The sequence below is a fragment of the Thermobia domestica genome, chromosome 2 (genome assembly GCF_964235325.1).
Source record: "Thermobia domestica chromosome 2, izTheDome1.hap1.1, whole genome shotgun sequence".
Classification (NCBI taxonomy): domain Eukaryota; kingdom Metazoa; phylum Arthropoda; class Insecta; order Zygentoma; family Lepismatidae; genus Thermobia; species Thermobia domestica.
Genome location: NC_137455.1, coordinates 84,886,236 through 85,030,414, shown reverse-complemented (window position 1 = coordinate 85,030,414; position 144,179 = coordinate 84,886,236). Strand labels below are relative to the sequence as shown.

Here is a 144,179-nt window from a genome sequence, read left to right as displayed (position 1 = left end):
CTAGCTGCAAAAAGTAAAAGGAAAAACATGGAAGTCGACCATACTCATGGTTACTAAAAATACAATTTCTACATGCCTTACACCTCCCGACCACGTTTCTACGTTAGCAAGTAAGAGGCTTGTGTTTAGGTTAGGCTCGTCAATACGTTTTGCAAAGGGGCCCGGTTTAGCTCTGACGCACCACAGGTGCGAGAAGGGAGAAAAACACTTTTTCTCTCTCCCTCTGTGTGTCTATTTATCTATCTATTTGTATATATATAACGCTATTTGTGAATGCCATAACCACCCTAATTTTCAGCGGATTGAGACAAAACTTGGCACAAACATTAATTGTTGAAATATCTTGATGAGTTCGTTAACCAGAATAATCAGATGAAAATGTTCAAAATGGTGGCCCTTCAAACTCTTAAAAAGTTCCAAGGGAACCAAATTTCGCCCATAAATAGGTATTCAGAAAGTTTGAATAAATTTTCCTCTTTTACTGAAATATTTGTGTGCAGAAACTTATTGAAATATTGGACCCGATTAATCGCCTAAAGAAGGTTCACGCCCTTTCGCTACGGTCAGGTTTTTTTTTTTTTTTTTTTTTGCAGGAGGGGGTTATCTTCCTATTGGAACAAGATGATTGTTACTGATGATATGAAATTACACATTGAAAGTGAAGTAACTTGTGTAACGTGTTATTTGAAAGAATAATATAATAAATGTGCATTCCTCTAACACAGAGAACTCATGTATTTCGAGTTCGGGAGCCTGAATGGCGAGGAGTGTTATTTGATTTGCTTTTTAGTAACACATTGCATTGCAAATAAAGGTAGGCAACATTAGTGGTAAGTAAAACAACAATAATAATAATAATAATAATAATAATAATAATAATAATAATAATAATAATAATAATAATAATAATAGGTGTTGTTTGTGGCAAGGTAATATCTTCCTCAGTTCTTCTTCAAACGTAATGATTGTAACGCCATATCTCCCTTACAAACAAAATATTAGCAATTTATATCGAGAGAACGGGAAACTGTAGAGCGATGGGAGCAACGTTGGACAGTATGCACTCATAGTACTCAGAAAAGTAAGCGATTTCAATGCAAAAGGAACGAAGAGTCATTGTCATGGGTACTCATGGGGCCACGGCAGAGCCCTCTTTAGGCAAAATGTCGATAGCTTATATCGAGAAAATAGGAGGTGATACTGGGATGGGACCAACGTTGGACACCGTGGACCCATAAGGCGCATCGAAAAAATTAGGGAGGCGGGCGCCAGCCAGCCTTACTTATTTCCACATAATAATATAAAATTATATTGTCGAAATACACACACGAGTTAGCTACTAATATTTCATATTATTATTATTATTATTATTATTATTATTATTATTATTATTATTATTATTATTATTATTATCTACAGCGTCTTTTCATTACGTGAGCATGTTTGACATGAAACCAAAGAGAAAATCCATCCTGTAGCAAAAAGAAACAATACTTTCTCTCAAATGGATAAAATATCAAGCCGAGATTGATTCGAACTCGCATGGACGGCGCGAAAAGCCAGTGCTTTGTCCACTATTTTTTTAACTGACTCACCGAACGCGTTTCAGTAACTTACTTATTGCTAATTTTACTTGCTTCACTCGTTTAACTTGCTTTTTCTAATAACTTATAAAGACAGGGACACGAACACAGAAACATCGAGAACAGTTAAAAATGATAGATGCTCTGCCGCCGAGAATCGAACCCGAGACTCCATACACCCAAGGCTCACGTGCTAGCCTCTAGACCAGCGGCGATGGCAACGCTCACTTCCTGTGTCGTTAGGGATTACGACCACTGTATTGCCAGCTATCACTTCTGTGGGTCGTATACTATGATCACATGTTTCTTCTTTGCTGGAAGAGTAAAACCTACATTATATGTAATACATGAGGTATTTAGACCTACATGCTCTTCATATAATGTAATAAAAGGGTCATGGTGTCGGATTTTAATACATGACGTATTGCAGTATACAACATGCTTTGCATTACTTGTTTGTTTGTAGACAGCTACTAGCTTAGTGTTCTGAAAGGTTGTGTATAAACTAGGGATAGCCCGTTCCGGAATTATTAGTTTTCGGACTCCCGAAAGTAAAGCCGGACAAATTCCGGAATTCGGAAAATTCCAATTTTGTAATAATTTCGGAATTCGGAAAAATCCGGAATTTAGAAATTTCTGATTTCGTTAACATTCCGGAATTCGGAAAATCCGGATTTTTTCGAAAGTCGGAGTTTTTCTCAATTCCGGAATTTTCTAAATTCCGGATTCTTTCCGAGTTCCGAAATTCTTCTGAATTCCGGAGTATAACTGAATTCCATAATTTTGCGAAATCCGGAAAGTGAAAGTTCCGCTTCCGAAAAATGAATTTATTTTGGTTAATATGAATCGTGGCGGAAATAAGTCTTTGACCAGGTAATGGCGACTGCTTTGAAAGAAATGGGGAGTATGAGAATTCAATCTGTCATATTTGTAGTTTCGTGTGGAGAAAGAACGAACTTGTGAACCAGTGGTTTAAGAAAAACTCAAGTTATTAATATAAACTTTGCCGACTTCATAAAAGAAATACGAAAGACATTTTGAATCGAAAAATATAACATACAAGTTTGCAAGCGGAGACAAAGAAACCTAACGTAACCAGACTAAAGACGGATCGTTTACCGCGTAGCGATCGCGGTTCAGTGGTCAAGGTGCTTCTGCGAATGCACGTTGCAATTTTTTTTCTTACTTTAGAATTTTTGATGGCGATTGATCAGCGATAACATACGTTTTATTATATTCAGATATTTGAATACTCGGATGTTTCAATACTTGAACTATCAAATCTTCAGGAATAATAATAGTAATAAGAAGATTAAAAGCTAGAAGCTAAATTATCGCTCAGGTCATACCATTACAAGGAGAAACGTGACATTTGGAAAGAATATTTCGGTTTGGTTTAATGTTGCTCACGAGAAGAGGAGTTTCTCATCTCGTTTCTAAAACAAATAAAATAACATGAGAATTAACATTTTACATTCGAGACGGGTCAGGGCTAAATCAAAATTTTCGTCTCTCTTTGGAGATGAGAATCGAGACGAGACGAAAAGTATCGTAAACATTTCCCGTTGAAAGAAAAACGTTAAAAAAAATAAACGAAGATAAAAGAGCTAATGTAGAGGTTGGAGAGGAGTCGCTAAAATTAATTTACTTTAACGAGGACGATTACGAAAGATCACTTACTGATTGAAATCCAGATTATTTTCCAATAGAGTAACTTCCAATAAACCTTTTGTTATTGTTAATTATTCCATATCGGACTCCCGAAGAAAACTCATCGAAACAACTTATTGACCGTGCCAATAGCGACTACTCTCAATCATGACTCCGTTTTCTTTCATTTAGAAATAGGAAAGAAAGGGAAGAAAGTAGAAGGGTAAAAGAAGGAGGTAGGTAAAGAAGAAAGAAAAGAGATAGGGTATTTTAATGAGAAACAGATTACTGGATAATTCCGGAAATATAGTAAAAGGTCGGGAAAGTCGTTGAAAGATGAATCATTCTAAATGTTATTAACAACTAATCAATTTTGGAATGCTTCGGAATAGACACATGTTCCCTCATACCACCCAGACCTAGCTCCAGGCACCACGATCATGGGGTTGCCCAGACCTAGACCTGGAAATGAGAAAAGTGAAATTTAATTCTTTGTAAAGTTATTCCAACCGGTGATTGATAACTATCCAGCATCTGAACTCTGTCCTCTAGGATCGACCACACATATGAATTAGCCGAGAAAAAAAAAATCACACTTATCAACTCAATATAAATTTATGTATCGCATCAATAAAAGTCTCAACTTCCTGGAAGAAAGATGTCGTATTTAGGCTTATCCTGCTATTTTTGCTTCACTCCTCGAGCCGATTTAAACCATTAGTGACGGTCCTTCATGACCTAGGTTATTTACCTTAACACATATATTAAAACATGACACATATATTACAGATGTTAATATGACAAATGATATCACTAAAATTACTTATATTAAATCTATCATGCATTCACACGCTCACTCACTCAGGACAGTGTATATATGTTTAAAGGAAACCAACTAACTACAAAGGTACAAATAGTTTATTACATTCATAGTGAAAAAAAAAGGACAAAACAAATAATTATGAAGAAAATATTAAAAGCACAAGTTCTTGGTTATATATTAATAGAGTACATAGTGTTATATTTTAGTAAATTTTTATATATTCAATCATATTGACAAACGAAAAAGAAAAAAAAACAAAATAATTACACGTATCATATCTTAGGCATGCTAAAGCAAAATGATGATTTGCGACATACGCAAAAGAAAAAAACTTATTTCACTTAAAAAAAAATTGGACAAAGAGGAAAGGAAAAAAAACTTTTTGGTGTATTAGAACTTATATGAGTCTCTACCTCACGTCGAGATATTAAAATATTAATAATTTCGAGCGTCCAAATCACAACTCACGCACTAGTCGTAGTGTCCAAAACGTTTCGCTCCATTTAACTTAGTTTGTGGTCATTTATATATATCTCTATATGTATATATATATATATATCTATTGGTTTACAAAACCATTCGTCGTCTATATTTGGTTTGTAACTGGTAACAGTTTATATCTGCAATCGCACACTGCTACGTCTATACCCATCTAGGGATTTCGAGAAAATAACTTTCACTAGAGGAAGTTTCTCCTCTTAGACGGTCTATTTCCAAATTTATTAATCGAATAATTTCAAGTTATTTATCCAACACTGGAACACTTCACGAGACCTTTCATTAGGATCACTTTCGTATATGTTTATACATGGTTCGGATTAAAAAAAAAAATGATCTTCCACAGGTGTACGGAGTATGAAGGTTTAAATTGAGGATAAAAAAAAACTGGTCAAGTCACAGGATACACATGTAGGTGAGAAGGATTCAAGGTGCACTTTCCACAATGGTTTTAGGTTAATTGTTCAGGGATAATATTTGTTATGATGTGGGTTACGTTTAGACCTGCCGATATTTTTTCAATGCATGCCATTATATAAGTACAGAGGTTATCACTTACATTGATTCAGAGGAAAAGGAAAATTACTTAAGTGCACGGCGGTATTCTTAACAAAATCTACGTTCTTAAATTCGTCGGAAGACTTCTGGTAAACTATAGCAACCAATACACGTCTAGGGGGACAGACACGAGCGCTCTTACATATATTCATAATACATTTAATATCATACTTTTACTTTAACATCATATTCACATACTAATTACACATATATTTCGAAGTATTTATTTCTCTCTCTATATATATATATATATTTATAATAAATGCGCACACATTTAAATTAATCATCCCCAACAATAAAATTTTACAAGGTTGCAACATTGTCCAAGAATACAAATGACTTCCAACATTACATTTGGAAACAAATTAAATTTTATCTGATACCGCGCGTCTATAAATTTTTAACTTTTATATAATCAATTCGTGTTTAAATCATGAAGGAAAAAAAAAACTTTGTGAGGCAGGCACGTAACACAGAGCATTTCTAGATATAACTAGGTAAATCAAAATACAATTTCTGGGCCCAGGTTAACTACAAGGTAATTGAAAACCAAAACAGAAAGGAAAGTGACCAATGGATTAAAAAGAAACTTAAGAGGAACGACGGTGAAAGAACGTAATCGAAGTGTCGTCAAATACTAAGTCTTTGTTCATTTCAGCGATAGGTCAAAATGTGATGGAGGACCCAATCATTATCTACTCCATTCATGAATCGTGTCTTGCAACGTCTCAGCTGGTAATTTCAGATCAGAGTTGTACGTTAAATAAATCGTAAGTAACAAGTTCAAAATCTTGGGGGGGAAGGTTGAAAAATTAAAAAAAACTTGAAGAAATGAAGACAGAGAGAGAGATAGAGAAGGAGGAAGACGAAGAATAGGGGCGCCAAAGACTTAAGTGAGAAATAACTAACGCTACAAAGTTAGAAGTCGAATTTCGCTCTCAACAAAATCCATAGCCAAAATATTCTTAACATGCCAGAAAGGGTGGTCTACTCAAATACGTAGACTCAAGGGGCGTCCTGCTGCCAAGGATGCAAGTTCTGTGTCCATCAGATCCCAATCCCACAAGAGTTGGCTTGTAAGATTGAAATCCGATCCCCGTATCCGGCCCAGACCAGCAGGATAAAAGGAGAGGGGGAAAGGGACCAGGTAACTGCGTCCCCAATTTTGAAATCTCTAAGAAAAAAAAATATTCGACCCCTTAGAAAAACTAAGAAGGTTCGAGGACAGTAATGAAACTAGAATAGAAGTATTAGCTAAGATATCCCTAACTAATGATTTGCCGAAATAAAAAAAAATTAAATAAACTGAATTTTGGATCGGTGATTTCTATTGCCAAACTTCACCGATAGCTACCCCGCGCAGACACGCCACAGTCTGGGATGTCGTTAATTTCCCTCGTCTAATTAAACTAAGAAAAGAAACGAAAATACTTAAAAGGACTAGGGGTCGACATCCGGGTACGCGAAAATAAATTTCAATAACTAATTGTTTTGATTCTGTACCCAGTCAGAGCTGTCGCCTCCATGAACATTGTAAGCTAGCCCGAGTAGGTAACGTGAAGAAAAAAAAATCTCACGGAGTGGTACATTCTATTTTTAAAACCGACCAGAAGATATGATTCACTACAGCCCTGTTGTCTAACTACTATTGTCTTTTCATAATTTATTATTCAATATGTCTAGTCAGCGATTATATGATGCTACCCATTCTATCAGATGGTATTACTATGGTTGATTACTATTATGACACATAAACTACAAAGTATTACCGTAGTCCGACTATATATCGCCCTCCGGTCCGCGTGATATTATGGTGCAGGGGTCAGAACCTGAGATGTTTGTAGTTACACGTATCTATTCAATATCTATATATCAACACGCGGCGAAGTATTCACTGGGCTACTATATATTTAACTATATGGGTGTCCTATATTCTATATTCATTTACTACAATATTCATATACTTATTAATATTCATATTCACATTAATATTCATTTGCCACGACGCTATATTCTACAAACACCCTGTTTCCTCTATCTACGCCCAGCCTATTTACACATTTCATAAAATCTATAATCACTACAAACATTTTCCCATTCCGATCACCGCACGACAACCTCACTCGAACCCAAGACTCTTTTACCACACACACAATACTATGTAATACTTGGTAGCTTTATTAAGAACGAAAGAAAAAAAAATCCTATGTATGTTCACTGAAAATAGAATTATCTGCGATAATGTCTAATGTTTATAAAATTCTGCATCAACAATGAAATTCTACAGCCACGAAGAAAAATGGACATTTAATATATTTTCAAAGCGAAGAACTAGCATCATATCGCCCGACTTCTGTTAAAAATTTACGTATTGTTTATTTATTTAAATATTTAGATTTCTAGACTATGCAGAATGTTGAAACTTTCAGAATATATTAATTTTAGGTCACTTGACCTAACTGTACATTCATATGGGCTGTGAATTATACCTTCTAGGTTTTATTTCGGAAAGAAAGGTCAATTTCATGAAAACTAAATCACTAAGCACCTCGACGGAAGAATGGCGGTTAGTACTGACTTTTGACACTAGGGCTAGCGACGATATAATGAACCCTTGAACAACTGAATGTGACCTTGTACACGGAATTATTATACTATATTACGTTCACTTAATGACGGAGTAATAAAAATTTATCGCATAGTAAATACTACACTGTCCAACACACTCTTTCATCACTTAATTATCACTATCACTGATACTACATTACAAATATACACATACTACTCGAACTACAAGACACATCATGCCACATTCATACTACACACTACATTAATACATGTTATACTAATAAATATACACAGAAATCATTCAGATTTCACCATGTTAAATCGGCTCTATGAAAGGTAACGAAAGGAAAGAAATGAACAGGGCCAACTGGCCCTTATATTTACCAAATCATATTCTTTACTCGACCTATTTAATCGATGCCCTGAGGGGACATATCGGAGTATTAGCTAGCAATAGGACCCCTGCCCTGAAGGGGCAGGAACCCGGAACAAACTACATGTTCAACTCATCCCGCTGGAAGCCGGACTCCCAATTTGGGAGTCAGATAGGAGCCCCTACTGTAAATTTACACGTGCATTGTGATTACTGGACTGACTACCACAAAATTAAATACCGCCATGTTACTAATAAATAAATACAAAAAGAAATCACATCCACTACATACACGAACACAAACGGTAGTGAGGCAGGCCTTACGTAACTAGAAAAGGAATAATTTTAAGGATAAGAATATTTTAAGGGAGAAAACACCACTCCTCCGAAACTGTTTATAGATTCCTAAGAAAACTCGCAAACTGATGCACTTTACAAAGCCTGTCCATAACTAACAATATCTGCACAACATGGCGTCATCTATTTTTTATTTCTTCAGTCCGGTTTTTACTATGAAAAACTAACAAATTATGGCTCCGTAGCTTCCTGCTTGGTAGTTATTCGACTATTATATTAGTTTTACCTTTTACTGCAGTTTTTCTCACTCCGTTGCGACCTTTTAAGCTCGACGATCGAAATCTGGCTGTTGTCAGCAAGATTTTCCGGCTTGGAATGGAATAATTGCGCCCTAATATCATAGCGTGGGTTTATCAGCCAATCAAAACTAAGCATTTTGGCGGTGGGGCTTTGAAACGAATAAAATTTGGTAGAATCTGGATTAAACTAGTTTTTTAGAAGGACCTAGGTATCTAAAAGAGAGGTGAAGGGTGGTCCTGAAAATTCTGTCGAATTTTAGATTGGTTATTTGATCTGGAAAGTTTCGTCCAATAGTGGATCTATATTTTCGGATAGCACTGACACCGTAAGAATTGTAATAATCCATTTACATATACATATGCAAGACTTATAACTAATTTAAAATATAAATAAAGATATTGATTCCCAAAACTATCATTCCCAATGAATTTTTCACAGGTTTTCCATGTTAATTTGAAATAGAATAACAAATAAAATTACGAATTATCTGAACAGCCAGAAATTTTTTGTTAAACGTCAGGTACAGTCGGTGCAAAAAATTTCGGGCACCCTCCTATTAAAAACATAATTTCATTAGACTGTAATGGCACATTACAGTTCCCCGGCGTCGTTAAAAAAAATTTTTGTTTGAATAACAAAATTTTGTCGAATAGAATTAACATGTATTAATACTAATAAACTAACTACTCACTCATACACTCATACACTCAAATGAGACAGTGTAACATTCACTTTGGGTATTGAGATAGAAGTTCACGTTTTTTGTCCTCGGTACAGTTGAAAAGTTTAAGATTTTGGAAATTGTGAGTTCCGATACTTTCACCTTTTAGGTAGCAGGAAAACACGAGGTAACCAGTTCGCAATGTTCCCTTCGAAGGTGGGAAAATGTTCAATATCCCGGAGGGACACTTTAGAGCTCATACTAACATAAGTAGGGGAATAGTTACTGGGAATTAACATATTATCCTGCACAATCGGAGTCGTCACCGGATTTACCACCGACGACGTAGTAGCGGTGTTATAACTACCCATGTAAGGGAAAGGGATTTTGTTGGTCGTATTGAACATGTTGGGCTCCATCACCGGACCAATCGCACCCATGAACAACGACTCAGAATGGCACCCATCTCCTTTTCCCGGCAACACGCTATGTGATTGTATACCTCCATGTAAGGAGGGAGCACTCACGCTAGTGACCGTAGTCGTCACAACACTCGACTGATTCGGCACACTATTAGAATTGAACCACGACTTGGGTTCTGACCGATGCATGGGGTAGTGCGTCGCAATATCCCGTGCATCAACCGACATTAAATTTTCTTTTCCTGCGCCACGGGTAGTTGTAGCGGGTAATATTCCTGAGGAATCGCTACCGGGGAAAGGATAGGTTACCTCTGATTTTTCGCGACTAGATTTTGTCATTTCTTTTCGAATATTTACTATGTCATTTTGAACTTTCAAAACTTTCTGGTCAGTTACTTCCAGTTCGGTTTTCAATGATAAGTCTGACAAGGTTGACTTTAAACTATCAATTTCGGCCTGCTGTGTTTCCAGTTTATTGTCGATTTTATGTAATTTTGTGTCCATTTCTTCAATTTCAGAATTTACATGCTCTAATTTACCCTCAGTCTCCTGCTGAAATTGCTTTAGGGACTGTTGAGCCTCGCATCTGACCAAATCGATGTCAGTAGACGTTTGCTCTCTCAATTTGTTTATTGAGGAAGCGAAGTCTACACATATATTGTCTATTTTGTGAGTTAATACTTCGAATCGAGATTCGGTTTCTCGGTTCGAGGCATCTATTTTTTCATTCATTTCCCGGCTATTCTTATTCATTTCGCGTCTCATTTCCAGGCTATTTTCATTCATTTCGCGTCTCATCTCTCGGCTATTATTATCTATTTTTTCATTTATTTCGCGGCTATTTTCATTCATTTCGCGTCTCATCTCTCGGCTATTATTATCTATATTTTCATTTATTTCGCGTCTCATTTCCTGTAGCATTTGTTGCAATGAAAGGAGGAGAGCGTCATTATTAGATGACCCAGTCTTCCTTTTCTTTTCTTTGGGTTTATCACCAACTGGATCCCCATCTCTTTCATCATCATCGAGGTCAGATATCTCAACTGGAGATATTTGGCCTCGGTTCTTCGGAGTACTATACCCTCGCTCACCATCCGAATCGGGATGTTCATTTTCCTTTTCAGAGGATAAACTCATGGGTTCACGCGACTGGTGGAGCTTCCCCTCACATTCTTTACAATATTTGACTATCTCACCAGCCCGGACCTTTTCTGCATTTTCAGCAGTATCCTCTAAATTAATACAACTGAAATGAATCCATTTCAGCCCACATTCGTGACACCTCACTAGCCTACGGGAGACGCGAGCTCTTTTCTCACTACCTTCTAATGTACATTGTGTACATGAGACTTCCGCGTTCTCGTGTGATACGACTTCTCTATTGGTTGCCATAGCTTCGACCCAAAAAGACACAATATAAATACATGCAATTATATACTTATCGACTAACAAGACTTATTATTCAGGCACTGTTCATAAATTAAGGGACTCCTATCTAATTCCCTCCTTGGGTCAACTTCCAGCATTTTCAAATTTTAGAATTTGACAAATTCCTTCATTTCCCCCTTTCTACAGAGAGAGACAAAGATAGCAGAACAGCCAATGACTATAATTATTTAATCTCACTGTAACTTTTAATTATGCACCTTTTGTGGCCAAGTCAATATGTGCTCGATCCTAAACAGTGTTTAATAAATAATTTCAGATTCGTTACCAGGGAAAACAATTGTTTCCATGGTAACTGTCCGATGTCAACGGTCGCCAATTTTGAAAGAAAAACGTTAAAAAAAATAAACGAAGATAAAAGAGCTAATGTAGAGGTTGGAGAGGAGTCGCTAAAATTAATTTACTTTAACGAGGACGATTACGAAAGATCACTTACTGATTGAAATCCAGATTATTTTCCAATAGAGTAACTTCCAATAAACCTTTTGTTATTGTTAATTATTCCATATCGGACTCCCGAAGAAAACTCATCGAAACAACTTATTGACCGTGCCAATAGCGACTACTCTCAATCATGACTCCGTTTTCTTTCATTTAGAAATAGGAAAGAAAGGGAAGAAAGTAGAAGGGTAAAAGAAGGAGGTAGGTAAAGAAGAAAGAAAAGAGATAGGGTATTTTAATGAGAAACAGATTACTGGATAATTCCGGAAATATAGTAAAAGGTCGGGAAAGTCGTTGAAAGATGAATCATTCTAAATGTTATTAACAACTAATCAATTTTGGAATGCTTCGGAATAGACACATGTTCCCTCATACCACCCAGACCTAGCTCCAGGCACCACGATCATGGGGTTGCCCAGACCTAGACCTGGAAATGAGAAAAGTGAAATTTAATTCTTTGTAAAGTTATTCCAACCGGTGATTGATAACTATCCAGCATCTGAACTCTGTCCTCTAGGATCGACCACACATATGAATTAGCCGAGAAAAAAAAAATCACACTTATCAACTCAATATAAATTTATGTATCGCATCAATAAAAGTCTCAACTTCCTGGAAGAAAGATGTCGTATTTAGGCTTATCCTGCTATTTTTGCTTCACTCCTCGAGCCGATTTAAACCATTAGTGACGGTCCTTCATGACCTAGGTTATTTACCTTAACACATATATTAAAACATGACACATATATTACAGATGTTAATATGACAAATGATATCACTAAAATTACTTATATTAAATCTATCATGCATTCACACGCTCACTCACTCAGGACAGTGTATATATGTTTAAAGGAAACCAACTAACTACAAAGGTACAAATAGTTTATTACATTCATAGTGAAAAAAAAAGGACAAAACAAATAATTATGAAGAAAATATTAAAAGCACAAGTTCTTGGTTATATATTAATAGAGTACATAGTGTTATATTTTAGTAAATTTTTATATATTCAATCATATTGACAAACGAAAAAGAAAAAAAAACAAAATAATTACACGTATCATATCTTAGGCATGCTAAAGCAAAATGATGATTTGCGACATACGCAAAAGAAAAAAACTTATTTCACTTAAAAAAAAATTGGACAAAGAGGAAAGGAAAAAAAACTTTTTGGTGTATTAGAACTTATATGAGTCTCTACCTCACGTCGAGATATTAAAATATTAATAATTTCGAGCGTCCAAATCACAACTCACGCACTAGTCGTAGTGTCCAAAACGTTTCGCTCCATTTAACTTAGTTTGTGGTCATTTATATATATCTCTATATGTATATATATATATATATCTATTGGTTTACAAAACCATTCGTCGTCTATATTTGGTTTGTAACTGGTAACAGTTTATATCTGCAATCGCACACTGCTACGTCTATACCCATCTAGGGATTTCGAGAAAATAACTTTCACTAGAGGAAGTTTCTCCTCTTAGACGGTCTATTTCCAAATTTATTAATCGAATAATTTCAAGTTATTTATCCAACACTGGGACACTTCACGAGACCTTTCATTAGGATCACTTTCGTATATGTTTATACATGGTTCGGATTAAAAAAAAAATGATCTTCCACAGGTGTACGGAGTATGAAGGTTTAAATTGAGGATAAAAAAAACTGGTCAAGTCACAGGATACACATGTAGGTGAGAAGGATTCAAGGTGCACTTTCCACAATGGTTTTAGGTTAATTGTTCAGGGATAATATTTGTTATGATGTGGGTTACGTTTAGACCTGCCGATATTTTTTCAATGCATGCCATTATATAAGTACAGAGGTTATCACTTACATTGATTCAGAGGAAAAGGAAAATTACTTAAGTGCACGGCGGTATTCTTAACAAAATCTACGTTCTTAAATTCGTCGGAAGACTTCTGGTAAACTATAGCAACCAATACACGTCTAGGGGGACAGACACGAGCGCTCTTACATATATTCATAATACATTTAATATCATACTTTTACTTTAACATCATATTCACATACTAATTACACATATATTTCGAAGTATTTATTTCTCTCTCTATATATATATATTTATAATAAATGCGCACACATTTAAATTAATCATCCCCAACAATAAAATTTTACAAGGTTGCAACATTGTCCAAGAAAACAAATGACTTCCAACATTACATTTGGAAACAAATTAAATTTTATCTGATACCGCGCGTCTATAAATTTTTAACTTTTATATAATCAATTCGTGTTTAAATCATGAAGGAAAAAAAAAACTTTGTGAGGCAGGCACGTAACACAGAGCATTTCTAGATATAACTAGGTAAATCAAAATACAATTTCTGGGCCCAGGTTAACTACAAGGTAATTGAAAACCAAAACAGAAAGGAAAGTGACCAATGGATTAAAAAGAAACTTAAGAGGAACGACGGTGAAAGAACGTAATCGAAGTGTCGTCAAATACTAAGTCTTTGTTCATTTCAGCGATAGGTCAAAATGTGATGGAGGACCCAATCATTATCTACTCCATTCATGAATCGTGTCTTGCAACGTCTCAGCTGGTAATTTCAGATCAGAGTTGTACGTTAAATAAATCGTAAGTAACAAGTTCAAAATCTTGGGGGGGGGAAGGTTGAAAAATTAAAAAAACTTGAAGAAATGAAGACAGAGAGAGAGATAGAGAAGGAGGAAGACGAAGAATAGGGGCGCCAAAGACTTAAGTGAGAAATAACTAACGCTACAAAGTTAGAAGTCGAATTTCGCTCTCAACAAAATCCATAGCCAAAATATTCTTAACATGCCAGAAAGGGTGGTCTACTCAAATACGTAGACTCAAGGGGCGTCCTGCTGCCAAGGATGCAAGTTCTGTGTCCATCAGATCCCAATCCCACAAGAGTTGGCTTGTAAGATTGAAATCCGATCCCCGTATCCGGCCCAGACCAGCAGGATAAAAGGAGAGGGGGAAAGGGACCAGGTAACTGCGTCCCCAATTTTGAAATCTCTAAGAAAAAAAAAATATTCGACCCCTTAGAAAAACTAAGAAGGTTCGAGGACAGTAATGAAACTAGAATAGAAGTATTAGCTAAGATATCCCTAACTAATGATTTGCCGAAATAAAAAAAAATTAAACTGAATTTTGGATCGGTGATTTCTATTGCCAAACTTCACCGATAGCTACCCCGCGCAGACACGCCACAGTCTGGGATGTCGTTAATTTCCCTCGTCTAATTAAACTAAGAAAAGAAACGAAAATACTTAAAAGGACTAGGGGTCGACATCCGGGTACGCGAAAATAAATTTCAATAACTAATTGTTTTGATTCTGTACCCAGTCAGAGCTGTCGCCTCCATGAACATTGTAAGCTAGCCCGAGTAGGTAACGTGAAGAAAAAAAAAATCTCACGGAGTGGTACATTCTATTTTTAAAACCGACCAGAAGATATGATTCACTACAGCCCTGTTGTCTAACTACTATTGTCTTTTCATAATTTATTATTCAATATGTCTAGTCAGCGATTATATGATGCTACCCATTCTATCAGATGGTATTACTATGGTTGATTACTATTATGACACATAAACTACAAAGTATTACCGTAGTCCGACTATATATCGCCCTCCGGTCCGCGTGATATTATGGTGCAGGGGTCAGAACCTGAGATGTTTGTAGTTACACGTATCTATTCAATATCTATATATCAACACGCGGCGAAGTATTCACTGGGCTACTATATATTTAACTATATGGGTGTCCTATATTCTATATTCATTTACTACAATATTCATATACTTATTAATATTCATATTCACATTAATATTCATTTGCCACGACGCTATATTCTACAAACACCCTGTTTCCTCTATCTACGCCCAGCCTATTTACACATTTCATAAAATCTATAATCACTACAAACATTTTCCCATTCCGATCACCGCACGACAACCTCACTCGAACCCAAGACTCTTTTACCACACACACAATACTATGTAATACTTGGTAGCTTTATTAAGAACGAAAGAAAAAAAAATCCTATGTATGTTCACTGAAAATAGAATTATCTGCGATAATGTCTAATGTTTATAAAATTCTGCATCAACAATGAAATTCTACAGCCACGAAGAAAAATGGACATTTAATATATTTTCAAAGCGAAGAACTAGCATCATATCGCCCGACTTCTGTTAAAAATTTACGTATTGTTTATTTATTTAAATATTTAGATTTCTAGACTATGCAGAATGTTGAAACTTTCAGAATATATTAATTTTAGGTCACTTGACCTAACTGTACATTCATATGGGCTGTGAATTATACCTTCTAGGTTTTATTTCGGAAAGAAAGGTCAATTTCATGAAAACTAAATCACTAAGCACCTCGACGGAAGAATGGCGGTTAGTACTGACTTTTGACACTAGGGCTAGCGACGATATAATGAACCCTTGAACAACTGAATGTGACCTTGTACACGGAATTATTATACTATATTACGTTCACTTAATGACGGAGTAATAAAAATTTATCGCATAGTAAATACTACACTGTCCAGCACACTCTTTCATCACTTAATTATCACTATCACTGATACTACATTACAAATATACACATACTACTCGAACTACAAGACACATCATGCCACATTCATACTACACACTACATTAATACATGTTATACTAATAAATATACACAGAAATCATTCAGATTTCACCATGTTAAATCGGCTCTATGAAAGGTAACGAAAGGAAAGAAATGAACAGGGCCAACTGGCCCTTATATTTACCAAATCATATTCTTTACTCGACCTATTTAATCGATGCCCTGAGGGGACATATCGGAGTATTAGCTAGCAATAGGACCCCTGCCCTGAAGGGGCAGGAACCCGGAACAAACTACATGTTCAACTCATCCCGCTGGAAGCCGGACTCCCAATTTGGGAGTCAGATAGGAGCCCCTACTGTAAATTTACACGTGCATTGTGATTACTGGACTGACTACCACAAAATTAAATACCGCCATGTTACTAATAAATAAATACAAAAAGAAATCACATCCACTACATACACGAACACAAACGGTAGTGAGGCAGGCCTTACGTAACTAGAAAAGGAATAATTTTAAGGATAAGAATATTTTAAGGGAGAAAACACCACTCCTCCGAAACTGTTTATAGATTCCTAAGAAAACTCGCAAACTGATGCACTTTACAAAGCCTGTCCATAACTAACAATATCTGCACAACATGGCGTCATCTATTTTTTATTTCTTCAGTCCGGTTTTTACTATGAAAAACTAACAAATTATGGCTCCGTAGCTTCCTGCTTGGTAGTTATTCGACTATTATATTAGTTTTACCTTTTACTGCAGTTTTTCTCACTCCGTTGCGACCTTTTAAGCTCGACGATCGAAATCTGGCTGTTGTCAGCAAGATTTTCCGGCTTGGAATGGAATAATTGCGCCCTAATATCATAGCGTGGGTTTATCAGCCAATCAAAACTAAGCATTTTGGCGGTGGGGCTTTGAAACGAATAAAATTTGGTAGAATCTGGATTAAACTAGTTTTTTAGAAGGACCTAGGTATCTAAAAGAGAGGTGAAGGGTGGTCCTGAAAATTCTGTCGAATTTTAGATTGGTTATTTGATCTGGAAAGTTTCGTCCAATAGTGGATCTATATTTTCGGATAGCACTGACACCGTAAGAATTGTAATAATCCATTTACATATACATATGCAAGACTTATAACTAATTTAAAATATAAATAAAGATATTGATTCCCAAAACTATCATTCCCAATGAATTTTTCACAGGTTTTCCATGTTAATTTGAAATAGAATAACAAATAAAATTACGAATTATCTGAACAGCCAGAAATTTTTTGTTAAACGTCAGGTACAGTCGGTGCAAAAAATTTCGGGCACCCTCCTATTAAAAACATAATTTCATTAGACTGTAATGGCACATTACAGTTCCCCGGCGTCGTTAAAAAAATTTTTGTTTGAATAACAAAATTTTGTCGAATAGAATTAACATGTATTAATACTAATAAACTAACTACTCACTCATACACTCATACACTCAAATGAGACAGTGTAACATTCACTTTGGGTATTGAGATAGAAGTTCACGTTTTTTGTCCTCGGTACAGTTGAAAAGTTTAAGATTTTGGAAATTGTGAGTTCCGATACTTTCACCTTTTAGGTAGCAGGAAAACACGAGGTAACCAGTTCGCAATGTTCCCTTCGAAGGTGGGAAAATGTTCAATATCCCGGAGGGACACTTTAGAGCTCATACTAACATAAGTAGGGGAATAGTTACTGGGAATTAACATATTATCCTGCACAATCGGAGTCGTCACCGGATTTACCACCGACGACGTAGTAGCGGTGTTATAACTACCCATGTAAGGGAAAGGGATTTTGTTGGTCGTATTGAACATGTTGGGCTCCATCACCGGACCAATCGCACCCATGAACAACGACTCAGAATGGCACCCATCTCCTTTTCCCGGCAACACGCTATGTGATTGTATACCTCCATGTAAGGAGGGAGCACTCACGCTAGTGACCGTAGTCGTCACAACACTCGACTGATTCGGCACACTATTAGAATTGAACCACGACTTGGGTTCTGACCGATGCATGGGGTAGTGCGTCGCAATATCCCGTGCATCAACCGACATTAAATTTTCTTTTCCTGCGCCACGGGTAGTTGTAGCGGGTAATATTCCTGAGGAATCGCTACCGGGGAAAGGATAGGTTACCTCTGATTTTTCGCGACTAGATTTTGTCATTTCTTTTCGAATATTTACTATGTCATTTTGAACTTTCAAAACTTTCTGGTCAGTTACTTCCAGTTCGGTTTTCAATGATAAGTCTGACAAGGTTGACTTTAAACTATCAATTTCGGCCTGCTGTGTTTCCAGTTTATTGTCGATTTTATGTAATTTTGTGTCCATTTCTTCAATTTCAGAATTTACATGCTCTAATTTACCCTCAGTCTCCTGCTGAAATTGCTTTAGGGACTGTTGAGCCTCGCATCTGACCAAATCGATGTCAGTAGACGTTTGCTCTCTCAATTTGTTTATTGAGGAAGCGAAGTCTACACATATATTGTCTATTTTGTGAGTTAATACTTCGAATCGAGATTCGGTTTCTCGGTTCGAGGCATCTATTTTTTCATTCATTTCCCGGCTATTCTTATTCATTTCGCGTCTCATTTCCAGGCTATTTTCATTCATTTCGCGTCTCATCTCTCGGCTATTATTATCTATTTTTTCATTTATTTCGCGGCTATTTTCATTCATTTCGCGTCTCATCTCTCGGCTATTATTATCTATATTTTCATTTATTTCGCGTCTCATTTCCTGTAGCATTTGTTGCAATGAAAGGAGGAGAGCGTCATTATTAGATGACCCAGTCTTCCTTTTCTTTTCTTTGGGTTTATCACCAACTGGATCCCCATCTCTTTCATCATCATCGAGGTCAGATATCTCAACTGGAGATATTTGGCCTCGGTTCTTCGGAGTACTATACCCTCGCTCACCATCCGAATCGGGATGTTCATTTTCCTTTTCAGAGGATAAACTCATGGGTTCACGCGACTGGTGGAGCTTCCCCTCACATTCTTTACAATATTTGACTATCTCACCAGCCCGGACCTTTTCTGCATTTTCAGCAGTATCCTCTAAATTAATACAACTGAAATGAATCCATTTCAGCCCACATTCGTGACACCTCACTAGCCTACGGGAGACGCGAGCTCTTTTCTCACTACCTTCTAATGTACATTGTGTACATGAGACTTCCGCGTTCTCGTGTGATACGACTTCTCTATTGGTTGCCATAGCTTCGACCCAAAAAGACACAATATAAATACATGCAATTATATACTTATCGACTAACAAGACTTATTATTCAGGCACTGTTCATAAATTAAGGGACTCCTATCTAATTCCCTCCTTGGGTCAACTTCCAGCATTTTCAAATTTTAGAATTTGACAAATTCCTTCATTTCCCCCTTTCTACAGAGAGAGACAAAGATAGCAGAACAGCCAATGACTATAATTATTTAATCTCACTGTAACTTTTAATTATGCACCTTTTGTGGCCAAGTCAATATGTGCTCGATCCTAAACAGTGTTTAATAAATAATTTCAGATTCGTTACCAGGGAAAACAATTGTTTCCATGGTAACTGTCCGATGTCAACGGTCGCCAATTTTGAAAGAAAAACGTTAAAAAAAATAAACGAAGATAAAAGAGCTAATGTAGAGGTTGGAGAGGAGTCGCTAAAATTAATTTACTTTAACGAGGACGATTACGAAAGATCACTTACTGATTGAAATCCAGATTATTTTCCAATAGAGTAACTTCCAATAAACCTTTTGTTATTGTTAATTATTCCATATCGGACTCCCGAAGAAAACTCATCGAAACAACTTATTGACCGTGCCAATAGCGACTACTCTCAATCATGACTCCGTTTTCTTTCATTTAGAAATAGGAAAGAAAGGGAAGAAAGTAGAAGGGTAAAAGAAGGAGGTAGGTAAAGAAGAAAGAAAAGAGATAGGGTATTTTAATGAGAAACAGATTACTGGATAATTCCGGAAATATAGTAAAAGGTCGGGAAAGTCGTTGAAAGATGAATCATTCTAAATGTTATTAACAACTAATCAATTTTGGAATGCTTCGGAATAGACACATGTTCCCTCATACCACCCAGACCTAGCTCCAGGCACCACGATCATGGGGTTGCCCAGACCTAGACCTGGAAATGAGAAAAGTGAAATTTAATTCTTTGTAAAGTTATTCCAACCGGTGATTGATAACTATCCAGCATCTGAACTCTGTCCTCTAGGATCGACCACACATATGAATTAGCCGAGAAAAAAAAAATCACACTTATCAACTCAATATAAATTTATGTATCGCATCAATAAAAGTCTCAACTTCCTGGAAGAAAGATGTCGTATTTAGGCTTATCCTGCTATTTTTGCTTCACTCCTCGAGCCGATTTAAACCATTAGTGACGGTCCTTCATGACCTAGGTTATTTACCTTAACACATATATTAAAACATGACACATATATTACAGATGTTAATATGACAAATGATATCACTAAAATTACTTATATTAAATCTATCATGCATTCACACGCTCACTCACTCAGGACAGTGTATATATGTTTAAAGGAAACCAACTAACTACAAAGGTACAAATAGTTTATTACATTCATAGTGAAAAAAAAAGGACAAAACAAATAATTATGAAGAAAATATTAAAAGCACAAGTTCTTGGTTATATATTAATAGAGTACATAGTGTTATATTTTAGTAAATTTTTATATATTCAATCATATTGACAAACGAAAAAGAAAAAAAAACAAAATAATTACACGTATCATATCTTAGGCATGCTAAAGCAAAATGATGATTTGCGACATACGCAAAAGAAAAAAACTTATTTCACTTAAAAAAAAAATTGGACAAAGAGGAAAGGAAAAAAAACTTTTTGGTGTATTAGAACTTATATGAGTCTCTACCTCACGTCGAGATATTAAAATATTAATAATTTCGAGCGTCCAAATCACAACTCACGCACTAGTCGTAGTGTCCAAAACGTTTCGCTCCATTTAACTTAGTTTGTGGTCATTTATATATATCTCTATATGTATATATATATATATATCTATTGGTTTACAAAACCATTCGTCGTCTATATTTGGTTTGTAACTGGTAACAGTTTATATCTGCAATCGCACACTGCTACGTCTATACCCATCTAGGGATTTCGAGAAAATAACTTTCACTAGAGGAAGTTTCTCCTCTTAGACGGTCTATTTCCAAATTTATTAATCGAATAATTTCAAGTTATTTATCCAACACTGGGACACTTCACGAGACCTTTCATTAGGATCACTTTCGTATATGTTTATACATGGTTCGGATTAAAAAAAAAATGATCTTCCACAGGTGTACGGAGTATGAAGGTTTAAATTGAGGATAAAAAAAACTGGTCAAGTCACAGGATACACATGTAGGTGAGAAGGATTCAAGGTGCACTTTCCACAATGGTTTTAGGTTAATTGTTCAGGGATAATATTTGTTATGATGTGGGTTACGTTTAGACCTGCCGATATTTTTTCAATGCATGCCATTATATAAGTACAGAGGTTATCACTTACATTGATTCAGAGGAAAAGGAAAATTACTTAAGTGCACGGCGGTATTCTTAACAAAATCTACGTTCTTAAATTCGTCGGAAGACTTCTGGTAAACTATAGCAACCAATACACGTCTAGGGGGACAGACACGAGCGCTCTTACATATATTCATAATACATTTAATATCATACTTTTACTTTAACATCATATTCACATACTAATTACACATATATTTCGAAGTATTTATTTCTCTCTATATATATATATATTTATAATAAATGCGCACACATTTAAATTAATCATCCCCAACAATAAAATTTTACAAGGTTGCAACATTGTCCAAGAAAACAAATGACTTCCAACATTACATTTGGAAACAAATTAAATTTTATCTGATACCGCGCGTCTATAAATTTTTAACTTTTATATAATCAATTCGTGTTTAAATCATGAAGGAAAAAAAAACTTTGTGAGGCAGGCACGTAACACAGAGCATTTCTAGATATAACTAGGTAAATCAAAATACAATTTCTGGGCCCAGGTTAACTACAAGGTAATTGAAAACCAAAACAGAAAGGAAAGTGACCAATGGATTAAAAAGAAACTTAAGAGGAACGACGGTGAAAGAACGTAATCGAAGTGTCGTCAAATACTAAGTCTTTGTTCATTTCAGCGATAGGTCAAAATGTGATGGAGGACCCAATCATTATCTACTCCATTCATGAATCGTGTCTTGCAACGTCTCAGCTGGTAATTTCAGATCAGAGTTGTACGTTAAATAAATCGTAAGTAACAAGTTCAAAATCTTGGGGGGGGGAAGGTTGAAAAATTAAAAAAACTTGAAGAAATGAAGACAGAGAGAGAGATAGAGAAGGAGGAAGACGAAGAATAGGGGCGCCAAAGACTTAAGTGAGAAATAACTAACGCTACAAAGTTAGAAGTCGAATTTCGCTCTCAACAAAATCCATAGCCAAAATATTCTTAACATGCCAGAAAGGGTGGTCTACTCAAATACGTAGACTCAAGGGGCGTCCTGCTGCCAAGGATGCAAGTTCTGTGTCCATCAGATCCCAATCCCACAAGAGTTGGCTTGTAAGATTGAAATCCGATCCCCGTATCCGGCCCAGACCAGCAGGATAAAAGGAGAGGGGGAAAGGGACCAGGTAACTGCGTCCCCAATTTTGAAATCTCTAAGAAAAAAAAAATATTCGACCCCTTAGAAAAACTAAGAAGGTTCGAGGACAGTAATGAAACTAGAATAGAAGTATTAGCTAAGATATCCCTAACTAATGATTTGCCGAAATAAAAAAAAATTAAACTGAATTTTGGATCGGTGATTTCTATTGCCAAACTTCACCGATAGCTACCCCGCGCAGACACGCCACAGTCTGGGATGTCGTTAATTTCCCTCGTCTAATTAAACTAAGAAAAGAAACGAAAATACTTAAAAGGACTAGGGGTCGACATCCGGGTACGCGAAAATAAATTTCAATAACTAATTGTTTTGATTCTGTACCCAGTCAGAGCTGTCGCCTCCATGAACATTGTAAGCTAGCCCGAGTAGGTAACGTGAAGAAAAAAAAATCTCACGGAGTGGTACATTCTATTTTTAAAACCGACCAGAAGATATGATTCACTACAGCCCTGTTGTCTAACTACTATTGTCTTTTCATAATTTATTATTCAATATGTCTAGTCAGCGATTATATGATGCTACCCATTCTATCAGATGGTATTACTATGGTTGATTACTATTATGACACATAAACTACAAAGTATTACCGTAGTCCGACTATATATCGCCCTCCGGTCCGCGTGATATTATGGTGCAGGGGTCAGAACCTGAGATGTTTGTAGTTACACGTATCTATTCAATATCTATATATCAACACGCGGCGAAGTATTCACTGGGCTACTATATATTTAACTATATGGGTGTCCTATATTCTATATTCATTTACTACAATATTCATATACTTATTAATATTCATATTCACATTAATATTCATTTGCCACGACGCTATATTCTACAAACACCCTGTTTCCTCTATCTACGCCCAGCCTATTTACACATTTCATAAAATCTATAATCACTACAAACATTTTCCCATTCCGATCACCGCACGACAACCTCACTCGAACCCAAGACTCTTTTACCACACACACAATACTATGTAATACTTGGTAGCTTTATTAAGAACGAAAGAAAAAAAAATCCTATGTATGTTCACTGAAAATAGAATTATCTGCGATAATGTCTAATGTTTATAAAATTCTGCATCAACAATGAAATTCTACAGCCACGAAGAAAAATGGACATTTAATATATTTTCAAAGCGAAGAACTAGCATCATATCGCCCGACTTCTGTTAAAAATTTACGTATTGTTTATTTATTTAAATATTTAGATTTCTAGACTATGCAGAATGTTGAAACTTTCAGAATATATTAATTTTAGGTCACTTGACCTAACTGTACATTCATATGGGCTGTGAATTATACCTTCTAGGTTTTATTTCGGAAAGAAAGGTCAATTTCATGAAAACTAAATCACTAAGCACCTCGACGGAAGAATGGCGGTTAGTACTGACTTTTGACACTAGGGCTAGCGACGATATAATGAACCCTTGAACAACTGAATGTGACCTTGTACACGGAATTATTATACTATATTACGTTCACTTAATGACGGAGTAATAAAAATTTATCGCATAGTAAATACTACACTGTCCAGCACACTCTTTCATCACTTAATTATCACTATCACTGATACTACATTACAAATATACACATACTACTCGAACTACAAGACACATCATGCCACATTCATACTACACACTACATTAATACATGTTATACTAATAAATATACACAGAAATCATTCAGATTTCACCATGTTAAATCGGCTCTATGAAAGGTAACGAAAGGAAAGAAATGAACAGGGCCAACTGGCCCTTATATTTACCAAATCATATTCTTTACTCGACCTATTTAATCGATGCCCTGAGGGGACATATCGGAGTATTAGCTAGCAATAGGACCCCTGCCCTGAAGGGGCAGGAACCCGGAACAAACTACATGTTCAACTCATCCCGCTGGAAGCCGGACTCCCAATTTGGGAGTCAGATAGGAGCCCCTACTGTAAATTTACACGTGCATTGTGATTACTGGACTGACTACCACAAAATTAAATACCGCCATGTTACTAATAAATAAATACAAAAAGAAATCACATCCACTACATACACGAACACAAACGGTAGTGAGGCAGGCCTTACGTAACTAGAAAAGGAATAATTTTAAGGATAAGAATATTTTAAGGGAGAAAACACCACTCCTCCGAAACTGTTTATAGATTCCTAAGAAAACTCGCAAACTGATGCACTTTACAAAGCCTGTCCATAACTAACAATATCTGCACAACATGGCGTCATCTATTTTTTATTTCTTCAGTCCGGTTTTTACTATGAAAAACTAACAAATTATGGCTCCGTAGCTTCCTGCTTGGTAGTTATTCGACTATTATATTAGTTTTACCTTTTACTGCAGTTTTTCTCACTCCGTTGCGACCTTTTAAGCTCGACGATCGAAATCTGGCTGTTGTCAGCAAGATTTTCCGGCTTGGAATGGAATAATTGCGCCCTAATATCATAGCGTGGGTTTATCAGCCAATCAAAACTAAGCATTTTGGCGGTGGGGCTTTGAAACGAATAAAATTTGGTAGAATCTGGATTAAACTAGTTTTTTAGAAGGACCTAGGTATCTAAAAGAGAGGTGAAGGGTGGTCCTGAAAATTCTGTCGAATTTTAGATTGGTTATTTGATCTGGAAAGTTTCGTCCAATAGTGGATCTATATTTTCGGATAGCACTGACACCGTAAGAATTGTAATAATCCATTTACATATACATATGCAAGACTTATAACTAATTTAAAATATAAATAAAGATATTGATTCCCAAAACTATCATTCCCAATGAATTTTTCACAGGTTTTCCATGTTAATTTGAAATAGAATAACAAATAAAATTACGAATTATCTGAACAGCCAGAAATTTTTTGTTAAACGTCAGGTACAGTCGGTGCAAAAAATTTCGGGCACCCTCCTATTAAAAACATAATTTCATTAGACTGTAATGGCACATTACACCGTCTTGTCTCGATTCTCGAAATAGTGTATGTCCATTCTTTAAGTAATAATTGCTCTGTAGCCTGAATCTCATAGGCTATTTCGTTACATTGTATTTCAGAGCTCATTGAATTATGCTCTGTGTAGGTATTTTTGTAGCAAAGCTTTTATATTTACTTCTGCATATTCTAAAAATTAGTTTATTACATGCCTTACTGTCGCGTGATATTCAGTTATATTTATTACAGTTATTTTCCTCAAAACATACTTTCTACATGAAACTTCAATAAAAGGTTCTAGTTTAAAATGTTGGTAGTTGCAGAGGTGTGTCTTGAAGGTACGGAACCCTTTCCCCGAAATCTCTACTTTTAAGTAAGTTTTGCCAAATTTCAGGGCAAGTTTAAAACTATTATTATTATTATTATTATTATTATTATTATTATTATTATTATTATTATTATTATTATTATTATTATTATTATTATTATTATATCAACTCCATGTATAATCTTTAAAAGATATACGGTTTGTATCTGAATAGTAAAAGCTAATTGACTGTCGATCTCGGTCGTCTGGAAGTCTTCAGGAGGCAAGGACATCGGTCACGTTCTGGGTTTGAGTTCCGAAGGGGCAAGTATTCGGGCTCGAGCAAAAAATTGTTAAAAGTTATAGGCTTCATCCAAACATATTCAAAACAGCTGGGACCGGGTTTGGGCTTCTCAACGGCTCGAGCGGCTCGGCTTACAGCTCATTCAATATCGAACCGAATCGAGAAGTGAGCCGAGCCAACAGCTCACCACACCGAGCCGATTTGAGCCATCGGCTTAGTTGAGCTGAGTCGAAACGTGCTGATGAACTAGTTTCAACTTAGCTGGCTCGAACCGGTTCACATGAGCCGAGTAGGTGACCCATCCCAACCGAGAAAGCTCGAGCCATCGGCTCAATTGAGCTGAGTCGATGGCTTGTTCCAACTAAGCCGGCTCGGGTCATCGGCTCATCCCAACCGAGCCGACTCGAGCTGTTCGCTCAGTTGATACGAGCCGAGCCGGTTGATATCACTACCCGAGTTGGTCTTCTGCTTGGGCTCAAGAATTCGACCGTGCAGATCTCAGCCTTGATTTTAAGAACTACAAGATATACTTATATTGGTGATTACGACATTTGAGGCTGTCTCGCAATAATAATAATAATAATAATAATAATAATAATAATAATAATAATAATAATAATAATAATAATAATAAACTCTTGTCTTCTCGTTATCTAAACGAGACGAGATACACTAAAATTGCCCCACGAGATGCACTAAAATTACGAGATGAGACGCACCTCTGTCGTGAGCAACACTAAAAGTATTCCACATTACTGCTTACATTTCTCATGGCTTTTGCTTTCCAGTCTGATCAGGCCAATATTTCAAAACGAGTTAAAACGAGCTGAACGAGCGAGAGAGCCATTATCAAACTCAACTCAACTCGAAACTAGACCTCGAAAACAGCGACTTGGCTCGGAACTCAATTCAAGAAAATTACCTTTGACTCGACTCAAATTGTACTCGAGTTGAATTGAATTTTGGCTCGACTTGTGCTCATCCCTATTCGTGTTTGTATTTTATGTTTCCACTTCAACAATGTCTACTCTTTTTTTCTCCTTTTACCTGCTGTTTCTGGATTTCTCTTTCGGTGTCGTCCTTTATTTACACCGTGCACTATTCTTATTCCCAGCTTGTGACCCGCTTCAATGTCTTTTTCAGTTTAGGCTTTTCTTCTTACATTGACTTCACATGTGATTGATTTAATTCTCACTTTCCGCGCACGACCGATGAAAATGTTTTATTATTATTATTATTATTATTATTATTATTATTATTATTATTATTATTATTATTATTATTATTATTATTATTATTATTATTATTATTATTATTATACTATTGAACTTGCACGGCGAAATTACTGTATAATACGATATCATTTCTGTAATTTTACTCCATTGTATGTTATTTAGTTTATTATTGGGCACTAAATTGTCTCCAGATCAACGAATAAATTAACTACGGCATGCACTTTGGTGGAAATATCATTGCAATAAGATTATTGGTTCGTTCTAAACATGTTCATGTAATGATATTTCTACCAAAGTGCATGCCGTAGTTAATTTATTCGTTAATTTATAATAATAATAAAACATTTTCATCGGTCGTGCGCGGAAAGTGAGAATTAAATCAATCACATGTCAAGTCAATGTAAGGAGAAAAGCCTAAACTGAATAAGACATTGAAGCGGGTCACAAGCTGGGAATAAGAATAGTGCATGGTGTTAATAAAGGACGACATCGACAGAGAAATCCAGAAGCAATAGGTAAACGAAGAAAAAAAAAGAGTAGAAATTGTTGAAGTGGAAACAAAATACAAATACGAATAGGGATGAGCAGGAGTCGAGCCAAAATTCGACTCGACTCGAGTTCAATCCGAGTCGAGTCAAAGGTATTTTTCTTGTAGTACTTAAAATTATACTGTAGTTCTTAAAATTAAGGCTGAGACCTGCACGGTCGAATTCTTGAGCCCAAGTAGAAGACCAACTCGGGTAGTGATATCAACCGGCTCGGCTCGTATCAACTGAGCGAAGTTGTTGTATTACTATACATCTGCTTCCGCCCCTGTCAAATCTGGTCGATCTCGTTGACGCGACATATTTGCTTTTTTATACCCCTTTCTTCGTTTACTGAACAAAACAGTAACTATTCTGAAATATACTACTGCGCATGCCTCGTAGATAAATATTTCTGATGCCAATAGTTTCCGTTTTGTCCAAGGAATGTTCTTTTTCTTGTTCCCAGCATGACCCTTTTATTACATTATATGAAGAGCATGTAGGTCTAAATACCTCATGTATTACATATAATGTAGGTTTTACTCTTGCAGCAGAGAAGAAACATGTGATCATAGTATACAACCCATAGAAGTGATAGCTGGCAAGACAGTGGTCGTAATCCCTAACGACACAGGGAGAGAGTGGTGCCCTTCCCGCTGGTCTAGTCGCTAGCACGTGCGCCTTTGGTGTATGGAGTTCCGGGTTCGATTCCCGGCGGGAGAGCATCTATGATTTTTAACTGTTCTCGATGTTTTTGTGTTCGTGTCTCTGTCGTTATAAGTTATTAGAAAAAGCAAGTTAAACGAGTGAAACAAGTAAAATTAGCAATAAGTAAGTTACTGAAACACGTTCAGTGAGTCAGTTAAAAAAAAAAAAGTGGACAAAGCACTGGGTTTTCGCGCCGTCCATGCGAGTTCAAATTAATCTCGGCTTGATTTTTTATCCATTTGAAAGAAAACATTGCTTCTTTACGCTACAGGTAGTCCACTCTTTTCGTATTTTTCGCTGTCGTTCACAGTTAAAGTAACTGACTATTATTCTTTCTATGAATGATGGATCTTCTCTTTGGCTTCATGTCAAACACGCACACGTAATGAAAAGACGCTGTCGATAATAATAATAATAATAATATGAAATATTAGTAGCTAACTCATGTGTGTATTTCGACAATATAATTTTATATTATTATGTGGAAATAAGTAAGGCTGGCTGGCGCCCCCCCCCCTATTTTTTTCGATGCGCTTTATGGGTCCACGGTGTCCAAAGTTGGTCCCATCCCAGTATCACCTCTCGATATAAGTTATTGACACTTTGCCTAAAGAGGGCTCTGCCGTGGCCCCATGACTACCCATGACAATGACTCTTCGTTCCTTTTGCATTGAAATCGCTTACTTTTCTGAGTACTATGAGTGCATACTGTCCAACGTTGCTCCCATCGCTCTACAGTTTCTCGTTCTCTCGATATAAATTGCTAATATTTTGTTTGTAAGGGAGATATGGCGTTACAATCATTACGTTTGAAGACGAATTGATTAAGATATTACCTTGCCACAAACAACACCTATTATTATTATTATTATTATTATTATTATTATTATTATTATTATTATTATTATTATTATTATTATTATTATTATTATTATTATTATTATTATTGTTTTACTTACCACTAATGTTGCCTACCTTTATTTGCAATGCAATGTGTTACTAAAAAGCAAATCAAATAACACTCCTCGCCATTCAGGCTCCCGAACTCGAAATACATGAGTTCTCTGTGTTAGAGGAATGCACATTTATTATATTATTCTTTCAAATAACACGTTACACAAGTTACTTCACTTTCAATGTGTAATTTCATATCATCAGTAACAATCATCTTGTTCCAATAGGAAGATAACCCCCTCCTGCAAAAAAAAAAAAAAAAAAAAAAACCTGACCGTAGCGAAAGGGCGTGAACCTTCTTTAGGCGATTAATCGGGTCCAATATTTCAATAAGTTTCTGCACACAAATATTTCAGTAAAAGAGGAAAATTTATTCAAACTTTCTGAATACCTATTTATGGGCGAAATTTGGTTCCCTTGAAACTTTTTAAGAGTTTGAAGGGCCACCATTTTGAACATTTTCATCTGATTATTCTGGTTAACGAACTCATCAAGATATTTCAACAATTAATGTTTGTGCCAAGTTTCGTCTCAATCCGCTGAAAATTAGGGTGGTTATGGCATTCACAAATAGCGTTATATATATACAAATAGATAGATAAATAGACACACAGAGGGAGAGAGAAAAAGTGTTTTTCTCCCTTCTCGCACCTGTGGTGCGTCAGAGCTAAACCGGGCCCCTTTGCAAAACGTATTGACGAGCCTAACCTAAACACAAGCCTCTTACTTGCTAACGTAGAAACGTGGTCGGGAGGTGTAAGGCATGTAGAAATTGTATTTTTAGTAACCATGAGTATGGTCGACTTCCATGTTTTTCCTTTTACTTTTTGCAGCTACTTCGGAACGTTCAACTTTTATTCTTTACTAATTGCAAATGGCGTTTACATTCAAAATATGAAGAATTTTGGTGGCATTTGTTCGGATATTCTTCTCTTTCGATATGAAGACAAGAACAAAAGCAATACGCAAAGACAAAAAGTATTATCAGTACTAAACATTACCAATAATAATTGCTACGAAAAACTAAATACGACCTCTTTTACCATCTCTCATGAGTTGTATGTATTATTAACAAAAATTTTTAAAAATGTCCTCGCTTAAGAGTCGAACTTGCGTCCTTTGCATTTGTAAGCCAGCACCTTAACCACTACACCAAGATCATGGCATGGTGACCGTTTAGTTGTCGTCGTATTTGTTGTATTTGTGTTTTATGTTCCCACTTCGACAATTTTTACTCTTTTTTTGTAAGTTTAACAGCTGTTTCTGGCTTTCTCTTTCGGTGTCGTCCTTTATTTACACAATGCACTATTCGTATTCACAGCTTGTGCCCCTCTGCAATGTCTTATTCAGATTAAGCTTTTCTTTTTGCCCCTCAGTAAACATTTGATTGATTTAATTCTCATACTCTCCACAGATGGAGAGCAGGAATGCCAGACTCGAAAAATAGGTGTACATTTACTTTCCTGACAGATCATACAGTAAAATTTATTACGGATAAAGTTACAACGATGACATGTATTTACATATTTTATCTTATTTAGTATGCTAGGCAAAATGCTATTTTATCTGGCACTAGCTACAAATTAAAAGAAAAAATGTTATAAAAATATCATGAATAATCTTCATTTGTAAACGCCTTTTTATTATTACTTTGCTGTCGCTAGATGTAAATGTTTTGTTTACTTGTAGTTAGGACAATTATTGGGTTCCAATGGTAACAGTTTTCGTTACCAGGGATTTGTTTATAAATAATTATCAATATATAATTCAACAAATGCCATATAATCTAGACATGTATTGAATTGCTGTAAAGCAATTAATAATTATTTTAAAATATAGTGCATTTTAGAAATTGAAAATAGTGTGAAATCATTGAATATTTATCGTAGTAAGTGGCATCAATTTTTTTGTTATACTATGAAATATCAAATCGACCTGTGGCGCAGTGGCGGCCGGTGGATTGTGGTTTCGAGTGTTGCAGTACGAACAATAAGAGAGAGAAGATATAAAGTTGACTCATTGACTAATCAGCATAACTTTAGATGCAAATGCTTTGTGAGATATTAAATTAAATAAAATTCTGTTTTTAAAAAATAAAAAATGCAGAACATTTTATCCGATTAATCACATTAATTAATTATTACGTTCACTCTTCTCTCTTTGATTGGAGCAAATCTGTCTAATACATGCTGGTTGAACTCTGGTATTCTTATTGTCAGGTCTTTTTCGATGGAAAGCATACCCAATGGTGATAACCTTTCTTGGGATATTCAATTCCTTAAAAGTGTCAACTCTTTCTCATGTGGAAGAAACTTTTCGTCTTTTGCTGACGCCATAGATACAGTTAATATTAATTTCAAAAGATTTGTAAATTCACTAAACATTTTTTCTAGATTATTGCGAACGATTCATTCTAGCAAACTCAGTCCCTGACAGTGATCCGAATTCCTCTTCAGCGTTGACTGAAGAGAGTTCGTAGCAGAGATTAGTGTTATAAAAATATGTACATTGAACACAATTTATTCACAGTTTATCCAGAAAAATTTAAAATAAATTGAGGAAATGTAAATGGTGCAAGCAACACTACTGCCATAAGATATCCTGTAAAATTAAACTGGATTTTTTTTTTCGAACACTCCTGAATTGTCCTTTGCTTGTTTTGTCTAAGCCTTAATTGCAATTTTTTCCTCAGTTGAAAGCTGGTCAATGTTTTTTGTAAGTTATTTACAAAAGTCATGGTATACAATTCATTCAGAATTTGTAGGTTATTTACAGAATTAAAGCACACACAATAAAATTAAACCTAATAATAATTAAAAACCAAACCAGCTGATACAAATGAGGTTCTGGTATATGAATTCCGAATGTCACATATTCATACATCAACACACACACACACACGTGCGTAAAAGAAAAAACTACATTCCAAATCATTCGTCTTGGTTGTTACCCAATGCACGATGAACACAATATACTTCCACATGAGGCGAAACAACGCTTACCAATGTGATATGTTCTGGAAAGGAAACCTCGAACCCCGCCAGATGAAAGATCAGCATGTAACAGAAGCCAAAAATCAAAGAACATCAAAACAAACAGCACTGCCAGTTCTACACCCAGAAATGTTAACTGGGAGTGGTCCAAAGTATTTGAGGGAGGTCCAATACGTCTACATAATATGGAACCTGTCTTATACTGCACCCGAAAAGACGATAAGTAATTCTTAATTACTGTCACATATATTTTTAGAAAAAATGATAGAACGATTATTTTTATAAGAAAAGAAGAGTACATGATAAAGCGTAAAATAAAATATTTAACCTACATCAATCGTTTCTCTGTTAAACAAGTATAGTTCGTTAAGAAAGTCTACAAATGTTAGTGAAGTTTCGAAATTTTTGGGAGGTCCGGACCCGGTGGACCCCCTCGTGGCTACGCCCCTGAGCATTGCTAACTAGTCCCAAATTCAATGTGGCGTTCCCCATCATACAGTTTTATGTGGAAATTATCAAGAGTATAAAATATACTTATTTTATAAAATAAATATGTTTATACTAAAATACTATCCACACAGGGAGGGAGCGATTCTACATACTGACTTATTAATATTTGATTCATAAATTACTGTAGAAGAAGCCTTCATTATCAATATAAGCTAAGAATTAACTTGTAAATGCGGGTCTACTATCATTTGTTTTCTGCTCTACTAAATATTTTCTTTCTTATTTTGTGATTCTGCAATAACTTTCTTTTAATTGCCATTATATTGATTTGCTTCAGTATGGTCCCGTAATTTAAAAATATGAATGCATAAAAACAAATTCCATTTGTTAATTGCTAGTGAAAGAAAATTCAGAAATCTTATTTAGCGCGAAAAACCTTCTCGTTCACTGGAAACCATACTGTGTTGCAGAAGCACTGCAACGATCAGTTCCTTTAATTTCTGAGATAGGGAAAGGGATACTTAACATTTGCTCCAATTGTCGCGCTGAAGGAATCTGGTCGTTGTATGCTCGCTGCAACACAATATAAATTAGAGACTCTATGACGGATTATTTTTCGCATTTTAAAACGGATTAAAGGAACGGACAGTTACAGAAGTAAAAAAAATGTTATTTAAACTGTATATATGCGAGTATTAAAAAGTATTTTTTTGTTCTTTATTACTATTGATAATAATATTTTTTTGTTGAAATACTTTGGTCGTTGCGCAACGCTGCAACACTACCATTAGGCGCCACTGCTGTGGCGTTACAATCTTGCCTTTTAGCGTCGTGAATTAAAATCTAATGAGTTCCAACGAACTAGTAATGAAAGTGGCGAACCCGGCCACAAAAATTATATTGCTAGTACTCAAAACTAAATACGGGGCGGCGGTGGCTCAGTGGTAGAGCGTTCATCTCTGGTGCTTGGAATCCTGGGTTCGATTCCAGCCCCCGCCAAGTGAACTTTGTGTTGGACAAATACCATGTTCGTGGATTTTCTCGGGGTTCTCCCGTTTCTTCCCACTTTTACATTCCACCATTTCATTCATTACTCAACCCCACCGTCTCCTTTACCCTAACCGGCATAACCGTGGAACGTAAAACTCAAAGATTTCATTTCATTTTTTCAAAACTAAATATTTACTCTGCAGTTATCGTGTTTGAATAGATGGTTGCACGTTAATGAAACTACTCACGATTAATTTCGAGCGTGACGAGCTAAGACTTTTAAGCAGGAACATCGAAAATTTTAGGTGAAGGGAAATAATATTTTTAAACAACATTATAACTTACTATACGTCAGTAGTAGGAAATAAAACCAAGCAACATATGTAAATAATAAAATTATATACAGCACAGTAATGAAATGGTACTTCAAGGAGCAGTTCGACTTAGAAATGCATTTTTTACAATTTATTTCCATTTGTAGAGTTGAAAATTCTAAAAGGAATGGTGTTTGTTTGATCGCGATACGTTCAGTCGTTAGGGAGTAACAGAGGAAGAAAGATTTTGTGATGACGTCGTAGGTGGTCAAGAAGCGAGAGGAGGCTTACATACTACACAGTGCCAAGCATTTCGTTTGTGAGAGATGCGGTGGCACGTTCTAAGTGCGGTTTCCTTTTTCAGATCTGATTGCAAAGACTTACAAATATCATCTGCATGTAAAAAATGATACCTGATGGTTGGCTGTACAAACGTTTTTATAATATTATAAAACGTATCCTACAAAGCATAAGTTCAGTGTTTCAAAAAAAAAAATCGAAACCAATATCATGTAAATAGATGGCGGACGAGATTGCCGCAACACCTAAGTACCTTTTCTTTAATCATTCTTTTGATTCCCAACCATAAGTATGTTCATTTTCACGTTTTGTTGCAATTTTTAACGCTGACCCTATAATTTTGTGCTTCAAGGTATGTACAGGAGCGCAACATATGAGGCAAAAATGAAATAACATCTGTAAAGTTTGCCAGAATACGAAAAACACTTCACCGGTTAAACTTCTTTTATTCTTTTATTCTTTATAGCTGTCCGCGGAACAACTCTCATCACCCGTTTCATCGTCATTGTCACATAATACAGAGAAATTAAACGATGAATCAATGTCTTGAGGAACAGTCAGCGTCACTGATTCCTTCTACATGCCGGTATATTTCACTCGATAATTCACATTGTATAGCATATTTCTAAAGCAGTATCTTCATAATCATTAGTGACACCGTCGCTATTACCCTCTAATGCCTCGTCTTGACTACAACCATCAATTGCGTCTTGTACGATATTTGTACGTTGGTAACTGGACATACATCGGTGCTTGTTCAATGACTCGGATTTTAAACCTTTGAATAATATACTTGGAACAGCATTCTTTTTCAGTTTGCGTGTAAATAATTCTCCTGGCCTTAGCCAGAAGTGGATCTAGACGGTAAAAAGTCGGGGGGAGTCAGAACCCAACTATGATAGGTATATCATGTTTACTAAAAACTTTCAAAAATATCTAAATAATAGCTTAAATCAATTTTGTAACTCAAAAACTGGGGGTCTAGGCCCCCGTCCCCATCCTAGATTCGCCACTGGCATTAACTTTTCTTTCAGTAAACTTGACTCCTCGAAGTAAGACTCTTCAAGATGATTGGAACACGAGTGATTTTATTTGGTACATTTTTTCCCATTGATTTTCCTGAGCCATAATTTATATCGATCTGGTGATTTCTCACGACTTGGAAACGTAAAAAAGGATACTTTATGTCCTAAACTTTAATTGCACAAGAATTACAACCGAAAACACAGCAGCTGTTAGGCATTTCTACTTCACTTCACAGACACAGCACGCGCTGTACTAACACGTGTTTTCTACTTCACACTAGTGTTTCTTTCAGAAAAAAAATTGGGGGGGATACTTAGTATTCGGAGAGGCACATTATCTTTACACAGTACTATTATATTTGTTATATTAGACGTATTATTTTGGTCTCCTCCGGGGGAATCTGTCAGAGCTCCGGGAAACAGTGCCACCCTAGAAACATGTCTGGAAGAAACACTGTTTCGCACAACAAACGTAATTACTGCTCTTTTTCTACTCTTTTTTTATACTAATGCTGTAGGAAAAGCAACTAACAAAAACGTCCCTCAAGAATTCAACACAGAGCAAGACTGCTAACAAATCCAAAACATAATCTATTAAATCGAATACACTATTAAAAGTTTATCAGCTGCGTACAAGGGAGTGGTTGCTGACTCACATTGAGTTTCTCCCGTATCCCACCCATGACGTCAGCATTTACGATTCATCAAAAACAAATGCCTGTAGAAGCAGAACGAGACGACCTATCAATATATAAAAATATATGGGTCTCTTATTTTTTATTACTCTTTCTATTGCACCAAACTTGTTTTTAACTCGAACTGCTCATTTAATAACCTAATATAATTTTTAACTAAAGAAATATAATAAAAATTATTCTCTGAATAGTTTTTTGAACTATTTGATCAAAAAAATTGAAAAATATGTATTGGTAATCGTACATTCTTCAAGAATTTGTAAAACTATTCCCTATAAATGATTTCATTTATATCATGAAAATAATACAATTAATACCTACCGCTACTCGAAGATTGAGTTGCGCTAACAACAGCTTTAATTTCGAAACGTTCGCTGTAATAGCAGGTCAAAATTGGAAATATGTTTAAAATATATTTAATGGAATTTTTTTCGTGACTGATGTATCTCAGTGAGATAAATTCTTCTAGATTTCAGAGAACAGTAGTATCATTACAGGTTTTGCTGAAGCGGAAGGGGGGAGAAGCTAGAATGTCTATCGACTAAGACGCACATTTTTATTAATATATTAATATACAGTTTATTAAAAAGCCTATGATTATCAAGCAATTGTCTCCCCTGCCAGAAAATAATATATTTCCCACATCTTGTAGGCATGATGATCTTAATTGATACACCCCGCTGTTTGATGCCTAATATTTCTCATTCACATGTCTAAATTCGAAACATAATTGAAATAGGACAATTTCAAAAAAAATCGTTCCTAATACCTAGAACATGCTTGTATCCAGGGGCGGATCCAGGACGGACTTCTGGGGGGGCGGTCGGCGGTAATACTGCTACTTTTAAGAGCTCCAAACTTGTTATGGATGGGTTTATTTATATATAAAATAAGAAAGTTTCCTCTTGTGGGGGGGCGATCGCCCCGATCGCCCCCCTCTGGATCCGCCCCTGCTTGTATCTTTCTAGATTCTATGAAATTATATTTTATAATTTATTTCACTCATCTGATAGAAATATAACAACTGACCCTGACCCTCCCAAGTTAGACCGGAGAACGACGCCAATAATAGATCCAAATTCAGAATCTGTCTTAAGAGCGAATGAAAAATTTTTCGTTGCTGATACCATGGGACATTCCTAAAAATTTACGAGACAGGACGACAATAATTTTAACCCACGATTAAAATTATTTCGTTCTGGATTGAGAATATAAAATTTTTCGTTTCGTCTCATTTCGTGGACAACACTATTGGTAAGTATAAAAACTAAAACGTGTCTCAACCGAGACTGAAGTAAGGCTGCGATTCCGATCTAAAATTCACAACCTTACTTATCGATTGTGTGAGAAGTAACTTGCTCCTAGTTAAGGTTGAAATTTTCTGCTGTCTGCTGGACTTGCATACAACTACCAATCAGTAAAGAGTAGCGCCTGACGACATTCAACTTTATCTCTCGCTGTAATTTCAAAACAATGCTGCCTGGACAAGAGAAGCATTAGTAGTATTATTAATACGAGTCATACCAAAAATATGATTTTTTGTATAACATGAAGCACGATTTATAATATTTAAAAAAATGCAAGAATAAAGACCTTAGAGAAGGTGATTTGAGTATATTGTGCAATTTGTATACCAACAAATGTAACATGTTTAAAAAAAGCGTGCAGGTTTACTTTTGGCGCACCACAAAATAATTGTTAAAAACTTAAAATTATTTCACTAATTACCTTATTGTTTTCTAAATGATTTATGCTGGACGACATGAAAATATCCACATGGCATAGTAAAAATTCAAGGGGGTATCATAAGCGAAATTTTAAAAATTATATATGTTTTTTTTACGATTTGCGTATAAATACAGCGTCCGGATGCATGCATAAAAACTACAGAAAGAAAAAACAAAAACCAACCGGCGCTAGGTCCCCACTAAAAAGCACGAATGCTATCTAACCGATTCACAGCAGAGCGAAGCTGTAAGACCCAAGCGTCAGCAAGAGGTTTCGTCTGAAGGGAACAGGTTCATCCGCGAGGGTGGGTATCCGCATATGCGAGGGTAGTGAAAACGAGTGGGTTTAGTCAATGATACAAGTTTCAATAGCATTTGTCATGGTTTCATGCTAGTAGCGTTCCACTTGTAAACAAAATACAACTTCTGTAAACTGTGCAGAAATTCACTGCCGGTGGAAAATAGTTTCAATACAGGCATCTTTCATATCAACTCACTTATTTTATCCGTCGTAAAGCACTTGTAATAATTTTAGACTAGTAATCCTACACTTGTAAACATAAAATTCAGATGTGAAGCGCCAAAAACAGAAACAATGTAAGTTAACTGTCATCAGTGTTATGTGGCTTTCGTGAAATTTTAGGGAACAGTTCTACAATGCTGGCACAATACGAAAATTCCATGTGTAGTGCATGAGATGGGTTCCCGGCGCGGTATAAGTTTACTTTATGGGTTATGTGGGCATTTTTGTGAGTACTAAGCTCAGCGAATGCACTCAGTACCTATACTAGAAAATTGCTCTTTCTTCTTTATTTTAGCTTTCCGCGCCTGATAACTGCCCTCATTTACATGTTTGGACAAGTCATTTGACTTTCAGTTCTACAATCTGGTGGATCCAAGGATCTACAGACCAACCACAGACTCCCCCATGTTCGTATCTCGCTGCTGAATTTTCGGAATTACTAATTTCAATAGCGTATGGAATTCTGGCTAATCCATTCTGTAGATTTTTTGTAGGAACGAATATCTTCTGTAAGTAGTTCATTATACATCATTGAAAATACCGTGCTTTCCTGTGCATTACTGCGGCGAAGAATTAACTCCCTGGTCCAACAACTTCTCTTTACTTTCTCTCTCTCTCGTTTCTTTGGGGGAAGGGAGGACGGATTTCCTGTTAGCAACAGAGCAGATATCGTTGCTGTGGCTATTTCATCCTCTTCGGATGTACTCATATTGTGAAATAGAAAAATAATAATATTTACGATTGTTTGTACTAGGATGAAACCACTACTTTTCATACTACTAGTATGAAACCATGACAAATGCTATTGAAACTCGTATCATTGCTAAAACCCATTCGTTTTCACTACCCTCTCTTATGCGGATACCCACCCTCGCTGACGCAACCCCTCTCTAACACTCGGGCCCTCCAGCTTCGGTTAGATAGCATTCGTGCTTTTAGTGGCGACCTAGCGCAGGTTGTTCTGTGTTTTTTGGGCTGTAGTTTTTATGCATACATCCGCTGTATTTATACGCTGGTGAAGTAAACGTCATTTCCGCCTCTGTTCAGCTAGCTGGTTACAAACAAACCAGCTTTGAGCGGGTTATATGAAGGAGTTTACATGGTACTCGCTTATGAAAATGAATTGTTTCGTTTTCGGATATAACCATAACAGTGTAAGAGGTATACGTAATTTTTTTTGTTTTCCCAAGAATAAAATTAGAAATATTGTACTATATAACATATTAAAGAGAAACAATCGTTTCTCAGTAAACTGATAATTGAATCACACGTTTAAAGGCATACTATAATCATCGAACAGTGCCTGCCCAGCATGGAGTGTGATATTCGCCTGCCTCCGCTCTTTCCGATCTTCACCAGCGAAAAGTTCGATAACAATTTTACCTTTGTGATTACATATATGTGTAAAAATTTGAAACTCTTGATACAATTGAGTTTTGCAGGCAATGGATGATTTTAAAATTGGTAAATCGGCATTACACATATATGTAAGACAATCGCATTTAAGTAATCACAAGCTAACCTAACCGTACCTTACCGCATGTGAATTTTGATAAGAGTATAGTACAGGCAATATAGTAAAGTTTGAACCGGACTTGTTAATTTGTTTCATCCCATTTGACACAAAATATAATTGCTCCAACATATCGATCTCTGCTAAGTACGCATGGAAAATACGAGATCATTATGTGAAAATTTATGTGTAAAATTTGTCTAATCTACGAAAATACTTCTGTGCAAGAAAATTAATTATCAGAGGGAGAACACAGAAACAGCGTTAAAAATGTGCCTGGTTACTAAGAAATTGACATGCAAATCCACTTGTGATTACTAGTCTTGGCTAGTGTACGCTTTTCGTACCTGTCTTTCTTTCACGCATATCAAACTTCACTGATCCACCTGCTCCTTCCAGATGCATGCTTTCATGCACTCGAGCTTCAAGCTGCCCTTCATCATCATAGATGTAGTGTTACGTGAAGTGACCACCCAGGGTAGGTTGGTACGTGTTCTTCTTATGAATTTTAATACATGTATATGCTGGCATGTTACAAATCTGTACGTCGTTTGTAGTAGACGCAAAGAAAATAATTCAGATAACATTAGGACATTCATTCATTCATTCATTGTTTATTCATCCATGTCGTACATTATTGGTCAGAGACCAGTACATAGGACTTGTCAAATAATAAGACATTTCAATATAATTGATTTACATTATTTTACAAACTATCATCCAAGTATTCATTAATATGATAATACATTTTGTTACACAAAAAAATTAATAGTTCATGTTTGAAATTTCGTATGTTTTTGATAACCTTCAAATAACTTGGGGGCTTATTAAACAACTTAGCGGACATAGGAAGAACACTTCTTTTGGTGCACGCATAGTTTTGGTATCCTGTGAATATGTTATTCTTTTGTCGTGTGTTGTATGAATGTACATCGTCAACATGAAGAAAACTACCTTCATTTCTCTTTACATATATGATACTTTTGTATATGTACAGACAAGGCACAGTTAAAATATTATTTGACTGAAAGACCCTTTTGCATGAGGACCTTGGTGATAGATTAAAAATAGATCTTATTGCCTTTTTCTGTAGACGAAAAGTAGTAACACTGGAATAGGAGGCTCCTCAGAAAATTATTCCGTAATTTAACAAGGATTGAAACTTACCATAGTACAATAACAACAAAGTTTCTTTCGACACTGAACCACGTAGTCTATAAATGACAAAACAGACACGGCTTAATTTGCCGTTTAGCTCAGTAATATGTGCATCCCATGTAAGCCTATTGCTTATTGTTACACCTAAAAATTTAGTGAATTTTGAATAGTCTACATCAGTTGAATTTATCACAATGGGAGGTACTGTTCGAGGTGTATATGAGTAATGAAAATTTAGTGCTTTTGTTTTCTTTGCATTTATCAGCAGTTTATTCTGAGATGTCCATTTTATCAAACGCTCCACAGTTTGTTTTAATTTACTTTCTAGTTCAACTGTATTGTCCGCTGTTACAAGGACATTTACGTCAGCATATAGTACAATATGTTTGGGATACATATATTGAACAAGATCACTTATGTAAAATGAAAAAAGAATTGGCTCAAGAATTGAGCCTTGAGGAACACCAGCAGAGATAGTAGCAGTTTTAGATGAAAATATGACTTGCTTATTGTTAATTATTCTTTTGTATTTTTACTACTTGTTTTCTGTTTGTCAGGTACGAGCGAAACCATTCGTGTACTACACCCCTAATACCATATTTCTGGAGTTTTGCCAGTAGAAGAGAATGTTGAACACTGTCGAATGCCTTGGAGAAATCAACAAATAAAACTACTGCATATTTTCCCTTATCAAGTACTGTAGAAACCTCTTTAATAAAGTTAAACAACGCTGTATCAATTGATTTGTTTTTTTGGAAATCATGTTGAGAAGACGAGATTAGGTTATGGCAGGATATAAAATTTCTCAAGCGCGATAACATTAGTGATTCAAAAATCTTCGAGAAAACAGACAAAATAGAAACAGGCCTATAGTTTTGAACATCATAACTATTTCCTTTTTTGTGCAAAGGTATAACTTTTGCAGTCTTCAATCTGTCGGGAAAAACGCCTGATTCAAATGATACATTTACAAGAAAGCATAGTTGTTTCACTATTAAATGCGCACTCTTTTTTATAATTAGGGATGGGACTTCATCTATACCTGCAGAACGGGTACTAGAAAGCCTTTTGATACAGTCCAACAATTCTTCTTCAGTTACCAGAGCTACATACATACTATGTTTGTTGCATGGAATATTTGGATCTACAGCGAGATCCAACTTTCCAGGTGGTAAATTCGTATTAAGAAAATACTGATTAAAGACTTCAGTAATGGCAGCAGGATCAGCGAAAGAATTATTTCTATAATTAACTTCTGATATTTCGCGCATTGGAACAGTCCTTGATGAATTGTTTATTACGTTCCACGCACCTTTTATTTTGTTTTCATATCCGTGTATTATAGTGTCATTGTGGATTCTTTTGGCTGTTCGAATAACATTCTGATATATTCTTTTGTATGTTTTTATATGGGAAATAACTTTAGCTGGTAAATTAACACAGGTTCTCTTAAGTTTATGATAATATATAAGCTTTTGCTTTGAAATTTTTATTCCTTGCGTGACCCACTTTTTCATTTTATTAAGATCTTTCCGTAACTGTAATGGAATGCTATGTTAAAATTGTGTAAGAAAACATCAACAAAATAATTGAATTTGTCATTAGCACTAGGTAAGTCGTACAAGGGAGTCCAAGATTCACGAGATCAGAGAAAACAAAAATAATATATATTTTCCGTTGAAAATAATCTGGTTATTCTCGTTATCCGTTTCGGACTTCCCTTCACCAGTTTCTCGGTAGGTATTCTACAATAAATGGCTTCATGATCAGAAAATCCAAGTTCAGTAACTTCAAACAAACATTTAAGATTACTTTTTGGAATAATAATTTGGTCGATAGCTGTCTTTCCTTGACGAGTAGGTACGTTAATAATAGTTTGTAGTTCATATAAATTTAACATATCTTGAAACTTAGATTTATCAGTTGAATATTTTAATCAATCTATGTTTATATCCCCACAGATAACTACACTACTAAATTTTCTACGTAAGTTCGCTAGAATTTTCTCAAAAATTTTAAAGAAAATTCCTAAATCACCAGAAGGGGCCCTATAGATACACACAATACAAATATTTAACTCTTGAAGTTTTGATGTGACTACCTCACAATGCATTTCGACGCAAAAATTCCGAACGTCAATCTCAGTTGCATGTATATAAGACAGAGCAAAAATTGCGACACCACCTCGACTTTTGACTGTACGAGAGTAGTGAGTAATAATATTAAAACCGTTTAAACTAACCATATTAACGATATTTGCATCTAACCAGTGCTCACATATACAAAGAAGCTGTACATTTGAGAAGTCGCTTTCCAACAATACTCCAGAAGATCAATTTTGTTCCCTAAACCTTGCACATTATGAAAAAGAAGGTGTAAAGAGTCAGTACTTCCTACCATAAAAAATCATCAGATAACATCTTACGCATTCTCTTCCGTCGTTCTATCTTTTGAGCATTTTCAGTTATGTTATTACAATCTTCTGCTTTATAGATTGAACTACTTGCCCTTTGTATTAAGCTAATCCTATCAATATGATCTACTCCTACACTACCACACTCTACGTTAATATTGGAGTATGTATCAAGGGTCTTGCATACGTTATTGCTACTGTCTCTTACTACAGGTGCTAGACTTTCATTATTGTCTAACGATGCTTGCCATGGTAAAGGGATGACGCTTGTCGAGACTACAGATGATGATTCTACAAGTTCAGCAAATTTATTACACATTGAACGTTTTCCAGTGTTGTTTAAATGTAGTCCGTGTGTAGTAAAATTATCCCTTTCCATAAAGCCCAAATCAACGTACCTTACATTACAATAACCTTTGCATATTTTGGAAATTTTGCTGTTTGTTTGTTTTAAATGTACATTAACACAGGAGTTACCGTCTAAGTCATGTCTGTGTGGAATACCTGCTACAATTACGTTAGTGTTATTTAACATATTTAGACACATGTACAGATTTACCACAGCTATGTTACCTTCACCACGTGCAACATCGTTCCCCCCACCAATGATTATTAGTGTGTTTTTCATACTCATATCCTTGCATAGTGAACCACAGTCTCTCATTGTTTCACTCATGGTGGCACCCGGCTTCGTGATACATGACACTTCATAACTGTTGCTTAATACGTCTTTTAACAGAACCGCTGTGTTTCTGGTGTGACTGTCCCTTAGAATTAATATTTTCTTATTTCCACTTTGCTATTCTTCTGGCTAGGGTGACGTTTTTTCCTCATGCATTGTTTTCATAGGTATGTGTGCCGTTTCTTGTTTGCCTTGCACACTTTAGATAGGATAGTTAGAGAGCTACGCCTTTTAAGTTATTTAATTATTTCTGGTAACGCATTTCAACTGTACCAGTGCGAAGCAAAGAATGGACACCCGCTAACAAAAGAATGAAGAATAAATTAGAAAATTATTTCCACGAAGATGCTAAGTTTCTGAAATTATGTATTCGTAATTGTACGTTTTAAAATACATTGGTTATTCTAGCGCTGTGCTTCTTTGTTCCGAATATCTGATCACTAATTTTATAAAAATCAAGTGTCTTCCATATTAAACATTTTCACTGAAGCTAAACAAACAATATAACAGAAGTATATATCATAACAATTTTCAATAATTTTAATTAAACTCAATCTAAAATTATTATAAACGGGCACTCATGTACATGCTTGAGATTCTCACTCACTTGTCCAGCAAGTTATTGGCGATTGAAGGAATTAAAATGTAATTTTGTTTCATATTATGATAAATATAGCCTTCCTGTATGTATAAAGTAAATATATTCACTGCTATTCGTGAAAATGTAGCCTTTTATTCATAATTTTAAGTTCGTCTTTCACAAGACTCACAGCTGCCACATACAACACCATTGAAACTGCCTTAGAATCCACCTTAGCAACAGACTGTTTGTAACCAATATGGCTGCGCCCAGTAAAATTCACAGCAGACGACTTCAGCAGCGTATACGCAAATGGTAAAAGAATTATAATATTTCAACTATTGCTTATAATACCCCCCTTGAATTTTAACTATGCCATGTGGATATTTTCGTGTCGCTCAGCACAAATCATTTAGAAAACAATAAGAAGGAAATTAGTGAAGGAATTCTAATTTTTGAACAATTATTTCGAGTGGTGCGCCAAAAGTGAACCTGCACGCTTTCTTTAAACATGTTACATTTTTTTGGTATACAAATTGCACAATATACTTAAATCACCTATTTTTATTCTTTTAAAAGATGTAATTACATTTGTTCACACCTGTAGTGTTCGAGGTGATATTTTCACTGCATACCTTCTCTAAGGTCTTTATTCTTGCAAATAATAATAAATAATACTCTTGCAAATAATATTCTTGTCTTAAAAATAATATAAATCGTGCTTCACGTTATACAAAAAATCATATTTTCCATATGACTCTATTAATATCATTAATGCTTCTCTTGTCCAGGCAGCATTGTTTTGAAATTACAGCGAGAAATAAAGTTGAATGTCGTCAGGCGCTACTCCTTTGTGATTGGTAGTTGTATGGAAGTCCAGAAGATAATAGAAACTGTTTCTATTTCTCCAAGTCAGGATCCAAATAAAGACAGCAGAAAATTTCAACCTGAACTAAGGGCAAGTTACTACTCACACGATCGTTAAGTTCGCTTCAGAGTAGAACAACCTCTTTGACATAAATAGAAGAATACTTGCGCAAGAGTTATGGTTGGCCGTGTTCGAGATTAATCATTGATAATTTCACTAGCGGGTAGTGTGTGATATGATATTTGAACGCGATAACCGCTGATTCATCATGAACCCAGCCATGAAATGACCATAGAATAAGCAAGTGATTATAATGTTGCCAATGCTCAAAACTCAAGTTACCGTTATCTCGTTCGGATAGATGGCTATATGTTAGTGAAATTACTCACAATTTGCGCAGAGTTTCTGTTAGGTAATACTAAAGATCGTAGATTTAGCCATAATTTGAAAGGATTTAGCTATTTTTAGCTGTATTTTGTAAATCATTTAGCTTATTTTCGATGGATCTTATTGGTAACAGCGATCCTAACATAACAAATGAACAGTGAATTTCGTATTCGAATGTTACAGAATTGTTGAACTTATAAAACTTCCTTTCTCGTTTTTACCCGTAAACGCACTCCTGCCCTACCCTCCCTTACCTTTTCTGGTACTACTTTTCCTCGCCGTCGGAATCGTCTTAGACTCTTCTTTACGTTGGACCCCCCATTATTAACTTCTACATCACAAAACATCCTCCTTCTTACGTTTAATCCGCTCAATTTCCACTTCTACTTGATCTACAGATTTCCGTGTCCTACTTCTGTTATATAAACAGGTTTTCTTATCTATTTTAACGTATGGTGGATTTTTTCTTTCTCCTCCTTCTAGGGTCTTTCAAAAATTCCAATTCCTTCAATACACTAGTCTCTGTCCTACTTTTAGCCTTGCTTCCACCACTGCTGCTACTGCGCTTTATTCTGAGACCCGAGTTCCACACTTACAGGCACGTAGCCAAGGGGGGTCCGGACCCCCCCCCCCCTTCGAGACCAGAAATGAAAAATTTAAGGAAGGATGAAACAAAATGAAATGAGAAAAAGAAGGATCAGCGTTAAAAATAAACTACAGGAAGCTTTTGGTTACTCCTTCTTATAATGAAATTTGTATTACTTGCAATACATGGTTGCAAGATGAGCGATATATCCTGGAAGAGTCAGAGAATTTGAAATTTCTAGAAAAGCTGCAGAATTCTCAGAATTTCTGCTGCTATAGTATTCGCGCCGAGTCGTGAAGCTTGACCTAGATCTATCGATTTCACCATCCAATAGAACGCGAGGGCGTGTTCCAGTCTTCAACCCCCACCCATCAAATATTGTCAGTTTCGTCTCTAGCGCTACACGGAAAACATCTCCCAAGAGTACAGTGTTGTCGGTTTGGCGCCAAGTTCCGTTTTGTTAATTGTCTTTTGTTGCGTAATATTTTCGTTGTTACTATTCGTGTTATTGTTACCGTTTTAGAATAATTGTTATACAGTGATTGTTGTTGCGCAGTGTTATTATTGGTAATTTTTAAATGCTTTTTTTTAATTATCATTTATTTTCTCTTCAAAGTTTGGTAACATTGTTGGTTAATTTCAGCTGTTTGACGTTTCTCCAAGTGTGCGCTCGGGAAGCGACTTCACGAATTTTACCGAAGTTTTCCGATACATCGGAGCTCAAACAAAATATTGGTGTGACTGGTTTAGAGCCCAAGCTTCACGACTGGGCGCGAGTACTGTAGTCAGGGAGGGAGGTTTCAAGCTTCCGAAAGCATAGTACCGTTGTGTAACAGCGTGGACATTTTTTATCATATTTTTTCGTCATCGCATCCTTGCAATATCAAACATGTTATTTCAAAAACATTTTTCTACTGCTCCTTTAACATGTCATTTGAAACAGACAGTAGTTGATGGATAATAAAAACAAAATTATATGTGGAAAGAAAGTTCTGTTAACATTTAATTCACCAGAAAGAGGAACGCAGATATTGCAAAATATTTTACAGTACATTATTGAGTATGTACTTTTTATAGTAGTGAATATGTACTTTTTATAATAGTTGAGGTCATAATGAAAGGAAAATTGTTATATTTGAATAAACAGAGAAAGGATGTAAGTATTGTATAATCTTTTGAATACTTTTTCTTTTTAATTTTACTCGAGATTTCTTCATAGTTTATTAAAATACTTACCAACATATCCTCACAAACCAAAATATGTTGATGGTAAAGTAGTTTAGATTGATCGAGCTCCTGGGCCTTCAGAATTTCATGTCACTCCTCCCCCTCCCGTTACGAAATTCTGGCTAAACGAACCAATATATATTCCAGTAAAATTGTTTAGAATGATCGAGCCCCTGGTGTGATGACCAAGGGCGCCGATCCTCGGACCCCTCCCCCCTTCACGCAATCCTGGCTACGTGCCTGACACTTAGCAATTGAGCTGAAACGCCTCTCTGTAAATTCTGTCTTCAACGTTTCCAATTTACCCGATTCTCTCTCCTCCTTAAACTCACTCTGCTCCGACACATTAATACAGGCCGCAAACGTTCTTCATATCTCGCGTCTGTCCCTTTCATATACACCAGTTACCTAGACCTTGCACCACATCTGTTACATATCCAGCGCATGTATACTCTCCCTTGCTACTTCCATGACTAACCTGTTTTTTTTTTCAATCCTATTTTATCATTTTCCCCCAATACCCTCCCGCCCACCTTTTCAATCCCATCTCTTACCAACATCGTTTCTCCTCTTCCATTCCTCCTCTCCCTCAGCACACTGTGGATTTGTATTGCGACGGTTCTGGCCAGGGCTTGCATTTGGGGTGAGCCTTTTACGATTCCTCACTTCAGCAATGTTTCGGCTTTAAACTGCCCCATTATATCACTACTTTTCTCACTGAAACTTATGACTGATTTGCGACTCTTCTTCATTTTCTTCAGTATCAGTATCCATTTATCTGTATCGCCACTGATTCTAAATCTCTCCTACAATCCCTACGATCTTCCCCATAGACTTCAAAATCCTCCTGGATTCTTTATGAAATTTGTCTTCTTCTATACCGTCGCACTTCCCTCAACTATACTACTTGCTTAGTCTGGTCCAAAGGTCATGTAGGCATCCTCGGGAATTCCCTAGATGATGCCGCAGCCCGTTTCGGAGCCCTGCACGTCACTGGTATTGATCTTTCAGTCTCGCCTATTAACCTTTTCCCACGACTTACTCAGGGGCGTCATTTCAGACTTCGCTTGAGGGGGCAAGAGCACTACCGACATAAGAAGACTTTCACGTTTTGTACTAGTATGTTAGTAGTCAATCAATTAAAGTATATGTATTACTCAAACTCTTGGGGGGCAATTGCCTTCTTCTGCCCTCCCTAAATGACACCCCTGGACTTACTACACTTCATTATCAGCTGGACCGCTTATAATGCCTCATATAGAAAGGCACGTTGGTACTGGTATCATCCCTGTTCTTTGCGTTCTCCTTCTTGATTCATTAATAATACTTTCTCTCACTCCTACCTCCATTTTCTTCTCCGTAACAGACTTCACATTCCGTATACTCCCCAACGTTTATATCTTCTCCGAAAACGCACTACTCCACTTCGTAACTGTGGTCTCGATACGGGCTCCATCAATCATCTAATTTTCTCTTGCCCTCTCTACCAACAATATCGCTAGCCATTTCTCGCCATCCTTCATAAATTTCACGGTTCTGGTCCATTTAATGCAGATTCGTTAATTTTCACCTTTTCTCCACCTATTCTTAATGCCTATTATCTTTATTTACAACGATCTAAGTTATTCGCATCTTATTAGGATCTTTAAAGATTCATCTCATTTCATCATCTGTTTCTTTTGTTAACACCGTCAATAATTGCTGGGAGAGTGATTTTCGCTAAGGCAAGTTATTCCGCAGAAGAAGAAGAAGAAGAAGAAAAGTTGATGTTGCTAATTATTGACGATGTTCCGTGTTCTGCAATCTAAACGTAAACTGTCAGAATTGCAAAGGTTACATAAATTTAATTCTGTATGTTTTTACAGTGCCAAAGTTGAATATGTGCAAGGTCAATCACCAGAACGTGGAATTCGAGAGTATTTCTATTACATTGATCATCAGGGAATGGTTAGATTATTTTTTTTATTGGTGTAATTGAACAATATTAGAGCTAATAGTTGGAAAGTAAACGGGGATAAATTCTAAATACAAAGAACCAGAAATTTTTCTTAAAAGTTCACATTTTTATTTATAACTAGCCTAATTTCGGTTATATTACGTCGGGCATTTATTCCGAACTTGGGCGTCCGATACTTTTCGAGCAAAATCATAAAAACTACTAAAATTAATAATTTTTCCATTCCTACGTTCTTAACTGACTTTAGGTTCCTTTCGTTATATCGTAAGGTAGGGTATAAGTTAGGTTAGGTTTGGTTTGGTTTGCATATACAAGAGGTGCCCTTGGACGTCGAAATATAGTTTACTATTTAATTCACGCAGTATTGCCAAGCGAGCGTTAGCGAGTGAAGGGGGGGTTAGAGCCCCACAGGGCACGTTGTTTTCAGTCTTGATTAATCTCTAATTAATATAGTTTTTGTTTTTTACACTTATCTTAGTACTTCGGTTCGTACTGAAAACAATAACTTTCTCCACGTTCCTTCGCTGTCACCTACTTTGCACACTTCCCACAATTAGTTCTTAGGTTCATTTCTTCATGCTCTTCACATAGTCTTAGAAGATTTTGCTCGTTATGAACGTATTGCTTCACGAAATTTAACACAGTCAGTTCACATCCTGTGCATCGTTTCTATATATTTGCCGCCATGTTTATAATATACATGCTTGTTAGTTTCCCACAATGCAATTATTCTGTTACCTTGCGCTAAGTAGTTCCCTCCACTCGCCGAATAGTTCCAGGTTTGTAACCGTTTATATATTACAAATAAAAAGATTTTTCGAGATCCTTTTGTATTATCAAGCACACAAACTATCAAATTATCCATATCTTCCCTGTAAATTTTAGAAATCTTCCTGCAAACAGATGCCCAAGTTTGGAACTTAATCCTTACGTTGTACTGGTTTTACTTACCTTCATGGTTTGTATAGATAGGCAATTAAAAAAAAAAAAAAAAAGTGTGCACTATATTTTCTTGTTTCACTGTTGATCTGAAAACGAATTAAGCCAAATTCCCTTTCAATGGTGTATCCTTCCGAACACAAGTATAGATTACCAACAATTCATCTCCCGTGCACGAAGATACTTCTTACTGTTACACTACCTACAGAAATGATTCTGTATCATGTACAAGTGGTAATAGAACACACAACAAACCCAGATCATCTTGTGTTCACATTCCAACATGGAGTGTGACTACAGCGTGATCTGCGTTATGTGTTCTATTACCACTTCTACATCAAATACAATCATTTTTCTTGGTAGTGCAGCAGTGAGAAGTATACACGTGCACGGGACATGCGATATGTATTTTTCAAATCCCCTCACACATAGTCATACACAAAGTACAAGGGCACATTATTATTCTTCCCATACGATATTAAAATATGTATTTCAAGAAGTACCTTTAAGTACAAGGGCAAATTTGAAGAATGCAATAAAAAATATAGAGGAACTGCCAGGCGAAAACACTAACACATTAAGTACAAGGGCAATATTATTTTAACCAATATAAAACCACTCTAAAAGTTAATGCCTAGAATGACCTACTTACGAGCATACAAAGTGCTTACCGTTACGGGCCAATCTTATATACCTTGCCTTTCTAACAAATTAGTCAATAACTTCGAAGAGCAATTTAATAGGCCAGCCACATTGCATTCCTCGCTGCGTGTTAGCTTTAGAGCGTACTATTATGGCTATGAATACAGCGTACTTTTTCAAAATTCGCCAACAACCGAGTTAAAAAAATTTAAATTATTGTTTATAGGACATTTCTGCGGACGCCAGAAATAAATACAAAGTAATATAGCTGTATTTTAGGTATACAAGTGTAAAATCGTTGCAAGTGTTTTATGATGGATAAATTAAGTGAATGCATATGAAAGATAACTGTATTAAATACTATTTTCTACTAGCAGTGACAAGTGCTATTGAAACTCGAGCAACATTTTACTTTTGACACGGACAGTGAGTTCAATCCGTTCTTACAGGTTCAGTCACTTCCTGGAACTGTTTGTGCCTTTGTTGCTGTCATATGGTGTATAGTTCACTTTTCACACACAACTTTATTGATAAAAAAAAAAGTGATTAACTTACGTTACGAAACATAGCTGAGCACGTTGTTCGATGTGTTTCATCTTTACCCTCGTGATAATACAATGTGACATTGTGTCCCGATCGGGTGGAACAACTTCAGTGTAATTCCTAAACTGTTCCGGGAACCGGGTCAGATGAATCTGTTCCAGTCACTGTCCGAGTCAAAGTAAAAACTTGCCGAAACTCGTATCATGGCGAAAACCCACGTGTTTTCACTACCCTCATGTATACATATAGTCACCGTTGCTGACACTCCTGGTCATTTCGGACCCATCACCACGTTATTGCGGGTATCGACCACCGGGGAAAGTTCTAGAACACAGGTCCCCCTATATAGATTATAGCTAGGTTGGGTCCTTTTTGTACCAAAGATTAATATTTAATTCATATAGTATTGCCGAGTGCGCGTCAGAGAGTGACGGCGGGTTAGAATCCCGCAGGGCACGTTGTTTTCTATCTTTATCACAGCTAAATGGAGCCCCACCTTCGTCTTGCCCTGACACTCTGAGATAGCATTCGTGTCGCCGAGTAAATATTCAGGTGGCATGTAGAAAACAATCATAAACTATGGAGAGAAAAAAAGATGATAAAAGTAAAGACTGGCATACTATATGATACGAGATCAGAGCCTGTGGAAAGTACACCGATAACATAACAGTAACAGAGTGGATAACGTATTGGATTCTCGTGCTAATGTTTACTTTTAACATGGGTTCGAATCCTGGCTAGACAACCCGGCGCCTCCACCATTGCACCTTCCGTTACTAGTACCGGCTTATATGGCGTAGAAAATAATAAAATCCTGAAATTGGTACCAATAAGAAAAAGTGATTCCACTCACAGTTCGTTGTGAGCGGCAAATATGGAGATTCTTAAAATTAAATCTTATTTGGTGTTTTGATTCTCATGAAAATGAAATACCCGAGTTAAAGGTATTTGTTAGATATTTAATTATGTGTTGACGATGCATGCATAAGTGGTTCAATTATGTCCGTAAGAATCCACAGAATGCCTTTACTGAATAACACATTATGAGCTAAGATTAACTTATGGTATTGCTGTGCTGTTGGATGGTTTTTGCGATGACGACGACCTGCAACGGATGATTGCTGTATAGAATCACTTGGAAATAATGAACTAGAGGCCGAGCAGTCTCTGGTCTAACATCCAAACTATCTATTCGCAGACTTATTTCCGGTCGTCGTAGCCCTGGATGAATCGTGGAGTGCTTCAAAGGGTTGCTCAATTAGACTCGATCTGACTTCCCAATATCTTATGGTCAGTATTTATATGAAGTCATTGTCTTGTGTACATTGCACTTATTGTCCTAACTCACTTGTAGTTTGATCTCTTCCGTCTTCCTCGTTTCTCAAGCTGAGATTTTTCACCTGCGTCTTTGCTCAATATGCATTAGTTACTTAAATTTTGACAACTCGTGGATTCTACTCGGCATTCAATGAAAACACCTAGAGTTACAAACGTATGCAATTTTAGGACACTTCCGCGTGTTGCGTCTTCTTATTAGTTTGCGGTTTCTTTCTTTCGGTGATTTAATTACCTTTCTTTTGTTTCTTTGTTCATTTACATTTCTTAGTCCTAAGTTGAATATCCTCTCTCTGAACTCTGCAGTCAATATACAATTTTTGTGATTTCGGAAATAAATCTAAGTTATATTTTAGCACTTTTTTGTAAATAATCAGCATTTTAGGGACAAAGAGCATTCATGTTTGAATAGAAGAAATTTATAAATGTATATCACAGCTATGTAATATAGTACATAGAACATATATATATGTATATATTAAAATCATAACTCCTCCTCCCCTTGTCTCTAACGTTTACTCCGGCGTGGAAGATCCATATTCGATTCTCTGCGGGAGCTCATGTGGTTCGGATTCCACGTTAAACAATATGTCCAAGTCTTATACAACTTCGATGTTGAAAGGGACACTAAACCTCAATATAGTACAGTGTAATGTTTACTTTTGAACAGAAAGCAGTATGGAAAGATGATCATCCTAGAAACTAATTCTTTAGTAATTCGTGCAAGCAGAGGCGTATTTCTGAAAGGCAGGAGGGCAATTGCCCTCCCCTCCTGAGTTTGAGATGTATATACGTTGTAATCAATAGTATAATAATACACTAAAGAAATTAAAACGTACTCCATCGAAAGAGGTCGTATATCGGGGAGTCTTTCCCCCTCAAGCAAAACCTGAAATGACTACTGCGGGCAAGGGAAATCATTGTGTAACAAAATAAACAGTCGCTAGATTTTATCGATACTAACAAAAGTGTCCATTCAGCAAAAAGTGTTCTTTCTAATCTTTAGCTGGAAGATTAGTGTGTGGAGAGGAAAAATAATTTTGGGACCTGAATCCATTTACAGGAAACCGCTTCTCGCTATTTATTACCGTTCTCATTCTATAATCAAATTTAGTGATTGATTTCTGCCATTTCTGGTTTTAATAAAATATTAGAAATATAGAATATATTCTTGGGACGCTTAATTGACTGCAGAAAACCAATTCTCGTTATCTATTATTATTTTCACTATAGTGATCTACATGATAATCAGAATGAGTTTATTTCTGCCTTTCCGGTTTGAATAGAAGGTTAAGAGATGATGATAACTATTCTTAGTACGCTAAATCGATTCCAAAAAAATCACTTCCCGCCATCTGTTATCGGTTTTGCTCTATGTAGATCAATATAGAAACCAGAAGTTGTATTTTTTTTTTATTTATTTTTGCGTAGCAATATGCTAAACAGATTAAAATATAAGGATTATAATTTATGTATAGCATTTTTAACAGAAATGGAAATTCGATCGTGTCTGAAGAAGGATATGCTAGATATCCGAAACAGTTACAAATTATAATTTAAAATAAAGTTTTAAGCTTTGGTCAGTGTCTCTTTTGTTAAAAGGAAATTATTTATTTATTTTACTGTTTTACGTGAACATGAATTTATTAATCCTTTCTTGTGTATAATGAACACATATGAAAATAAAAATCGAGAATGATCATTCTGTAGATACCCTAGATGCCATCTGGTTTCGAATGTGTCCATAGAGCTTTTTATTAGATGCTGAATTAATAATACCATCAAAAAATGAAGAATCGGCATTACGTGGTCCACGAAGTGAAACTATATTTTTTATGACAAAAATACAATAACTTAATTTCACACAAATGTTATTTTTTAAGTTATATTGTTGCCAATGATGCCCGAATCAAGTTTGTTTTTTTCCATTTTTTGAAAGTTGTAAACAGGGTTTGCCCAAGTGGGCCCAGCCCGAAAAAACCCATCGGGTTTTTTCGGGTTGGACCCACCTTAAAACCCACCTGGGTTTTTGAGCTTTTTGTTAATATATTATTGCTACAACTAAGTTGATCACATTGAAAGTGATTTTTATCAAATTTTGGACTTTCCTCAGGCGAATTAAATGCTTTCACGTTAAGGTATACAACAACATTCTACAGAAGACCTTTATAAAGTTCTGAATGCATTGAATAAATGAAGAAACCTTACCTTAGCTTGAGATAATTATATAACAAATTAATGTATTGATTATGCTTATAGCCTATTTGAAAACAATGCAATTTTATATTTTAGAAAATACTTTCCGTAAATAGTGTGCTCACCGACTCGGCTATGCCGAGGAACGTTATCCCTCATAGGGGAGACCGGGGCACATTGTCACAATTTTCACGTTTCATTTTCTTGTGATGCTCGTGTAAGGACGAAAATTATAATTTTTAGTATACACATACTTTGTTACCTTGTGCACAGCATATATTTCTCTGTCCAATGTAACTCGCTCTGAACTGGACTTATGTACTATGTTTTATGACCAATACAGTTGTGACAATGTACCCCATATGCGGGGTAAGTTGTCACAATATATGGGGAAAATTGTCACATGTTATTCTTGTGGCACTTTCCAGAAATTGGTAGATATTATTAATGCAACTATTACTAATGCAAAAAGACTGTAAATGTTACCAGCATTAAATACATAGCGTCTGAAAGAGAATCAAAACATAATTAAATGAAAGAGGAAACTATATTAGTTAAATAGGAAAGAAAGTAGGAGGACCTGTAGCTTATATTTTCTCAACCTAAAAGATTTATTGTTACATCAAGCTTTGTAGGAAAACCAAAACTGCCATGAAAACAGAACTAACTCATAGCTAAGGAATCAAAACTACAAACTAAAAGGTCATAACAAAATGACGAAATTATCAAGTCATAGCCTACATCTCCAATAGGCCAACACAAAATTAGCCAATTGCATTTAAGTTGTTTCTGATTGTAGTTTATGAACTGCAAAGAATTTCTCTGATAGGACTACTGTATAGCTAGAAGAGGAGTAAATATTATTACGAAGTTTAGTTGCGTTCTATCAGTACGCACCGCAAACTAGTTTGAAAATGTTTATCCTTTTGCTTCTATAAAGCACCATACCTGGAGGTCATCGTCAGAGTCACAGTTAATATACACGTAAAACAAGTTCTGCTTCCCTCAGTTTTCGTAGACCGATTCCGTACATTGAATGCACTGAATCCACTTCTCGCTACATGTATTCGCACTGTATGGATCGCCATAAACTAAACAAATGTATCGTCGTCCTCTGAGGAAGAATCGTCATCTTCTTTGGACCTTCGTTGACATTGTTTGTAGGTGCAAAACTATTTGCTTGGGGAATTCTTATAGCAAGATCACCATGTCTTTTCAGAAATACCGGATACCAGTCTGGGCCAGCAATGGCCTTTTCATTCCACGACTCTAGGCGCTTTTGCATAGTTGTAAGCCAAATCACGAACCTCTTTTGTAGTGAGTCCAAATTATATGTGCGAAGCTTGTTTTGGTATGATACTAGTAATTCTTCCTAGTATTACGAAGAGTAACCTAATATAAATGAGAATTGGCCGAACTGTAGTTCGCCATCTGTAACACGTGCACAAAATCTTGCCAATGTTCTGTAGTGGACATGAAATTCTTTAGCAGCTTTAGGCCTACGTATTGATATGGGGTTATTATTTCTTTTCATAGCTCTTGCTGCAACCGGTAGATCTTCCATTGGTGGTGCTTTCCTCTCTGTCTTTCTTTTGTATATTCTCACTGTCTGCGAAACAGAGATAACTCTATCGTCTGTATTATACAGAACACACAGTGAGGCACATTGTCACAGTGACAACATGCCCCACGCGTCGCCATTACTCTTTTTACAAAATATCTATACCAAACGACAAGATTAGGTGCATTCAAAGTAGCACATTATGAAGCTCTATTTGTAACCTACATAACACACACAAAAATATTTGTTTCTACCGCTTTCACGAACACACAAAATAGCAATTTCAGGACTCGGAAAATTTACATTCCGGCACTGAAAACAAAGTTCAACTGACGCAGCACCGTTGTTGCCGCGTATCTCCAATCGAGTACAGTTAGTAGTGACATCTAGTAAGTAAACAAGAAAGCAGCACCGGCGCGCTAATGTTTTCGCTTTTTTCAGAATTGCTGCTGTGACAACATGCCCCTAGTGACAATGTGCCCCGGTCTCCCCTACGTTTGATGAGTTTAAAGCCATATGTGCCGGTACTACCAGTAAATATGTAGTGCATTAGTAAAACTATTAGTATTATTTCTTACCTTTGATGGTAGCACAAGTATTCTTCAGTAAAATTTAGCTGTCCAACAATAACAGTTTAGTTCAGTTATTTGTTGGTACTCTTCAAATAAGCGTTCTTTAGAATCAACACCAACAATAGCGTAAACATTGTCAAATTTAAGAAGCTTAATGCTCAGAGTTCCGAAAACTACGTAACACCTACTACTTCAAGTGCTGAATTCAAACTTCCGTACTAGTGGAAGTTTCGATATACAGTAAAGAAAGCTGCATTTTCGAGGGGAAAAAAGTCGCGAAAGAAATGCTCGGGAAATTCCCGCAATTGAACTCAGAAAGCATCGGAACTGAATACTTCAACAATAAAACTACTTTATTTTACGCTGGAAGATAAAATATGAATTATTGTTAATTGTTTTAAATTAATTTTCTGGAAAGAAACGTCTTGCAACAAATGCTCGAGAATTTCACCTAATTGAACGCACAAAATATCGAAAGTGACCTTCAAATAAAACCATTTATTTTACGCTGTTAAATTAATATATTTGGTGTTCATATTTGGCAAACGTCAGTGAGGCTTTTAGAATGATTCGATCGTCTGCCTGTACCACACATACTACAAGGTAGCACCTTCGATGTTTTAAGTTTAAATTTTCAGGGTACAAGCACGAGACACACTAAATTTCCTGTACAGATTTTGGCGGCATACCAACGTACAATTTCAAAATGGTGGCTTTAAAAAAATATAGCGGGTATCCACGCTACAAAGTGCAATTTTCGGTCTTTTAAGTTGAAATTTTTAGAATATAAGCACGAGACACTCTAAATTAGCTGTATATATTTTGGCGGCGATCCAACGTAAAATTTCAAAAGGGCGGCCATTTTTTCAAAACAGCAGTGAATAGAAAATTGTTGCAAGTTGTGACAATGATAATCTTGAAATATAAATCACATTTTAATACTTTTACCCCAAAGACATTGAAATATTTCGAAAAAAAAACAATTAAACCCGAAAAAACCCGATTAAACCCGAAAAAACTCACATGGGCCCAGGTGGGTTGGGCTTTTTCAAACCCTGGTTGTAAACCAAACATTATTTTCTTTCGCCATTTCAGTGAAAAACAATAAAGCATAGTTAAAGAATATATCTGTATCAATGCTGTGAAATAAATATGGAGTCGCTTTTTTTTACGTATGCATTCACATCTATTTTAATGTCTTTCATATCCTGAAAATACTGAACATAAAGGTTGTTTTTGAGAGGGGCAAACAAATGGAGACCAGATAGAGCTAAACTGTAAGGGAGTTGGAGCACTGCATTTTGCTGATCACTGCATTTTGACAATAACTTGTGACGTTTCCGTGACTTTTGGGATAGGGGTTCTCATGGTGCAGAACAACTTTGTTCAGTGATGCGCTTTCTTTTTTGTCGAATAGCTCCCCCTCGTATTTTTTTCTAAACCTTCACTTCAAACAAGTCCTGTATAGTCGCATGAAGGTTCTCTCTAATGAGCCCACCTATCCTTTCTAGACTTTAAATCCTTTGGGATTTCGTACCTCGAAATGAAGTAAGAAGTTCCAATATATATACTGCTAGTTCGATGGTGGTTTATGTGTAGTCATTACTATTTTACTCAATGGCTTCTTCGTTTTATGTATATTGAACTATAAATTTCACAGTATAATCAATTAGATTTCTCGATAATAAAACTTATTTAAGTTCCATTTTTAATCTTTTTACAGCTTTTCTTGGATGACTCGAAAATGAAGAATTTCACATCATGTTTTAAAGGTAAGATTGCGGCATATCTCTTCGTATAAAAAATTAGCAGTTAAGCAATTGAACAGTTCATTGGAAACCATTAAGTAGTTCAACTAATAGTTTCTTAATTTCTTCCGATTTGTCAGAAGCAAAATTTTTATATAATCAATGAGATGTGTACTAATAATTTATTTCGTAGGGGTGAGTTTTATACATGAAAACCACTCGTGTGTTGCGTAGTCTTACTTAGAAAACTATTTTAGGCAACAAGCTTTGGGTAGACAGTGAAGAAAGTAAAGTATAAGAATAATCAGGATTCACACTGATCTTAGAAGTCAGGGAAAGGCAGGAACATAGTTCAAAATGTACCAAAGTCAGGGAAATCTATATTTCACAGAAAAATCAGAGACATTTTGTTGCCCACACAACATATGGAGATGATCTCAAAGAATCAAAACACTAGGAAAGAATATGATAAGAAAAAGAAAATTAAGTTATGTGAGGAAATGAGAAACTTTAAAGAGCTCTGAAAAGTGTCAAAAGCTTTGAAATAACAAATTAAATCATAAATTCTAATATTACAGACGAAAATACAAAAAAATAAGTTAGGTTCATTGGTTGTAAATAATCAGAGAGATAAGCCAAATTATGATACGTGTTTACTTCTTTATGTTTAGAAGTGCATTTAGAATGCCGAGATATTAAGGATATCGTCAGTGCGTAATTATTGTTCGATACTAGTACTATATTGTATTCCAAATACAGGAAGTTTGACTTATAGTGATGTATTTACAGTGAAAAAATACTTATACTGTATTTAGAAAATAAAATGGAGAGCGTTGGATAGCGAAGGCTAATTGTAAAATAATTTCTTCTTAAATTTAATCATTGATAATAATGTTCAAGGTTGTGTGAGTCAGAGAAGATTTACTTAGTTGTGCAAAGGCAGGAAAATCAATATCAGAATTCAGTGTGAACCCTGGTAAATCCTAAATCTGATTTGATTAAATTGATTCTTAGAGGGTCTCAGAGCTTATTTTGTTTTCACGGCGATGATTCTTTCTATTTCTTAAGCCATAATGTCGACAAATTTCCGTGAAAAGAATCTCCAGACTGCAGAGTAAAAAAAAGACAGTATGTTAAGAAGGAACGAATATGTCCACACTTCTGACAAAGGGGAAGTTTTGAGTACACAGTGTTTTAAAAATAATATTTCCCGTACCAGCTTTGATTTGTAACAGTTGTGAAACAATAAATTTAGAAGTCCGTTCTCTTCAGTTCAATTAATTGTAAAGTATGATTTTCAATTGTACATTATGTAAATAATAGAAAGAGTAGAATATCTCCTTATGCAGAGAGCAATAGGTACTCCTGACTAAACCATAGAATTTGACGACAATTTAATCGAGGTCTGAGAGGTATTGCAGATGATATGTCAAATTATAATTCTTAAAAAAAAAAAAAAAAAAAAAAAAAAAAATGCATAGTATAAAGAAAAGTTAGGCAAGATACTAGTTTTGTTTTAAAAAGTGTAGTCATAGAGGATCAATACAACGACAAGAATTTGAAAGAAAAAGTAGTTTTCCAAAGTTTGCAGTTCTTTATAGCTTGTTGAAATGAAAACGTTTAAAACGCCAAAATTACCATATTTTGAAATGTGTTTACGATGGTTTCGTATGCTCAACTGTTGCTCGTTGAAATAGTAACAATAAGCATTACATAAAATAATACTGCATACGCTTCCACTGAGCGACAATTGAGCAGAATGTATATTGACCGTCGTCAACATTTTTCAAAGAATGGCGTTTTTTAGCTTTTTAAAACAAGCATATCTATAATGCGTGGAGAACTGCAAATTTTTATTTTTATTTATTACTATTATTATTATTATTATTATTATTATTATTATTATTATTATTAATAATATTATTATTATTACAAGATCTGTAAGAATCAACAACTTTTCTTTCGGTTTCCTCCTGTTTTTTAGTTTCTTTGCAAAAGTAGATTCAATAGAAGCAATCTTTGTAGTCTGGGATGTATTATTTCCATAGAATTGCTAATTTATGATATATATCACACTTTGCTAAGTCACTTATTTGCAAGCAAACGTGCAAGGGGAGGAAGCCAAGGATGCTCGCGGTCAACCATTGTATTTTATCTTTACGTTGAAGAAGCAATAAAAGAAATCAATTACAGTGACAGCCTACAAATAACTGTTCATAGATAAAAATAATTTACATGCGTAGATTTGTGGACGATATCACGTTGTTGGCAGACGGTGAGAAAATAATTAGAAGTAGGTCTAAACAGAATGCAAGTGGTATAGGAATTATTGCTTAGGAAGCAAAATAACGAGCGATAGTACGTGCAAGGAAGATCGGGACTAGCTCAGGTGGAAAAGCTTTCAGTCAGAAATATCGATATAGAACTAAAGAAAAGGCTGATGAAAGTATATGTATGGATTGTGACAGTGTATGGTTGTGAGGATGGGCTCTAGAAGAAGAAAAACGGTGAATAGTAGCTTTGGAAATGTGATGTTATAGAAAGAAGAATGTTAAAAATTATATGAATCAATAAGGCACCAAATGAAAATGATAGAAGAAAGGAATTACTGAAAATTATTTGGAAAAAAGAGATAATTGAATACATTATGCATCAGAGCGAGTCTATTTCATCTATTGTGCTGCCAAAATGTCTTGAGCCGTGTCAAAAATGCGAACTAAAGCTCACACCCACGCGTTGAGCCAATAAGGGTTCAGCTGCTGCTAAGCGAGAGAGCCGTAGCGAAAGAGAGTGAAATTCCTTCAGCCGATAGCAACGCCTGAAACGGAAGACTAGGTGTCAAGTCAGTGTGGTATATTTATAAAAGTATTAATCAAGTCTCCAGCAATACCTCTGTAGGAATTTCACAGTTGTCAACATATTTCTTCACATTCATGGAGAACAGGTTTATTTGAATAAAAAAATAATATGAGGTAGACATTCTGTGTCCCGGGCATAACTTCAGAATCCGCCATTTTGGAAAATGACCGATTGACGCCCGTCAAAGTTTGCAGACATGCACTTTAGCGCCTCTTATGCCTCTTCTAATTATCCGATTGTCATAAGTAATACATCGTTTGAAAGCACATAGAACACAGATTCAAATGATATATAATTTGTACTCATACTTTTTGAAGTTTAGAAGAAGAAGAAGAAATCTTAAAATTTAGGAAAAATGTTTTTTTTTAATTGTTGGGCAGTTGGCAACACTTACGCTTACCGTACGACGACAAAAATAATCCAGAGTTTAACTTAGATATTTGTGTAAAACATACGCAACAATCATGCAGATCGGTGTAATACAAAGTAAAAGAAAAACCAGAAAACAAATATTGGCAATGAAACACATTTAATATTAAGCTTATGGTGCCCCCTCCTCTTTCCATACCAGGGTTGAAAAAAATCATGTTTTTTTAAAAAAACAAAAAGAACGTTTTTTATGTTTAAAATATGTTTTTTTTGTTTAAAACGTTTTAAACGTTTAAAACAAAGTACTTTGTTTTAAACAAAAAAACATGTTTAAAATGTTTATTTTGTTTAAAACAATAATCTAATATGCATATATATTACCTTTTTACACTCTTAGGTATTGCTTCCTATCTATATTCAATCGCTAGATCAAATTTCGGGAACTTCTTTAATCTCGATCCGCCCAAATATTCAATTCCGGAGAAAGAAATCGGGATTTTCCCGATCTCCGTTCACAGAATATGTAGTTTAGTTTCTTTGTGTTACGTTCTACTGGTCGTCTGCATTCTTAATCTTTAAACGTCCATTGATGCAACTGCTGTGTCAGGGCTTTAAACCTCAATGGCTCAGTCTTAAACCTCAAATTAAGGCTGGAAGATGGTTTTGGTACCAATTTATTCCTGAAAGATGCAGCTTTGCTGGTGTGCATTTTATGTATGTGGGAGGAGGGTAAATATCGTTTTTTTTTTCAATAGTTTTTTGGGGGCTATTCCCCCTCTTGGGGGATATATTCATAAAAATTGTTACGTGAAGCAATGAAGTAGGGCACTACATGGTAATATCGTGTATTTGTACTTCTTGCTTATATGGGGCAGCAGGGAGGGGGCAAAGTTAGCCAATTTTTGGAGTTTAAGTTTTTTGACGTAAATTACATTTATTTTTACAACAAACATCAATAGCTCAGTCCTTAATTAAGCTAGAAAGATGATTTGGTACTAAAGTATTTTTGAGGGATGAAGCTTTCCGTAGTGATGGGTAAATTCCCGGGAAGATATTTTTCGAATTCATTACGCAATGGAAACAATGACTACCATTTCTTATATTATTGTAACAACAGTATGTGGCCTACACATTAGCATCATTTTGTCAGCGTAGGATGACTGCAAAGGTTGCCAGGGCCCCACAAAGTCAATATTTTCATATTTTTAATGATTTTTTACGTCTGTTCTTTTTCTACGAATACGGCGGGAATGTTCACGAATGTTATCTCGTTGGAATTTGTGGTATATAAGCTTTCCAATGGTGTATAACTCATGACTCTGTGATAATTAGGGGAGTCACCAGAGCCCCGAACGTGAGAGTCTACCATTTTGTTAAAATTCCTGGCGGATGCGGGTGTCTAGAGTTAATTGTGTTGTTATGCCATAGACACTAATCATTATTAGTTACCCATGTTGCAGATAGAGATGTATCTTGAAAACTGTTTAGTTAAAATGTCATTTGCTCCTTGTATTGCTAGTCACTGCTCTTTTCTATGAGTTGTATAGTATTTGTCAGAGCATTTCTTCTAGCTTATGATGTGAGAACTGTTCATTATTATGGAAATGATAGTGATCAAAAAATACCCAAGTTTTGAATTTGTGAATTTGGATCTTAGAATAGTGTATAGTGTGTTTAACCTCCGTTATTCTTGGAAATTAAGAAATGTTCAAATACTTTACTTGAATTTCTGTTGGTTTAGTTATACGCACAGTGATGTACAGAATTTCGTTCAGTAATTGCTGTTATAATAAGAACATAACTCTGCTTGTAGTTTACTGCATGCACAAATCCTGCGGAGGATGGGTTGTCTGTTAGAAAAGTAAATTAGCTTTTTCAATCTGATATTTTAGTTGTTTTAAACATGTCCAATCAGCATAATAATAATAATAATAAAAAAACTGTTTAAAACAATTTGTTTAAAACAAACTGAATAAAACAACAGCCCTCGTTTTAAACATGTTTTAAACACTTGTTTTAAACATTTTGTTTTAAACATATCAACCCTGTTCCATACTGTTCTCCACTACCACTATGCAACTAAAACTAACTTGTCCATATGTAATTCAACTTTGACTATAGATGTTGTATCGTCATATATGGGGGGAAATTTAACATATAACGTATAATATAGTTCACAGATACATTCACAGTAATCAAAATTTTCCAGAGTTGCGGATTTTGAGGTTACGCCCGGTATGCCGTACGTCTGCTTCAGATATCTTAATTTGAACAATCGTGTTCTCTATGAAGATGAAGAGAAATGTCGTATGAAGTATGAAATACGAAATATGAAATTTTGATTGAGGATGTTATTTTATCGGGATTACATGTAACACACAACATTGTCATTTTGTTCTTTCGAAATGCATCAACGATTCTTAAAACAAAGCCAAGTGTTTCATCCATGAATTTAGACAATAAAAGGAAGAGAATGCCAATGCACCTACCATGTCAAATCCTTAGAAATTATCACCATCGTTAAAGGGTATTACATCTCCCAGAAGCAATTACATTTTCAGAACATCATATGAAGAGAGCAACTTAATAGCAAACAAAAAGAAAGTTGTCAGTTTGTACCAAGCCTTGTCTTATGTCAAGGACAAGTATGAATCTACTGTACGTACATGGAATAGCTTCAACACTGCCAACGTTCCAGAGAAAAGAGTAGGATTTCTTCCAATTATTCCATATCCTGCAACAAATGAGGCAGCTGTATATACAGCTATGAATAATTTCCAAGATATAAGAAACATCGTCAAGAAGCACTACCAACTGTTTGTGATGAAGGAATCTATAATATTGCTGCAACTATAAAACTCCTGAATCCTGAAGAATTTAAAGATATTATCTTGATATTAGGATAGTTCCACATGTCCAAAATTGTTACGTAATGCATTGGAAAGTATTTGTCAGGATCTGGAACTGAGCATGCTTTTACAGAAAAGGGTATTCAGTGTCAACTTAATGTCATCAATTCTAAAATGTAACAACTACAGTTGTTCGTTAAAAGCATTCTTAATGGTAGTAGATGCTATTGAACGTATGCAATGGAAATATTTTTCTGAAATTTAGGGCACAGTTTCAAAAATTAGATTATGTGCACAATAGGAACAAGCCTTATGCTCAAGAACATCGAAAGCTGAGTGATTTAATTTCTGACAGAAGCTTTAGCTTTTGTCTCAGATTGCATGGAAAGAAATGAAATGGTTCGTTATTGGAATGGATTTTGGCACATGGTAACGCTTCTAAAAAATTTCATTCGAGCTGATAGGAAAGGACTGTGGCTACTACATTTAGAAAAAGTACAACAGTTATTACCAATATTTAGAACTTTTAATTGTATTAAATATGTCAGATGGTGTTCATTGTACTTGGGAACTATGAATTTGCTGAGCAGTGGTCATCCAAACATAACACCAAATTTATTGAATTTCATTTTGTTGTTCGGCGAGCAAATACTCAGTTCAATGCTGTGGAGCTGATATGGCTTTGGAACACACTATAAACCGGAGTCAAAAATTCAGTGGTGGGATAATTGGAGAAACTCGGCGAAAAGAATATGTTGCAGAATGCGAATTCGTCTACCACAAAGTTGTCTACTCGTATATGCAATACTTTTAGGAAATTGACTAATAGCAAATTAGTCACTTACGAGCTTGACTTACATCATGAACTGACAGGAAGTCTTGCAGTTCAGCTTGAATCTCATGTTCAGTCCATTCTACGATTTATGCAGACTCATTGTGGCAATCCGTACGAACCACACTCTGGAACTGTAAAGTTGCGTAACTTTCTGACTAAAGAAGTTCGGAAGATTCAGAATTAATTTTGAGTTTTCTAGAAAGAGAAGTCAAGGCTTATGAAGATTTTCGTCTTGATAGATTTGTAAATAAATCTAAACTGCTGTCTGATCCTATTATAAGACTGAAGGAACCGAGAAATAAACGAGATCAACGAGTTAAAGATAAACAATCTTATGGTAAACAGAACAAAACAAACAAACAAAAATGAAGGAGGCCACAAAATGCTATAGGATTCTTGAAATTGCTAAGGAAAGAGGCTATGATACTGATGTAATTTTGAAGTACGATATCACACTTTCCAATAGTTTGTTTGATTCAGATGGCTTTACTTTAGCAACTACGAAACATACACTCTTATCTGAACTACTCAAGAATTTAATACCTGATGATTGTATGTTTTCTACTGTACCAGCAAACCTTTTTGTATTGTTGTTGATGTGATGAACCAACTAAGAAAAATTCCAGCCAAAACATTAAAACTCCAGGAAATGTGCGCAACGGTCTTGGATATGTCTGTAAAGAGCAGGAAATAATATCGGGTAGACTTTGTATTGTGTAGCTACCAAGAAGTGTCAAAAAAGCAAGGAACAAGAGAGAGAAAAAAGATGGCTGATACAATTGAACTCCTACAATTGATAGCTCCACATGCTGTCCCGTGCAGATGGAAACATTTCAGGCGTTTTCTAGAAACAAAGAGTTACTGCAGAAGTGTTTCAAAAATACAATAATTGCAGAGGCACAAGTATTAGAATTTCGAACATACCTAGGTGCATTAATGGCACAACAAATTCTTCAAGAACTTCAGCGATATAAATTTGTAATTCTGTAATAAAATCACATTCTGAATTGGAATTTGACATTGAGGAAGCAGATCTTAGAATTATACCACACTGCATCGATAATAGTTGTAATGTCATATGATGCGGATGTTGCCATACTGCTTCTGCACTTTTATCAGATGATGATTTCTTATGGAATACAGGAACTTTGGTTGATGAAGTCAGTAAACAGCACAATTCCCATTCATACAATAGCCGAACGCTTGAGTCAATCTTTGTGTAAATCTTTACTTGCTCTTCATATATGAACTGGTTGAGATGTCACTAGTAAGATCGGTACTAGAACTTCAGCCTTAAAAGCACATCTAGAACTCTATTTACAAGATTTCGGGCTATCATTTCTACGGGATCAGAAGAGTTTTTCTCAAGCTGAAGAACTACTTGCTTTGCGAAGGAAAAACGTTAGATGAGTTGAAGTGATACATGTACAACAAAAGTTTGTTGGAATCAGTGAATGAACTGCCTCCTACATCACATTCTCTATCTACTCATCTAAAACGTTGTTACTATGTTGTTCATACTTGCGCATCAGTCATGGCGCCTCATCACAGAGTAAATCCAGTGGAATATGGATGGTGCTTCGACGATGAGGTTTTAATGCCTGTACAGAACATAAATTTCATTCCTGACAGAATCTTCCATTGTTGTGGGTATAAAAGTGGTTGTTCGAATATGATACGTGCTTGTAAACGTGAAAATATTATATGCTGATCAGTTTGATCAGTATGCTGATCATGATTTGTGATAATTAGCAAAATAAATGAAGATCAAGTGTCACAAGCCTTTGATTACTGTGAATTTATCTGTGAACTACAGGATGACAGGAAATAACTCGTACAAATTTTGGCACATCCTGCCAGGAATGTAGTGCCCTCTAGCCAGATAAGTGTTGTTTTGTTGGATTCTTGTGTACTACTATGAGCAAAATAAATGACGCGTCTCTTTATTTTGAAGTTTTTTGAAAATATCTCCGTTTTCTTTATATGTTCGAAATTTCGGAAGGTTTCCCCAGCAGGACAGGTTAATAACAAACCCGTTTTTAAAATTTGTGTTAGATATTAGCTTAAAATAAAGAAATTAGAAACAAAAAACATTAAATCGACAGAAATCTCGAGAATTACCAACTCTGCTAAAGTGGGAAATTTTCAAGAACGCGAGGGAATTCTGCAGTTCAACACGAAGCAGCGACATCTATGTCATTGAGAGAAGCGTGGATTAGATCTACAAACGAAAATTTTAACGAAATATTTCTAGTATGTCTTATTATATGCATTATCAGCGAACTCCAAATATATGAATCTATGCTAAGTATTAACGTATAGATAGTGCAAATAGTGGAAATTACCTATGGAAAAAGACGAATTGTTAGCCCAATCGTAATGAAAAATCGTCTTTACTGTAGAACAGGTTCAGCTTACGTAAGAAAGCAAATAGCTCAGTTAGATAAAGCAACGAGTTTGTATACCGAAGGTAGACGGTTCGAATCCCGTGGAAGTACTGTAGTCATTTTTATCACGAAGGTTATTTATTTATTTTTTATTTGGGAAAGAATCAAATTGTAACATATGTGTAAAACTCATGACGATACCAAAAAAAAAAAAAAGAAAAAAAAGAAAAGAAAAGAAAAGAAAAAGAAAAAAGAAAATATCGTCGCATTTGCATTAGTGTCTCTAATTTTTGTTTGCAAACAGATTCGTAATTATTTCCCCTGTGCTCACTGATGCATAACGAATGTTTTCCAGTAAATGTTAATTCTAATTTGGAGAATTTTATAGTTTCACAATGTTTCTCACTAGATAGTCTTCTGTCTACGTGTATGGATATTTTGATAACAGATTTCCCTATTAAATGTTTAATTTTCTCTATAAATATTTGTCTTAAATTGAAATTGTTTTGAATTTACTACATAAGCAAAGTTGCCTGAAGGAGGAGAGCTCAAGTAATAGATATTCTACGTAAAAGCAACCTATTGTAGAATGATGATGCTTCTTACTTTCAGCACATAATCTTAACGTTAGAGAGTCAGAGAGAGAAAAAATCCTGTTTTTCCTCCCCTATGACCACTCATCTTAAAGCTCTACCTATAATGATTCGTGTCACATAATTTCGGCTCTCCAAAGACATTCATATTTATTATTATTATTATTATTATTATTATTATTATTATTATTATTTTTATTATTATTATTAATATTATTATTATTATTATTATTATTATTCCTGAATATGCCACCCTTACATAATGTTGTAACTTTAGTAATAATTTGAGCAACCACGTCACAAAATTTAAAATGTATGAGGGGCACGACGTTTTATTTCCCCTCCTCTCTTTTCAGCACCATCCAACAGAAGGTATATAATTTCTGAGAAGCAGGGCAGACAAAATGAATAAGAAATATGTTTAGAGCATCCTTTCCTCCTTCGTGAATGTAATATTACGTAGCATTTTTTATTCTACTGAAGACGACCCTAGGCCGTTATGGTTAGGTAACAAAAGAAATACCTAATATATTTATAGCGCCCCTTAACTGTAATATTACCTCTTCTTTATTTGTTCGAGGCTTCCCTACACAACCAAGGGTGACAAAAAGAATAGGAAAAGTGTCTAAAGATTACAAAAGACTTTATATTTTGTCAGAAACAAGGCAGTATATACACAACATTGCTTTCATTAACAAGTGTTTCACCCTTGAGTCGCTTATAAAATTAGGCAGAATAACTTTTGCCGATCATTGTTCTAGAGGGATTTGTCCAGGATAGTTTGCTGTCGAGCTAATAACGATGAGTATGTTTATTTACATCACTGTTAAAGAAATAGCAAACTTTCTGAAAGGAACTTACTTAGAAAACAGATCTTCCTTCTACCAAGCCAGAACCCACTCTGAAAAATTGCATCTGGCGTTCTGAGTGAAAGTTCTATGGGACTATTAGAAAAATATATTCCCGTTTCCACGCTGATGGTAGAATTTCTTAAACAGTTATTGAATTACGTTCGAAGGGTAGGCGTAAATAGCGCCCCCGCAACAATGTGGCGTGGGGACCGCAAAAGCTGCAAGGCCAAAAAATATACAGAAAGTACGCAGGGGCGGAGCAGGCCAAATTTTCACACGGGCAAAGTGACTTTTTGGCGCCCTTCCCCTAATAGTAGCCTATATTTTACATTTTATCATAGTGTTTTTAATAGTTTAAACCAGGAGCGTCATTTCAGATTTTGCTTTGGGGGGGGGGGGGGGCAAGACCTCTTGATGTAAGTAAAATTTCGCGTTTTTCACTGATTTACTACTATTCTAATGATAAAATCTATATACATCTCAAACTCAGGGGGGGCAAATGCCCCTCCCTGCCCTCCCTAAATGACGCCCCTGTTTTAAACCCATTTTCAAAAAGAAATCCATTACCTAGGAAAACTTCACAAAGAATATGGCCCGCTATAAACAATACCAACTCCACCCCCCTCTGGTCTAGTGGCTAGCACGCCTGCCTTCTGTGGTACCGGGTCCAATTCCCGGTGGATTACTGTTGAACGATAAAAGTGGTTCGGATTCCACTATAGTTAGTATCCACATCTCCCTTGCCCATTAAGGCATAACCGTGGAACGCTAAACTCAAGCAAACAAACAAATAATACTTAATTCCCGGCAATCTTTATTCTACATGCCATCTCTCAATTTTTCGATACAGCCCCCTTAGTACTATGAAACTCTCTTCTTCCATAGTGAAATGGAAAAAGATCATATAATTGCCACTACTTTACAAGAATATAAACCAAAAACGTCAGTAGAAAGCACATTATAAAATTTACTTTTTGAGGCTCGTTTTGGTGCCCCTCTTTCTCTGGCGCCCCGGGCAGTCGCCCGGCCCTTAGTCCGCCCTTGAAAGTACGGACGCATAACTAAGGACTGCGGAGGAGAGGTTAACCTTCATGTTATGCCACTGGTTTGACGTGTTTGAAATGTTCAGTAGGTGATCGGTTAGTGAAATAATTTCGACGGTTACTGATGTTTAAAGTTTAGCTAAGACAAAGCTACCTAATCAAATACATTTGATATCGCGATGTCACAATTTGATTTTTCCTCACATAAAAAAGATAACAATAGTAATAAAAACCCTTACTCGTACTGGGCTCCTAACTAACTAACAACCTAGTTCTTACAGACTAGTTGCTCTGACCAACTGAGTTTCGATTTCTTACGCGAAAGAAGTCTGTTATATTCAGAGGCATGCTTTTCATTATCAAGACTGTTCGAAGTAATACGAACATGGCTTAAGAACAGAGACGGAACTGAATTACCACTCGATTGACCTTGAGGGCAAATCACCAAAGCGTAGCTATAAACGTAAGTTCAGCATGCATTTCTCTGGAGTTGTGTTCAGTATTCCTATCTGCCAGTCATGCTTGTTCGTAGGAGTAATATGTTACAAACCTAACCTTTCGATAGAGGACAATGACAGAGAATCAGAGGAAAGGAATTCTTGCCATTGTGAACGTGGTGGGATACCACCATATGCAATAAAACTGACGCGTCTCCTTGAAGTGATATTTCATCGAAAATAACTCGTTTTCCTTTATATAGTCTATCCGAAGTTTTTGAGGGTTTCAAAATGAGGAAATGTTACTGACAAACAAGGACGCATTTAGGGGTGGGTCCAGGGGGTCCGGACTCCCTCTGAAACCCCAACTTTTCCAAAGTGACTCATTTGATTTTTTTCATATTTCATAAACAATGATTGCATTAATTGGTCTATTATATGTCTAATGAAAATGTGCTCAAAGTGTGAGTTAGTTTTGTAGTGTGGATTTTCTTCAATCGAAGTTTTTTATTCGATAATCTGACATTCGATGTATTTGAATAATACAATAATTTTATTCGTATTATCCAAATACACACTTCAGTAACAACTGCGGCCTAACACAGTTAAGAAATTGAATTGAAAAAGTTTAGTGCGGTGGCCCTGTAATTGAATATTTTTTGAGAAACTCCCTAGCTTTTTGTGGTAAACTCAGGCTTTTCTTTTTCGAGCGACAAAAGAGAGAAGAAAATATAGTGATTGTGAAAGTAATATCAAATTCAGATTTCAACGGATTTACATGTTTCATGGCGTCTACATACCGAAAATGTGACTTTTCGACACCCGTCCTTCCGGTCCGTCCGTTCGGCACACTTTTATATGCACTCGCCTAGAGGCCATACCGTTCAACTTATCTACACCAAATTTTAAACTTAGGGTTTACTTAGTATTCTTACAGGAGCTTTTCCATTTTTTCCTACCACCTAAAATAAGTGGGGTTTACAAACAGCCGAAAATCGAAAAACGCTATTTTCTCAAAAATGGTTTTAACAATTTTGTTTATTTTTCATTAATCAATATTTAATTAACAACCCTATATTGCAGTATCAGATATTTCTCTTAGAAAAATTTACGAGGGGTAGTTTATTCTTGGAGGTGACTTTTTCTCGACGATTTTCTCAGAAAAGACCCTGGCGAATTTTGTACACACTTCATAAATAAATATTTGGCCTTACAACATGGTATAAGTCAATTGACCTGGAAAATATATGAGTAGTAGTTTATTCTTGGACTTGAATTTATTCCCAGTGAGTTTTTCAAACACGACCAGTTGGCAACCCTGTATCTCGACAACGAAGCTGAATTCGAAAACTGCAAGAGGACCATTTGTCTCCTTTTGATGTCACGAATCACCTCCCGAAGTTTGTGGATATCTTTCAGGTTCACCCTTAATGAAGCTTCTTTTCGAAAAGTTAACTATTAACTTTAGGCATTGTTTATCTTTTTTTAAATCACAAATGTCGTTATTAATTTTAAGGCAGAGAACTACTTCTGAGAGAATAGATCTTGAAAAATAATTTTAAAACTTAGACTTTTGTTTTCGAGACATTCCAGACAAGACGAGACATTTTACAAGCTATCTCGTGTCCAAAACATTTGCCTCGTATTATCTTGGATGTCACAAAGCGCGTCTTGTCTCTTTCTCGAGACATGTCTTATCTCGTGCGCATTCGTTAACACTTGGAAAGGATTATCTTTCTACTCAAAGCATTGTTTTTATAATGGTTGCATATTTATGATAATTGCTGTCCACATAAATTACAGTCCTTTCAGTTGAATTATTTATTATTATTATTATTATTGAAATTGCAATATCTAGTTTAACGTTGGACGATTATGCACCTACGCTAAGGGAGAATGATGATGAATGAAATGGTGAAATGAAGAAAGTGGGAGGAAAATGGAAAATTTCAAGAAAACACATACCCATGCACACGGTATTTGTCCACCTCAAATTTCACTTGGCACGAAGTGGAATCGAGCCACGGACCCCCTGCACCAAAGGTCCCTGCAATGCTTTATTATTATTATTATTATTATTATTATTATTATTATTATTATTATTAATAATAATAATAATAATAATAATAATAATAATAATAATAATAATAATAATAATAATAATTGAAGCGAGCTTAACGAGTTTCAACCGTACGACTCAACCAACGTTTGGGTGCCTGTTCGTTCGTCTGCTCCTCTCATAAAAGACATTTCATTTTAATGAAACTAGTAAGTGCCTTCTTTTAGCTCTGCGAAGTAACTATTGCTTGGAATATGAATCTGCAAAACATAAGAGTGCAAATGGTGCAAGTTTCCACTTATATATACAAAACAATTTTGCAATATCAACTACGTGAATCTTGTCCCATAAAGAAGCCGAAACCCCTACACCGAAGAGCCCTCCGAGATTTAATCATTGTCCACACGGACTGAAATTGTCATTTGAAGCCAAGACTTTAATATGAAGCCAATAATTTCTTTAAAATAGACGGAAAATTCGGAAGTTATAAGCATTTTCATATTTTTGACTTTTCCCATAAGGGAGCCGTAGCCCCCTATACTGAAGAGCCCCCCCCCCCCCGGAGATTTGATAATTGTCCACTCGGATTGAATTTGTCATTTGGAACCAACACTTTAATACGAAGCAAAATATTTCTTTAAAATAGACGAAAAATTCGAAAGTTATAAACATGTTAATAATTTTGCCTTTTCTCATAAGGGGGCCGTATTAGCCTACACTGAAGAGCCTCACGAGATTTGATCATTGACCACTTGGACTGAAATTCTCATTTGAAACCAAAACTTTAATATGAAGCCAAAAATTAAACTTTTACATCAATTTAAACTGACTGGGTTCCGGTTCCTCCCACTATTGTTTAGTTTAGTTAAGTGGTAATTTGTGACAGCTTCACATCATCAAAAGAATGTTTCACTTCCCCTCCCCTCCCCCAGGAGTTCGTGCTGGATCCACCACTGGAATCAATAGACACTCTTTCTATTCTTTTTGTCACCCTTGATTGTGTAGGGGCTCCCTCGTACAAATAAAGAAGCGGTAATATTACAATCAAGGGGCGCTATATATTAGGTATTTTTTTTAGTTACCTACCCCTAACCGCACAGGGCCATCTTTCGTAGAATAAAAAATATTACGTGATATTCCAATCATGAAAGGGGAGAGGATGCTGTAAATATATTTCTTATTCATTTTGTCTGTCCTGCTTATCAAAAATTACTTTCTGTTGGAAGGGCACTGAAATGAGAGGGGCAAAATAAAAAGTCGTACCCCCTCCTACATGGTTGCTCAAATAAGTACTAAAGAAAGCATTTTAAACTAAGATATTTAAGATTTAAACTAGGAAACTAAGATATCCTTACATTATATAAGGATGGCATATTCAGGATTATTATTATTATTATTATTATTATTATTATTTGAATGTTTTTGGAGCACCGAAATTTTGTGAGACGAACAATGATATGTAGAGGTTTAAGATGGGTGGTAATAGAGGAGGAAAAATCAGGATTTTTCTCTGTCTGACTCTCTAACATAAAGATTATGTGCTGAAGGTAAGAAGCACCATCATTCTACAATAGGTTGCTTTTACGTAGAATATCAATTACTTGAGTTCTCCTCCTTCGGTCTACTTACCTTATGTAGTAAATTCAAAACAATTTCAATTCAATACAAATACATTGTAAAACATTTCCGTAATTAAACATCTAGAGAAAATTAAACATTTAATAGGGACATCTGTTATCAAAATATCCAAACACGTAGATAGAAGACTATCTAGTGAGAAATATTGTGAAACTTTATAAAATTCTCCAAATTAGAATTAACATTTACTGGGAAACATTCGCTATGCGCCAGCGAGCATATGGTGAGCAGTGAGCACAGGGGAAATAATTACGAAACTGTTTGCAAACAAAATTAGGGACGCTAATGCAAGTGCGACAACGGCATTTTTTCTTTTTTTGGTATCGTCATGAGTTACAATTTGATTCTTTCCCAAATAAAAAAATAAAAAAAATAACCGTAGTGTAGTGATAAAAATGATAACGGCACTTCCACGGGATCGAACCCGCTACCTTCAGCATACAGACTCGTTGCTTTAACTAACTGAGCTATTTGTTCTTTTACGTGAACTGAGCCTGTTCCGGTAAAGACGATATTTCATTACGATCGTCCTACCAATTCGTCCTTTTCCATAGATAATTTCCACTATTTGCTCTGTCTTTAAGTTAATACTTAGCATATATTCATATATTTGAAGTTTGCAGATAATGCATATAATAAGACATACTAGAAATATTCCTTAAAAGTTTAGTTTGTAGATTTAATCCACATTTCTCTCAATGACATAGATGTCGCTGCTTCGTGTTGAAATGCAGAATTCCCTCGTGTTCTTGAAAATTTCCCACTTTAGCAGAGTTGGTAATTCTCGAGATTTCTGCCGATTTAATGTTTTTTGCTTCTAATTTCTTTATTTTAAGCTAATATCTAACACAAATATTAAAAACGGGTTTGTTATTAACCTGTCCTGCTGGGGAAACCTTCCGAAATTTCGAACATATAAAGAAAACGGAGATATTTTCAAAAAACTTCAAAATAAAGAGACGCGTCATTTATTTTGCTCATGGTAGTACCTATACATGATTTTTTATAACATCCAGCCATATGTTCGAATCTTGTAAATAGCATGCTTGAAGCATGTATCGTTATTGAATCCTAAGGTGAATACACTAAATACTAGATTACTTTAATTTCTTATATTTACCTTTTACTGGCCCTTTTTTCTTCCTTTCTTATATACGAGAATGCTTTGTTAAGGTATAAACGTAAAAACTTAATTCTTGTTTCTAGTTAATGCTCAAGAGACATTTAGAGCTGAATTAAGCATTCATTTATTCTTCATAAATTTCAATTTTGATATTATTTTCTTCCCTAGTAGTGACCGAGAGATACTTGGAACTAGAGTTACGTATTTTATTTCTGTCAAAATTCAATTTTAATTTTATCTGTCTAATTAATCCCCAAGAGACATTTGGAGCTAGAATTACGTATATTTATTTATTTTCACAAAATTTAGTTTTATTTACTATAATCATATTTAGTTTTAGTTTAAATCTTACTTCTATAAAATCTAGAAGAGCAACCTTGTGTTCGATCTAAAATCATACTTGTTTCCTTATATTATTTTAGCAATATATATATATATATATAAGAATGAAATCAGCTCTAAAACTAGTACAACTTTTTATGGCCAATTCTTCGACGACAAAAAAGCTTAAACTCACTGGAGAAACTAACACAGCACGTGCTACATATCCGAAGATAAATTTTAAACATTCAAGTTATTTTTATATTCCTATTGTGTGAAGCTTAGCATACAACAATTTCTTGCTTGCTACTGTGTTTCTATTGTGTTGCATGAACTGCATTGACAGAAGTAATATATTTTGTTATTTTATCAAGATTCACAGCTTACATTGTATGAACTAATTCTTCTCATATCATCCAATGCTACAATTTTTTATTTTTATTTATTTGTTAATGTTGTGAAAGATAATACGTATTTTTGGCAGGTTAAGGTGAATCACTACCCGGAAGTCAGTATAAGCATTAGTTCATTGCCTTAACCAACTCGTAAAGAAATGGCACATATTATAAATATTGCACTATAAAATAGAGTTACGCGTCAGCTACAACAGGAGATACTATTTTCTGTGTTTATGTATTCTGTTAGCTAAAAAAGTAACATATAAGAAGAAAACTGATGGTGATTATGTTTTCTGTTATCTAAAAAAATAACATATAAGAGGAAAACTGATGAGTTTTAAGATGAGTACGCAAGATGACGCTTGCTGTTAGATTTTGCTACTCCTGTGCTCAATTTTATGAAATTTTTACTTAAAGCATAAATTATTTTATAAGTAGTTGTCTCATTACGGAATATGGATATTATATGACCATTTTTCGTGTTATGTTTTACATTCTATCCAAATATAATTCTATGTTTACGGAAATAGTTTTAGCGGCTGAATCTCATGCTTGCGCGGGACGCCATAATGCTTCGTTGCCAAACATGCATGTCTATTGTTGCAGTCACAGTAGTAGGGTAAGTCCTTGTTAGCGTTTCAAGTCCAGAGTCGGAACCTGTGAATTGTGACAAAACTATTATAAATAATAAAAGTGGAAAATGGGGAAACGGAAGAAATCATATACAAAAAAGAAGAATCCAACTCAAAGTAAAAAATCGAAGAGCCATGGGAAGCGAAGAGAAAAAACAGCTAAGCGCTTTTCAATTTTTAACTGTTTGTTTCCACGTAAATATTATGCACACATGTAATACAAAGGTAGTTTATTTTGACGATCATTCTGAACGTTAAGTATGCAATGTGTGTTCTTTCTGTTTTCTTCTTTCCTTTTCTTTCTTTCTTTATTTTTGCTGAAACTCATTTTGCTAAGGTAAAATATTATATATTTTAATATATGTTTTTGAGCTTTCATATATACACGAATAGTTGCCTGAACTCATTAGTGGAAAATACTAATTAATTTCACTTACTAGGGAAGATCGTGGGGTGTTACTCTGGCTTCATACTGACACTATGTTCAGTTGACTCCTTTTTACATATGAAACAATTAGGCAACCGGAGAAATCCTCGAACGCAAGCTTGTTCGAATTATGAGCGTTGAAAGTTCAAAATTGAACAGATTTTGAAAAAGGTTTGAAGTAACCACGCTTTTTGATATACACGCTTCAGGTTTGGTACTGGGGTGTTTTCTTGGGTGCTCAACAAAATGGTGAGGTCAAAACGTACGTATTTTGCAAGATAAGGGAACTTATTGAGGAAGGATTGAAGGGTAATGGGTCTTACAACTTGCAAATTGCATCCTGTTTGGCACACCGGGTCAATAGGCTAATAAAATGTATTTTTTACCAACTGTATTGTCATTCAAATGTCACTTTTCTGTGTGGCCACCTAAACATTAAACAATGATATTTGTCTCCGAAACGCTTTGTCGCGAAATTAACTTGAACGGGACTCCCAACCCAGCCGGCCTCTGTGCATTGTGGAGAAAATGAAATATTTCAGTTTAACGTCCGATGATTATACCCTTTAGGCTAAGAAAAACGATGATTAAGGCAAGTGAATGGTGGTGGAAGAATTGATGGAATGAGAAGAAAACAGGAGTACCCCAAGAAAACAAATGGACATGACAGTATTCATTATGGAAGACGGTGTTTCAAAATCTCATCCATAGCCATTTTTTTTTAAATTTTCAATGGATTTTAATGGCGATTATTGGAAAATAGTGGCCAAACTTCAGGCAATATTTTACGGTATTCCGCGAGAAATGTGACCAAAAAAACAAAAAATCGGCTAGCGATGATGTATGTAAACAGCGGTTTTCTCGAGAATAAAAGTTACCTGGTTCACAACTTTGAGCGCACATTCCCGCTAACCATTTTTTTCTTTCTTTAAATTTTTCGGTCAATTGAATATCTTAGAATATTTCCTGGAGTTTGACCAATATTTCCCCACAATCGACATTGTAATTCGCTGAAAATTAAGTACATGGCTGGCGATGATGTATTAGAATACCGTATTCTGCCATGCATAAGCATAGGCCGACAGGGTTCGAAGTACCACTCAGGAGTTCCACGGCAGGCCTGTCTGGCGCTGCGCGAGCTGTTTGGATCGCATTTCCGCACGATTAGGGTCTAACTAATAAATAAAATACCGGTGGTATAAACTAAAATTCGTATTTACCCTCAATGCCAGCCTTAGTAGATAATTTATTTGATTTAACTTCATTTTAACAATAACATGATTTTCGTTTTCTACATATGATACTATATTTTAATGTGGCCCAATGCAAAATTTTTGCTTAACAACTGATCCGGACAAAACAACACATTGGTGACAGAGCTTCTTGAGAAAATATTGGTCTCACTCCTAGCTACAGAAGGGGAAGAATCAGGCCTGTAGCCAGCCCAAAAATGTTTGGGAGGGGGGTGATCCAACCATATTATAGTTCATCACCATATTATTGTTCATTTGCAAGCCTACCGTGAAAATGTAAGGGCGGTAGTAGAAATTTAAGGGAAATCCGGCCCCCCAGACCTCCCATAGATACGGGTCTGGGAAGAACACTACAATATAGATCATCACAAGTTTAATTGTGAATACCACGACGTTCTTCATTGAATTTTGCACACCTTACAAAACGTTTTCAAGACAAATGCTTTGGTTCAATTTGAAGGCTACACAGAAAGTGACATTTGAATAATAATACAGTCGAATAGGGGTATCAAATACATCTTATTAGCTTATTGACCCAGTATGCCAAATGGGGGGCAGTTTGCAAGATGTAAGACGCTATTACCCTTCACACCCTTCCAAATAATTGCCCTTATCTTGCAAAATGCGTAAATTTTGATCTTACTACTGTGTTGGGCATCCAGGAGAACTCCCTGATGCCAAAACTGAATCGTCTATCCCAAGAAATGGTTCATCAAACTTTCTGCAAAATCTGTTCAATTTTGAACTTTTAACTAGAGATGCAAGGGATCGGAAAAAAACCGGCTTTTTTTGGAAAAAAACTCGGTTTTTTCTGCTTTGCTTTTTTGCTTCGGAAATTTTGGGCTTTTTTCAAAATACTGCTTTAAATTGATAAAACAGACTTTGTATCGCTTCTCTATAACACAAAAAATCATTTAATTAGTGGTTGATGCTGATAATAATATAAAACATCGAAAATAAACTATGAATTTCGAAAAAATATTTCAAACAATTTTTCTTCAACATATTTACATTATGAATTCCACAGGATTAACCAATGTATATAATAAGAATTTTTTAACCTCCTATATACAAAAGTAAGCAGAGTTGGCAAGAACCGTGGTTGTTTTTGAAAATACCAAAAACCCGTTTTTTGGGGGATGTTTAAACCAGGCTTTTTTGACTTAGATTTTTTGCTTTATGTATTTATATTACATATTCACAGAAATAAGTTTGTTTCGTCTTGATGTTATTATGCAACAGCGGGGTTATGCCGGAAGAACTCCCATAAGCTTAAAGAAGTGCGGTCAGTAAATTTCTTAAGTTGAGAATCTCCCGCCCTAGCCATTGGGAAAATCCCGTCATTACTTGAAATGTAAGACAATAACGGGAAAATCCTGTTATTGCTTTGCATGTAAAATTTAAAGGTCAACGTACCATAATCAGTACGCTAAAACTGAGGTATTAAATTACAAATTTAGTACGTAGATATCATTGAAAGTCCAATCCAAGCTAATGTTGGAAGCTACGTAGACAATCAATAAATTTTGCCAATTTCTATCAATACATTTAAGCAATATTGGCTTCTTTATAAAACAACACGCATTTAGGCATGTAGAAATATACAATTTGGTTTGTTTCGTATATTTAGGCTTAACATCCTTACGAAATACCGAGGTTATCAAGGAGAAGACTTTCGCTTAAACTGACATCCGAACCGCTACTTGGGTTACGCATGAAAGAAGGTTTGTGGTTCGACCGAGAATTGAACATGGGACACCTTGATTAAAAGGTGAAAGGGAAATAAAACTATTGCAGGTGGTTTGATATCTGGAAACGTTACCATGAAGTTCACACGATTCACATTTTTCATTCTTTTTATTTTTGTGGTTTAAACCAGTTATTAAAAAAAAAAAAAAAAAAAAAAAAAAAGTTGGTGTAAACCAGCCAATCCTAAAAGTAAACACTTCTTTTTAAAGAATACACAAATAACTAGCAAAATAGTATGTAGTATTTTTACTTCAAAATATTCCATACCCTCTTTTTGAAACAAAATAAAATTAAAATAAAACATAAGAGAAATACTTAGATTTATATGATACACTTAAAGGCTGCACATCTAGAGCTTTTGGTTCTGTATATTCTTGAAATTCTACAGTTAAGTTTTATAGAACCATCATCACAGTTTACCCAATCCTCAAGTTTTCTGAATTTTTAACAAGAGGGATTCAACATATTATTACGGAACTCCCCCCCCCCTCAAAAAAAAAAAAAAACTACGGAATATATTTAAGTTAAGCTAAATACAACTGCACAACAAACATGACTGAGTGATTAGCTTTTGCGCTTCTATCGGGAAGTCCGGGATTCAACCAGCATTCGACCATTCTGACAAAGCTTTTCTTCATTCCATCTGTGAATGTAGAAATAGTGCGTGTACTGTGAGTTGGGCGACTTCCTTTTTTATTGTTTTTAAATCGTTATTATTACTAATTACCAGCAGTGACGGTTTTGCGAAGGTTAGGGGGGCGGTCTTTCGGACTGAAGCCCGTTCCCCAAAGTTACGAAATGTCTGCAACAAACGAAATATCTATTATTTATGCCTTTACTCATAAACTTTAAGCTCCCGTCAAATAAAAATTACGAATGTTTAAAAAAACTAAACATTAGTAAGAAACCCTTCCCAAAATACTTTTCTAAATCCACCACTGATTCTCAGTATAAAATGATTTTTAAAGTTGTATCCGGAAGATTATTGCTAAACATATAAACGAAACGAAATATTAGTTATGCCTGTACTCATAAACTTCAAGCACCTCCCAAATAAATTAGAACTTTTTAGGAAACGAAACAATCAGAAAAACCCTCCTAACGCACTTTCCTAAATCCGCTACTGATTATTTGTATAAATTGGTATTCAAGGTTGTGTCCGGAAAGTTATTGCTAAATCACTTCACAGCTACAGTATAACAGAAATGTGGAAGTACGGTTTGACGGATATATTGAAAAACGTGCGCTTTGACGGATAAATAGAAAAACGGGCAAGTTTAACTTTTGCGCTAGAAGCTAGAGTACTAAAAGCTCTTAGAAATGAAACACGGATGACAAACTAGAGAAGAAAAAAGATGTCGATAACTCAAAAGTTAAAATAAAGTTAAATAGCCTCTAAAATTACCCTCAAATACTACATTCTTCATGTTAGCTTTAATTCGTAAAACATGTGCTCCATCCATCTTGATGGTGAATTTCAGAGCGAAATATCACATTCAGGTCATGGAATTCTTATCTAACTATAGAATATACTATAAGAAAGCTATTTAGATAGAAAAATCATGAAGTTGAAAAAAGCCAAAATTTCCAAAATTCTCGTTTTTTTCCCAAAAAAGCCGGCTTTTTATGTGAAAAAAACCATCGATTCAAAAAAGCCGGCTTTTTTGCATCTCTACTTTTAACACTCATAATTCGAACACGCTTGCGATCGAGGATATCTCCGGTTGCCTAATTGTTTCATATGCAAAAAGACGTCGACTGAGCACAATATCGATACGATGTCAGAGTAACATCCTGTGACCTTCCCTAGTTAGTATTTAAAAAATTTATAAAACCGTAAAATTTGATTATTTTTTTCCTATAATGAAAAGAAAGTATGTATATCTTCAGTTGAGAAACGCAACCACTCATGTAGAAATGCAAATCCTTTTTCTACTCCGGAGCTCCAGTGGCTCCGTGGTAGAGGTTTGACATCTTGTATGTGGTTAGATCTCAGCATAACCGAGAGACATGAATTTTTTTTTTTTTTTTTTTTTTTTTTTGTAACGTCCTATCATTGTGTTCCGAAGGAAATGTGATGATGATGACAATGAATGAAATAGTTGAGTGAAAGAAAGGGAGGGACCCGGAAGAAACCCACACATATGGTTTGTCTGTTGTCCACCACAAAGCAAACTTGGCACGAACTGGGATCCAGCCAAAAATCTCACCCACCAGAAGTGAGTGCTCTATGTCTAGCTCTTATTGATCCAATATTCTGGCCGTAAGTGATACGTGTACCACTTGCGGTTTCAACATAAGAATAAGGAGCGCAGATAGAACGCTTGGGACGCTGAATCTATACCAACAAATAATTGCTTGTTATCACCTACCGTCTTTGCTCTATGTAAATTGAAATTGTGATAAGAGGCAATGCAGAGTGACTGCATGAAGCGGCTACAATCACTGGCATAAGTCACGGTTCAATCTATAACATTTTCCACGCTGTGCTCAGATTTTGGAATGTGTGCGCCAGGATGGTATCATGCCAGCTGATAGACGAACTGAAGCAGGATGTGTTGATGTGTGACGAGATTTCGCCACTCCGCAAACTTTCAGAAGAGATTCGTTATTTGGAATGAAATATGGGTGCGCTATTACATCCCGGAAGTAAAATATGAAATTTTTAAGTTTTACGTCCCACGATTATGCCGGTTAGGCTGAAGGAAACGGTGATTATGAGAAATAAAATGAAATGGTGGAATGAAGAAAGTGGGAGGAAATGAGAGAACCCCGAGAAAACCCACGCAAACTTATGTTTGTCCACCACAAAGTTCACTTGTCGCGAGCTGGGATCGAACCAGGGGCCCCAAGCACCAGAGGTGAACGCTCTACCACTGAGCCGCCACGGCCCCATTCCGAAAGTAAGAAAGCGAGCATGCAGGGAAGTTAGTACTTTCTTCTGGGACCAAAAGGGTGTCATTTGGGAGCATTAGAGCCTACGGAACTCATAGTCAATAATAGCTTATATTCCGATCTCCAAAAAGATCGTAAACCTACTATACGAAGTAACACGGACTTCTGAAAACAAATTTCCTCGAAAACATAACAATACTCGGACTCATACTACTGCCTGTGTAATGACTGCGATCATTGAAAATCTTTTTTTTTTTTTTTCATCCTCCTTGCGTACCGAATCTCTCCTCAGTGGTTTTCACATATTTGTATCTCTTAAAGGCACTAAAGAGAAAGAAGTTGCAATCTGATGAAGAGGTGCAACAAATGGTATATGACTGGTTGCGTAGCCAATCAAAAAAAAAAAAAAAAAAAAAAAAAAAGTCCTTCAGAGGCATTGGGATACTTTGTAAATAATGGGAAACATATTGAGCGTAGAGTGGATTGTGTAGAAAAATTAAATTCATGTGTTTCATACTCGCTCAATGTTAAAAGAAAAAGTTTTAAAGGTTTTTGACACATCATAAAACTAGAAAATTGTTGTTTCCGTAAGTATTGGATATGAAAGTGGAGATACAATTTTAACAACCGGTTCCTAGATGAATGTCACAATTGAGCAAAGCAATATGCTCTGTCAACGATAAGGCCATGGGCAGCGGAGGCAAGAGGACAATGGCTTTACCCTGCATTTTCGAAAGGTGTTTGGTTGTTTCGAAACGTTTTTATCCAGAAACACACGTGAAGGCATATTATATTTGGTTACACCCATTAGAATATTTAATATAGGCCTTTTTAATGTAGTACACAAAGTTATGCAATATGCTTCAATAATAATTGTTTTGCATTAAGCGTTATGCATATCAATATATGTCTGGCTTTTTCCCCTTCCCCGCCCTTGGAAAAATCCTGCAGATGTTTCTGGATACGAGGTGTTCCTATTTGGAACTGTTATAATCTTCGGGTATGCATGTATAAAATGTAATCGTCTCTAAACACTTTTCTATTCGTAACTCATGTGGCACCATCGTATGTGTCGCAATGTGCTCTGCCATCTAGTGAGAAAGTTTTACCCTAAATTTGACTAGCGATCCAGCTTAAAGGAGACATTGTTCACTCATACGTTTCAATGCCAAATATCCATGGTGACTCTAAAGTAAATATTTTAGAATATATCTTCCTGGTAGCGCATAATCGATTGAGATAAAATATAATAATAGATACATTTTAACGTGTTCAAGTAGAGCATTTTTAAATTTGTATATTTATTTCTCTATTTATAAATTGAATATAAGAAACTTACCTGTTTTGAAGATGAACTCGTAATTATATATATATATTTCTTTTGCAGATAAAAAATTTTTGGCCTTCTTTTTTAGAAATCTTCGGAAGAACACCACTGGTAGGTATATCGAATTTCCCTTCTTGTCGCTTTGTGGAAGAGAAAGGAACTATATTCGCTGCGATGATCAACCTATAGTCTATACTCATGTAATAGAGAAGCAAGTAAATGACAAAGTAGAAGAGTTACTTGCTTATAACCATGCAGGCGATTTGCTAACCGTAAAATTTGAACCCGAAAAAGTGTACATGGCTCAAGAAACTGGACGAGTTTATCATCCATCATTTGAGCGTGCCGGTGGAATTGGTTTAGTGAGATCGAAATTTGCAATTGAACTTAGTAAAAAATTTGTATTTGAAAATGGAGAGGAATGTGGTCCTACTCATATTAATTGGAAAGACAATTTGTATAAACTCTCAGGTAATTGGTATGAGGATGCTAAAAACTTCATGATAAATAGGCAAACTGTGTGTGTCTAGTATGTTACAACGATGTAAAATCTTGTTTAAAGAAACTGTACAGCCGGGTCATTCCATAAGAAATTGACACAAAAAAAAGAAAATTTTTTCCTTCACATTTTCGGATTTTGATTACTTTTACATCACATGAAGATACCGTAGCAAGATTGAAAAATACCAGATTTCAACTGGTAGGTTGATTAGTTTTCGAAGTTTTACGGTTCGAAATTTCCAATTTTGGTTTTAAAAAAATGCATATATTAGCTTCTTTAATTTATCTCGACTCCTAATTAACGTACCGAACTAAGACTTACGTCATTGCAAAGCCATTGTTGTCACATCGCAAGTATAAACTTCCTGATTTTACCTACAACCAGATTTATCTAGTATTTTTCTTCACTTAACCGATCCTCGCCGAAGAAGCCATCTCATAACCAATTGGCCTTGTGTTTATTTTATTTTATTTTTTATTTTTTTATTTTTTTTTTTTTTTTTTGTATTATGTATAAATGTAAATGGCATACTTCCGCCGATTTATCTGAAAGAGTAGACAACCACTTTACTTAGCCAACACCGTATTGTGGAAGTTCACAGCATAAAAACTATCGGCTGAGTGTTTTCTACATTGAGGGATATTTCGTTAGGAGAACGTAGCATAATTTATATGGTGTGGCTAAAGCCCTATGGCGTAAATATACTTCAGGGAGGCCTCTACACATACGATGAATTACATTTATAAACACCATTTACTTATTTATTTCTACGATACTACGTCTTCATTTATGGCACACCCAATTCTTAAAATTAAATCTATCATGCCACAAAGTACACAGTATGCAAGCTACGTTCTCTTATTTAAATCACTTAATCCCATTACTCAACAACATTATTTCTGAAAATACAGTCAGCAGATAGTCCTAAGCAAACTTTCACTGACCTTAATATTCTGTAACGAATCGGATTAATGTCTACAGTAAATAATTTTTAGTAGAATTTTACATTTATATAGATATTTTGAAATAATTTGACTTAAATTAGTTTTCACTGCGTGGGTGTAAACAAAGAAACTACAATACAGCAATTTTACTGTTTGAAACGGTTTGAGATCACTTCAATGCAAATGGCGAAATGGTTAAGATTGAACGCAAAGTTAAATTTTGATGATAATTTACCCAATTTTGTGTCTAACGGCCTAGAAAGGAGAGGGGGGGGGTCTATTATAAACATTTGAACGTAGTTCCATATTTAAACAAAACGATGAAAATGTAAAACTAAATTACTGTTAAAAATCAAATACATAAACAAAATACACGGAAATATTGAATCGTCCAGCACACACATACATATACAAACATTCAACTGATCCTATCCAAAGCATACAAAACAGTAATACACATCAAATACTACTTACACCTACACATAAATATGCATAAATGAAAACTATTAATTACTAACTTCGTTTAATATTCAAATGAAACTGGCTCTGAATGTACACCTACGGATTTTTTTTTAAATAAATAAATATAGGAGGGAGGAATTTGACGGGACCAATGTGGCCCTAAGGTTCTAACTAACTCATTTCTAATTTCTAGTGTTGGTTAGGTCTAAAGTCTATAACACAATTATTTTATTTTATTTATTTATTTTTTTTTTTGGGGGGGGGGGAGGAATTCCTACTAACTGATCCTACATGGTGAAATGATAACTCCGGATGAATAAAGCCTGGACAGATTTAAGCTATCATCTTGTTAACTATCTTTTCATGCATTATAACACTGTAACCCATGGTCTTAAACGAATAATGACACGAAACTGACAAGAATCTTTAGAATGATTTTGCATAAACTTAAATAAGGGACAGGATATTCCGGTTGAAAAATAAAAAAAAAATCGAAATTTTGACTGTCGAAAATCTATAGCATCCCGGATAGAAAACTACTCATACTCACAGTTCGTTGACTTGAGGTTACTTGGTCCCGGATCGTATCTTGACGAATCTCTCACAATGGTCGTAGTCCAACTGCGACGTAAACAATCCCATGGAAATTTCTGCAGGATGTTATACAGGAACGTGTTGTGATATTCAACTGCTTATCAAAGTCTCACGGTGTCTGAAAACGGTTCATCCAATGTTCCTTAATCGGCTTATCTGCCGTTGCATTCAGTGGCAAAGTCGATCTCTTCCTTCCTTAGACTCGAACTATCTTGTAAGTATTGCAAAATGAAATATTCAGTTCTGCTTTTTACAGTTAATGTCTTATTTCGGTATCACTGGGTAATAATTAGTATACTTCATATCAATGTCCAATGTCAGACCCGGCAATGATGATAAGAGAGAACCGTGGCTTCTCCAAAAGCCAAACGCAAACTCCATCGTTGCTTCTTCAAGAGCCGGAAAAGAACTAACTCGCTTGACGCTGGACCTAACAACGGTGAAAATCCTGTAATCAATTATGATCAAAAGCGAAGTCACATGACTCTCCTCTATGTAAAGCATCATGACGCTTTTAACAACTAGCAATTTTTTTGGAATATGGGAATCTCAGAAGGGTGAGGGGTGGTCTAAACTATTTTATTAAAATTCTGATTAGAGAAGAGTTAAAAACACTTGTAAAGGTGTTTTGACAGATGGCTTGCGAAAGAAAAAAATGTGTATTCCAGATATTTACCAGATGTTATGCCCAAATATGGAAATAGACGCCGAAATATTTTATTAACTTTTAAGAACAAAGAGAAATATTTCTGAAATTATAAGTTTTGTCTTTTCACCTAAATGTTACTAAATGATTTAAATTAAAAATTAATTTGGGACGTAAAATAAATGAATTTAATAAATAAAGAAAAAATTTGTTAATATTCAGAGCCATTTACATACAGTGTGTTCAATTTCTACTGCTAATCCTAAACCTTAAAAAAAAATTTAGTATACACAAGTGTAATAGACATATTACACTGATGAATTTCTTTATTTAAAAAAAAAAAAAAAAAAAAAAACACCTTTCGAAGATATTCACGGAATTTCAGGGACACGAAGACACCATGCCTTTGTTCCCCGTGATAGAACGTCTGTAGTGACTAAGCCCTTCTCCTTTTCTTCAACATCCAGCATACACCAGCTACTGACATCCTGGACGCTTCAATTAAGTGAAATTCATAGATATGTGACTAAGGTTTACAAAGGAAATTGATGGCTCGAACATGTCGTTACTGTTAATCAAGAAGATGGCCAGGTGAAGGTAACACTTTTGCACTCTGCTGGACCATCACCTTCATTTTTTTTTTTAAATCCAAATAAGGTGGACGTATTGTGGGTTCAGTCACGAGACATTCTATGCAAAGTGAGCCCAGTGACACCTACAGGTCGTGTTTACCGTATTCCTGACGATGACGTCAAAAGAACTGCAGAGCTTTCCAGAAATACATCCGTTCAAAAGACTTTAGCTAGAGATTAGTCTCTGCTTATAGATGCGCTACAGTTGAATAGTTTTGAATGATTGCCAAATGTTACAACGCAAGGAAAGTTCAGTGAACACTATGCGAATCACGTAAGACATTTTTTCTTTATTTACACAATTTCCTTCGAAGTCTCTCTCTCTCTCCCATAACGATCCCAAAATTATGTTTTGACCGTATCTTTATAAAGGTCTAATCTATATATTAAATTTCCCGTTTTGGACAGATTCGAATTTTCAAAAAAAAAAAAAAAAAAATCAGTACAGCCCATTAATTTATATGTATATCTAGAAAAAAGCTTAAAACACTGGCTTTTCAATGACGTAAGTCTTAGTTCGGTACGTTAATTAGGAGCCAAGATATATCAAGTTAAAAAACTAATATATTTGGTTTTTTTTTTTTTTTTTTTTACTAAAATTGGAAATTTCGAAAACTGATCAACCTAGAAGGCTGAAATTTGGTATTTTTCAATCTTGATATGATATCTTCATGTGACATAAAAACCATCAAAATCTGAAAGAGTTAGTCATAAAACGGTGTTGAGTTGATAAGGAATGACCCACCTGTCTCATTTTGAAAAAGCTTTGCATTCTTAACCATATATATAATTAAATCAAAGCTGATTTTTCTGCCAAATTGAGATTGTTGTTTTAATCCTGAGTCTTAAAATTTCTTACATACAGTTGCGAGAATATGGCCTTTTAAATACAACATGATGTTCTTGTTAAAAAGAAAAACTTCTTTTTCTACTCGTGCATTTTTTTTTACTTTTCTGTAATATTTGTATATGCTGTTTATATCGTGTAAAAAATGGTGATTTGTATATTATGTAAATAATAATAATAAATATGAGCTCGTAAGATACAAATTTTTTCTCATTTTTTCTTTTTGTTTTATCTCTCTTCAATAAACTAATACATAAGTATTTAGGTTTATGTTCTACAAAGATATGGGTATATAGTATGTCTTTCTTAAGCTAAGTTCCATAAAAAGACATGTAGGAGGCTGTATGAATTTGGCCTTTTCGGTGTTAAAGGCCATGTTTATATCTTTGGGTTAGCCCTGAATTCGATTCCCTGTGAGAGTTTATAAGGCTTCGATATTATGTAAGGTTCTTGTGGTATTTAGGTTTATATTTTACCTAGACCACATATTAAGTTTTCCAGCTTAAAGTTCGTGGTCACTTAAAAAGAAAAAAAAAAATCCAATGAGAGCATTCATTTACGACATAGGTATCTTAATACGCTCATCTTAAATTTTGACAAGGGATACGTATATGATTTGTCAACGGTTAAGGTCATATTCCAGGTCTTCGTGTGAATTCCTGTGTTTCGGATTTTAGATTTATGTCTTAAATGATCTTGATGATTCAGTTTTAGTTATATATCGTATTTCTTCGAATATAAGACGCACCCTTTTGTCAGCTTTTAGACGTCCAAAATTAAGATGCGCCTTGGATTCTATGTGTATATACTGCAATATAGGGCCTGCATATTTATTCATTGCACGTAGGTTACAACATAAAATCTACTGCAGTCTTTAATAGTGGTAGTTTATACTAATTTGCTTAAAATTGGTTGTGTTACAACAATGACAGACTGTACAAAGATGGTAATCGCTCATGAATAATAAACAGTTCGTTTTACTGATAAGAAAATGCTTATTGAAATGGGAATGTGTTTGTATACTATTTTCTGCACCTTAGATTGGAAGCTTTTTGTAAATGAGTTTATATGAGGTGAAATTTCATCAGGTGCGTCTTAGATTGAAGAAATACGGTATATAATGTGAAAAGCTTAAAATTTTCAAACTAAAATTTTGAAAAAAAAATCAGTTTTTAAATCAAAATTTTAAAAAAATCGAAAAATTCTCGATAGAGATATTTGAAAGTTATCACCCACCCAAAATTGAGTTGCAACCAAAGTTCAAAGTGTGAAAATGCTATTGCTTATCAATCGATTTTAATAATTACTAACTGTAAGTACCTTTCAGTTTAAAAATATCAACTTCATTGTTTAGCAAAACATACATTGACAAGTAGAATATTGTGGTAAGAAGTGTTTCATGATTAACCAACAGACATTATTCGATTTTCAACTATTTCATTCACAAAATAAACTTTTTAAAACTATTCGATTAAATCAGCGACTATAATCCTAAGACTCAACATGTGATACCAGGTTTCAAGCCCAAAATTTGGAGTTAAAAGTAGGGTAACGACCAATCAGATTTTTTCAAAGATAATTTTCCACCAATGACCTTAGCCAATGTCCTTTACTTATTCACACGGTTGGCAAAAACCATATTTTTGAAGAAAGAAAAAAAAAGTCCTTTGGTTTAAACTTTTTTTTTCTCTTTTGTTTAAATAATTTGCTCTATGTATTTATATCGCATATGGACAGAAGTAAGTTTGTTTCGTCGTGGTGTTATTATGCAACAACGGGACTATGCTGGAAGGGGTCAAATAAGCTTAAAGCGGAATCCAAACCGTTTCTCGGCTTATATCTGAGAGAAATGGTCCTCCATTTAAACTCGAAACCGGGACTAATTGGCCACAAATGCGATACGTCTGCCGACTCACGAAGGACTCCTGATATAAATACGTTGTATTGATCTTTACATACTTGTTAATCAGGAACCTCTTCTCCCCCCCCCCCGCAAAGAAAAAGCACAAGTGAAACAATTATACAGAATTACATATGTACAATTTCAAAATACTGTAAAGAACTAATTTAGCCGAAGTTAGTTCACTACGACTTTTATTAGCCCAAGTTAAAGAAATACGACGACTTAATTTGCATATCAGTAAGAAAAGTGAATAAAGATACGAATTATTTGAGTCCACTTTGGCTCTAACCCATTTATACATAAATAGATACCAAAGATACTTCTGAATTCAATAATGCCTCTCGTGAGGTTTGTATTACCCCCCCCCCTCCAAAAAAAGTACGGCATTTCGATGTATTTTATCAATAGTAAACATTAAAACGAAACTATATTTAGAATTTTTCTCTGATTTCAATTACATAACAACAATAAACTAAAAAAATCAAAAGAAACCTTCATAAACTTAAAAAATAAGTTGCTTGTGTAGTATAATCTCTGAGTAATGAATGGGGAATTTAGATCTGAATATAATACGAATAAAATATGGGAGTGAAACATGATAACCCACAAATGTGTGCTCAAGATTTTACCAACATTTTTCGTTTTTTGGTTTAAATCACCTTGATTTAAACCAACCCACCCTGCTTATTCATATGACCATATAATAAATAGGCGAGTAAACCCCCCTCATAAATTTAAATTTTGCCCATGCCAAGTATCACCGTGATCCTCTAAATTTACCGAAGACCTAGTGAACAATTCCTAATATTAGAAGACACAAATAAAACCATGTTCTCGCAAGGGATTAAGTTTTTAAAGTCTAGTTTCATTTATGTTGTGAACAGTTTGGTTTGTCATAGCCTGATTTCAGTTTGTAGCGAGACATTTGATTTGCAATCAATTTACCCTTTTCTTTTTACTTTATATCACCAGATCTTAAGTTTAATGTCATAAGTTGATCTGTTTGGTCAGAACTCTTATGAACCATTTGACAAGTCATAGCGTGCTGACTGACCATAACCTTTTACTGATTTTCATTTGTAATCTTATATATAAAAGAGAACGTACAAAATCCTTTGTTCCCTCATCACGCTAATACGGCTGAACCAATTTCTTTTATTTTTGGGGGGTTATTAGGATTTGGACCCTAGATGGTTTTTATCATATCACTTTAATTTTTAATTACCAGTGTCTTGAGATAATTGACCATTCAAGTGTCCATAACGTACAAATCCTTTGTTAGTTATTCATCATAGGTAAAAATAAACGTATTTATATGCAACCCGCATGACCGTGTCACTCGGCGGGTTAACATAAATGACAGGCGATATAATGTTAACATTTACTGCAATCTACTATGGTTTTTATCATATCACTTGAAAGCGAAAACTTCCGGGGTGACCGCAGCGAAGCGGGGCGGGTTAACATAAATGACAGGCGATATAATGTTAACATTTACTGCAATCTTCTATGGTTTTTATCATATCACTTGAAAGCGAAAAAGTAAAAATTATCTAAGTAACAAAGTTTATTGCGTTCCGGGGTGACCGCAGCGAAGCGGGGTGAACGCTGCTAGTGAACAATATTGTTATTTAAATGTGTCTTGAACTGTTCAGAACTAAGTTTTTTTTCACTACTCTCATTATTTGTGTGATTAACAATTTGGTTAGCCATAACCGGACGTTTATTTCGTAATAAGAAATTTATATTGCTTGAAATAAATAATTAAAAAAAAAAATCTTAAATCACGGGATCTCAAGCTTAATCTCATAAGAAACGGTCTGGTTAGCCCCAGCTTACAGAAGTTGTTTTCGATCTATGGTGACGATTTCAACCCGCATTTACCTTAAGAGAAATCATGTCGCCACCATCGAGAGTGCTCTATTTGGTGGCCCTGCATCTGGGAATTGCCCGACAGCGAAATTTCCACTGTAGGAGATTGGCACTAGTGTAGTCATGTCAAGCCGTACCCACTCCTTTTGACAGGATTTCCATAGCCCTTCAACGGTGCGGGGTCTCCTGTGAGACAAGGCTCGTTTCAGGAGGCTGAAGGCGCAAAACTCCATCGGTGACTTCACTGGAATGTGAATGTAATGGCATGAATTCCAGTTCCTGCTGCCATTTGTTGGAGGAAGAGGCTGGTTGAGCGAGATGTGTGACTTGACACCTTGTCTTGATACACCCACACACGATTCTTGTCCCTTCCGTAGAGATGGGAAATGTCATGGTGATAAAAATGTGTCAGGACGATAGGCTAATATTATTCCGAATTCACCTTCTCATTTTTGGCTCCAAGATGTATGGTTAGCTTGCCCTGGTAGGAGTATCCAGTAATGATCGTGAAACTTTTAAAGCATTTCCCTACATTCAGTGAACCATCTATGAAAGTCCCTCGCAGCTGTCGATCGATAAAAAAAAATTGCACGTGGCTTGTGACAGTCATCCAGATAAGAATATGCCTCGTCCAGTGTTACAACGAACTTCCACTTTTCACCGGCCAGGTACCGCTCTCACAGCTTTCGACAGTTGGTGCGACGTTCCTGGATGTGTTTTGGCAAGGGCTTATGAACACGCCCCTTCCGTCGGTTTACCAACCTCAAATCGCGGTGAATGACTGTACACTATCTTCAGTGATGTCTGTAGCCGGTTCGCGACACTCCTCTGTGTCGGTGGATTCTCCCTGATGACCAAAGCCCCTCCTGTGCGGCTAGTGGCGGGCCGGGAGTTGGCCTGTTTCTGCCCCACAGGAATTACCCCACGCCTCACCTTACCTGTCCCCTTTCAACACCCGTAATATGCCATTTTTGGACAGTGAATCCACGCTCCTTGCAGTTATAATGGCACTATAACTGCAATTCACGTCAGAAGAGCAGTTATGTAGCCCTCCCAATACGCACTTATCTTGGTCGCAATTGTCCCGATATGTATTTACCACACCTGTCACGCAGTCAATGGTCCAAGGTGCCCACACAACTGACAACTTCCTTTTCCCGCTTGATGGTGCTACACAAAGTGTGTAATTTCGTCACCATAGGTCGGAAACAACCTCTTACGGACTGCTTGGAAAACCATAGCCAGCTGGCGAGCTGTAACCTTTTATCGATTTTCATTTGTAATGAAACATATTTTAAGATTTAAACTGTCTTGAGAACTGTTCGGAGTTGAATTTACTACTGAAATTTATTTTTCTCAGTTTATGTGATGAACCAGCTGCTCAGCCATAGCCTGATTTCATTTTGTCGAGATATATTTAGGCTGTCATGGAAGCAAGTTTTCTTACAACCTTTATGAATGTGATGAACAGTTTAGCTGGACGTAACCTATAAAGTCACCAGGAATTAATTCCTAGGGATACTAATTACGAGCATTGAGACTTGAACCTACAGTTCAAGATTAAATCCGAACCACTGTAATATATTCAAATTGCAATACTCCCTCACAAAGAATCGATTACAAAACCTTAAGATAAACAATCAAATATTTGTCGTAAGGTATGTAATATTTTCCCTACCTTGAATCGAACTCTGGACCATGTGCTGACTGATTTTGCAGAGGTGCAGACTGAATAACTCTAAAGGGAAGGGAAATGTGTGTGTTTCGTCTTCTCAACAAAGCGGTCCATGGGACCAAGAAACTTGGGAGGACACGACCTCGAATTTGCAGAAATTATCAAAATCGACGCCTGCTAGGTTCTTAAAAGGACACTATACTCTAAACCGAACAATCAACCAATTTTCTATTTGCATTGACAAATTCTTCGTAAATTACATATGAAGAGAAGAAATATTGGTTCAGCCCCTGCTATATTGAAATTGCGTAACAAATCACATGGCAAAGTGACAATTTTTGATTAGTAAACGAGAGATTTTTCACTACTTCCTGCATGAGTTTCGTAACGAGACAGTGAATTTCATTACAAATGCTCATTTCAACCTCATACTTTGTCATAGGAAAAGAATGCAACAATTGTATTTTCTCTTTAATACGTTATACTTAATCGGTAACATCATTAGTTAAGAATCAAAACCCATATTGTAATCATTCAGACAGAATTCATACCTCACTTATCTTGCATTCTCTTTAAGTGTACAGGTAATTCTTAGTTACCAAGACCTCAGTCCCGTGTTTGTAACATTGAATTTCTAATTAACTTACCATAGAGGATTTTCCAGTAGTAATGTTATGTGTGTGAGGGTACATTGAATTCAATTTACTCTGATTCAAGAGGTTTCCAGTTCGATTCCTTTATTGCTAATTGAGATTGCTTCCCTTCCTTCTCATCGTAAGTGCATAAGATCGTAAGTGAAGAAAGAAGTAATAGAATTAACTACATTATATACGCACAATGAATCTCTACAATTCATTCCACTTCGCATTAGCAATCAATTTTTTTTAGAGAGGGAGAGAGAGAAAAGTAATACATATCGCATATAGCGCCCAATTTTACTAAACTCAGAAAGTAAAACACTTAACTATATTTGATCACAAATTGTTAGGAACGAATATATATAAACCTTGATAAAATAAGGCGTATAGAACTTTGAAGGACTGGTACAAAAAATTAAGTCCTATTTCCTGACAAGGTTTTATTCTTTACATTAATTATACAAAATACATATGCAGAAATTTACTTCTTCTTAGATACACCGACGGTTCTTCCTCTGCGACCTGTTGTCTTGGTGTGTTGACCTCTTACACGCAAGCTATAATACAAATGTCAAAATTACTACCTATCAACTGTTAATATTAAAGTTATTCTATTATATTACATACAAACTATTCCGTCTCCAAAACGTTTTCTAGACATCTAGAAAATATTAATTTAAAGCTAGCTCACTCCTTTCCCTCCCAGATTACCCCATTAACCTATATCACGAATTATTATGGTAAGTCTAAAAAAGTGAAATGAAATTTTTAGTTTCAATTTCTGGTTATTTAACAGTCATTTGAAAAACAAGATTTAGAATTAACATTCTTATTAAATATATGAAGATAATTAAGATATTTCACACACACACACACAAAAAAAAAAAAAAAAAAAAAAAAAAAAAAAAAAGCAAAATACTGGTATTTAGAAAGTCTACTGAATATGTAATGAATCTTACATGGGGAATAAAAACAGAACTAAGTAACATTATATATTACATTACCTCTAAGAAACAGTAAAAATCATATCAATGCATCAGCGCTATCTTAAGTTTACAAAATATAATGGATACCTTTTTCATTAAAACTAAGCCCTAGATTAAATTACATTGCATTCAGAAAAACCTACAAGAGCTGGCCCATAATTTTCAAGTTCAGTATTCGCACGCGGCGATAGAAACTTGAAAACCATGGCAGTCTAAAGTTACGTGAATGGGTTTTAAAGCGAATTGTATTGAACCTAGAGCAATCTTCACAATGGAATATTCACCTCCCTATTAATTTAATTTGATGAAGTAACCGGTGTTGTGAAACAGCATACGTAATTTGGCAAATTTGCTCAAGACGAATAAAAATCTACGGCATATGCTAATCACACTAATCACACAAAATTCAGTTTAGTTTTATAAACTATTTAGTGAGCATGGTAGCTAGTAGCAGATAATGCTTAGTCCTACTGGATACATTATGCGCTTGCACTTACATTAATATTCTATTCCACATTAAGTAACATTATCTCAAACTTTCGCAACCTTACTCGGCTCGATCACGAGCACTGCTCTTACCCGTTAATTCCCCCCCCCCCCACTTCCTTGATTTTATTGCTTTATCTCTTATTTTTTAAATTTTTGTCCAGTATCCTGTGATGAAAGCTCTAGAGAGACGAAAGCTTGGGAGTGCAAGGATTATTCAGGAATTAGAATTGAAAGTAAGATGGAAACTAACCCAATACTAACTGAATGAAAAAAGAAAATTGGAAAGTTACACGGAAATGCTAAAACGTCAATATGACTTTCCTCTCGGAGTACTCTACAGTGATATTTGACAACTGGCAATGCTCTTTCAAAGTCGCATGTCGATCATCTGCAACTACTGACAACAGGCTTCGTGAGATTTCTCACGGAAAAAGTGAGAAATACATTCTGCATCTTGTTCGTTATAGCCTTAGAAATATTCCACAGTATTAAAAAAACAAACCTGACCACAGCAGCAAACATATATCAATAATAATTGTGTACCAATTTCGGCAATGTAACACAAGTATCATGGATATGCAATGGAGAATTACACTGTATGAACATGAAATCGAGAAATTTCTTTAGAAACTGTGACTGAATAAAGTGCAGACATTGGTCCTTAAATATTCATAAATGTTTACCACGTCTTTCTCCCTCGATTAATTTAGTTCCACAAATTAAGGTACTTAGCATTATGTATGATGTAATAAGAACTGATAAAATTTACATTTTATTAATGTTACAAATCATAATATTGGTCATTCTGAGGATATTCATGAACAGATAAAAGCGAAGAATAAAATCAGTTTTCTTCATACTAGGTATTTCCCGACGCACCGTGCTTTATCGCAGAGTAGTTTATACATACTACACGAACTATCGTTAAAGATAAATCAGTCTGTAGTTTCAGTTGCAGCTCTACATATCTGATACGTTAAAATACTAAAAATCAAGCATCAGATCAGCGACTGGCTTACTTGGAGATGATCTGAGACTTAACTTCCATTTATAGATTTGAATTCTCACTAACCTACCTTCCTTTCTGTTAGCGCATAATTTCAAAGTTCCTATTCACCAAAAACATGAACATCGACTCTAATATTATCCGATCTTTTTCCATCATCGCTGAGACATGAAAAAAAAAAAAAAAAAAAAAAAAAAGCAAGTCCAAGAACCAAAGCACAGTTTTCCTACTTTGACCCTATTTGATGGTGCGCTGCTCGTCAAATTATATAACCTTCAAACTACTAACAAGGTATATTTGCGAAGTGTCCCTTCGGGATTCGTGTAAAATTGATTCAAATGAAAAGTTCTCCGCGGCCCAATGTATATTGTACTAATTTTAGCGGCCCATACGGGTAATTTGCATATTTATGGGCCTTCATATATATCCGGAATTTAGTCAACCACTACTATAAAGCTCGGTCACAAAATTGCTTTTAGTTTCTTCAGATATAATTGGACATGAAATAGGATCAATCAAATACTGCTTCTCTTACACGTGTTACCCATCCCGGCCGCCACATTGGATTCAACTTTCGGTTTTTCAAATGGGAATAGGTGAATGTGATACATCAAATTCATATAAAATTTTCTCGGAAATTCATTGGTGTAGTTAATTTTAACGTAGCTTGTACCGTTTGCAAGGTATTGCATGTTAAATGTCAGGCACTTCACGAATGTTGAGAAAATAGATAATTGTGCAGTTCCCCGTGTGTATATGTAATCTTTTAAACGATTTATTGTTGACGAAATATTCCCTGAACGTAAATACATACATACACACAGACGAACATGGAAATGGTACGTCTTCACCCAAGTAAGGTCGTATCTTCACTTTTATTAGGCATTTTGACCGTAATAGAATACTTCCTTGTTATGGTATAACATGAAAGTAATAACAATCACTCACAGAAATGTAATAAGATTATAACACCAATGTTGTCAAGAGTTTGTTTATACCTACAGTCAGTGCCGTATTTACGATTTTGTTTCGGGGGCTTTGCAACTTTATTTCTGGAAATGTGAAAAGTCTGCAAGGTATTTCATTTACTTTAAGATAGTAAATAAATTTTGGGGGGCGGCTTAAGCCCGGTAGCCCCTGTTAAATACGCCACTGCCTACAGTTTTCTTGCAGTTAAAATTGTTTTGATTTGTCAACATCGTTACCTTAACTGATATTACTCTAAAATGTCTATTCGCGAAGTGCCTGGAGGGATTTAATATGCAATATATTCCAAACTGTACCAGCTACGGTAAAATTAACTACACCAGTGGATTTCCGAGAAAATTCTACATGAATCTGATATATCACTTGCACCCATTCCCATTTGAAAAATCGAAAGTTAAATCCAATATGGCGGCTGGAGTGAGTAACATGTGTCGGAGAAGACGCACTAGATGCAATTTGTTTTGCATATACCCGCATTCATGTCCATTTACATATAACGAAACTAAAAGCAATTTGTGTCCGAGCATTATAGTAGTGTATGAATTCCGGATATATGAGACCCATAAATATGCAAATTACCCTATGGGCCGCTAAAATTAGTACAATACACATTGGGCCGCTGAGAACTTTGGATTTAAATCAACTTTGTACGAATCCCGAGGGGACACTTCGCGAATATATCTTGTAAGAAGTGTGTCCTGTTGCTTTCTAATAGGTCAAAGTTTGAATATTGTTATTCAGGAATAAACTTGCACAATTTGTTTACATCTAAAATATATTACAAAATCACATGGCACATCTAATACACTTACCCCCAATAGTGACGCATTCCTCGGTGAGCACGGATCTTTTTCAACCTTTCCAGATCATCTCGAAGTTTGCTATCTAAGTAACTTGAAGTCAACTAGAAAAAGAAAAATATCACATGTAGTAAAATTTTCAATTTACCGTCACTATCGAAAAATACTGCTTGAATTAGAATACGATTAGACAATTGTTCCAAATATTCTTTACACGAATAAATAAAATATAAAGATCAAATTCACACTGGAAAACATTAAGAATTTTATAACACCTTGCTCAAGCTTTCAGTTAATACCCTAACATCTGAATACCCTAACCATCACGGATCAAGTTTAAATATTACAATACAATAGGAACGCGGTACATAATAACATTATACTAAAATTTTGTTAAAATACAAACTGTATAATAAATTATCAAAGCTTCCCAGCAATCAGTTGTGCTACCATGGAACTATGTAATCTGTACATACATCTTTTTTTCAGGTTAGTGGGAAAAGGGTGCTGCTGGTTCACGTCTTCACGTAAAGAATGAGATTAACGGGGCCTGACTATTTTTCAAAAGTTTACAATTTTTCTTTTGCCCGTTTTTCATAAGAGAAAAGAGATAATGAAATGTAACTTTCCACAATAATAGATAATGTTATTCTACACCCGAAAATACGAATCTGAAGAATTTTCAGTGTTGCCATCCATACAGTGTGACCAGAATTTGAATTACTCAAAATCCTCTTGTGGTTCCTTAATTCGGCTGTTAATATTGCGTTTCTTTTGACCCATATATGAGGAGTCACATTCGCATTGTGCAATATTAACAATCGAATTAAGGAACATATTACACAAAATGTCACAAGAAGAGGGCATGTCGGAATTGGTGCTTCATTTAAAACATGCACATAGTATAAAACAGGTTAATGTAATAGGTTCAGCAACAATAGCTACAGCGGATGATTAAGGAATCATTCTTTATTCATAAATACAGACCTGCTTTAAATCTAGACACTGACAACATTTATAGAATTTGGTTACCTACTTTTGATGCATATCTTAAATCTCACAATAGTGACCTAACATAGACACCGCGCTTCTTTCGATTCAGTTCACTCTCTTTACGCTTTGCTCTGCTCGTGTCATTCCAGGAACCATTCTTTACGTTACATCTATTTAGTGGTATGAATTTCTTGTTTTACACATTTCCTATCCGTTTTAATCCTTTTCACCTTGCCAGTGAGGACGGAACCAGCTTCGTGTTCCAAAACGTTTGAAGAATATTTATACTTCCAAAGGGAGGATTCATTGGTAAGTAGCCAAGTTTTTGTTAATGAAAACGGATATTTAGAGCAAAACAGTTATCGAGGTAGGCACAACTTCTACTAAACTTATAGACACTAATTACAAAATTACTTAATGTTTTACAACGAAGTTAATGGGAACATGAAAGGAGCATGTGCACATTATTCCATATATTTAAAAACTACAAAAGATAGGGCAAAGGCACGGGTAATTAGATACACAATGGTTATTTGGACACTGACAAGAAAGCTTCGAATATTAAACAGAACTCTCACAGATGACACTTGAAAAACAACAAACTATGAAGTTAACACAGCGTTACACAGCTATTAGGGACCAGGATTTGAAAAGGCTGCAAATATATTACGAGTTTTGAAATTTAAAAGAATAACATATACAGAAAACGAGAATTAGAAACCAAAATACGGACGAATACTACTACTTCATAATTTTGTTTACCTGAAGTTTCATGTACTCAAAAATCTGACTCACGGTACACAAGTCATGTTAAAATTAGAAAAAAAGATCAGATGTGAACGAAAGAAATAAAGATACTTTTTAAGCTCTCCCCCTCCTGAATCCTTCATATATCATTACAGTAATCAAGTGGTTCCCAACCTGTATCACAAAATTTTACAATTTAAAAATCAAAGCATTCACAATTAGTTAAAATCGGTTTTGAGACCATCGGACAAAACTTTTCATTACATATATCATGTACTGGATATACTGTTCTATGTTGAAGCAAAGGAACCCCGAAGCGAGGTGGAAAATCATTACTTACTAGGAAAAAGTCGTCCTCCATTGATTTTTAAGCACATCTTTATAGCAAAAATGTGAACACACTTTATGGCCACTCAAGAACTGAAAAGCTGGTACATCATTGAAACATTTTATAAACCTGTATAGCCGATCGAGGTTTACCACTATGCTAAGTTTGACGCAGACTGGATAAGTTCGATTATTTATTTGAAAATTTAAAACCCCAAATTTGGTAACTTAGGAACTTAAATTATGCACATCATACTTCATATACATACTAAACTTGTCAAGATCTACCATCACAATGCCAAGCTTGATCCTGACTACTTAAATTCAAGCAATATGTATTGTTCTTGAGTTTTCAGGAGAAAAAATCCATGAATAGAGAAAAAAACATCACGCATACTTCATATTATATATATATATATATATATATATATATATATATATATATATATATATATATAGTGATTTTGGTTTCACCATTTTCTGGTAAGTTAATAATTTTTCGTTCTCGCTTCGGGGACGAAGAAGACAAGACGACCAGATATTTCAAAAATGAAATGAAATCTTAAGTTTTACGTCCCACGGTTATGCCGGTTAGGCTAAAGGAGACGATGATGATGAGAGATGAGTGAAATGGTGGAATGAAGAAAGTGGGAGGAAACGGGAGAATCGAGAAAACCCACGAGCAACCAGATATTTCACTAATTTACACAAGACGGTTGTACAAGAGAAACAGAAGCTTAGAGCACAAAACTACGTAGAGAAAACGAAAGTAAAATGAAATAAGACCAGAATGAACAATGGTGACATGAAAGAAGTCGTTAGAGGAAACTACAGAACCCAAGCCTGGAGTGCATGTTGGAAACTGGAATTATAATGAGGTAGATCAAATTAAATTTAATCAATTTGATACAGGAATAAAGTCATTACGCAAATCACACATTGCAATATATTTACACCTGAAGGTTGTATTTATAAACGCTTTTTTTTGCATGCTGATAACTACGTATAAGAAAATTGAAATTACCTGCAATTTGAATATAAGGCGCTGATACTTACTAACTGTACAAACTATATGGTCTACTTGATTAATTACCTGTGAATATGGTCTACTTGATTAATTACCTGTGAATATTTTCCATCCTGAATGTCTTTTTGTCTGTTTAAGAACCAGTCAGGAATCTTGTATTGACGTGGGTTAGACATAATTGTAATGATTTTTTCTACCTACAAAGTGAAAGAAAAATAGTTAATATCACCAACTGCAAACAATGTTCCGTCATTAACGGCCACGACTGACTAATATATAGACAAAAACATCAAAAACGCGAAGTTCCTCTAACAATTAAAAAGGATACTTATTATATAACAAGTGCTTACACTAATGTGATGTGTACGCAGAAGGATAGTATAAGATTGTAACATTCGCGCATAAATAGACATCCATCTATAGTAGTAGGTTCTAATCATTTCGAAACGGACTAAAACATATTTCTGTAATTTAGACAGAAGTTACGTCCAAGATACAACACACTGTACTCAAACAGGTATAAGTGCCACTTCATACATTGAAATCAAATTTGACACACACATGTTAACTTCATTCGAAGGAAAGAAAATGTGAAACAAGTTAATTCAAACAAATATGCCACATGATTATCAGTTTCATCATGGAGCACCGGAATTCGCAGGACAGCGGATCTTTGACCTTAGCAATGGTAAGAATGAATAATACCGTCCGAGCTGAAAGTTTATACTTGACACTGTATAGAGCAGGGGTTCTCAACATGTAATACGCCAGTGAGACTGCGAATCCCTAGTATAGTGCTGACAGCAAAAACTGGAGAATTTCTTTTTGCGACACTTACATGATGCTTTCAGCTTGAAGTTCTATTACAAGTGCAGATAACCTCAATCCCGCTATGCTACGGAACCTCGAGAATATACGGCATAAATAAAATGCTTTTCTATGTTTATCCTCGATTTACAATGTAAACATCTTTTCCTAATTTCTTAGTAGTTTTGATGATTGAGATATTTCCATTTCTTACGTAAGTAAAAGTTCCAATGATCTCTAGAACGTACAATTTCTCTTGTTTTGGGGGGACAAATACACTTCTTATACACCTTGCTGTTGGATAAAGAATAAAGGCTCTTTCAAAAAGATTCTTCCACACTGACTTTTTAATCAAAACATGTGAGCTGACGTAGCGTGTATATACTGTAGTCCCATAGTCTCTTTCGTATAATTTCATATTTAATTACGTAAATATATCCAAACAATTAAAATTCATACTTTTCTAGTCACTTTGATGCCATAATTACGAAATTTAAGTAATCAGTACAAAACGCCGGCTTCTGTACAACACAATTTAACAAAATTGGCAGTGAGTATTAACCACGTCACAGACTTATCACTCGTTCTTCAAATGAAAATATGGAGGAAAAAGTCTGGTTCGTTATTAACTTAATTTCGTCCCAAGCACATTAACTGACAAATTAAGTCAGCTTTGGTAACAAATATATTTGATAGCTGAAATATATAATTTAAATGCATGAAGCGGTAATTACGACGTATTTACAGGAAAATTCGGCAATTGCGACATTCATGTACCCATATGAACCCAGTCACTAAAGATTTTGGAAAAATAAATTTATACGCGAGTGTCCTACTTAACTGACGACATCTCAGTCACCGAAGCAAACAAACTGACTAACCATAATACCAGTGCAAGCATTTAAGGGCCAGTCACGTCCTGCCAATTCTGACTAGTTCTGTAATGACACTAACAGCTGGATGGCGATCATATAGAAATAAAATGCAACTGATATATTTTGTCACCAAATCGGACTAACCCATTAACATTGGGTCGTAGAACAGAAAAATCATGATTGAACTGACAACATTGATCGAACTTGGGTACCTACCTTTGATGCATACTTTGGATCTGGCAATAGTGGCCTAACACACCACGTTCTTTTTTATTCAGTTCATTCTTTTTTCACTCTATGTTCATCTCAGGATCTTTTTTGTACGTTACTTTTATATAGTGGTATATGTATTCCTGGTTTTACTCCTTTTTTCTCCTTTCAGTTTTAATCCTTTTTACCTTGTCACTGAGGAAGGAACCAGCAGAGTTCCGAAACGTCAAAATCTTTAAATTTTTCAAGGGAGGATTCATTGGTAAGTAGCCAATTTTTTGTTAATTTTGAATATCCCCCATGCGCCCATGTAATTACAGACTAATTTACGTTTCGTCATATTACGTAGTTGTCCTGTGGTGGCTTAACGGAGGTGGAAGAAATAAAACAGGCCTCGTATATTTCTTGCTGAACTAATTAGCCAATGGTGCAAGATATTCCGCGCAGTGTTGCCAGATTGCGGACTCCCCTTTCCCTTCTCACTCTTCCTCAGTTGACCTTATAACATACATTGGCAACATTATTCACAATGTAAATATACTATTCCAGTAAACTCAAGAATTTTGACTGTGCATCCTAGAAGTACATATCGCAATTAAATTACTTACCTGTTACCTTATTCCAGTGGAGCAGCTAAATGCTAGTCTTCAAGATTACTTTCACTATCGTCTATGTCGGTTAATATTTCGTCATTGTCTGAATCTGAGTCTTGTAAATTTATTATTATAGGTTCCAAAAACAGTTCTTCGAGCTTGACTTCGTAGCACTTAAAAAACACTCCGCACTTGTACCCTGTTTGCTTAAAGACATTATCAACTATAATTTTGGAGGACAAACGAACTACCACGAAAGAAAGCAACCTAGATACTTATGAATTTTCTGTTTAAGCTAGAAGGGAAGTTACGTTCCTACACAACTGGCCCTTTTGTTTCCTAAGTTTTCAAAACAAATAACACTCTTGGTGGTTTGGTGTAGGTGTCAGAAAAACAATGACAATTCACACGCCTGATACTTTTGAATCCCTTTTAGAGGAGGAAAGAGGGAATAAAAGTCGCACATAATAAGGTAGTGAAACGTGAAAGAAAGAAAAAAAAACAAAACAGAAAATATACTTCGTTTCTTCTGTCGAATAAGGAAGAATATCTTGAAGTAAATTTCAAAACAATATTACGAACTTCCCATACTTTGTTCTTACGATGTTAGGGATGCTTATTATATACATAAATCAGATTGCAAAGGGGTGTAGCCACACGGGGGGAAAGGGGGCCCTGTCTTTCCAAACTACTTCCAGCTCCAAAATGAGGCCCATCTGGTATATGTTTAATAAATTTATTTAATACTTAATTCAAATGAGGGACGTTTACCATAGAATATGAAAATTGTAAAAAAAAATCAATCATCAATAATTTCTGTACCTAACTAAAACAACGAAAATTAATCATATGCTTTACATTCTCATTTCCCTAACTGGGCGCACTGTGAACTCCCTACTATATTATTGCATAATATGACTTTTTTTTAATGCTTTCCCTTACTATTTTAACCCACAAACACAAAGTCAGATAAACAGACTACTATAAACAGTATTTTTCTTATGAACAGCTTGTTGATTCATCTCCCACAGTCCGGTTTAACTTCAGTACTGTCAAGATCCGTCTTTTGATAAGGTAGCATCGTGAAAATAATGTGTGTATAGTATGTATGGTGAATTAAAATGCTTTCATATACCGAAAGAGATCATTTGTTCTGTTTTTAATGTGTGAAAAGCTTTCCTCCCCCTGAAAGTAATGTTCCCCTAGAGCAACCTACTGCTTACACCCCTGATTATCCTGTAATAAAAGTTGAGTTCTATTTCCAAATCGAAGAAAAATCCCGTATTTTTTGTGTGTACTTAGCGTAGATCGATAGGATAGAGCAATTATAGTTCATGTCAATTGAGATCAGACAAAATTAACAAGTCCGGTTTAAACTTTACTATATTGCCTGTACTATACTCTTACCAGCATTCATATGCGGAAAGGTACTGTTAGGTTAGCTTGTGCTTACTTAAATGTGGTTGTCTTACATAAATGTGTAACGCCGATTTGCCAATTTTAAAATCATCCATTGTCTGCAAATCTCAGTTGTATCAAGAGTAACTTTTTACACATATATGTAACCACAAGGATAAAAGTGTTATCGAACTTACGCTGGTGAGGATCGGAAAGAGCGGAGGCAGGCGAGTATATCACTCCATGGGGGGAAGGCACTGTTCGAAGATTATAGTATACCTTTATAAACGTGAGATTCAATTATCAGTTTACTAAGAAACGATTTTACAGTGTTTTGAGTATTAATATATGTTAAACAGCGAAATTAGCCTTAAAATGTCAAACAAAAAAGATAGAGCAAGGGAGCTTTTGCTTAAAATGTGTGTATTTTAATTTCTTTCTGGCAGAATATTCAAGGAGAGAAAGTGTCTTTCAAAAAGATTGAGATATATCTGTTCGCCCAATAAATAATTAATCATTATATCGCTTGTTGTACAGTGTGACTGTTATTGTTTCTCTTTAATATATTATATAGTACAATATTTCTAATTTCATTCTTGAGAAAACAAAACAATATTGCATGTAACTGTTATGCTTATATCCGAAAACGAAACAAATCATTTTCAGAGCCGACTACCATGTAAACTTCTTCATATAACCCACTCAAAGCTGGTTTGTTTGTAACCACCTTGCTGACCAGAAAGCGGAAATGACGTTTTCTTAACCAGCGTATTGTCAAGATTCGCAGTAGCGCGAGAAGTCAGCGTGCAGAACTGCTTGTCGTGAATTGTCAACACCGTTCACAGCCAATTGGACGCCGCGTGATGCCTACTCAAGGTCATGCTGCTTGTCATCTGAAACGCACAGTACACCAAGTTACTGTGTGCAGAAATAAATTATCCTCAAATTCATAGGAAGTAAGGACAAGTTCATACTGCTTAATCTGCTTTAGCACAGGCTACCAGCTTCATTATCTATTGAGGAAGATATGAGCCGTTAACTGTGCCACCGATAAGAATTAAATAAACAAAAAATACGTTACTCACTACAGTAACTTTGATTAGTTCTTTAGAAGGAACATTAATAATTTAACTTCTCAACTTAAGAAATCTACATGGGTTCAAATCTGCAAGTGTACACTAGTTGGAAGATATACCGATTCACAAAATGTAAATCAAATATTTTAATCTTGATCATTTATCTCAGTATGATCGGAGAAAGGCAACCATCATTTTTAAACCACCCATAGTCCTATGTTAAAAAGAAAGAAGAAAAAAAAAGTGACCTTACGTATTAATTACTGTTACACTATCCTCACCTTGAAATATGTTAAATATATGATTTTTTGTTCATTCATGAAGGGGCCTAATGCACATGAAAAACTCAAACTTCACTGAAAAATTCTTGCGCGTAATGGAAGTTGAATCCAGTAACCAAACTCATATGATAAGGCTTTATAGTGTGTGCGCAGAGGGGGGAGGCTACAGTTGAACTGTAAGCAAAGATTGTAAAACAAAACAGTGTTATTAAAACTTTTCGGCGTATATTCATTAGTCAAAGACTTAATCCTCCCATCCCCACTCTGCTTTCCACTAAAAGTGTATATGCAGACGGAAATATTACTTTTCATGAGATCCACTATTAGCTCCAACTAGAATATGACTAATTTTTGTGATGTGTCGATCTTATAATTCATCATCTGTTAATGCTCACGCAGCAAACTAGTTCATTTTGAATATTTATATTGTTACATCCTTTATATTTATTTACGTCACTGTACACTCGGGATAATGCTACTTTTTCCTTTCCTGTTTTGTCTCCTGGTAAACTCATTGTAAACAACACTGATCACACATAAACAATCACGTTGAAGATCCCTTAAAGGACTTGAGGAGAGGCAGCTATCGGAATTGGGAGGTGCAAATATATGAAAGCAGTTAAAAGTAACTTCCATAATGTAATAAGACAATTACTTGTGAAACTGGACGTAAAAAGACTATTTCTTCAAAATAGATTAAAATTTAGGTACTACTGACGTCCACAAACAAAATACCGTTTGAATTAAGCAGTATTTTGTAGTGTTACATGCTCATTGTGTTGTGAAGGAACTAATAGCAGAAAAGCACCTTGGCTCCTGATCGACTTATGAAAATACTTCACAAGTTAGAATTACACAAGGAAAACATGTCGTGAATGAGAATAACGCTAAAATTTGCCTCAAAAGTGTGCAGGATAGGGTATTTGAAGTAGCTTGAAGGCATTGCGGTCCTGTAACGAACAAAAATTTATCCCAAATATCACAAGAAAAAGCTCCACTGGGTTGTTATACGGAGACTAGACCTTCAACAATGGAAAAAGGTTTTAAAATATACAAAAATAAAAATACTAAAGAGGCAATTCATTGGAAACGCGTTCTTTGCTTTCGTTTCTTTCACATATAGTCACTGTCAAAAGTTTGAGCACATCATTGATTTTTCAAAGACACTGTGCCCATACAATGCCTTGTTTATTGGACTAGTTTTTGAGAAACAATGTTATTTACAAGGGTATGAATTCATGGTCTTGAAATCAAGACAAATTTATTGAGGAAAACTGCTTGGCAATAAGCAGATAAGTAATGAATAAACAACTAACGTCACGCTTTGTTTAATGATGCATCGTTTCAATGACACCTAGTGGTGTGTGTATGAACTCTTGTCAGTGTTGTCTCTTTACTTAAATAACAGTTGTGTATGCGCTATTCAATCGTGCTGTAATGTGTGCAAGACTTGGACACAAATCTGACGTGATCTTAATTTTTTTAATTCACGCGTAAACCAGTAGAACAGTGTCAAGAACACGCAAATACTATAAAACGCCGAAGAGAAACTGCTAACTAAGAGTGAGTGTTCAATTCGTTGAAAGAAGAGGGTCATTCTCTGCAAAAAATCGCTCAGTGATCGGATCAAGCAGTGCGTCGGACTCTCACAAAACTGTTTAACACGGAAAAGCAATGATCGTCCAAAAAATAATAAGTTCTCTTAAGGAAAAGTTCACTGAAAAAACAAGCAAACGGGATAAAGTTAATCGTTTCCAAAGTACCAATAGAACTATCGAAAAGCTATTTCCAGTCAATACCTACTCAGACGGTGGCCCAGAGCCTTCAGATCTATGAACTTTGGGGTAGGATTGCAGTAAAGAAACCATTCCTTCAAGCACAAAACATTACCAAAAGATACCAATAAAATAACACACACATTGGAGCGATGGACAAGAGGAACAGGGCATTCTGGACCGATTAATCTGAACTAACTTTTCGCTTTTCAATGCTAAAAGTTTGTTCGTCGTCGTCCGAAGAGCACCTTTCATCCCAATCGTGCAATATCCACAGTAAAGCACGAAGAAAGTAGCGTCACTGTGGAATAATGGACAAAATCATGTTTTACAACGTTTAAGTGAGACATGGAATTTCATCGGGAACACGGACTTGGGACAGTAACTTTGTACTACAATAGGATCATCTCCCAAACATTCTTACAAGCTGTGCAGTAATCTATCTGCTATCCAAATATGTTGCTTACATCAACAGATGCCGCCAAAGTCACTGGATTGTTTTACCCATCGAGCTCTTGTTAGATTAACTTGACAGAGTCCGTAAATAGATGCCAACGAATACTGACGATCTTTGGAAGGTTCCTCAGAGCTACTAGACTAGTATAGCTTCGCGAAAGTTGGATCAATTAAACAAATGTTTGGAATTTATCAAGCTCTTATCAAAGCCAAGTGTCGCCGTTTCATTGAACGCAAACATACTGAAAATTCAGTGGAAGCAGGACATATCTTGATATCTTCATATGAGCAATGATGTTTATATTACCGAACAAGTCCCACATTTTTTTCCTGATCTTCTGAAAAATCAGCAGTGTGCTCAAACTTTTGACAATGAATATAAATAAAACAACCCGTTATTTTTAATAGACTGTCTACAGTGATAGGAATTTACGCAAAGAAAACGCACTGCAAGTTATAAGACTAAACTTAGTAGGAAAAAAATTGTTGCACATCACTTACATACTCTACTAAAATGATCCGGAGCACTATTTCGGTGCACGGATCAGTGAAAAGCCATCTCGAAAAATATGAACAGTGAAAAATATTAAATCATAGACTGTAGCATTGTGTTACGGCTTTCCATCTGATAATATTTGAGACACTGCGTCCCTTGTTATAGATCAATAGCGAAGTGAAAAACTTGTTTCGAGGGACATTTCTGTGTTTAACAATAAGGTAAGCGTACATATTAATGGAAGGGCAATATTCCAGACTATCGAATCGTTGTAGCAATTGCTGACAAATTCAAGCTATAACCCACGACAAAGACATAATTAACTGGACCAGGACATTTGGGCACAAAGCCGTATATCTAAATAAGTTAATCTACTTAAATGGATTATACTTAGGGGCAAGAGTTTTTCGCAATTTGAAATTAAACATTTCGCATTAGAAATTAAAAATTTCGTATTTTGTCTCTAAATAAATTATTTTACAAGCCCTAATATACAAACTCTAATATAGGACTAATATTGATAAACAATAATACTACTTAGGACAATGAAGTTATTCTTTATGCAATTACTAACAACAAATTACTTCTTTCTTCTTTTACAGGTATGTACTTCATCAACCACGCACGAAATGCAGGGTGGTCAACTTTTGCTGTGGGTATATTACTTCAACATCTCGGTAGTCTCATTTATGAACTCAATCTTTGGCAGGACATAAACGCAACACTGACGTATATTATACAGAGTGTCTACTAAAAATCAAAAACGAAATTTCGTGACCTTTCCTTTACCAAACCATAAAATTCCGTTAACATTCTCAAGAGGGGAAGGTTCTAGAGCACCCTCCCCCCATATAGGTTAGTAGCTAGATTATCTTTCTGTACCAGTTTATTTAATGCACATAATATTGCCAAGCGAGCATCAGCGAGTGAAGGCGGGTTAGAGCCCTGTAGGGCACGTTGTATTCCGTCTTTATTACGAATAAATGGGAAGGGGACCTGTGTTCTAGAACCTTGCCCTCAAAAGCGAATATGGGTGCGAATCAGGCCGAATTCTCATGCAAGCAAGAGAAGCGTCCTTTGCTTGCGATTTGGTGGCGTCTAAAGCCGATCATACACCCTCCATTCCAAAAGAAACCGAACGTTAAAAAAAAAAACAAAAAAGCAATGTACATTTTGGAACAAACCATTTTTATTAATCAATGTATTCCCCTTCTGCATCGATACACATATTTGCACGCTCCAACAAGTTGTCAAACGACTTCTCCATGTCCTTTATTGGAATGGTCTTTAGGACGGCGGTCGTCGCCTTCTCAATGGCATCAATCGATGCGTGCCACTTTCCTTTCATCGCCAAATGCAGTTTCGGGAACAGATAGAAATCGCACGGAGCGAGATCTGGTGAATAGGGCGGATGATGCAACCGAATAATGTGATTTTTGACCAAAAATTCAGTTACAAGTCGCGAACGATGTGATGGTGCATTATCGTCCAACTGCCGATTTCGCGATATTCGGGCCGAATACGACGAATTCTTGCCAGGAAACGCTTCATGACGCCCAAGTAAAACTCTCCAGTGACTGTCTGGCCGGGCTGAACAAATTCTTTGTGGATAATTCCTTTTGAATCGTAAAAACAAATCAGCATCACCTTAACTTTTGACTTCACCAAGCGACTTTTTTGGGTGTTCCTTCATCCGGCGCTCTCCATTCAGCACTTTGCCGCTTTGTTTCGGGCTCATATTCAAAACACCACGTCTCGTCACCAGTTACAATCGATTTCAAGAAGTTTCGATCCTGCCGAGCACTTTTAACGATGTCTTTGCAATGCGCAATTCGATCAACTATTTGGTCTTCGGTGAGTTTGTGTGGTACAAACCGCGAATTAACCTTCTTAAGGCCCAAAACTTCGGTCAAAATGCGGTATGCGGTTGTTTGAGGAATGCCTAATTCCATTTCAATAACTTTCACCGACGATTTTTTGTTATGTTTGATGAATTCACGCACTTTTTCGATGTTTTCTTCCGATAATCCGGTTCTGGGACGGCCTGATCTTTCGTCATCATCCAGCGTCTCTCTACCCGATTTGAATCGCCTGAACCACTCGTAAACTTGTGTACGGGATAGACACTCATCACCATATGCATTTTGTAGCATTTGGTGCGTTTCACTAAAAGTTTTACCCAGTTTAACACAAAACTCAATTGCAGCTCGTTGTTTGAAACTCATTTTCCGACCGATGTACACAACACACTGACAGTTGAAACGCAATAACTTTGTTGCCGTGCATCCAAATTTCATGACATTTATACCAGTTGTCAATGAGGGACTACGCCATCTACCGGTAAAATATTACAACAGATGGCACGAGTGGTACTATTTGTTTTCAAAAGTTCGGTTTCTTTTGGAATGGAGGGTGTAGACATTTTCGGTGGTGATTTTTAACATTTTATGAAACAAAATTTTCCAGACTGTACTATGTTTGTACTGATACAAAAATCGTGACCCAAAAGCTAAATTTCTTGACTTTCATGACAGTTTTCTGATTTCGTGACTGATATAGATACCCTGTTATAGCAATAATTAGTCTTATATGCACTTCGATTTAGAGAAATATTTTTCAAGTTTCAATTTCCTTTTTACAAACATTGTACTAACATAGTTTCTTATAGGAACACTTAATTTTATACATTGTTGTGCAACATCAACGAATCAAACTACTTTACCATTGGGTTACAACTACTATAAAAATACATACCTCTTCTTCTGTGCATTCTCCTGCTCGTTTATCCAAATCGATATCTGCCTTCTTTAATACAATGTTGGCATAACGTCTGCCAACACCTTTAATTGCAGTCATAGCAAACATAACCTTACGTTTGCCATCGATGTTCGTGCCCATAACACGAAGAATATGCTGAAACTTTTCTGGTATCACCAACGACTATAAAAGAAAGAAAAAAAAAACTGAGTTAAAGTTTGCAAACTTTAATGAACAGGAATAGGTACTTTTATACAATACTGTGTAACCTTAACGAATCACACATTGCCATTGGGCAGAACTCCTGGATATTAACGTATACTGAGTCACTGTATGCAGAAACGAATATCCTTCAAAGTCATAGAAAGTAAGGATAAATTCATACTGCAATAACTGCTTTAGCACAGGCTACCAGCTTCATCATTTACTGAAGAAAATGTGAGCCGTTAACTGTGCTACTGACAGTTTGTAGCTGGATAATCAAGTGTTTCACGAATCGTATAATTATACCATACTAAGTAAAAACAATATCCTGTTAACTTCGCGTTAACCCCACCTTATTTCGTTTCCATCTCTCAATATACTCATAGGGCTCCCTCTTCACCCTCTTATCACCGTAACCACATTAGCTGTAATAGAAATAATCATATATGAAGCGGATACCACATCTTACTATCATTAACCTTTTAAATTATGGATGTTTCTAGGTAAATTATAGACTTTCAGTAAAGTAGCTACAGCATCATCTCTACTTATCCTAGGACCACGGTACGTACCCCATCCTTTTCAGAATACAACAGCTTTTCAACGGTACCATTTACATTTCCCTATCATGTCCTTGAGGCGAGAAATTTTGAGGGAAATTGGGATTTTTGCGAATTCTTTAACAACTTTGATCCTCTGGACCTCCCGTGGTAACGCACAATCTCAAAAACAACTGAAAAATACTAAGTGGTGTACTAAATCTCTGCACAAAATTTCAAGCTTCTATCTTTAATAGTAAGGGCGGAAAAAATATTTACCAATGACCTAAGAACGTCCCAATATTACCCCAGATGACCCGAATGTAATTTAAAAACTTCCTGACATCTCTAATAGGTTCACTGCCAAGGCGATTTGAGGGTAATGCTCCCAGGCCATAAATTTCTTCTTATCTTTGGCTCAATTATGGATAGTCATGTCACATTTTTGTCGCGATATTTTGCTTTTCCCGAAAATGTACGAATGGGAGCCGAGCACCATATGTCATGCTCATGGTCTCAGTAATTTTTGACAATGAGCATCATATATGATGCTCAAGAACCTGAATAGGTTAGTTATTTGTGATATCGAGCATCAACATCATATATGGTGCTCATGGCCCCACAGAAAAATAAGGTGAGCACCACATATAATGCTCATGGCAGTCAACCTGTTAACCTAGGATCATGGTTCAGACATCATTCTCTTTAGAATAGAACAGACTATCAAACAGTACCATTCACATGTCTCCGTCATGTATCTGAGGCGGGAAAATCATGAAAAAAGGGTTTTTTTCCTTAAAAGATATCTTTTTTTTTTAAATCTTCTCCCCCCTTCTGGAACCCTGTTTTAACGCAGATATCTGAAACAAATTCAAAAATAGTAAGGGGTGCACTGAATGTATGTAAATAATAATAATAAAACATCTAGGTACAAAAGCCCGCCAAAAAATACACCCACAATACCCCAGATTCCCATATAAAACAGGATATCAAGTAAAAATATCCTGAGACATCCCTATCTATTCTAGAATCATGGTTCGTCAGGGCTCATAGTGGTCTGCTCTCTTGTAAATAGTTGAAGTGACCAAAAACACAAGAAAAAGTGACAAATCTCATCATGTCTCTGTTGTTTTGTTTCATCTTTTCTTCTTTACTACTTCTTTTTGAGCTTCCTCCTTTCTTAGGTTTTCTAAATATGCTTTGTAGTTACGGTAAGCAGGTTTAGCAGATGTAAGAAGCTCCTAAGTGGTGCCAGTTCTAGTCTATTTCCGAATTTCTTTATTCGCGACATATTTAACTTAGCAATGAGAGTTCTCAAAATCGTGAAGTATTCAAATTCATCACCTACGCTTAAGAACAACATACAAGAAGCATAACAGAAGACGAACATGAAACAAACACACACACACAAAACGTTGAGCGGAGCGTTAACTATTACGAGAGAAAACAAAGACTATTATGATAGAAGAAAGAATAGACACAGAAGGGTTCTCAACCAAAACTTGAGAGCTTAAGCGTCTACCAACCATCGACTGTGCTTTAGAAAGAATAAAAACTGATGTGAGAATAAAACTGACTGTTTCACATGTGGTAGCAAGTACTGAAGCTTTCAGAAGAGTAATGAGTAACAAGTTCCTGTCTTTTTCCATTTATTTTTAATTTTTCTGCCAATGCAAAACATATCCAGTTATTTCATGCCTCAATCATCAATTGTTGCGATCGTACTATACACTACCATATGTATAGAATTGGCTTGTCGCAGCTGATCCGAATTTGAATGTGGTCTTTTTGTGGTTGTTCAAAGATTCAACTCTTTTGTTTGTGTTCTTCGGCTATTAGTATTGCTGTGCCAAGCTGTCTTTCCTTTAGGCAGTTACCTGAGTGACACCATCTAACCACTAGCTTGTAGCTCGTGCTTACGTGTTCTGTGTTGTTTAGCACAGTAGTCTTAATATGAATAAAGCAATCTAATCTTTGCCTTTCTACATGAAGTCATCATACAAATCAAATATAAGTAAATGTATTTAGAAACGACAAAGTTTTCACACGTCATTCACTACAGACGAACTTCTATTCAGTTTTGATTGCTGGCAGAAGCTAGTGTTTTTTACTGAAAATTGACATTCAATGCACAAGGGTTCAGGTTTACTGTCCTATGCATAAGTATCTAAAGACATAGAACAGCTATGTCCGTTCGTCCGTCCGTCTGTCGACAGGTATCATAGGAAAAACGGTAAAAGATAAAGAAATAACTGATCTTGCAATTGATTCATCGTCCCAAGGATAGGTTTCATCTCCTCTGTTTACTCTCTGTCCAAATCGAAAGTTGTTAAAGTTAATCACTTCCAGTTTCAACGTTTAACTCCATAGAACAAAATGGTTATTAGATAACAAGCGGTTTTTTGCAAACGATTCAGTGTTTCAAAGCAACGCATCATGATAATGGCGAACACACTAGCAAAACCGGGAATGATTTAAATTTACTACTACTTCCGGTTTCAATACCGATTTCCGTAGAGCAAAAATGGTTAGAGAGATCGAGATATAGGAAATAATGTTGTGGTTGATTGGCGTTTCTTCGCGTCTCTTGCTGGTGGGCCGCTAGTGGTATAATTTTCAAAACGGAAGTGGGACCAATCATCGCTGCGGGACCGCCAGTTTTTGGCGAAATGTCACTAGTTGCCCATCGGTGGCTCACTACGCTTACGACATAGGGATATTTATAAATAACGATTACAATAGATTAATAAGATCAGAGATAGAGTATGTTCCTCGGTCACTGAATCCACATCAGAAAGCCATTAGTCGCTATCCCTTACTGTTTTTGCTCTATGGCGCTAAAGATTGAAATCGGAAATCGTTAATTTGAATCCCGTCCGGCTTGAATAGGTAGTTCAAGAGAAGATAGAACGTACTGTTGGGAAGCTGAATCGATTAGGTAAAACTATATCTCGATATCTCTTACCGTTTTTGCTCTACAGAAATCGATATTAAAATCGGAAGTAGTAGTACGCTGCTTTGAAACACTGAATCGTTTGCAGAGGAGTCGGCAAACCTATAGAGGAGTCACCAGCAGAGCACCTATAAAGGAGTCAGCAAAAGTAAATCTCTGACAGCTCGCAGTGGCGTTGCCAGTACTCACATGTCAAGGCTTGGACCGAGCAAAAAAGATGCCTAGAATAAACATGCCTGCTCGCTTGCCTGCCTGCCTACCTACCTACACAAACAGGCGGACGTGCATCACCTAGACCAGTGATAGGCAAAATACCGGCCGCGGGCCTAACGCGTCCACTCCAAGTTTTATCTGACTCGCGACACGATTCCTAACCTGACACATGAAGGCGCTGGATGTAACAATTATTTTTAATGAATTTACTGAGCAGAATAAATTATTTCTTCTTTAGCTCCCCCCCCCCCCCGGTTGGCAAAAACCATGGTTTTTATTGAAAAAATCAAAAAACCAGTTTTTTTTTGTTTTTTTGTTTAAATAATTTACTTATGTATTTATATTAGATATGGACAGAAATTAGTGTTTCGCCTTGATGTTATTATGCAACAACAAGGTTATGTTGGAAGGGGTCACATAAGCTTAAAGCGGAATCCAAACCGCTTCTCGACTTACATCCAAGAGAAATTGTTCATTTGGACACGAAACTGGGACTAATTGGTCACAAATGCGATTGCCGACTCTCACGAAGGACTCCTCATAAAAATACGTTGTACTGATCTTTATATAGGCGTACTTGTTAATATAACTGTCAAAGAGTAATTTCAAAAGGACAAAACATAAACTGTTACACAAGTAGAATTATATATAAATCGGGAAACTCCCGCCTTAGCCATTGGGAAAATCCTGTTATTACTTTAAATATATTTGTATGTAAAATTTTAAGGTCAACATATCATAATCACTACACTAAAACTGAGGTATTAGATTACAAATTTGGTATGTAGATATCATTCACTAAAATTAAAACAAAGTCAAATACAAGTTGATGTTGGAAGCTACGTAGGCAGTTGATAAATTTTGCCAATTTCTATCAATAAGAGGCAAGCTTGGCTTCTTTATAAAACAGGCATTCATTCAAGTAGAAATATATAATTTGGTTTCGTTTCGTACGTTTAGGCTTAACATCCTTATGAAATACAAAGGTTATCACGGAGAAGTCTTCCGCTTAAAGGGACACCTAGAATCGCAACTTGGTTTACACTTAAAAGATGAGTTGTGGTTCGACCGAGAATTGAACACGGGACCCCTTGATTAAAAGGTGAAAAGTAGAAAAACGCAATGCGGATGGTTTTATATGTGGAAACTTCACCATTAAGGTCACACGATTTCAAGCATTTTTGTTGGTTTAAACTTTTTTTTTTTTTTTTTTTTTTTTTTTTAAGAAAACCAGCTCATTTAAACCAGCCAACCCCGCCCCCCACCAAAAAAAAAAAATCTCCCAATTGCTGACGTAACAGATTATGGAATTATGACAATTAAAAACCTTTTGAGTTATACGCGACTATAGTACACACAAAGAGAGAAAATAAAAGTCCACGGAAATCATAAAAACCATTGCCATATAGAGCCAGTTGTTAGTTGAGAAGTAAAACCATTTCAACATCTTTCATCAATTTTATCTTGTAACAATTATTGAGGCTTCATACATTGGCTGCTAATGAGAACGAAAGGAATGGACAAGAAACAGGAAATATACAGTCACGGTCTTTTATCAATAGGTGGCATTTGGCGGATGAGAGTGAAATCATTGAAAAAGCACAGACATTATGTTGAACCAGACTTGTGAATCCAAGATATCCTGAACGCTGACAATGCTCTACCACTGAGCCAGCCCTCTCGGTATAACAAAATTCTTTCTGTAAATGCAAATAAAGGGCCTCTATGTTTACCAGACGGGGTCCAGCTCTTTTTTCTAAGAAATGTTACAATTTTGGTAATTTCTGTTCATATTAGGTTAAATTAGGCAAGTTTAGGTTCAGGTTAGTTTGTTATTGTAGGGGTCCAGCATAATTTTCCAAAAAACGCTTATTTGTAATATTAGGTTAAATTTGGTTACGGTATGTTACGTCTAAGTACTTGCATCATCCATTTCTCTTGTAAATTTTGCATTTTTCACGTGCTTCTGGACCCCTTCTGCTAAACATCCTCCAAATGAAAGATACGTTCTTGCTATTTACTTACCTGATTGATTGACTGAAGTAGCATCCCTTAAATTTGGTCTACTTATTAACAGAGAAGAGAGGCCAAGACGAACGCATAATGTCACACCAAACATTGACAGAAAAATAATGTCACAGCAACTTAAATAATAATAATAATAATATCGTAATATGTAGGTACAAATCTCTTTATTAAACTTGTAAACAAGACGGGATAGGCTGCTCTTTTCCAGCTCACTTGTCAGAACTACCTGTAAGTGAAAGCGACACGGTTCTCAAAACCGGTAACATCGTAACGTGTGTTCGGACTTTTGGATGGGAACTACGTTTTCAGTAGCGCTACCAACAACCATAAACACACACACACACTAATCCTAGAATCAAAATACCGTACGACTTTGTACTAAGCCAAAGATAAGTGTGTTTTATTACCCTAAAATCCATCCATAATAATTGCTAGCCATTCTCCACATTATCCAGTAGTAAAAGTAATTTTATTTAAAATATAAGCTGGTAAGTTTCACCTCATTTCTGATATGAGGTCTTGTCAGGGGAAAAAAGTGAAATAAAACTAACAATACAGCGGGAAGGCCAGTTCAACAAAAACAGTAAAGTTCAAGGGATTAGATATGATCAGGAGACACGGGTTGGTATTGCTTCAAATGGTCTGCTGCTGCATTATTGCTCCCCCTGCTTCCAAAGGAAAAAATATAAGAAAATTTAGTGTCTCCAAACAACTAATAATGAATATAAGCAGTCGAGTGCGTTTGCTATTAATTATTGAAAGCTGTGGAATTTAAATTCTCGAATAGTCACGTGCATATGGTTATTATTATAAAAAGAAAACTAGAAACGATCGGAGTATCTCACTAGGTTAACGCGTCGCGCAGCTATGAAGCTTGAGTTCGAATCCCACTTTGAGCTATTATTCCGACTAAAGTGCCAGGGTGATGATTAATAATAAGACTGACATCCTTTCTCGCCCCTGTTCCTACTTTTTTTTTTTTCCATTAGCCTAGTAGCCAATATGCTATTATAGGGCACATTTTGTTGGCATACGATATCAACGCAACAAATTATTCTCGAGAACATAAGCACACATACGATTTTCTCTCGTAGTTCGTAAGCTTTACATTAAGCTCAAGGGAGTATTAAATATTGAATTTGGGTTATTTATCAATTTTGCTGGTGAAATTCCACAACGCCTAGATTTTACGTAACAGATATACTTACGTACAATTCATATATATGTGAATTCCTAAACTCTCGAACACTTCTATGGTTGCGCATCAGAAATTAGCACACTGCTTTCAGATACCTAACGTTTCATTTCACTTTGTATACCCGTACTGTATTTAATGGCCTGCCTTATGGAGGAATCCGTGTTGCTATACCTTCATTAGACTAAGTTACGATAAACCAGGGTTTGAAAAAACCCGGGTATTTTTGAAAAAACCCAACCCACCTGGGCCCATGTGGGTTTTTTCGGGTATTTTCGGGTTTTATTGGGTTTTTTTCGGGTTTAATTGGATTTTTTCGAAATATTTCAATCTCTTTGGGGTAAAAATGTTAAAATAAGACTTACATTTCATGAGTGTCATTGTCACAACTTGCAACAACTTTCTATTCACTGCTGTTTTGAAAACAATGCCGCCATTTTGAAATTTTATATTGGATCGCCGAAAAAATCTATACAGCAAATTTAGAATGTCTTGTGCTTCTACCCTCAAAATATCAACTTAAAAAGTCCGAAAATTGCACCTTGTAGCATGGATACCTGCTATTTTGAAAAATGGACGCCATTTTGAAATTTTATGCCGCCAAAATATATACAGCTAATTTGGTTTCTCGTGCTTCTACTTTGAAAATTTCAACTTGAAAGACCTAAAATTGCGCTTTATAGCGTGGATATCAGCAGCGGCGCAAATATGTCTTCAACATTGGGGGGACGGGTAAGACGGTTTATATATATATAAATATATAAATATATATATATATATATATATATATATGCGATGTACAAAATATTTATGAAGGCGAAAAACAATGCTGAGGAGGATTACCCATGTCGGTCCCGGCGTCCTCCACAGGGAAGATAAAATATGACATTATTATTGCTTTATAATTTTAAAATCCGACCGACAACATTGAAAACTGTTTACAAGGGATGATCCAAATATGATCATTCCTTGTAAATAGCTTTCAATGTTGCCAGTCTGATTTTAAAGTTGTAAAGCAATAATAATATGTCCCCTGTGTAAGACTCCGGGACAACATGGGTAGGGGAGCAGAGTTGTCTTCAACATTGGGAGGCAGTCAGATTTGAGGCTTATTCTGGGAGGTATCAATTTCATCTCACTTTTCTTTGTGACAGTTGGAGACAAATCATCACATTTCTTCCTACAAGACACATTTCCAATCGGATTATTGAGGAGGACAGTTCCAAGATTGTAGGGGATATGTCCCCATCATCACCCCGGGATTTTCGCCAGTGGATATCAGCTATTTAAAAAAAAAAAAAAAAAAAAAAAAAGAAAAGCGCGTCATTTTGTAATTTTACGTTGGTATGCTGCCAAAATCTAAACAGAAAGTTTAGTGTGTCTCTGGTTTGTATCCTGAAAATGTAAAAGACCGAAAGTTGAACACTGTGTGGTAAAGGCAGACAAATTAACAAATGTAGATCGAGTTGAGTTGATTTTGAGTTTAACGTCCCGTTCAGCAGCGAGGCTATATGAGACGTGGACCTACTGATTAACGTGGAATCCGAACCACATGAGCAAATGTAGATAGAGTCATCCTAGGAGCCTCAGTGACGTTCGCCAAATATGAATACTAAATAGCTATATTAATTTAAAACAAAGACATAATTCATCAAAATGTCTTAAATATTTTTCAACGTAAAATAAATGGTCTTATTGTTGAAGTTCACTTTCGATTCTTTGTGCATTCAATTACGGGAATTACCCGAGCAGTTGTTGCAAGACAGTTCTTTTCCGAAAATTAATTTAAAACAATTAACAAAGATAGGCCTATAATTCATATTTTATAAAGTAAATGTTTCAAAATGTCTAAAATGAAATGAAATATCCTCCAGCGTAAAATAAATAGATTTATTGTTGAAGTATTCACTTTCGATGCTTTATGGGTTCAATTGCGGGAATTTCCCGTACACTTCTTTCACGACGGGTTTTCCCTGAAAATGCAGCTTGCTTTACTGTACATCGAAACTTAATACTTTAGTTTGAATGCAGCACTTGAAATAGTAAGCGTTACGTAGTCTTCGGAGCTCCGATGATAAGCATTAAGCTTCTTAATTTTGACAAGAATTTTTACGTTATTGCTAGTGTTGATTCTACAGAATGCTTATTTGAAGGCTAGCAACAAATGACTGAACTTAATTGTTGTTGGAAAACCAAATTTTACTGAATACTTTTGTTACCATCAAAGGATAGAAATAATACTAATAGTTTTACTAATGTATTTACATATTTACTGTTAGTACCGGCACCTATGGCCTTAAACCCATCAACGTATGAGCGATAACGTCTCTCGGCGGCGCCGAGTCAGGTAATACACTATTCACGGAAAGTATTTTCTAAAATACACAATCGCTTATTTTACTTCAAATAGGCTACAAGCATAATCCGCACATTAATTTGTTCTACAATATTCTCAAGCTAAGGTGAGGTTTTTAATTTATTTATTCATTCATTCAGTGCATTTAGAGCATTATAAAGGTCTTATGTTGAATATTGTTGTCTATCTTAACATGAAAGCATATAATTCGCCCAAAGAAAGTTTAAAATCTGATAAAAATAACTTTCAATGTGATCACCTTAGTTGTACCAATAATACACTAGCAAAAAAGTCAAAAACCCAGGTGGGTTTTAAGATGGTTTTTTTCAGGTGGGTGCAACCCGAAAAAACCCGGTGGGTTTTTTCGGGCTGGGCCCATTTGGGCAAACCCTGCGATAAACCTAACCTATTCTAAAGTTACCTATTTGTAAGTAATATTTCCTTGTTGAAAAACTGTCGGGGCTTAAAGGAATAATTAAATCGGTTATAGTTAAGGAGCCGTACTTCCCATTTAGGGAAGGACGAGAAACGCCATACTTTCAGGCATTATTCATTGACTATCTAGGATATTAAAAAGTAGGTAATACACTGAGTTCTTGCCTTTGTACTTAGGGTGTTTAGGTAGTGCAACAGTAAGAGGTATCCTCGTGCACGGGAGATGAGAAGTAACTGTTCTTAACTATTACCATTACATCTTCAATAATATATTTCGGTGCTATACCCATTTTATGGGGGTATAAATTTGAAAAATCTATGGAATACTATACTCGATTTTACGATAGGACTATGTATGTAATCAAAATGGGTTAATTTTACAATGCCGCTCCAGCTGGTATACTCACTTGTTACTCAGCTGGGAACGTGAAGTTACTCAATTTTATGAAAACTTACTGCAACTGGAGCCTGTATTATAAAGTTTACCCCAAAATATAATGGCACTTTACCTCTCATATGCATACGGTAGAAATACGAAATGCAAAATTTGATCTTTACCATTTAGTACTCCACAAGAAAGACGTGATGAAGCGAAATGCTGAAAGTATATGCCATGCGCAAAGAATGTGCTTTCATATAATACGAAGTGTACTCCTAAAGTCAATCTGGAGTTACTAATGAAATTGCTTCCTTGATTAACATTTTTTAAGCAACTAAAAGAGAATCTACTGACCGAGGTCAGTCTTTTCAATCAGAAAAAAAAAAATGTTACAATACTTCTAAGTTCCGTCAATATTAGGTTACATTTGCCCCCTTTTCTAAACCAATTCCATATTTCATGAATATATGTAAATTGTATGTTTGATCCTATTAAATTGAATAGCATGTATATATTTTTATGTAACAATGTATTTCGTCCGGTAACAATGTATTTCGACTTTTTTTTTTATTTTACATATATGTGGATCCGTACAACCAATCGGCACCAAACGGGAGTTTAGCAAACATTTGTAATATGCTCAAATTTTTAGAAACGAACTTACAAAACCACATTAACAATGTTCTTCGAATAAGCAAGTAGCGATCTTTTAGTCTTCAAATCTAACCCTATGACATGCCTTTTAGAAGTATGACAAATATTGTTCATGAAAAAATACACCATGAAATTAATTATACAATAATATTCACACCAAATGCGTTGATTCACACACATGCAAACTTTAGATTCTTTGAGTTTTTGCTCGATACATAATACTCACCATTTTTGCCAATTAAACAGTTCTTACACAAGCATACTTAACAGTCTCACGAAAAGGAAGTTCGTACGCGAATAGACAGGAAGTACGCAATGATGCCAACCAAGTTAAGTAGAAGTTCCCAAATGCCCAGTGTTGTCAGATCTCAAGATTAAAAAGTAACGTGGTTGACGTCTATATGTTGTGGATTTGAACGATATGTGTAGCCCAAACATAAAAATGAATATATATATATATATATATATATATATATATATATATATATATATATATATATATATGCAGGCCCGTGCTGGGATACTAAGCAGGGCAGTGGATAAGTTTACCAAAAGGGCGCCCATAGAAAGGTGAATACCTATATATATATAGTAACAACGAAACGTCGGGAGGTGATTCCTGGAGGTAAAAGAAAAAGTATAAACCAACCTGGGTGTAGAAATGTCTCTGAACTATGACCACCCGAAAATTTTCGAGAAAATGCAATAGCAGCCATACTCGAGAACAAAATGTAGGATCGAAATTGTGTAAAAGGGAATGTCCGTTATTTTTAGTCGTAGATTCCATCAGGGGCGGATCCAGGACCGACTTCTGGGGGGGCGGTGGGTTGTCTTACTCCTACTTCTAAGGGCTCCAAACTTTGGGATGAAATTTACGATGGAATCTTATTTTATATATATATATAAAACGATAATCATACCTGTTGTTCTGTATGGTTGCGAAACATGGTCGCTTACTCTGAGGGAAGAACATAGACTGAAAGTATTTGAGAACAGGATCCTGAGAAGAATATTCGGACCCAAGAGGAACGAGAATGGGGAATGGCGGAAGCTTCATAACGAGGAACTACATAGTTTATACGGTTTACCCAACATTGTTAGGGTCGTCAAGTCTAGGAGGCTTAGGTGGGCAGGTCATGTAGCTAGAATGGAAGAAAGTAGAAACGCTTTCAAAGTCTTGACTGGAAGACCAATCGGAAAACGACCATTAGGAAGACCTAGGCGCAGATGGGAGGATAATATTAAGATGGATCTCGCAGAGATAGGAATACAAAGTAGAAACTGGATCCAATTAGCTAAGGATAGAAGTCAGTGGAGAGCTTTTGTGAACGCGGCACTGAACCTCCGGGTTCCATAGGCCATAGAGTTAGTTAGTTAGTTATAAAATAAGAAAATTTCCTCTTCTGGGGGGGGAGGCGATCGCCCCTGGATTCCATCAGTGTACAATCAGATGTAGTGCAATGGCGGTGCAAGGGTGACTCCCAAAGAAACTGGAGTATTTTATCAAACGTTGAATGAGGAAAATGGACAGTAATCAAGTACATGATTTCAACAATCAAAAGTAATAGTACATCGTTCAAGTTAGAACAACACTTTGAATTCGAAAGACAGAGAGATATACATGTGTGATTGATCTATTTTGTCCCAGCACAGAATAAACTCTCGGGAGAAGAATTTAAATGAAATCTTTAACGTATCATAGGTGTATCTTTTAGGCTAATGGTAATGGATGTCAAATGAACGGCTTTCTGTCCAAGTTACGAGTGTGTGAAAATGGAAAAAATAACTTTGAACCAGATTAGGTTTATAACGACAGTCAGGCGGCAAAGATCATGTATGATGAACGAGAGTACAAGTGATTCTTGACATGATACCAGTGATTTCCACAAATTATGTGAAAACAATTTGAGCAAAATTAAGCTGCATTAAAAGGTTACCTCTTCGTAATAGGTAATTCTGTGGGAGATTATAATTTTGAGCAAAGAAGCAATGAAACTCGACGAAACACAAGCTGTTGCGCGTGTTGCACAATGATACAAAGAAATACAGAATTACCGATTTATTGTTTCGTACAAAGTAGGATAACTATGAAAAACTCAGAAGTATCTTGTACAGTATGTGTGCAATGCAGTATGTGTACACGAAACAGCTGTGAAGAATAACAGTTCACTGTCTGATATTGTCAACCATTGACCGCTTTGCAAAGATGACATCGGCGAAACAAATTTTTCCGCGTGCGGTCAAACACACCTGAAATTTCGGAGATGATTGTCACAGCTATATTAACTCGAGCAACAAGTTCTTCGGCTGTCGTGGCTGGTGCTGCATACAAAAGGCGTTTCATAACCCCCCAAATAAGAAATCAAGGGGCGTGAGGTAGGGTGAACGAGGTGGTCATCACAGCTCAATCTCTCAACATCCAACTATCTGGGAATGTTTCATGTAGCTAGGTCTGCATATTCCTGTCAAAATGTGCAGGTGAACTGTCACGCTGAGATCACATCTGCTGTCTTAAGTTCAAGGGCACATGTTCTAACCATTTTGGTATAACATTACTTAAAAATTAAAGATACATACTCCTAAACAGGCAGGCTGGTAATAAATAAGGTCCTACCACAAAATTATCCATCATACCGCACCGCGCGCTCACACAATCTTTCTGCCGATTGTTCACTAGAGTTGCGTGTAGATTTTTACGCCCTACACATGGCTGCTGCTAGTTTCAGAACGGTCTCTGATCATTCCCAGTACGCTGACTTCAAATTCAACTGTCCACATAATGCGATTTCCTCCGATTTCAAGTAGGGGAAATTGAAGAAACCCTATTGCCCGAAGGCGAATGTGGAGGCGTGGAAAAAATAGGACAATCACTCTCTTTTGAGGACGACGGTCACGATATAAACGCCGCGCTTCTGGGCTATTTCACCTTTGCATCTCCATAAATGAGGTGTATATCTGCCTGCTCGTGGACAAGGGAATCTACCATTGCACAGGCACGTACAGATTAATATAATCAATTATACTTAAACATCAACATGTTTAAGTTTTACACGAACGTTAATACCTGGACACAACACTCTACCGTTGTAAGCAACACTTTCTATCCTGTTATACAGCAATTCCACACGTAATACCAAAGCATCTGACTCTGTATATCACTTACAAGTTGCGTCAGATGCCCACTACAACACGGCCTCGCTAATTTATGCCTTCCACATCAAAACTGCTATACAGCCTTCTGCGAGCCACTCGCAAGTGGCACACAAGGGACGATTCCGTAAGTGCTGCTACGTCTAAGCAAAAGTGCCACATTTTCTTTGCTCCGTGTAGGTATTTCATCCAGCTCCAAAGTACATTGAAAACTTCAAAAAATATTTTCCACCATTTGTTGCATGTGTTTTTTTCTGGAAAATTTTTCCAGCAGTGAAAAAATCAAAATATAAGTGGGTATTCACTATTTTGGTATGTTCACAATAGGAATGTAGTTTTTCGTAGCTCAGGATTAAGGGGCGGTTTGCCAACTCCAAGGGAAGGGAAAAGCCCCTCAAAAGTATATCTGGAAGAAGATTTACCTAATGGATAAATTAAGTAGGGCTATACTGTTTTAGTGCATTTATTTGTATCGTTATGCAACATATACATCTCGTGTTTCGTCAATTTTTGTAGCTTCTCTGCACAGAAGTATCAAATTTCACAAAATAGCATATTACGAGGACGAAATATTCTAATGCAGCTTACTTTTGACCGATATGTATTCAAGTAATATATGGGAATACCTGTGTTATATGGAGAGTCTCTTGTACACTCGTTCATCATATATGATCTTTACATTTTTGGATACTACATGTTGTTTCTTTACATGCCGCCTGACTGGCCAATACACAGTCGTTTTAAATATAATCTGGTTCAAAGTTATTTTTTCCATTTTCACACACTCGTAACTTGGACAGAAAGCCGTTCATTTGACATCCATTACCATTAGCGTAGAAGATACACCTATGATACGTTAAATACTTCATTTAAATTCTTCTCCCGAGAGTTTATTCTGTGCTGGAACAAAATAGATCAATCACACATGTGCGTCTCTCTTTCTTTCGAATTCGAAGTGTGTTCTAACTTGAACGATGTACTATTACTTTTGATTGTTGAAATCTTGTACTTGATTGTTGTTCATTTCCCTCATTCAACGTTTGATAGAATACTCATAGGAATACTCCAGTATCTTTGAAGCTTGCGGCGCCACTGCACTATATCCGATTGTGCACTAATGGGATCTACGACTAAAAATAATTGGCATTCTCTTTTACCCGACTTCGATACGATGTTCTGTTCTTGAGTTATGGCTGTTTATACTTTCTTTCCAACAAATTTTCGTGTGATCAATGCGCCGAAAGGAGGCATTTTTCCACTCAGGTTGGTGTATACTTTTCGTTTTATATCCGTGTCACGAGTAACTTCTTGAAGTTTGATGGGCGCCATTTTATGTTTTAAAACCCAAGGTTTGTTTAATACGTAAATAGCTAAACTGTGAAAATTTCTTTGCTAGAGAAACAATTTTAGTTCTTGTAAGAATTTTTTGTCAAACAAACTGAAGCTAAATATATACTGATAAATAAATATAGCTATATTTTAGAAATACAATATGTATTGATTATTTCAATACTGCTCTAAAACACACGGAAACAATCACAGGACAAGGGCGCCTTGCGTAAAGGGCGCACTGTACCCTTCGCGGGTTCTTTACCAATAGTAACAGTATGTATTCATTGTACAGAACTGTGCCACACAGAAAAATAAAACCGTTTATCATTGATGTGGTTTCGCCGCAAGAGCGCCTTATGCAAAGCGCACTGTACTTATCATGGGGTATTTATCAATAACAACTGTAAGAATTTATTATATAAAAATGTATCGTTATATATAATGTGATGTTTCGGAGGGAACACCGGGACATGTCCCAGTGGGCCAGCACAGGCCTGTATATATGTATACAGTGGTCAAAGTGAGACGGTATGCGGTGGTATGCTAAATCGGCTCTGGGTTTTCAGTGATGAGGAATATGCAGAGTTGTTTTGACGTATGATTAACGCCATACTAGGGTGTGAAAACTGCAGGAAACATATGTTAGTCGAACCCCTTAGTATGACACTAATCACGCGTCTGAACGACTCTGCATATGGTCCACCGTCCCTGGTTTTTAAGTGATCAAGACAATATTTAAATAACTGGTATGTTGAGTCAAAATCATACTAAAACATACCGCCTCTGCTTGTTTTCCACTCCGAACAATATATATATATATATATATATATATATATATATATATATATATATATATATATATATATATATATATATATGATACCTCCCAACATGGAGTTATCAGGTTGGAAATTTTGAACGCCCTGTATAAGAGTCGAGAATAAAATATGATGTAAGATATGTAAGGATGTAATTTCATTTAAATTTTCTCGTAATATTAGAAGGTTGGATTAAGTTAGGAAGTGCATTAAAATAGGTTTAGGATTTTATTTCGTATTTAATATCTATGTTTTGTTCATTTTTATCCTAATTTCCTATATTTCTTAAAGATTCTGCTTACTTCTTTTATTTTTCATCTGTAGAACGCTTTTCCTATCTCCAAACATTCTGAAAACTCCCCCAGAAATTTCTTTAAAATCTTATTCTTAAAAAATATCCTTCATGAAATTCTTTAGATTTCAGCCATCTTGACAGAAAATCATCAAAATTCACGCAGTTTGGTGCATCATCTTCAATCTTGTCTTGTGTGACGTCAATAGCACAGATTTACAGAATTATCTATAATTGGTCGCTTTCCTTTGAAGTCTCTGATAATTAGCTCATCATCAATCTTCGTACTATTACGTCACATTGTTGTTGTACTTTAATTGCGTCAGTCTCAAGCGAGCAGTACCTAGTTACTGCCCGTTAGATATTATAAGAATAAAGTGGTGGAGAAAGCCGCTCCAGAACGAATTTTCCTACTAAAAAATATAAAAGAGTTCAGTTGCAAAATTTGCGATTTTTGTGTTATTTATTTGGACGGAATGGAGCGAGCAGCGAGGAGAATTAGTGAAGCAGCCCAATGTGAATTGTCGTCTGCATGAGAAAATGTCGACGGAAGCTGATTACTACATGAGTAGGGCTCTGAATTTTTTGAAGAACCGGTATGATTAATGGATATTAACCGGTTCAATTCTAACTCCATTTGATACGAGGTGTGTGTGTGATGTTTATTTCTCCTGGAACCTGAAATATTCAACAAGAAAACTTCAAATTTTTGGTCAATAGGAATTGGTACTCATAAGGACAACCATTGGATTGTTTGTGCATATAAACTCACCCAGCTGTAAGTAATGTTTTTGCTTTATTTCTGAAGTGGCTCAATCGAAATAACTTGGTAATCTGGATTTAGAAATACTTTTTTTTAACCTCGAAACCTCAACAAGTTACATAGTTCCAATATGATATTTTCAGTGAATCATAATAATATAACCATGTCTTCGTAATTCCTTTCCCGTAGGATCTATACAATTACTGAGACAATATGTGACGGCTTAAGCTTATCTAGAAAAGCGAAGAAATAAAAGGTTGAACAAACTACTGACAGAAAATATAAATGAGAGCGTAAGATTTTCGTTTAGAGTGACCTTCTAAATTTCCGAAATTCAAAGAAAGCCTAAATCTTGTGTAAGGTTATATGCAGTATTCTTTATTATTGTTATTTTCTTTTTTTTTATTTGGCTATGCATCGTTTGGCTGCCTATTGTAACCAAGCTAGACAAATGGGATAGGAATGACGTTCTCTGGTATCGAACATATATACAATATATTTTAAAGTTTTTAACCTATAATGTATCCATAAAATATTGGAAAATAAACCGAAGCTGTACTTTGATTAAAAACAAGCACGGTAGGTCGTTTTTACAAGTTTTCGATAGGGGCAACTGGTTTTCTACACCGTGCGAGCATTCATTTTTAAAAGTGCAGGGGTACGAAGTAACAAATTCGATTCCCATCAAAGAAATTTGGTCTGGACTGCCAACCAAAACGTTTTTCGACATATAAACAAATTTGTTGGTGTGAGTGTGTAGTGTGAATGTGTTTTAGGTTAGTGTAGGTTAAGGTTGTTGTAATTTCATGTGTATATTCTTTTGTAATAATATGTATAGGTTAAATTAAACAAGATATAAATAAATATGTAAAAGAAAGTGCCTGGTAATCATAGCTGCCGTGAACAGCCAAAAACATATGACCTATGTTTTAAATGAGAGATAAGAATGCAAGAATAAGATGCACATTCATTGATATAGTTGAAAACAAGGGAATATTAATAAAATATTGAATGTAGAGAATATGTAATAAATTGAATGTTATGAGAGTTTGTGTGCGTGTAATATTTCAAAATGTCTGGTCACAAATTGTGATATGCACGGTAATGTAGCTATCTAAAGCATACTACAATGTACCGTTGTGCCCATAAAGTTAATGTAAACAGTTTTGTACAACGAAGACCTTCGGTGAAACAAGTAAAAGCTTCTGGTTGACAATTATGTTTTATTTCATATAGAAAGGATACAGTAGAGTAGATTTTTTTCCTTCCTGGATAGTATATGATTTTGGTCAAGATCAAAATGATGCGTCTTCCTATCAATCTGATAAACGAAGCACCGAAGGGAAAATGATATGAGAGAAACGTTATGGGGAACCCATCAGTGAATATCCCGAGTCCTAGATTTTTTAAATTTTATTTTTTTTAATTTCAAAATTTTCGAGATTCTTTATTTATATTTTTTGTGTTAGTTTATTCTTTTTCCGTTGCGCGAGAGTTTTCACTTAGGTATTACACTTGTAGGACAGGTCTTCTGAGTTCCAGTTCTTTCTCCCATGACTATGGAGTGATTGAGTATATCTCTGGTTGCGAGCTATTCTTCTGTGCAGGCCACATAGATCGATAGCTGGTTAAACTTGGGATGTACTCAAGCCCACCTGGGTCCAGAGAAAGCGAACATCCGAGGAAACAGTAGACACGAGGATACTTAGAAAATATATATTATTTAAATCTTACAAATTTGGCTCTGATATTCGGCCAGCCAGGATGATATTCGGTGATGGAACTTGTAATGTTACGATCACATCATTCTCAAGGAAGGATGGTCCAAAAAAAAAAAAAAAAGGAGTTGAAGAAAGTGGTAAATCTTTCTAGATGAGCAGGAATAGTTGCATATTGTCTGAGTAATTGGTAGATCCGGGGAATTTTATGAAAGTTTGAAAAAGGGAAGAGAAAATATGTCGTGTAAAAAGTCAAGTTTGACCAATCGGTCTGTGGACAAGTATAGTTGTTGTGACGAACTAATAGAAGGAGTAAGGATGTTTTGTGACGATTGTCAATTGTGGATTCATTCCCAATTCCAGGGATTATCGGAAACGGAAGTCACCGAACTACAACAAAGTACGGAGCCGTGGTATTGTAAATATGCACTGTAAAACGCGCGGCACAGGTAGACGTGCCGGCTTCCAATGAAGAAAATGACACGGAGAGGGGTTCACTTGTAGTTCTTCCGCAGGTGACCGAGGCAGGAAATGATACTGTAGTGTAGGATTTAATAGAGTCACAATCCACGTCTTACCTAGCTGAACTTTTACAGCAATTTAAACAAACATAAAGTCTAAAATTTGATCAAAAGTTTGCCAATGTCAATACTCAGAACAAGTTAATGTTAATATGAATAATCAGTGAGAACAAGTTAATGTTAGTATGAATACTCAGAAGAAGTTAATGTTAATATGAATAATCAGTTAGAGCAGGTTAATGCTAATGTGAATACTAGATTTGAAAATGTAAACTTTGCGTTTGGGCAGATAAATGACAGATTTTATAAAATGACTGATAGTATTCAGGATCTCAATAATCGGTTTGAACAGTTCAAGCTAGAGACAAATACCATAATCACGGAGAAGTTTGTACGTGTGAGTAAAGACGTGGAGGAGGTACGTCAAGACGTCCAGGACCTTCAGTCCACTTTCACAAGTTACCGCGAAATAATGGATGAGCGCGTAACGGGTGTGGAAAAGGAGTTGCGTCCGTCGGAAGGTACCGTGAATCGTAGATGTAACTCTCTAGCTAAGGAAATTTCACGTCTCGAATCACAACAAAAAGACGACTATCGGCGACTTGAGGTCAAAGTACAGACACTCAGGAACCGCGTCATGAATAGAGTACCCAAGGGAAATAGGAGACGTTGGTATACTGGATCCGTTGATTCAGACGGCTCGGATTCTGATGCTTTAGTGGAGGTCTTCGGTTGGGGAAACTGGAACCATCACTACAGTGACAGTGTCAGGGTGCCTGTCAACGGCCAGGGATGCAATTTGTGGAAATGTCACCCAACCTTCCAGTCAGATGCATATGCCAAATGAAGTGGTGACACGGATGGATGAAAGAATTGATGGAAAGAGAAATGAAGGGGTAATTAGCCGCGTTCCTTTGACAAGTTTGACCTGTCTGCCACATCAGTGTTGCCAACTCACGCATGTTCCACTAATGTCAGCTCAAGTTATTCCGAGTAGGGTGCGTACGAGCGTTGGAGTTCTGGAGGAGGGGCACAATCGTACGTGGACTACCATCTCCGAGAAACCTTCATTAGGTCAAAATTTAAATAATATTGTAAGTTTTGGACAAAATTCACCGACGGAAAGGGGCCCCGTATTAGAGTGTGGCACTCCTCAGAACACCAATGGACGTTCGGACACAGCAAACTGCAACAAACATATCAGTATCCGATTCTCAGAAATTCGTATCTTACTTATGTTTACAGGGGAATTCGGACAAGCTAGTTTATTCATCGAAAACTTGGAACAGATTTTCCAATTACTAGAGGCTTCTGACCGAGAAAAATTGTTATTTTTGCCACGTAGTTTGGCAGAGGGGGCTAGAGCTTGGTATAAAACGGTCGAAGAACAGATACGAACCTACGATGATTTTGTTCGATTATTCAGGGACAGTTTTCTATCCTTACGGATGGAGCACCTACAGAAGAAATTCGTACAAAACATGCGATATGACCGGTCGAAATACCCTCGTTTGAGAGACTTTGCCTGGAAGGTGATAGCGGAGTACTATGCGGTGGTGCATCTTCCGGATGAAGGGGAACTGATCGAAATTCTGCTTGACTGCTTGCCTCCGAATGAGTCTAAGCTATGAAGAGTGGTGGAGCCCAATTCCACACAACAGTTAATTTTAAAATTAACCTAATTAGAGGGATATCCGGAACATACTGGAGCCGTGATAGAGAAAGAACAGAGGAAACCTTTTGTACGACAAAGTAAAAGTCCAAAAGAAATTTGGAAAAGGAAGGAAACAAACCAAGGAGGCGTCCTCACAAACGGAAGAGACTAAGGAAAAACTCCGATGAGTAATTCACGAAATTCCTCCAGTACGGAAGAGTGGAAATCACAATATCCTTGCCGGAATCGATGGAGGAATGAAAATTCCTACAACCGAAATATGAGAGGTCGTGGCCAAGGAAGACCGCGGTATGACCCATACCGAGGGGATCCAGGAGTAGCCTATGGCTATGGAAATAGAGGAGAATACGGGAATTACCCAAGTGGATTCCAGGTTTTCCCAAATGGAAATGGAATTTCTGGTGGGATGCGTGCGGGTCCGCCATACGCATCGGGTGTACCACCACCTGGAGGGGGCAGTGTACCACATACAACGCCTTCCCCAGGGGCGACTGTGGCGGGATCGTGCCCATCTTACCCGACGTTCGCACCAACGTCAGTCGAGAGTCAAACGAATGAAAACTGGACGGGAAATGCATATCGCAGTTCTCAGTAGGGGAGATTGCGAACTGCGAGATGGATTCCCTGAGTCCCCAAGAAGAAGAAGAAGAAGAAGAAGAAGAAGAAGAAGGTAACGTCACTCCGTGTAAGGTTTCGACCTATCGAAATTCATGTTTGGCGGATAATCTCGTTTTGGATAGCAAACCGTTAGTCAATTCAAAATTGAACGTTTCAAAAGATATAGAAATTTTGGAACATCGCACAATTGCTCCTGTGTTTTCGATTTGGTTTGTGGTCGATGAACGGGAATGCGAGAATGATGGTGACCGAGGGGTCATTCTCTCATACCCGTAATTGATATTGCAATGCTCGATTCGTGGTTTATCTCTCATCTATATCCTTGATTCTGGTGCAGATATATCACTTCTGTCTATGGATGCGTGGAAAAAGATTCAATCAGTGTATCCATCTGCTAAGTTACGTCCGAATACTAACTTAACGTTAAAAGGATTTGTTGGAGATGAAGTTCATCATGTTAAAGGTTTTTAAGGTTTGAATTTAACCATTCAAGGTCATATTTTTGAAGTGCCAGTATACGTGGTAGCCAAATTAAAACCCGATTGTATTTTAGGTTATCCTTTCTTTATTAGATACAAAGTTCTCCTGGATTGTAAATTGCGGAAAGCTTCTTTGGAAAGAGATGCATCGGAAGTGGTAACGTGGAATCTAGAGCAACCTAATCGTTGTCTTGTCGCAATTTCTGACACTCCAAAAGAACATCTAGAAGAGACTTTCTTCACACCTTCGGTTACAGTGGATGATATTGAGGCGTACATCTCAAAGCGTACAGATCTTCAACCCGAACATCAGCAGCAGCTGGCTAAATTACTCTTAAGGTACCGACGCCTGTTTACGGAGAATCCGCAAGTGGTTATAGTGGAACCGTATCGCACACAGCTCTCCGACCACTCACCTGTGGTCGGAAAGATGTATCCGGTACCAGTTCATCTTCAAAAGGAATTTGAAGAGGTTTTGGGGAAATGGTTGCGTCTTGGAATCATTATTGAGGGACCATCTCCCTATCGATCTCCAGTTCATGTGGTTCGGAAATCCTCGGACTTACTGAGGCCAGTTTTGGATCTGAGAGGACTCAATGAGAAGGTCATCTGTCCAAAAATCCAAGTTAAACCCATTCCAGATCTTATCGCTCGAGTCAGTAGCGCATCTGTGTTTTCAGGTTTAGATTGTACCCAATCCTATCACAGTATTCCTTTGCATCCGGACAATTACAAGTACGTCAGCTTCGTTTACAAAGGTCATCAATATCAGCTAACGCGTTTAACTATGGGTCTTAAATCATCACCTGCGATATTTCAATCAGTCATGCATTCATTGTTCAGGTTATCATCGTTCAAAGAATATCTCATTATATACTTGGATGACGCTCTATGTTTTCCATCTTCTTTCGACGATCATTTTCATCATCTGGAGACTATTTTCAAAATTCTTCATTCAGCCAACCTTTCGTTAAATTTTCATAAATGTAATTTTCTTCAAACAGAAATTCCTTTCCTCGGACACATCATATCTGGGTCTTCAGTAAAGATACATCCTAGGAGTAACGAAGACATCAGATGCTTCCCTCTTCCACGGACGAAGAAAGCTCTACGGAGATTTCTTGGTCTCGTGGGATGGCGGAAGCGACATTTTAAAAACTTCGCTGAATTAACAACTTTTTATGACTTATTAAAGAAGGATCGGAAGATTGAGTATTCATCAGAATTGCTACAACGATTCGATCATCTTCGAGATCTCTTAAGTAGCCCACCAGCGTTGTCTCAACCAGATTTTTCGTTGTTAAACTTTCACTTTTACATGATGCCTCTGCGGAATGTCTTGCCGGGTTCGTGGCGCAGTATCCTCCTGGTCAGGACGATCTAGAGTTGCTTGCTTACGCGAGCAGGCGGATCAAACCACATGAGATCTCTCTATCCATCTTCCAGCTCGAATTGGCAGCAGTTTTGTTTCTGTGCGAGAAATTTTCCTATTTCATTCTAGGGCGATGGACGATTGTCCACTGCGACAACGCCGCCGTAACCTATGCTTTTGGTCTTCGTAACCTGGACGCTCGAACCACTCGTTTGATCTTAAAACTACAACGTTTCGATCTCCAATTCGTGCACAGAAAAGGCTCGGATAACGAGATTGCCGATTTACTCAGTAGATCTCCTGAGATACCGGAAAGGAAAGAGGAGCACTTCATCAATTTTCTGACGTCTGCAGACTCCACCTTCTTGGATCTTGCAGAGGTAAAACGAAGACAGCAACAGGATGCATATTGAGATAAGTTGCATAGCATCTGGAAGGATTGGCATGACAATACACGAATTTGTAAAGAAAATGGTTTGATTTATTTTCGATCTCCACAAAATTCCCATTGGTTACTGGTCATTCCTGCCAGTATGACAAAATTAGTAGTTTCGGCGATTCACGACCGTGGACATCTGGGAGTAAAGCGATGCTTATCTTTCGCCAAAGCTATGTTTCACTGGAAAGGAATGCGTGAAAGTTTAACTCAGTATATTCAGGAATGCCTTTCCTGTGCACGCACCAAGTATTCGTATCGGGTGATTCGAAAAGGATCCTATCATGTAGAGGCCTCTTCTCCTCATGAGAAGCAATGCTTACACCTGGTAGGACCACTCGCGAATAGTGAGGGATACAAATATGTTCTCACGATTCTGGACTTTACAGTCGCTTTCTGTGCTTCTTTCCACTGAGAACGGCGCACGCAAAGCAGATTGGGGCGGTCCTTGAGAGGAGATATTTTTATAATCTACCTTATCCCAAATACTTGGTGAGTGACCAGGGACCGCAGTTCCTTTCGCGAGTCTGGAAGGAGTTTTGACAAAAAATCGGATACAACATATACTGACCACGCCTTATCATCCAGCTTTCCATGGCATTGTCGAAAGAAGGCATCGAGACCTCCATCGGGTACTTCGTTTATATTGTCATGATAATCAGGCCAGATGGAGCTATTATCTCAAGGATGCGCAAGACTTATGTAATCATTCGGTAAACGAATCCCTGGAATGCACTCCGGCGGAGATATTCCTTTCTTACTCAGCTTCTCAGGATTTCTAACGAAATTTTCCTTGGCCAAAGGAGTTCAACTCTGTACCGGATAAGAAAGTCATCATTTCTATATCAGCAGGAAAATCGAAAAGAGACCGTGAAAAAGAACAAAAGAAAGGAACAGATGAGATAAAAGAACGTTCTCTGGTCATGTTAAAAACCCATAACTTATCATCGGTACCAAAGAAGGTATTTTCGAAATTCATGCTAACATATCTGGGACCATATTAACTAACTAACTAACTCTATGGCCTATGGAACCCGGAGGTTCAGTGCCGCGTTCACAAAAGCTCTCCACTGACTTCTATTCTTAGCTAATTGCATCCAGTTTCTACTTTGTATTCCTATATATTTGGTGAGCAAACTTTTCAGGAATTCAGCTCAACTTCAAACATTATCAGGAGAGAATATTGGAGTGCAAAGCTACGAACACCTAAAACTCTTTCGATATTCAAATCTAAAACGACGACAACTTCTGGGCGAAGCAGAGAATCCATGAAAGCTCAAAGGTGTAAATAAAACATCTTCGGATTTGATTAGGTTCAGGGATTTAGATTAGTGTAAATGTCATGTTTATTTTTTAATTTTAATAAATGATATTAGGGTATTCATTATGTAAAAGAAAACATTTTCTTCCAAGGACCCGGAAGATGATACCTCCCAACATTGAGTTATCAGATTGGAAATTTTGAACGCCCTGTATAATAGTAGAGAGTAATATATAATGTGGGATATGTACGGATGTAATGTTGTCATTTAAATTTTCTCGTAATATTAGAAGGTTGGATTAAGTTAGGAAGTGCATTAAAATAGGTTTAAGATTTTATTTCGTATTTAATATCTATGTTTTGTTCATTTTTATCCTAATTTCCTATATTTCTTAAAGATCCTGCTTATTTCTTTTATTTTTCATCTGTAGAACGCTTTTCCTATCTCCAAACATTCTGAAAACTCTCCCAGAAATTTCTTTAAAATTTTATTCTTAAAAAATATCCTTCATGAAATTCTTTAGATTTCAGCCATCTTGACAGAAAATCATCAAAATTCACGCAGTTTGGTGCATCATCTTCAATCTTGTCTTGTGTGACGTCAATAGCACAGATTTACAGAATTATCTATAATTGGTCGCTTTCCTTTGAAGTCCCTGATAATTAGCTCATCAATCTTCGTACTATTACGTCACATTGTTATTGTACTTTAATGGCGTCTATCTCAAGAGAGCAGTACCCAGTTACTGCCCGTTAGATATTATAAGAATAAAGTGGCTCAATCGAAATAACTTGGTAATCTGGATTTAGAAATACTTTTTTTTAACCTCGAAACCTCAACAAGTTACATAGTTCCAATATGATGTTTTCAGTGAATCATAATAATATAACCATGTCTTCGTAATTCCTTTCCCGTAGGATCTATACAATTACTGAGACAATATGTGACGGCTTAAGCTTATCTAGAAAAGCGAAGAAATAAAAGGTTGAACAAACTACTGACAGAAAATATAAATGAGAGCGTAAGATTTTCGTTTAGAGTGACCTTCTAAATTTCCGAAATTCAAAGAAAGCCTAAAACTTGTGTTAGGTTATATGCAGTATTCTTTATTATTGTTATTTTCTTTTTTTTATTTGGCTATGCATCGTTTGGCTGCCTATTGTAACCAAGCTAGACAAATGGGATAGGAATGACGTTCTCTGGTATCGAACATATATACAATATATTTTAAAGTTTTTAACCTATAATGTATCTATAAAATATTGGAAAATAAACCGAAGCTGTATTTTGATTAAAAAGAAGCACGGTAGGTCGTTTTTACAAGTTTTCGATAGGGGCAACCGGTTTTCTACACCGTGCGAGTATTCATTTTTAAAAGTGCAGGGGTACGAAGTAACAAATTCGATTCCCATTAAAGAAATTTGGTCTGGACTGCCAACCAAAACGTTTTTACGACATATAAGCAAATTTGTTGGTGTGAGTGTGTAGTGTGAATGTGTTTTAGGTTAGTGTAGGTTAAGGTTGGTGTAATTTCATGTGTATATTTTTTTGTAATATTATGTATAGGTTAAATTAACCCTTTGGGGATTTCATGGTACAATTTGTACCATACGCGTTTTTCATGGTACATTGCGTTATAACTCTCCTATTTGAGCTTTTTCGTCCGGTTTTTTTTTGTTTTTCAAGTCCAGAGGCATAGTAGAAGACATTATGTATGGTTTCACACCTTCCTGCGTCCAGACATAGGAGGTGATGACATCATAAGTCTAAAATATGTTTTTTCATTTATTAAGCCTATGTTCAATATTTTTTGGCGCGCTTATTTTCGCACGTAGAAGATTGAAATTTTGCACAAACATTCAGTCCACCGAGTAATATTTACCAGATTTTTTTTCAAATTTGTGAGTTAAAACAAGGGGGAACCAGAGGGTCAAAGGTTTGAAAAAAGGGATATTTTTACCCCCAAAATCCCTTTCTTCGGAATTTTCCCGTCTTATATACATGATGAAGACACGTGAGTCATACCGTCTGAAAGGCAATTTATTCTGAAGGGAATGATGTGCGAAACGTGACCCTAGGGTAATTAGGAATGTCTCAGGTAATTTTTAAAAAAAATCCCTCTGTATACGGGAATATGGTACATTGTCGGTATATATATTTTTGGCGGGCTTACTTTTGTACCTAGAAGATTGAAATTGTGCATAAACATTCAGCCTACCTAGTAGTATTTATCAGATTTTTTCAGATCTCTGCGTTAAAACAGGGGCGTCCAGAAAAGCTAAAAGTTTAAAAACAGGACATTTAGACCCAAAAATCCCTTTCTTCGGGATTTTCCCTCCTTATATACATGATGGAGACATGAGAATGGTACCGCCTGAAAGGCAGTTCTATTATGAAGAGAATGATGGGCGAAACATGACCCTAGGGTAATTAGGGATGTCTCAGGCATTTTTTTGTCCTGAGATCATAGTGTTTTGTGGTAATTTGGGGCATTGTGGGAATTCTTCATAAAAATTCTCCCGCCCTTACTATTCAAGATAGAAACTTGAAATTTGGCACACACATTCAGTATACCAAGTACTATTTATCAGATTTTTTAGATGGCTACGTTCACACAGGGCCACTCCAGGGAGGCCAAAGTGCGAGAAAAAAAAGTTCCCTCCAAAATTTTCCCGTTGACATCATTTTTCCCGCTCCTAGTATATGGTATGAGCATGCAAGTGGTACCATTTGAAAGCCAGCTTTATTCTGAAGAGAATGAGGTATGAACCATGATCCTAGGATAAACAGTGACGATGCAGTAGCTGCTTGACTGAAAGTCTAAAAAATAGCCCAAAAAGCCGAAATCTGGACAGGGTTAAACAAGATATAAATAAATATGTAAAAGAAAGTGCCTGATAATCATAGCTGCAGTGAACAGCCAAAAACATGTGACCTATGTTTTAAATGAGAGATAAGAATGCAAGAATAAGATGCACATTCATTGATATAGTTGAAAACAAGGGAATATTAATAAAATATTGAATGTAGAGAATATGTAATAAATTGAATGTTATGAGAGATTGTGTGCATGTAATATTTCAAAATGTCTGGTCACAAATTGTGATATGCACGGTAATGTAGCTATCTAAAGCATACTACAATGTACCGTTGTGCCCATAAAGTTAATGTAAACAGTTTTGTACAACGAAGACCTTCGGTGAAACAAGTAAAAGCTTCTGGTTGACAATTATGTTTTATTTCATATAGAAAGGATACAGTAGAGTAGATTTTTTCCTTCCTGGATAGTATAATATGATTTTGGTCAAGATCAAAATGATGCGTCTTCCTATCAATCTGATAAACGAAGCACCGAAGGGAAAATGATATGAGAGAAACTTTATGGGAACCCATCAGTGAATATCCCGATTCCTAGATTTTTTAAATTTTATTTTTTTTAATTTCAAAATTTTCTAGATTCTTCATTTATATTTTTTGTGTTAGTTTATTCTTTTTCCGTTGCGCGAGAGTTTTCACTTAGGTATTACACTTGTAGGACAGGTCTTCTGAGTTCCGGTTCTTTCTCCCATGACTATGGAGTGATTGAGTATATCTCTGGTTGCGAGCTATTCTTCTGTGCAGGCCACATAGATCGATAGCTGGTTAAACTTGGGATGTACTCAAGCGCACCTGGGTCCAGAGAAAGCGAACATCCGAGGAAACAGTAGACACAAGGATACAGTTAGAAAATATATATTATTTAAATCATATATATATATATATATATATATATATATATATATATATATATATATATATATATATATATAATGATATAACCCTATCGATTAAATGGAAACGTTTGTAGTTGGAAAAGCATATGATGTCCAAGTTAGATCAAACTCCATATTACGTTAGGATTACTTGGTTCAAGGTTCAACATATTTTCCTTCCTTTTCTTCGAAAGTTTGGTTCCTGAAAAGAATTTTAAAAATCGTGAGAAAAGAAAAATACATGTACTGCTCTTTGTTCATTTAACATTTTCCATTTTCTTTTTCCTCTAAAATTCAAGAAGCTCTTTGTTTTTTTT

At 35.9% G+C, this 144,179-nt stretch overlaps 2 protein-coding genes across 2 annotated transcripts; one reads left to right on the top strand and one right to left on the bottom strand.

The window, feature by feature from the left end:
* The first annotated feature begins 50,111 nt into the window (after positions 1 to 50,111).
* Positions 50,112 to 89,392, top strand: LOC145673711 (UPF0598 protein CG30010). Its single transcript, XM_081743428.1, has 3 exons — positions 50,112 to 50,326; positions 59,848 to 59,896; positions 85,978 to 89,392. Exons 1-3 carry the CDS (start codon positions 50,165 to 50,167, stop codon positions 86,445 to 86,447), a joined length of 681 nt encoding a protein of 226 aa, XP_081599554.1. The 5' UTR covers positions 50,112 to 50,164; the 3' UTR covers positions 86,448 to 89,392.
* A 7,665-nt stretch (positions 89,393 to 97,057) lies between these two features.
* On the bottom strand, positions 97,058 to 126,048 carry RpS18 (ribosomal protein S18). Its single transcript, XM_081743437.1, has 5 exons — positions 125,901 to 126,048; positions 114,716 to 114,901; positions 104,090 to 104,191; positions 100,913 to 101,004; positions 97,058 to 97,189 (listed from the first exon to the last, which is right to left on the bottom strand). Exons 1-5 carry the CDS (start codon positions 125,901 to 125,903, stop codon positions 97,114 to 97,116), a joined length of 459 nt encoding a protein of 152 aa, XP_081599563.1. The 5' UTR covers positions 125,904 to 126,048; the 3' UTR covers positions 97,058 to 97,113.
* Positions 126,049 to 144,179: the final 18,131 nt, after the last annotated feature.

What these genes read in the sequence shown, in the direction of transcription:
- LOC145673711 (XM_081743428.1), top strand. Translation starts at nt 50,165, where the DNA reads ATGTTCCGTGTTCTGCAATCTAAACGTAAACTGTCAGAATTGCAAAGG. An exon ending in ACATTGATCATCAGGGAATG is followed by an intron (nt 50,327 to 59,847) that starts GTTAGATTATTT and finishes ATCTTTTTACAG; the next exon opens with CTTTTCTTGGATGACTCGAA. An exon ending in TTTCACATCATGTTTTAAAG is followed by an intron (nt 59,897 to 85,977) that starts GTAAGATTGCGG and finishes TTTCTTTTGCAG; the next exon opens with ATAAAAAATTTTTGGCCTTC.
- RpS18 (XM_081743437.1), bottom strand. An exon ending in AGGATGGAAAATATTCACAG is followed by an intron (nt 101,005 to 104,089) that starts GTAATTAATCAA and finishes TTCTTTTTCTAG; the next exon opens with TTGACTTCAAGTTACTTAGA. An exon ending in GGAATGCGTCACTATTGGGG is followed by an intron (nt 97,190 to 100,912) that starts GTAAGTGTATTA and finishes TTTGTATTATAG; the next exon opens with CTTGCGTGTAAGAGGTCAAC.